General features: G+C 38.9%; 4 protein-coding genes across 4 annotated transcripts; 1 reads left to right on the top strand and 3 right to left on the bottom strand.

The window, feature by feature from the left end:
* Positions 1 to 9,559: 9,559 nt before the first annotated feature.
* serpinc1.L (serpin peptidase inhibitor, clade C (antithrombin), member 1 L homeolog) lies at positions 9,560 to 19,260 on the bottom strand. Its single transcript, NM_001086610.1, is given in 7 exon segments — positions 9,560 to 10,550; positions 11,703 to 11,767; positions 13,128 to 13,521; positions 14,437 to 14,574; positions 16,338 to 16,553; positions 17,341 to 17,723; positions 19,121 to 19,260. Coding segments are annotated over 6 exon segments (1,371 nt in total). The 5' UTR covers positions 17,722 to 17,723; positions 19,121 to 19,260; the 3' UTR covers positions 9,560 to 10,373.
* Positions 19,261 to 29,237: 9,977 nt separating this feature from the next.
* rc3h1.L (ring finger and CCCH-type domains 1 L homeolog) lies at positions 29,238 to 73,972 on the bottom strand (the record flags this gene model as incomplete). The annotated part of the gene is given in 20 exon segments (NM_001091079.1): positions 29,238 to 31,882; positions 33,955 to 34,040; positions 35,080 to 35,253; positions 35,718 to 35,826; positions 36,322 to 36,412; positions 36,998 to 37,208; positions 39,386 to 39,538; positions 41,922 to 42,092; positions 44,807 to 45,189; positions 45,602 to 45,810; positions 52,059 to 52,331; positions 53,738 to 53,850; positions 54,077 to 54,195; positions 54,670 to 54,802; positions 54,979 to 55,179; positions 55,381 to 55,556; positions 55,778 to 56,017; positions 56,759 to 56,885; positions 60,630 to 61,012; positions 73,881 to 73,972. Coding segments are annotated over 19 exon segments (3,345 nt in total). The 3' UTR covers positions 29,238 to 31,737.
* A 3,272-nt stretch (positions 73,973 to 77,244) lies between these two features.
* Positions 77,245 to 82,979, bottom strand: LOC121403155 (protein kinase C delta type-like). Its single transcript, XM_041591051.1, has 9 exons — positions 82,961 to 82,979; positions 80,551 to 80,624; positions 80,134 to 80,292; positions 79,953 to 80,044; positions 79,767 to 79,829; positions 79,473 to 79,611; positions 78,595 to 78,786; positions 78,269 to 78,394; positions 77,245 to 77,427 (listed from the first exon to the last, which is right to left on the bottom strand). The coding sequence occupies exons 1-9, from the start codon at positions 82,977 to 82,979 to the stop codon at positions 77,245 to 77,247; spliced, it is 1,047 nt and encodes a 348-aa protein (XP_041446985.1).
* Positions 82,980 to 99,452: 16,473 nt separating this feature from the next.
* Positions 99,453 to 109,014, top strand: LOC108714343. The gene is made up of 5 exons (XM_041590485.1): positions 99,453 to 101,587; positions 102,959 to 103,076; positions 105,805 to 105,892; positions 107,095 to 107,253; positions 108,691 to 109,014. The coding sequence occupies exons 2-5, from the start codon at positions 102,970 to 102,972 to the stop codon at positions 108,937 to 108,939; spliced, it is 603 nt and encodes a 200-aa protein (XP_041446419.1). The 5' UTR covers positions 99,453 to 101,587; positions 102,959 to 102,969; the 3' UTR covers positions 108,940 to 109,014.
* The last annotated feature ends 403 nt before the right edge of the window (positions 109,015 to 109,417 follow it).

Genomic DNA, 109,417 nt, shown 5'->3' with positions numbered 1-109,417 from the left:
TTCAAAAATAAGCACATGTTTTAAGACCACTGGGAGCAACATCCAAGGGGTCGGAGAGCAACATGTTGCTCATGAGCCACTGGTTGGGGATCACTGCCATAGACTATGTGTAGTCTTCAAAGCACTCAACTGTAACATCACAATAGTGTCCTTCGCCTCAGTTATTTGTTTTACTTATCTAATGGGACTGTCCTGTGCCACATGATACACCTTTCTTCCTCATTACAAAATACACCAAAATGGGTAAATGTACTCTACTCTTTATATAGTGAAGGGGTGAAATACAAACTTATAAGCTACTGTAGTGGTTAGAAACAGATGGGGACATTTTGGAGGCTAACACGGTTTCCTTCCTCTTAGTTGTACAAGCCACTAATTCCTAACTCATTTTCTAAGTATAATTGCTATTTAATATGACTAAATGCATGGTAACATACTTACAACACTCAGCTCCTATGACATGGAAACTTTATATGTGCCATCTATCCATGCAGTATGTTTGTGATAGAGGGAGAGAATCAGTGATTCACACTCAGAAGTGGAACTAAAGAAACCTCCATATGCATTATGATTATTTACATTTCCAAATACCCTGTGCATTAAAGGGAATGCAACCCCTGAGACATAATGCCATGTATCTCTGTAGTTAGACTTTATTATCAATCTGTGTTGGTGACCTGACTGACGCAGGACTCTTTATAAGATACACACAGAACAGCCTTTTAATTTTCATAATATTTCTTATTGTAGTACGAATTATCCACAGGATGGAGGATATTTTCACGTAGCCTTGTCTAGAATATACTGTTGATGGTTGAGCATTATTTCCATCAAGTTAATCTGGTGCTTTTATCATATGATTGCTCTCTATGGAGAATGCATCCTACAAGCTGAATATGGAAATTGGTCTTTCCCTGCTGTCAACTTTTACTGTGAATGATATTGGGGTGCAACGTGACCTACACAAGCAAAGAATAAATCTCAACTTAAAGGAGAACTGTTTGCTTGAACCATAGATACCACAGTCATGCACTCTAGTTTTTATCTGCTCAGGATTTCAGGAGTATTGAATAACCCAACACTCAGACGCTTACAGTAAAGTAACTGCTCCCACAAATGGGCTCAAATATAATATCAAGTCAACAAGATGTGAAATCAACTAACCCAAACTGATTTACTGTTTGTTCCTTTTCCTGGTATCTGCTGTTAACATGTTTCTGTTCTGGGAAGGATTGATGATGCACCATCTACGATGGTTAGGATTTTATTTTCATTTTGCAACATTCATTCTGTTGATCCATCAGCTTTTTTGTTCAGGCATATTCTGTATTAAGAGAGAGAGATTACTCAGAACAAAACCTCACCCCAAGAAACACTAGCTAAATGTGAATGACAAACCAGACTGTTTCAAAGAGCAAAGTCAATTTGTTGTTCTGCAAAGAGATTTTTAGCCGCTTCTGTTTATTCTGTTGTGATTCATCTTTTTACATGCGTTGGAATGGACTGCTATATTTGTGTTTAATACACTATAGACAGCTATCTGTTGGAATAAAGAATGCTTTTGGGCACACTGCTTGAGATTAAAGGACATATTATAATTCATTTCTAATCAAGATCAGAAGCAGATACGTCGACAGCAACTTTTTTTTCCAGAAACAGTTTAAAATGTTTACTTGATTACAATTAGTTCTGTATTTCAATGAGACGAAGCTTATATCATTTTTGTTAAAGTTCCCCTTTAACGAGTTTAAAGTTTGCTGTTGCTTTTTTTTTTCATTGAGATAGAATGGCTTGTGTGCATTTTCCATTAAGCAGGTACTAGTCATGGACTGTCTTTTAACAGCTGTTCTGGCTCCAAACTAGTGGTCAATTTTTTCTAACATTCACTCAATAATTTTAATTTATAATTTAAATGTTTTGTTTAATCAGTAAGGAGCAAGATTAGAGATATTTTTTGTTTTCACTTCCTTTCGGGGTTCAGTAAATCACAAGTGTCTGTTAGTTTTCACAAAATCATTTCTACACAAGTATTAGTCTATTATTAATTGGTATTGGAAATATGTGCAGTATCCTAGACTTCAGTGATTTAGTGCTATCTGCGAGCAAATTATTTTTTAAAAAAAAGGGCTGCATTTTAAAGACGCAAAACTCACTTTGAATTCAGATTGGGCAGTGTGTTGATTTATGTGGGGAGAACAGAGGTGCAAACTTTTTATTCCCCAAAGGAATATTGGAGCACTATTCCCCAACTGAGAAGTACTTGCTCCTTACTCATAGTCTGTGCCCTATGATCTCTTGAATATGTTGCATCCAGTAAAATCAGTCTATATTCCTTTGTGCTGTGGCTGTAAAGCTGGGAGAAATGTGTTTTGTTTTTTTTAAATAACCTGCTCAGCTGATCTGGCCTTAAAACATCCTCATTTCCATGCCCTCAAAACCTTGCAAGCTTTTTGGTTCCTAAGTTTTTACCTACTTTTTTCATAAAATCTGGGTCCCATCCAGAGTTTAAGCTAAACATGTTTTTTTTCACCCAACCTTTGCACTGTATTTCATGTACAAATTTCTTCCATTTGTAGACAAATAGAAAACATAGCTACCACTCAGGAGACAGAGAAACAGGCTAAAAGCTAATTACATGCAATGTTAATTAAATTCATTTTTAATACATGAAAGCAGAAAACAGCATTGGTTATAAACAAAAAAAAAAAACAATACTTTGTAGTAAAACTATAGAACTCACCAAACAGGCAACCCCTGCAGATATTCAAGAACTTCAAATTACCTGATTTAACTAAACAGAAAACTGCTTGTTAAACAAACCCACAGAACAAGCAATCAAACACATGAATATAACCAGCCATGGAAAATACAAGCATAGTTCAGTTTGGGGCCTATAATAAGCTGCCCCTTCCTATCTATAATACCACATTTTTCTGCATTCTCTAATATACATTAGTTAAACATTTTCTATGGATTTTATATGTAATATAATTGCACTTGTAGCTTTATTAAGTTCTCCTCCAGGCCTCTTAAAGGAAAATTCAACCATAAACTTAAGAAACCCCTACCCTACATAGACTCCCCTCCCTCCTCCCCCCAGCCTAAGTGTTACCCCTAAATGCCCCCTAAGTCTTTACTTACCCCTTGGTGCAGATTCAGTTCACGGGCGCCATCTTCTTCTCTTTGGAAATCTTCAGAATGAGGCCAGCGTGGTGGCGCATGCGCAGTTGGAGCAATATTCTGTTTCGCAACAACTGTACATGCTCCGAAACTCATGAAAATTTGGGAAGCACCAGCCTCATTCCGAAGATTACTGAAGCAGCTCAAGATGGCGCCCGTGAACTCAAAAGCCTGAATCAGTAAAACGTTAGGGGCATTTTCCCAAGGTAACACTAAGGGAGGAACTCCACACACGATTTAGACGCAATCCGACGCGATGCGCAAAAACGCAGGGGTCACGTCGGATGCAACGGAAATAAGGTAGGAGATGGAAATGTCGGATGAAGTCGCAGCATTCATCCGACACAACTGTTGGATGCAGACGCACGCTACAACACCATCCGACATTCCTGTAGCTTACCTTATTTCTGTCGCATCCGAAGCCTGTGTTACCAGTGTATCACGCCGAAATCGCCCGTGGAGTTCCTCCCTAAGGCTGGGGGGAGGAGGGAGGGGGTTTATGTAGGTGGGGGGTAGGGTTTTTTAACTTTAGGGTTGAATTCTCCTTTAATCAGCTGGCTTCTGATACATTGATTCAGGTGTCAGAACCAGTAGTGCTACTTTTTTTGTTTTACTCATCTTCCTATTAAAGTCATCTTATATTCATATTCCAGTCTCTTATTCAAATCAGTGAATGGTTGCTCGGGTAATTGGGACCCTAGCAACTAGATTGCTGACATTGCAAATTGAAGAGCTGCTGCATAAAAAGCTAAATAACTCAAAACCACAAATAATAAAACATAAAAACAAATTGCAGATTGTCTCAGAATATCACTCTGTACATCATACTAAAAGTTAATTTAAAGGTGAACAACCCCTGTCAAGGGCACATGTATTTATCATTCCAAACCCAGACAGTGACGCCATACATATCCATAACTATAGGCCCATTATATTAATCAATACAGATATGATGCAGTGAAAACGTTTCACTAGAATAATGGCTATTTACTCAATCGCAGAAAGCGATAAACAGTCTTGTACTGTACATCTAGATCAAAGACGATGTGTAGACAATACAAGGAGAATATTCAAGGAGTAAACATGGTTCAGTCAATGCAAAATGGCATTATTAGCGGACATCGTTACGATTTTTATACTCTCTATCTTTGCTCCCAGATCTACTCAGGGTAATTGATCATTTTTTCTGTGCGGTCTCAAGATTTTGAATAAACAGCTCTAAATCAGCAGCAACTCCTAAAAATGACCATATCATGCTGCTAAAACCATAAATGACTATCACAATTATATCACAACTCAGAGAATGGAATGAATATCTGATTTAATCACTGGGCTGGGACGATGCAGTTAAAATGGTAATGGGCATTGGGTGCCAAGAGCTAAATCTATTGTGAGATGTATCAGTGCAAGCAAGTCACAGAAACTCATTACAAACACAAATATCAGCTTTTATTTGGTGCAACGGAACATCCATGAACAGATAGAAACCTGTTAGATCCAATATGAACCAGCCAACCCCGGTGAGTTGCAAAACAAATTGATAAAGACACATACAATTAGATATCCTCCTGGATCATAGCAAGCCCCATGAATCAAACACCAAATACTTCAGACTACTATGGAGAAAAATACAGGCAAGCAAAACCTAGTCAATAGAGAATTAAAATGGTGGATAACAGCCAATAAAAAAAATCATATACATGCTGAATGACAAGCAAGCTATACATCTTTATGGAAATCTATATGGGGAAACACACTTAGCTTGTATTGCTCCTTGAACAAGAAATTTTTGTTTCACTATACAGGTATGGGATCGATTATCCGGAAAGTCGTTATCCAAAAAGCTCCGAATTATGGGAAGACCATCTACCAATGAGGCCATTTAAATCAAATCATTCAAATGTTTCTCTGTAATAATAAAACAATACCTTGTACTTAATCCCAACTAAGATATAACGAATTCTTATTGGAGGCAAAACCAGACTATTGGGTTTATTTAATGTTTACATGATTTTCTAGTAGACAAAGTATGAAGATCCAAATGACAGAAAGATCCCTTATCTGGAAAACCCAGCATTCTGGATAATAGATCCCATACCTGTATAAAAATGTCAAGGTCATTTGTATGCCCGATGTTGCATAGTTAATAGAAACTTACATGATTGCTACTTTCTGGTCAATATGAAGCAACTAATAAAAAAATACTGTAAAGAGAAAATCATTATCTTACTCCTTTCCCAATCATGAATCGTTCATTCTGTATTCCATTTTTACTGTTGTTTCTTGTATTGAATACAGATTCCCAGTAAGACCCGCTTGTAATGGCCGTGGCTGGCTTATGACCATGGTCACATGGAGCTAAGAAACAGACCATTCGCTTTGCTCATAGTCTGTAAAGAGAGATCCCATAAAACTATGGCAGCATAGGAATTCCCCTGTACTAAGCACAATTCAGCAGGAACAGTCCCCTAAGTTTGCTCATAGTCTATAAAGAGAGATGCCATAAAACTATGGCAGCACAGGTATTCCCCTGTACTAAGCACAATTCAGCAGGAACAGTCCCCTAAGTTTGCTCATAGTCTATACAGAGAGATACCATAAAACTATGGAGCATTGGTATTCCCCTGTACTAAGCATAATTCTGCAGGAACAGTCCCCTCAGTCTGGAAAAAATGCATTGCTTTTACTTGATTTTATATACTGTTTTCCTTAATTTTACACCAACATTTATTTATTATCTTTGTTATGGTGTTCCCCAAAATGTCTGACAGTTCTCTGTAAATGTTGTTAGTGAACTTAAGAGGTCTAAGATGTGTGCCATGGTTCTGTCTGTAAATATTTCATTCCAATTAGTATGTTGTGCATGTAATATAACTAGCAGAGGCCTTGCACATGCCCCCAATAGTGTAACATTAAAGGTGTGGTTCACCTTCAGGTTAACTTTTATGTATGTTATAGAATGGTAAATTCTAACCAACTTTTCAACTGGTCTTCATTTTTTATTTTAATATTTATTTATTGCTCTCCTTTTGAGCCTTTCCAGGTTTCAAATGGGGGTCACTGACATTGACTTGTAAGGCTATACATTTAGGGGAACATTTACTAAGCTGGAGAGAAGGATTCGAATGAAATAAACTTTGAATTTCAAAGTATTTTTTTGGGTACTTAACCATCGATTAGACTGCTACGACCTTCGACTTCGATTCCAACTAAAAATCGTTCGACTATTCGACCATTCGATAGTCGAAGTACTGTCTCTTTAAAAAATACTTTGACTATATACTTCAGCAGTTTAAACCTACCGAGGTACAATGTTAGCCTATGGGGACCTTCCCCAGTACTTTTCTAAGTTTTTTATGATCGAATAAAAATCCTTTGAATCGTTCAATATTCAAATTCGAAGGATTTTACTTTGAGGGTTTATTCGAGGGTTTATTAATAATTACCATGTGCCTACAACACAGTGCATCCTCAGATTTTGATCCTTCATATCACACTGACCAATCTGCCTGTTAGTTGCTGTGACTCTTGGGTTATATAAAAACCTGTCAGCCTTGTGTTTTTTTAGGAATTACATTGCTATTACTTTGTGTTACATTGTGATGCACAATGGCATTTGCAAAATTATGTAGATTTTAGAACCTGGGGTTCTCTCTGGAATGCAAGCTCAAATATGCACCAGGAAAGTATTTACATGAAGGAAATATGGCCTATTATAAAACAGAGGGATAATAGTCAATAATTAAATGGTAATGCTGCAGGTGCTTTTATGCAGGCCATGGAAAGCTGAAGTGACATTGTATTGTTTTTAATAGACATTATTCCTTAAAAGAACACAAGTTTCAATGAGCTGTGATTATGATCAAGGACATCACTTTATATAAGGAGATATTTGCAGGTTATTCTTAGCTTTATTTGTAACATTAGTTCTTCCAGCACAATAATTTTTGGGGCATTTAGTGCACAAGGTTTGTGTTAATTTTATCAGCGCTGAAATAGTTCCTCTTATATTGTACAGGTATGGGATCTGTTATCTGGAAGCCATTTATTCAGAAAGCGCTGAATTAAGGAAAGGCCGTCTCCCATAGACTCAATTTTATCCAAATATTTTTTTTAAATGATTTCTTTTTTCTCTGTAATAATAAAACAGTTGCTTGTACTTGATCCTAACTGAGATATAATTAATCCTTATTGGAAGCAAAACCAGCCTATTGGATTTATTTAATGTTTACATAATTTTATAGTAGACTTAAGGTCTGAAGATCCAAATTATGGAAAGATCTGTTATCTGGAAAACCCCTGTCCCAAGCATTCTGGATAACAGATCCCATACCTGTATGTTAATTTAGTTACTTGGTTACAACCAAATTCCTGAAACTCAGGCATCCAGCTGTTGTGAACTGTTGATTTGTTACAAAAGCAGCAATAGGAGAGAAGCAAGTTTGACACCCACCTCAAATCTGTGTCGTTCTAGGCATGTGTATAATTAATTCATAAATATGTCCTCCAGTAGCTACTAATGATTTAAATGATTTTGATAGCCAAGAAAGACACAAATCTTTCTAAAAGAGGACGCATTCTAATGTACGGTCTTGAAAGCCTTCATTGTACAGGTTTGGGATCTGTTATCCGGAAACCTGTTATCCAGAAAGTTCTGAATTACGGAAAGGCCGTCTCCCATAGACTCCATTTTATCCAAATAATCCACATTTTTTAAAATGGTTTCCTTTTTTTTTCTGTAATAATAAAACAGTACCTTGTACTTGATCCCAACTAAGATATAATTAATCCTTATTGGAAGCAGAACCAGCCTATTGTTTTTGTAATGTTTACATGATTTTTAAGTAGACTTAAGGTATGAAGATCCAAATTACAGAAAGTTCCCTTATCCCGAAAGCTCCAGGTCCCGAGCATTCTGGATAACAGGTCCCATACCTGTAAATATTTTCCATGATCATTCTTGATAACCCAGAAATAATAGATCAGTGGGACACCCTCAATTTGTATTGTTGAGCAGCACTGATCAGAATGCTTGGATTCCCCATCTGTTGTGCTATTGAGAAGACATGGGCTAAAGGTTGCTCTCTACACCCTGCAAATCAGTTAAGAGAAGCAGACAACAGTAATTCCTGACTGATCGATCACAAGCAAAGTTCCTTGTGTCATCAGCCTTCGTTTTACCTCTTCCTTTTTGCTTAACACATCGATATGCTATAATGTGAAACAATATATTAGTCCTGCATCAACTTGGGCAGGCATAAGGTATTTTTTAGTATATCCATTGGATCAGCCTGTGGTATAATTTGGCCACTCACATGGCAAAATTGCATTGAACAAAATAGTCAGCGCAGGTAGGCCATCACTCAGATGTAAAGATAAACTTGCAGGCAGCACTTTTCAAAGAAAGGTTGCACACCTTGTACTCACCCTGACAGGCAGTGCAATGTTGACCATTCTGAACAGCACTCCAACTGCATTTGTGACTGCAAGGGGCAATAGCAAGAGCACTATGGGGAGCAAGTGTATTCTGTGGCAAGGACAGGGTCCCAATGAGGGCTGCACCCCCTCCTGCCGCTCAGTACTTTGCTTGTATGAATGACCCCCCAAGGTATGGGAATGCCGACGTGCATCCACCCCCAACCCCACCCTTTCCTTTCCTAATGCAGAGCTGACCAATGTAGTCAGTGCTTTATTAGTGAAAGAATCTGTAGGACTCAGTGCTCAGTTTGGAGAACAGAGGCTTGAGGCTATTTGCAAGCCGTGACGCAACTTGAAAAGTGCAAAGAAATGGCTGACTGCGGCTTTTTTTTTTTGCACTTTGCATGCTGCAATCTAAAGGTGGCCATACACTATAAGATCGGCTCGTTTGGCAAGGTCGCCAAATGAGTGGATCTTAACCCGATATGCCCACTAACGGCTGGGCGATATCGGATGAATCGGAATGTTTGGCCCTGGGGCCGAACAATTGGCTTACAACTAGCTGATGCGGTCTTGGATTGTACAAAAAATAAAACGTGACCGATCAATATCTGCCCGATTTTTGGCCTGATATCAATCGGTGGGACCCATCGGGAGCCCCCACACATTGGCAGATAAGATGCCGAATCGGTCTAAAGGACCGATTTCGGCAGCTTTAATCTGCCTGTGTATGGCCACCTTAAATTTGCAAATAGGCCCTCATGTCTTTAAGAATTTAAAATGTCTTTATTGGCATAGATCACACATCTCTGGTATGAATAAGCTAAAATTTGATTAGCCAGATCAGTCGGGACAGTGTGTGTAAGGGAAGTGAGTAAAGAAGTGGTTCACCATTAAGTTAACTTGTATGTTATAGAATGAGAAATTCTAAGAGACTTTTCAATAGACGTTTCATTGTTTATTTTTTATAGTTTCTTTTATTATTTGTCTTTTTCCTCTGAATCTTTCATAAATTAAAAGGGGGGGGGGGTCACTGACCCCATCCAAAAGCTACAAACGCATTGCTATTGCTACTTATTATTACACATCATTCTATTCAGGTCCTCGACAATTCATATCCCAGACTAGGTATTCAAATCAATGCATGGTTGCTAAGGTAATTTGGACACTAACAACTAGATTGCTAATGTTGCAAACTGGAGAGCTGATAGATAAAAAAAAACACAAATAATAAATGAAATGAAATTGCAAATTGCCTCAGAATATCACTCTCTACATCATACTAAAAGTGAACTCAAAAGTTGAGCGATCCCTTTAAGAGAAGAATGAAAAAATAGTTTGGAGAATAGGCCTGCAATCTATGGTTCCCAGTGGGCCCCCAGAACTCCAGTCCTGCCCATTTACATAACGATTATTATACAACTCTGTTGAAGATTGGCGTGAGGAAACATGTGACCAGCTTTACTGTCTCAAAAAGTAAATTCCACAGTCATATGTCAGACTGTCATGTTGGTTTATTTTTTTTCTACAGTGATGTCTATGCTTACACCATTTTGTATACGGCTGGCATCGGCATTGACCTTCCCAGAAAAAGCAGCTATAATCAACATTATCAGAAAGTGTAACAAAATACTTTTGATATTCAGTATTAGATGGACATAGGGTGGGAACAAATTACAAACACTACATTCAAATAGTTTAGGACGTGTGTTTGAGTACTGTTGGTTTCCATCCCAAAGAGGCTTCATCACTTGGGTATGTCAGCTTGCTTGGTGCTATTCAGTGCAGGGGTTAGCTACTCTCCCCATGAACAAAATAGCATTTATAGCAACTTCTCGGATAAAGACCAGGAAGGGCCTATTGGCTCTGAATATGATCCGGTTCAGGTTCAAAGAACGTCCTGTCAAAATCACGGCAGTGGATGCGGCTGCCTCACTACCCTCCTCGTTGACCTATACAAGAAATAACAAGGCTTTATCTCAGCGATCAGATAAAGAACAGAAGAGTCCATCCTTCAAATGGAGACATTCCTACCCAACACATACAAAATCTTTATTTGTACAGAGCTAAATGTACCCCATAGAGCTTGGGATATAACAATTGGTAATATGATACACTGAGATAGATCTTTTTTTTCTAGGGAGTATATCATTGGTATCCCTTTGGCTTATAGCCTATATCCTTTTCTTTACCCCTCTATCTCATGTTCCATTCTCTTTCCTTCCTTCTCTCTTGTACCCTTCATCATTTTCTCCTTTTCTGTCTATCCCACTTCTATACTTTGATCCGTGTTCTACCACATACACCACTCAGTCCAGTTACTTTCCATCTCAGTAACTGTTATAAAATTCATTGATTTACTATATTTCTCTGTTTTTTCTTCAAGCTCCCCATTATATCTGCATTTACCTTGTCCATTGTTCTTTTTAAAATCTTACCTGCTTTAACCCCTTCGTCATTTTAACTTCCTTTTAAACCTCATCCTTCCCATTGCCCCACATATATTGGCTAACTGTTGGAGCGTGACAAAATGTCTATTGGTGACATTTTAATTGGTTATTGTTATTCTATTGTCTCTTATCCTCCACACTGTGTGCAAGGTAGAACAGCATCTCTCTGGACATAACGTTTAATAGACCACCATCAACTCCAGACTTCCTATTCCCTTTGAAAGCAATGTTGACATTTTTCCTCCCCCCAATACCATTGTTGTGCCCAACAATGGCTTTTGGGGGGGGCAATGGAATGTATAGGTCTTCTACATAGCAAATCACTGGGGTAATTTATCAGCACTAAGCATTTTTAACCTAGCCAGTAAACCAAGATAATAAAATGTTTGCATCCACTGTTCTACTGGCAGCGGACTTAAAAAAGCTAATCATTCACTGGCTGCTTTGAGTTACTGCCCAGGTGCCAATATGGCTAGTGTTGTTAAATAAGCCCCCCCTGAATTCCACAGGGATTACTCTGCATGGAAGAACCTTACAGATTACATGATATTACTTAACAAGTAATAACACACTTTGACCATGGATATACTGTCTTGCTCTATTTCAATACTACTCAATTACAACTTAAATATTATTAAAAATAAAATATATTACCTCTAAAAATGCCTTATGGAAAGCATCGGACACATACAAGTCTGTCCTTCCTCCTGCAATGATTCCTGGGGAAGGTGAGACGTAAGAAAATGAAGTACTACAACATCATGTTTAAAGAGGTCCATAGACTCTTTATTTGTTATTTTGATTATGAAATACCTGGTTAGTTTTGACAAGGGAGCCACTTAGAGCCAACGTTCATGTGCAGCCCCTATAGCTCCCCCACCTCATACACCTTTCAAATTATTCACATGATTAATTACTAATCAAATCAATAGTCTCTCTTCAAAACTGGTTGTTCTACATAATGTTTCTCCCACCATCATGTCACTAGGAAGGGATAATTATATGATGCCATGGGATACTGGGATAAGAGAAAATAAATGTAATATTCTGATTAGAATACAAATGGTAGGTAGATCTATCAATAGGTATACTTGAATGATTAACTAAAGGGAACTGACTTGCGTCAGAAAAGTATCAGTGTTGATGAAGATAGAAAGACTGGCGCTTATAGGGTTAAAGTGACCTGATGCTCAATGAATAATTTTTAATTTTCAGGCTCTCTCATTCCTGATAAAGTAATTTAGTGCATAGTTGCTGATCTTTTTTAAGCAACGGTTTATACCATTTTATAGTAAACCGTGGGTTTTTCTTTTTTAAAATACAACTTTTTTCTTGTTGCTTCCTTTGGCGCAAATTGCTTGGAAATCTAACACTTTTCTCTGCAAACCACTTTCCTTCATAAGAGCGCTGGGATTTGTGGTTTTATAGTTAGCTAGCTCTCAATTACCAGCTAGATACGGCTTAAATCTGAGACCACAGTCCCAGTGTCCCTGACTTCTCCTCCTTTGTGGGGTCCCTAAGATAGTACAAATACAAGACAGCTCTAACAGGACTTCTCCACCACTTACCTTTTCCTATTCAGTCTTATCTATGAAATCTGAGCATTTGTATTTACTTAATTGAATGAATTGAGAATTTACTCACATTAATTAATTGGTTTAAGCTCTTAGGGGAGTGGTTGTAAAAAAAAAAATGTATAACACCAAATCTTTTTAAAGGGCAATTTTAGGTTTTATCTACCAGTTGTCCTATGCACTAAATCACTTTATCAGGAATGGGATAATTAAAAATTATTCATTGAGCACCAGGTCACTTTAACCCTATAAGAGCCAGTCAGATTATTAGAATTATCTATTGCACTAGCACTTTACAACCTTTAGGGTTTGAGTAATTAAGCACTTTACGGGAAGTTAAATCCTGATTTTTACATATCACCTTTGTTCTAAATAATAGTTAAAATTCTCGATGTGTTCCTAAATAATTGGAACTTATTCAGTTGAATTAATTAACAACATATTAGAATTAATTTAAGGGATATCTTTCTATCTTCATCAACAAATGTAATATTCTACCACATACCTGGAAGCTTTGCTGAGTTTGGATCAAACAGGTCTACCAATCCCATTTCCTGTAATTTCTCCTTAACACTGAAGGAATCTTCCACCCGGAATCGAGGGAGATAAACAGATAACTGTAATTCTCGAGACTTCTGGAGCCAATTCCCAAGCTTTTCCAGTGTCAGGTTCTGCTCCACTGTTGTTAGCGGAGTCTCTTGCGAAGGTAGCACCAGCACCATTGTAATGTCATCACCTTTATAAGGCAGCTCAAGGACCTGAACTCCATCATCTTTAAAGGAACCATAACGGAATGTACCCTCTTGATACATGGTTGCAGTCAAGCAGTTGGAATTTTCAGCTGGGTGGAATTGGTCCATTTTCGTATTTTCTGAATTAAACTTGGATTTCCAAAGTCCCTGCAAGAACGTTTATTGTGATTTGTAGATTAATAATTAACATACAGGCCGATATTGAACTGGAAAATGATGAAGGATTCAAAGTTTAAAAAAAGTAACTTTTTTTTTTCTCTTTTTTTTTTAAAGGACAATACCCACCCTGGTGCAATCAATCAATCAATAAATCACTTTCCATGGACCAGTGCCTCAAAGGCATCTAACCTAACTTAGACCATCTCTTGTGCAGAAATTAAATTGTTACATTTTAAAGGGCTTGGTAGAGGGGAAACTATTATTACGACTTCCTAAGTTCCAAAAGCAATGATAAGCCAGTCCCATAATGTCAAAATCCCGAATAAGGGATTTAAATGCATATAAAGGGGAGGATATCTTCATAGTGGCACAACTACCGTACAGTAGTAGCAATTATGCTACTGTATTGTTGGGAGTTTTCTTGCCTACAGAAGATGCAATTTCCCTTGGGTGAACAAGCATCACTTTAACATTGCTCTTCTGCAGATTTCTATGGCTGATTGGTCTTTTTTTTATCATGCAGGGGATAGTACATCAGGTTTGTTTGGACTGAGAATTAAAAGAGGCCCTGGCAATGACACCTGGGTTGGCACCTTTTCTGGAAAAATAGACCAGGCTGTTCTTAGGGTTGCCAAATTTTCTGGAAAAAATACCAGCATGAGCATAGGGTTGCCAAATTTTAGGGAAGAAAATACAGGCCTTTGTATTTTACTTTTCTTCTCTATTAATAACAGTGGGATCAAACAACATTTTTTTCAAACCAGTCTGGCAAAATACTGGCCAGATGGCAATCCTACCTTCATGTAGAAAGGGCTGGGAAATTTTGTAAGGGATGAAGCTTTGATTGAAGTAACGTTTGATACAGTAGCACATGTCAAAGGATTTGTCCAGCAGTACTTTTACCTTGAAGTAGATGGCATTTATCAGCACCAATACTGTGTCAGGAGTGATGGCGTCCTTAGGGATCACATCAGTTATTCGCTTCTCTGTTTTATTGGATACCCAATTATTAATTATTTCACGGGATAGTTCAGGCTTATCCTACAGGGGATAACCAAAAAAGCATTTTTAACTTATAAAACAGCAGGAAAGGTGAAATTAAAAACAATTAGTCATTCGGTTAGAGACTATTTTATTGAAGTGAAAGATATGCTTAAAGAATCAGTAACACCATAAATCATTTATTAAAAACTGTTAATTCATCACAAACAAATAACCTATATATTGCAGCAGTGTTGCTGAAGGAAACACACATTATTCTACCCGTAAGGAGTAACTGCACATATAAAACCCTTTTATTATTAGTTGTTATTGGTCCATTGGCTTCATCAACGAAATTCCCTTCTCTACAGCTTTTGTGAGTAGACAATGGTTCAGATATTTGCTTGGGAAGCTAACCAAGACTTTTTTGCAGTGGATCCCCCCTGCAAAACAACAAACTCCCTCCCCTCGCCAGCCCTCTCTGTCCATCTGCCCACTCCCTTCCCTTGCTTGGAGAAAAACATCACTGGTGATGTTGCCTATAGCAACCAATCAGCAATAATATTTCAACAACTACAAGTTAAAAAACAAAATAAAAGATCTGATTGGTAACTATGGGCAACATCACAGGTGATGTTTGTCTCCAATGTTTTGCACAGCATGATTAATGATGATAAGCCCCATAGTGATTATTTGTGCTGTGTTATGGTTGGTTCTAATCAGGGCCGTCATCAGGGGGGACACTTGTCTTGGGCCCTGAGGTTTTTTTCTGCCTTACGGTGGCCATACACAGAGAGATCCGCTCGTTTGGCGATGTTGCCAAACGAGTGGATCTCTCCCTGATATACCCACCTTGAGGTGGGCGACATTGGACTAATCCGATCGTGGGCCCTAGGGCCCAACAATCGGATCATAATGCAGGAGTACGGGCAGTCGGATTGCAGGAATGCATCAACAAACAGACGTGGATCCAACAGGATTATTAGCTCTGCTGATCATCATCTGCCCGACTTTTGGCCAGATATCGATCGGGAAAGCCCGTTGGAGTGCACCATACACACGCCAGTAAGCTCCAGCTTTTATCTTTAGGGGTACTCGGCGGTGCAGCACTTATTTGATCAGCTGGCCCCCTGCTGTCAAAGAGCTGTAGACTTCAGAAGGGATGGCAGAACTCACTTGCAGCAGCATTTTTACTGTAACAACTTTCTCGAGTATGAATTGGTCACTAAAGTTTAAGTCCTGGGAAAGCCACATGGGGATTGGATAGGCTGGAGGGGAAGATCAAACTTTACCCATCAAATCCCTGTGCAGCTGTACCATGATTTAGACTGCAGTAACCAATCAGCAGAAAGAATATGCAGGCACCTGAGCTCCTGCCCTCCCTTCCAAAGTTTCCAAATCACTGACAGCAGTGGGGGGCTGGAAATCAAGTAAGTTCATTTAAAACTTTTGTTCTGGCAATTGTTTTTTTTTTTTTTTTTAACTTGCAGGGGAAGGGGGGCTGGCCACCAATGGGTCTGAGGCTGGCCTGGGGTAGGTGGAGCCCAGAAAATGTTGACGTATGGGGCCCTGCAATTTCTGATTTTCTGACACATCTACTGGACTTTTAGCAATATCTGTTCATAGGCAGATATGTTACATTTTATACATATTAATATAGACTGTTCATACAAAAAAAAAATTCTGAGTGCAATATTTTGGTGATCTGACCACATAATGTAAAAGAACCAGGGTTGTTTTACAGAAGATTTACAATTAAGGACTCAGATAGACATACAAAGGTAGGTAGATAGAATGATTAATAGGCAGAGAGACAGACTTACCCTAAAGTTTAAGGGCCACAATTTAGCCCCATACACTATCTCACTGATATCTTGATAGGTTTCATTAAAGGTCAGAGACTTCTCACCAAAAAGGCGATTGACAGATACCAGTTCGGATGACTTGTTTGCTTTTCTGAAGAGGCGGCAGTTGAGCTTTGCAAAGAAGTAGTGTATTTGATCAGAAGCCCGCTCTGAAACTGTGTCAAAGTGGAATACCTTCAGTGGAGGGCAGAACAGTGAAAATTTAGATAAATGTGAAACATTTTCGCAAAAAACTTAGCAACAATACATAAAGTGCTTATATATATATATATATATATATATATATATATATATATATATATATATATATATATATATATATATATATATATATATATATATATATATCATCAATTATAACTACCTGATCTCACTTTTCTTTGTAGCTATTTTCACCCTAAACTTTGTGCTCCTTCCATCACACAGTGTGGAACTAAAGATACAGATCCTCAATTATACAATTTTCTTCATACTCTTACTGACAGGACTAAATTACCAGTGGCTTTCCAAGGTCTACCACTGTTCCTATCTCATAGGGCCCTGGAGGCTCCATGTCAGAAACAGGGTATCAAGAAACAAAGGGCATGCAATTTCAGTAGAACAAATATACGTAATTCATCTATTTCAGTGCTGTTTAACTTTTTACATGTAGAGGGCCAGTTACTTCTTATATCACATGTTTGAAATAATTACATATAAAGGAATTCATGGAGCCCTCAAGCAGTCAAAATCCTATGGCCCCTGGGCTTCCTGATCTAGGTCATCATTTGCTCCTCATCATGACACGATAGAATAAAATCTATCAATACATGGCAGTGGTAACCGATCCTTGTACCCTGTTCAAGATATAGAACACCCATAGTGATTTCTCCCTAAAACAGAAATGTTATACTGGAGACAGAATACATTAGAGATTGCTTTTAGGTTCTTTTTTTACATTTTTGTCCTCTCCTCAACTCACCTCCATAAGTTGCTTCAGTGTGTTATTGCAGGCACCCAGTTTTGCCATTGTAAAGGCTTGAGAGATGCTCAGGGGTGACATAAAGATATTTTCTTTGTCACGCTTGGAGTCAGCGAGATTTTTATAGAAAGCAATTGCAAATTTAGCATTGGCCTGGGAGAGTTCATATACACGAGGGTTAGTGGACTCAGGAACCTTCTGTTCTTGCGTTGTAGGTTCTTTCTCCTTTTCCTCGGTTTCAACCACCTCCAGAGGTTTCCGGTAGACACACATGGGAGTCAGAGGTATATCTTTAGGTTTTGCCAGGCATATGTCAGCATGCTGTGGCTGGAGGTATGCTGAGCCCAAGAGGCTGAGAAGCAACAATGAAAGCAGATACATCCCTAGAACAAAAAGGCAGGATAATAAAATACAATTTAATGTATTCAACTATACACTCAACATTATTTCCATTTGTCAGAAAAAGCACAAGTTGAAAATTACCACTATGAATTAGATTACAGTATATATATTTATTCATATGGCAAGTCAAATAAATTAGCTGCATGTAAATGCATCATTCATTTTACATTATGTAGACAATGGGGAATGAGCCCATTTAGGAAATAGTGCACCTACTAACATTATCAAGCGTTGCAAATCTTCTCTACATAGTACTTTGTCTGAGCTTTTAGCTTTCTGTGAATAACACAGTAAGCAGGTCATCTGTAAGCCTAGTAAAGTCTGTTGTCTGTTGTTCTTTTAGGGCAGAGACACACGCTCAGATAAATCGCCTCTTCTTCGGGGCGACTAATCTCCCCGAACTGCCTCCCGCCGGCTAGAATCTAAATCGCCGGCGGGATGGCACTCAGAGTGCTTTGTTTTCCGAAGTCACCCGAAGTTTCCTAGTGAGGCAACTAATCCAGTGTCAATAAAACCATTATGGAAAATAGAAACAGTTATATGGGGGCCCATCATTGCCTAGTTACACCACAGACGCTGGTTATGCCGTTTGTTCAAAATACTTGGGACCTGTGTTTTTATGGATAAGGGATCTTTCCCTACTTTGATCTCCATACGTTGTCTGCTAAAAATCAAGACATTAAATAAACCCAGTAGGATTCAGGATCAATAAACAAGGTATGCTCATTATTATTAGAAAGGAAAAGGGAATTGTTTTTTAAAATTAGGATTATTTGCTATTAAATGAAGTCTATGGGCGATGGCCATCCTGTAATTCGGTACTTTCTGGATACCGGGTTTCTGGATAACAGATACCATACCTGTACTACTTTCCAATAAAGCCTTTGCAAATTTCTGCAGTACATGTTTTAGTTTTTTTTAATTAAAAAACACTTTGAATCTTTAGGCCCTTAAGGCAGTGGATGTTTGACTTCAAGCCCCCATGGGAAATCATCCATTGGTTTGTGCAACAAGATTACAGATATAGGAAACAACAGTGTATCATTCATTCTGCCACAGTTCCAAAAATATGTAGGACAGCCAATAGGTGTTTGCTCCCAATATCACCCTGACTGACCTTCAAGCTGGGCCTTAAGGTGTATTAAGGAAAGTAAATGAACATTCTCTCTGAAGTGCCCCTAAACTAACCTTTAGGCTGGATCACTCCTTCCACTAATCCAGGGAATGCAGCCCCACAGTTTGGAAACTCCTGCCTTACATTATTTAAATATTGGCCCATAAACATATTGCCCAGCCACTATAACATAGGGCAAATTACCCCTCTGGGACTATTTAATCTGTACACTGCTTTCCTAAAAATCTGGCCATATGTTCTCACCTGCTCCAGAGCCTGTGCTTCAGTGATCCTTTAAGAACGAGGAGACAAGAGAAAATCCTTGCTGTATGTGAGCAGTTCTGCTACTGAACCACTGGTCAGAAAGCACAAGGACACAGGGGAAAGGTGGATGACCAGCTTGTTGACATGTTAAACAGTTGTGTTTTATCACTTTGATCTGATTCCCTGGAGTGGTTTTCTTTTAACCAATGCATCACCAAGGGTTCCTCCAACACAGGTCAATTCTACATTGGTTAAACAAAAATACAAAACAAAAATTATAACAATGTGAGGGTTTAATCATTTGTGTCCTGTAGGTACAGACCCACAGTTAAAAAAAGATGCCAGTGCTGAACCCACAATAAAAAAATGACATTTGTGCTGCAGAATAAACAAATATTGAAGGCAATTCTATATGTAGGTGAGTAAGCAGCCTTAAGGAAGCAGTACTGGAGAGATATCAGGAATGCACTGAATCCACTTTTTTTGGGGATTAAGCCAAATACTTCCACTAAAAAGTATCCAAATCCTACTTTGCATATGTAAACTAGCAAAGTGGCAGTAGAAAATTCTGCCTGTAAAATGATCAGCTATTTCTGTAATCATGTGATCAAAAGTTATGTGATTTTATGGGTTCACAAATATGAATATTGTCATGGTTTGATAGATTATGACATTTCTGGTGTTTAACACATAGGGGCAAATTCACTAAGCGCCGAATGCTAGCTTTACTTCGCTAGCGTTTGGCATTTTCGTTACTGCGCAAATTCACTAACGAACGCTGGTGTAGTTTCGCTAGTGTTACTTCGCACCCTTATGCCTGGCGAAGTTTCGCTAGTGACGTAACTACGCAAATTCACTAACGCGCGCAGTGTACTGAACGCTACCTTTTAAGCTAGACTTCCTTCGCCACCTCAGACCAGGCGAAGCGCAATAGAGTAGATAGGGATTGCTTCAAAAAAAGTCAAAATTTTTTCCAAGTCCCAAAAAACGCTGGCGTGTTTTCTACATTATGGGTGATAGGCTGAAAAAGATCGAAAATTTTTTTGGGGCTCCCCTCCTTCCCCCCTACATTTCCTGACTCATGGCAACTTACCTAGACAGTGGGCACATGTGTGGGGCAAAATAAAAATTTTATTTGATGTTTTGAAGCTTTTCTAGCCATTTGTAGTGCTGATACGTATTCCTCCATTGAAATTTGAATTTGGCGCCATATGCAAATTAGCCTTCGCTAGCGTAACTTCGCTTTACTTAGCGAATCAACGCTAGCGCAACTTCGCAACCTTACGCTACCCCTGAGCGCAACTTCGGATTTTAGTGAATTTGAGAAGCACTGGCGAAACTACACCTGGCGGTGTGGCGAAGTGCGGCGAAGTTACGCCTGGCGCAACTACGAATCTTAGTGAATTTGCCCCATAGATTTAGGCCAGTCTCACAGGTACGGTTGCCACCTTTTCTGGAAAAAAATACCGGCCTTCCTTAATTAACATTGGGATCAACCATCGTTTTTACCGGCCAGGCCTGTAAAATACCGGCCAGGTACCGGTCAGCTCACAGGTGACAAGACTCTCATGTAAATTAATGTAACAAGATTTGGCCAGTCAAAGGTCAGGGCATGAGTCAATACAATCTTTTGGGCCACTAGACAGTGATCAATTCATAATATGTGACAGAACCACATCAATGGCCCAAAGTGGTATTGGACCAGTGATCTCTTTGAACCTGCCTGATATCTGATCTGTGGCCATGGTTGGGGAGGCTGTTGTTGTTGCTCCAATAGCTACTTGAGATTCATTTTAAGTAGCCAATCGCAGCGAATACACCTACAGCATTGATTTTGTTAGACGAGCGGTCATAATCACTTATTTTAGACCTTGGGCTGGCGACTTCTACTTCACTGAAATAAAACCAGGAGTACTATTCTAGCGAGTGCCATGCTGCCATATTCTTCTTGTCCCTGGAATCTTTGCTGCAGCCCTGGACTTTGCACATGCTCAGTAGAGCAACATTTCTGCCTTTTATGTCTAAATTCCAATGTGATGTTACTGCGAAGGTGAATATGACAGTGTGCTAATCCTTAGAATAGTAACCTGGGCTTTCTACAGTGAAGGAGGGTACATAAACAGGCATCACTTAGTTAGCCTTAAAAGGGTCATTACTGCCTTGGGGCTGCCTTAAAATTGTATTTTCACTCACTGAAATATACCTGCAGCAGCTTTTCCTTCACTGGAGAAAACAGCAGCTCCAATACCAGCTCAGGTAACAAAAGCCACCTCATGTGACAGGGGGACAACCATTTTCTTTAGCATAGCTGGTAAATTAAACATTAATTCACTGTTACTGAGGTCCAGATATCCGCAAAGTTCAAAGAATTGCCTGGCATGACCTATGCACAAACAGCAGATCTGCATCATTCGATTTGCAATATTCTATGCAAGAGGTTCCCCAGGAGAAAATCAGTCTATGACCGTAATGTCCAATTATAGCTTTAGATTTTTTATTTTGGCACAACTTTACTTTTTACAGTACAATGTTTTAAATAGAAGGAAAAGATTGCCGGTCTATTTACGTACATTTGGTATAGGATACAAGAACTACAGCAGATATAGAACAGGTACAGCAGCTCACATCAAGGCTTTGGCATTACTGTGGGATCTGCTATTGGGCCATTTGTGCAACGTTTATTGCAGACAGGAAGGCGTAGGCGATACTTGCCACAAGTATGGATAAGCCAATTAACTACATTCTGACAGTTGGCTTGGTTAGAATAAATGATGTTGTTTCATTGTCAGAGTGAATGATTATCTAGTCCCATGGACACCGACTTCCAGAGCAAACAAACACAGTCCTGTTTGGTTATTCAGTAACTTGGAGATAAAGGATCACATTCTTTTGTCTGTATAAAGCCCTCATGCCTTTCCATTTTCTAGCAAATGTCAATCAGGGTACAATTCCCACAAAAAGGTTTTGCGCTAAATAACTTGAATAGCACTATAAATAATATATTTTGTGCTCATATTACAGCCCGTTTCTACATGGAGAGGATTAATATGTGAAGGGCTATTTATCAAAATTAATATTTGTGTAATATTAGAGGGGTTTTCAACCAAGGCTAAACTCATATTTTAAAAAGCACGAATGTCTGCTTATTGTATGAATTAATAAAAACGAAGAACAAATCTGAATGAGAAAACCTCAAAATCCTAGTTTGCTGCAAATTTTGTGTTTACAATAAAAAAAAAAAATCCCAAAACTTTGACAAATTCCAAAACCTCAAAATAAAAATATTTCAACATTTGCTAAGGACACCTCCAATTGACCATGACAAGTATTATTAGATAGTGTACTTTTACATTAGAGGTTTGTGTGGTTTTAATGCTTAATAAATAGCAACATTTTGTGTTTAAGAACTAATCTTCACATGCAAGATATTTAGGGCTAAAAAGTTATAATCATGGAAAAACTAAATACGTATGTTAATAAATCAGCCCTTTAGTGATGATTTTTCTGTTTTCCCTACTAGTACAGCTGTAGGATCCATTATACAGAAACCAGTTATCTGGAAAGCTCCAAATTACGGAAAGTCCCTCTCCCATAGAGCCCATTTTATTCAAATAATCCAAATTTTTAAAAATTATTTCCTTTTTCTCTGTTATAATAAAACAGTACCTTGTATTTTATCCAAACTAAGATATAATTAATCCTTATTACAGACAAACCGGCCTATTGGGTTTATTTAATGTTTACATGATTTTCTAGTAGACTTAAGGTATGAAGATCCAAATTACAGAAAAATCTGTTTATACGGAAAACCCCAGGTCCCGAGCAGTCTAACAGGTCCCATACTTGTAGTTATACCCTTTTTCAAGCTCCATTTCTAACCTAGGAACATTTCTATCTACTTGTTTTGTTAAGCATTAGTTTTCCTTTAACTTCCTGTGAGTATGGTGTCTCTGTCAGATGAAGAACATGACAGGTGGGGGTCTGGTCACTCCCTTGGCATTAAGCAATGGCTCAGTGGGCACTTCAATCCAGCTGGAAATGAAGCTCCAGTATGATTAACCTTATATTAAATCTCAATTTTTATGCATTAACCTTTAAATACAATAGGCAGAATATCATTTCAATACAAACTCTATATATTTGACTCACACCGAACATCCGTAGATCATCTCTTTAAAGGAAAACTATACCCCCTAAACAATGTAGGTCTCTATAAAATGATATTGCATAAAACAGCTAATACAAAACCCTGCTTCTAAGGTTGCCACCTGGCCGGTATTTTACCGGCCTGGCCTGTATAAATGTTGCTTGATGCCAATGTTATTTATAGGGAAAAACCATAAAAATATAGGAAGGCCAGTATTTTTTTTCCAGAAAAGTTGGCAACCCTACCTGCTTCATGTAAATAAACCATTTCCATAATAATATACTTTTCTAGTAGTATGTGCAATTGGGTAATCATAAATAGAAAATTTTTAAAAAATAAGGGCCACCCCCTGGGATCCTACGATTCACTGTACTCACAAACAAACCAACAACCCATACATGTTAGGTCACCTGAGCCAATTAACAGACAGAGTTTGTGTCTGTTGCTTCAACACTTTTTCCTGTTACAGTTAGAGCTGCAGTATTTCTGGTCAGGTGATCTCTGAGGCAGCACACAGACCATCACGAAATGGTGGCTCAAGGCAAGAGATGTAAAAGGGCAAGATTTACTTCAATAAATATTCCAGTTTGGTAAGATTCTTTAATGTCACTTAGGGGCAGATTTATCAAGGGTCGAATTTCGAAGAACAAAAAACGTCGAAATTCGACCATCGAATTGAAAAACTTTGAATATCTAATTCGAAGTTTTTTCATCGAATTTGGCAATCCTACGATTGAATAAAAATCGTTCGATCGAAAGATTTTAGCGTACGATTTTTATTCGATGTGTAAAGACTTAGAAGTTTGTAGAAGGTCCCCATAGGCTAACATAGCAATTTGGCAGGTTTAATTTGGCGAAGTATTGAAGTCGAATGGTTGAACGATTTTTACTTCGATATCAAAGTAAATTCAAAGTCGTAGTATCCTATTCGATGGTCGAAGTATTCAAAAATTTACTTCGAAATTTGACTTTTTGTACTTCGAAAATTCACTCAAACCTTAGTAAATCTGCCCCTTAATATGATATAAACTATCTATCTGTTGCTTAAAGGAAAACTATACCCCCAAAATGAACACTTAAGCAACAGATAGTTCATATCATATTAAGTGGCATATTAAAGAATCTTACCTAACTGGAATATATATTTAAGTAAATATTGCCCTTTTACATCTCTTGCCTTGAGCCACCATTTCGTGATGGTCTGTGTGCTGCCTCAGAGATCACCTGACCAGAAATACTTCAACTCTAACTGTAACAGGAAGAAGTGTGGAAGCAAAAGACACAACTCTGTCTGTTGATTGGCTCATGTGACCTAACATGTATGGTTTGTTGGTATGTTTGTGAGTACAGTGAATCCTATGATCCCAGGGGGCGGCCCTTATTTTTTAAAATGGCAATTTTCTATTTATGATTACCCAATGGCACATACTACTAGAAAAGTATATTATTATGAAAATGGTTTATTTACATGAAGCAGGGTTTTACATATGAGCTGTTATATGCAATATCTTTTTATAGAGACCTACATTGTTTGGGGGGTATAGTTTTCCTTTAAGTATTCATTTTGGGGGTAAAGTTTTCCTTTAAAAGTGAGCTAAACCCCAAAAACAAACGTGACTAGAAATGCCATATTTTATATAGTGAACAAGCCGAAAGGTTCAGCATCTCAAGTACTCACTATCCTGGATTTTGTTAGGGGCATTAGTGACACACACATACTCAGTGTGCTCTGGGCTAAGCTTAGGGGTCGCCACCAAATAAAAAAAAAATGATCATCTGTCATAAAAGTGGATGCTACCCGGCTGATTATTAAATTTTGATGCTGATTGCACTGGTTTTTGGGCTGCCATGTAATGGGAATTTGTTTTAGTTAAAGGGATACTGTCATGGGAACATTTTTTTTTCCAAAATGAATCAGTTAATAGTGCTGCCCCAGCAGAATTCTGCACTGAAATCCATTTTTTATATTCAATTTTGAAATCTGACATTGGGCTATACATATTGTCAATTTCCCAGCTGCCCCAAGTCATGTGACTTGTGCTCTGATAAACTTCAATCACTCTTTACTGCTGTACTGCAAGTTAAGAGTGATATCACCCCCTCCCTTTTTCCCCCCAGCAGCCAAACTAAACAACAATGGGAAGGTAACCAGATAGCAGCTCCCTAACACAAGATAACAGCTGCCTGGTAGATCTAAGAACAACACTCAATAGTAAAAACCCATGTCCCACTGAGACACATTCAGTTACATTGAGAAGGAAAAACAGCAGTCTGCCAGAAAGCATTTCTCTCCTAAAGTGCAGGCACAAGTCACATGACTGGGGGCAGCTGGGAAATTGACAAAATGTCTATCCCCATGTCAGATTTCAAAATTGAATATAAAAAAATCTGTTTGCTCTTTTGCGAAATGGATTTCAGTGCAGAATTCTGCTGGAGAAGCACTATTAACTAATTCATTTTGAAAAAAAACTTTTTTTCCATGACAGTATGCCTTTAAGAATTGGGTTTGCATCGTGACTTTCATATTGTACATTTTTGTATATTGTGCATTGGTCCTATGCTTAGGTGACTGAGAGCCGTGCACCAATTCATATATTGTTGTTTGAGTGTCAAAGATCATAGAATATATGTAGTGATGTAGTGGCTAAAAGTAGTTTATGAGTTAGATCCAGGTCTGTACTGGGAGTCAAAATAGGCCCTGACTTTTTAAATACATAGAGGGCCAAACAGCCCTCAACCAGCCCACTAAATAATGAGTCTATGGCATCTTACAGCAGCCCCTCACCCACAGATTGCCAGTCCAGGCCTGACTAGCTCTGTACACTCTGCAGTTGGCGTCGCTTTGTGGCAAGCAGAGGGTGCTGTTTATGCGCAGTCCTGTTCCAATAGCATAGATCCTCCATTGCAGCGGGTTGCCAGGTGTTATTTCTTAAATAATACGCATACTTCATATTTTTACAATTTTGTTTATTAAACCTCCGCAGGGCACAGTCACAGAACAATCAATAAGATTGGTGTATATCACAAGCTCTTTTTCAAGCAAAATGCATCAAAAAGTTAAAAAGTTAAAAAAAAAAAAAAAACAGAACAAAACAAAAAATTTAACTCCACCCAAAAAGGTGATTAATAGCTGCAGAATGTCTCGGAGAGACCGGTATGAGCCAAAAGAACAAAGAAATTATTAATAATAATAATCGTAAACTGAATCCGGCCGGAAAGAATAGATTTCAGAGTAAGGTTACTTCTTGCAACTGGAAATGTCGGGCGCTTTCTTGGGATGTAGTATGAATGACATCAGTGACCAATGACAAACAACTAAACGAGATTAGTTTAGAGCCAAAGATCAGTGTTGCACAAGATGGCAGCTATCTGTAATGTACATATATTGCACCACAGACAGAGCTTCATGAAAACATGCTGGCATAGAAATCATTGATTTAAATGCAAGAGGTCGTCTTACTGACCAACAAAGTTGTAATGTGCATTTTTTTTTTATCAATAGTAGCATAACATTTCTTGGGGTAACTACTGAGGGAAAGGATCCTCAGAATCCGTATGTGGAATGCCTGTGAGAAGTAGAGGAAACAGGAAGCTCAACCACTGGTGCTAAAATATTAAAATCCTTAAAATGACAAGAGTTCCTCTATTGCTCCCTGTTAGAATTGTCGTAATTAGTCAGGCAGTGAGTGAATCCTTCAGTTTCACCAAAATGAACAAAAAACTCACCCCAAGAAATGCTATCAAAAGAAAAAACATTTAGCTTGATTTAGCAACTACATATCCAAAGGCCAAAAAGAAAGGTAAACGTTCTATGCCATATATTTACATGTTACTCTTCTGCTTGAAGTAGTGATCGTGCTGTAAATGCCCATACAGAAAGTCAACTTGCATGGAGTATTTCTATTGTAGAAAAACACAATGATTAAGCGCCCTACATTTCACAGGTGCTTTATGGGCCCTGAAAACAAACCATTCAGACTAAAGAAGTCTTAGTCATGCAATAGCTAAAGCTGCCAATGTAGTAAAGGACCAAGTTGGCTAACTTAACTGCTCCCTATGATCTAATTGTTTTGGCAATTTTATCTGGATTAGAGCGGTTAGATCCACATATACTGTTCAATGGTCAGCCTCGTTGCCTTGACATCTACAGCCAGAGATTCAATTGATGCAAAAAAAAAAAAAAAAAAAAAATGATCTTAAAAGAGGAACTGTCTTCCCTTTAATTAGGTTTCTGCTCTGCTTCAAAGTGTAGGGGAGGTAGTGATTAGCATGGAGCAGTCTTGCTGGGTAACAGTTGCTAACACATAAACTGGAAAATGCAATGCTGAGCTTCAGATAGAGAAACAACACTTTTATGCTGAACTCTGAGCACTAACCCCCTCCTGCCAGTTAAGAAATGTTTTTTTGTTTTACTTTTTAAGTCTCCAAGCAAACAGGAGCTGGGTGCCGAGCCTATGCTACTCCTCAACTAGGGGGGACACTGTCACAGAAAGCAACTACTTGAAGGTTCTGCAAAAGTGGCCAATGCTAATCACGGTCTATCTCAAGTTGAAGCAGAGCCTTTTTTCCAAGAGGGTCCAGTATCCCTTTAAATGTTGCCCTTACTACAAGGCTTTTACATGTAGAACAGGAGGTTGGCTGCTCTCACCAATAAACACTTCAAGAGCAACATTGCACAAATACCCTGTATTGATATGCAAACTACACAGGGAAATAAAATACTTATTACATGACATAAGACTTCTTTAGGCTGAAAACAGCTGCACTGCTTTTTTTTTTTTGTTACAATCACAGATCCCAGGTAATATTGTAAATTGCCTACCAGTTAAAGGCTTCCCCACGTTTCTACATTATTGAGTTATAACACCATTAGAAAACAGCAACTTCACAGAAGTTATTGGCTAAACAAATTCGTCTGAATGCTTTTTCATTTTCTTTTTTTTTCTTCTTCATTGTTTTGATGAGGCAGCTGGTAAAAAGCAGGAATATTCATTTGCTATTTGAATGGGAATTAAGAAAGCAATTATCTAATCGACTGAATCAGGACAGACAGGGTAGATTTTCATTATCAGAAGAGAAGCAAGAAGGGTTTTTAATACCCTGTAGGTAATATAAACTTCAGAGGCACCCAAGCAGTTAGCTGGGATACAGCCTGTAAATGAAGAGTAGCATTTGTAAGTAGCATTTAAGTGCTCATGGGAATAACAGGAAGGGATGCAGAAACATTGAACTCAAGAGTCTGTATCTGTAACAACTGGATGCAAAAGGTTTCTAATGAACACTGGCAAGGCCCATACAGACTTCACAGAACAAATATGTTTTTAGACTAATGCTTTTGCTGTGATATATTTACAGTTACAGTACTCAACAGCTGGACAGGGGCGGCTACTTGGACTATTAAATCTCTACTGAAAGCAAAAATCATCTCCATCATTAGAAGAAATGCAATGGCTGCCATCACAAGAAGGGAAACTACCATTTGCCTCCCAACAGATAGCACAAAATATGCAATATACAGAGTACAATGCCATGTGCCGAGGTTACTTCATGCCCCAAGAAGCTGCACAAGAAATCACACAGTTCCTTTTGGTTAGTGAATATAACTTCCAGGGGGGAAAACAGCTATTTTAGCATTAGGATACAGTAAATCCCCTTTAAACGACTGACATGATGGCTTAGATGTTAGAAATCTAAAAAAACAAACTGGTCGTATACAAAATTTCCCTTTTCAGAACACAAGCGACTGTCAGTATGACAGTTATAAATATCGCTTGCTGTAACTTTCCATGGCAGTCATTGCTGCTGTCAAATCCTGTGTAGTTACTAACTGTCCGCTGCAATTTAAACAAAGTGTTGTCCGTGTAGTGGTTCCCTGGATACACCGTCTTAGGCATCCAATTATTGTGGCAAAACATCATAGAAGATTGGGAATCACACACTGGGCAGAAATTCACTGCTATTAAGCTTTTATTTTTTTGTCCAATTCTGGAACATAGGCCGGACTTGGAACATCTATCCAAGGAACTATGCCAAAATCCCTTCCATGCATTCTTTATTGATTGTGAAGCATGAGGTCTTTTTGAAGGAGTTTTAGGCTTTTGCAGAGACTATGTTGTATCAAGCAGGTATCAGGGGTGCTTTGCCTCTAGGTCACCCAGCTACAGGGATGTTAAAAGGCCTCAAGTGACTGCATCCATAGATACCAGGACACAGCATAAGTACTTTTCCTGCACATGCACAGATGTTTACTGTGACTCCCCAGATAGGAAAGTAGCAAATTTTAGGCAACAGCCACAAGACAAAAAGATCAGAGCAGCAATAAAAACCCTGACAGCCAGTAAAACGGCAGTCAGCAGGCTACTATTTGCCCAAATCAAGACTGATTTACAATACAAACTCTGAAATATATTATACCTTTTAAATTTGGCCATGCCTACAATTTCTTATTTCATGTACTATCCTGTGCTCCAATCTGCTGATTTATCAAAATGTGAGATTAGAACTCACCACAGAACAACTCACTCACTTTCTAGAATTGTATTTAACAATGGAATTCACCATTTGATAAATATGCTTTTAAAAATCCCATAAGAATGAAGTGAAAGTGAGTGAGTTTTTCTACGGTGAGGTCTCATCTCACATTTTGAAGAGAAGCCTACAAAAAAAAGATGCAAGGTCATCCCAGCAAATGTAACCAAACTGAGGAACAGAAAATGCTAAAGTATGCTAGCCCTTTGTCATCAGGAGAAACGGTGAGAAGTTTTTACTACGTCTCGCTGCAATAAATGAATGAATCAATATTATGCCATTGATTGCTGGTATGATTCAGATCTAGAGGAAAGACAACTCTACATTATAAAGATACATGAAATTCCTGCACCAAACAGCTGCACTCATCCAAAAACAAAATTCTTAAAAATATTTTATATATGTATGTGTATAACTGTAACTATACACACACATATAATCTATGGTCGTTATTTAAATTAAAAAAAGAAAAGAAAAAAAAATAGAGTTAGCTTGAACCCCAAGCCAATATATGTAAATATCAAATGTGTGACCAGCAGGTCCGAAATGTTCAATTTAATTCAATGTGAAACAGTATATCAAACGCGGTGCCTCCTCTTGGCAATAAGGAAAATCAAACAGGTGCTTCTTTCCAAGCACCTTCAGTTTGGAAACCTCAACTGGTAGGCAACTGTGGGACCCAAAACCCATATTTTCACCTTGAAAGGTACGTATATCGTACAATCTTCTTATAACTTCTTTCTTAATAGGATTCGTTGAACATAACGCTGAGGCGGACACTGGCCCAGCAGGCAATAGAGAGGAAAGAAATAACGGGGGAGGGGGGATCAAAACACTAAGAAATTACAAGAAACAAAAAATGAATTCTCGCTTTTACCCCACCATAACGATGTGGGAAGTTATTACATAGCCAGTTTTGTTTAATCGTGCAGAGATAATGCAACAGAAGAGCATCGAACTGCTTTAATTGTCAGCTATGGGAAACAGTTGTGGTAAGTGACAATAGAATCTTTACATACTGGTTATTTGCAAAATGGCTTTCAAATAACCTTTCTGCCATGCATGACCAGCCTCTGAAATTCTTTTTATACTGGATAACAAAACAGTTATGTTCTCTGGTAACCAAGGACAGACAGGTAAATACCCAGAGGATGAAGAGCAACAATTCCAGGCTGAATTTTTCTTTACACAAAGGGAAAGTGATTTTCCTAGATTAGTGTCTCTGCTTTTTGAAAAGCTCAGGAAAAAAAACATCAAGGGCAAAAGATTCATATCTTTTAGGTAAGTCTGGCATGCATGGCTGATTTACTGGCTATGTAATACCATCCAAATAAAACAAGAAAAAATAAATGTAATCTACAGCAATAAGATCGTACAATTAATCAAACAGAGTATATATATATATAATATCTTCCTTTTTGTCTTTTAAGCCTTGCATCCAAGGCATCGAAAGTTATTAAAATTAAGTTCATTCACAGAACAAAAACAACTAATCTTGAATTGCTTGCAGATACTGCTAATTTTCATCTGTGTCTTTTTTTTAATATATATTTTGTATTCAGTATATTTTTTATTAAAAAATGTGTTAACGTGAAAATATGTGCAGAGGTTGTTCTTTATAGTGGTGTTTTCAATGCACATTATATATCTAGTCAGTCATGCTTTGGAGAAGAGGAAGAAGAGGAGCAGGGTCACAGATTTTCTTCCTCCTAGACCCCCAAAACGGGGTTTAGGTAAGTAATGCAAAAACATTGTCTTCTTAAAAATCCTGACTTGCTCAGTCTTCTCCCTCCCTCCAAAAAACAAAACAAAAAAAAACAAAAAAGCTACTCCATGTGTTTTCTACCCACTAGACCAAAACACCGTCAATCAATATTTAAAAAAACAGAAGAGGGGTGGTTAAGGGTGGTGTCAGGTACGTGGGTTAGATGGCCTTCACAGATTAAGGAGCAGCAGTAGAATTAACTCCAGATCTCATCAGATCACTTTTGTCTCCTCCAGCTTGGGGATCTTCTGAAAGAGTTAAAGATGCTGTCTTAGATAAGGTGATGTCCTGTGTCAGGCCAGATCCATTTGGCACCTCACTGCTGCATAAAAAAGTAAAATAAGTACACACATTTATTTATTATTTATTAACATGTATTTATATAGCGCCAACATATTGCGTAGCACTGTAAAGTAAATGTGATAGATAATACAACTACATCACATGGATTACATACATAGAATATATGGAGTAACAAACATCACAATCAATACAGGTACAAAAAGGTGAGGGAGGCCCTATGCATAGGCATACAGTCTAAAGGGAAGGGAGTAATACACAAGGTGTGGGAGTGGGCAAGATCGAATTAAGTGGGTAGGAAATGTGGTATTGTATGTGGTGTTGCGTTTGGTAGTTAAGTAGAGTGAGGGTAGGCTTCTCGAAAGAAGTGCGTTTTCAGAGATTTCTTGAAAGCAGAAAGGTTGGGAGAAAGTCGGACAGACCGTGGGAGAGAGTTCCAGAGGAGGGGTGCAGCCCTTGCAAAGTCTTGAATGCGAGCATGTGAGGAGGTAATGAGAGAAGAGTTGAGTAGCAGGTCAGTAGAGGAGCGTAGTAAGCGATTGGGTGAGTATATAGAGATGAGTTCAGAGATGTAGGGTGGGGCAGAGTTATGAAGTGCTTTGAAAGTCAGTGTCATTAATTTGAATTTGATTCTGAAAGGTGATGGAAGCCAGTGCAGGGATTGACAGAATGGCGAGGCAGAGGAGGAGCGGTTGCTGAGGTGTATGAGCCTCGCAGCAGTGTTCATTATGGACTGGAGAGGTGACAGTCTCTGGAGGGGGAGGCCAATTAAAAGAGTTACAGTAGTCTAGACGCGATATGATGAGAGAGTGAATAAGAATTTTGGCAGCGTCTTGGATGATAAATGATCGTATTTTGGATATGTTCCTTAGGTGGGAGTGACATGATTTAATAAGTGACTGGATATGAGGAGTGAATGACAGGGCAGAATCTAGGATAACCCCAAGGCACCGGGCCTGGGGAGAGGGGGCGATAGTGGAATTGTTAACTATGATGGATACTTCGGGGATGTTACTGGTGTTAGTTGGAGGAAAGAGAACCATTTCAGTTTTAGAGAGGTTTAATTTAAGGTAGCGTTGCGACATCCACGTAGAGATAGCAGACAGGCAGGAGGAGACGCGAGTTAGGAGTTCTGGGTTGAGATCAGGAGATGAGAGATAGATCTGAGTATCGTCAGCATAGAGGTGGTAGTGGAAACCATACAAATTTATTGAAGAGCAACAGTTAAGAATTACAACTCAGTAGCACCACAACAGATTAGCCCCTTGAATAATAAACAGTTAAAGGTAGGCAAAGTATGCAGCATAACATTCTAATCCCAAAGTACAATAGAAATACAATGGCATTTAGTAACCAGCAAACTAGAGATGTTTTGCTTGACCTTTGGCAATTTTAACAACCTTTGCCATGGACCACAAAGATCAAGCAAACCACCTACAGGAAAAAGCTCTTAAAGCTGCTCATACTACTTACAGAGAAATCCTATAAAACGTATCAAAGGAATCCTCTGTATTATGCACTATTAAGAAAAAATGTTTAATGTTTTAGTGTACATTTTAGGCAAATCGCCTTCCTAAGCCTGGTCACAAACACAAAAATAATTTCTGCCGATTGGTAGGCTTTACTGTTACAATTCCATAGCAAAATACCCTTGTGCTGTACTATTTAAGTAGAAGTTTTCAGTGCTGTATTTTCTTTAGCTCAACACAGCTGTACTAACATTAAAATTAAAGCAAACTCATACTTCATGCAACCTGTGCCTATTTTTGCCCCATTTTTGGTTATATTTATTATTTTATATTAATGGTTGTACATATTTGCTCTTTTATATTTAACTATTTTATATCCATGCATGCAGGAGCAAAACACAGGTAGAAATAGGATCAACTACTCCAGTTCATTATTTTCATACCAGGTTAATGACAGAGATTTGTAACCAGCTACAAGTAGCATCCTGTGTCATAGCACTAAAATACATAAGCCAAACACAGTATACGAGTGCACGGACTGGAAAAAATTACTAAATATTTTAGGTTTAACAAAGAAATTAAATTGCATTAGTCTAAGCATAGATCAAAATACAAACATAATTACCTGAATGATAGCGGGAGGTCATCCAGCTGCCCATTTTCTACTTTGATGGTATCTGGTTTGCTTTTCATACTCAAAGAATGGCTCTCCTTTAAAGACAAACAATCTTGGTCATTTGGAATTATTTAAAAAAAAAAAAAAATGAAATTCATGGGTGCAGATTACCTTTAAAAATAAGATTAGAGCATGTGGACAATGTAGTGCTCAGGTAGCAGAAATTATTCTAAAATAAAAACTGACTTAAGCACCGTTGTCACTACTTCATGCTACAGATACACAATTATTTTAGGTTTCCCTTGTACAGGCATGGAACCTGTTATCGGGACCGGTTATCCAGAATGCTCGGGACCTGGGGTTTTCCGGATAATGGATCTTTCAGTAATTTAGATCTTCATACCTTACTAGAAATTCATTTAAACATTAAATAACCCCAGCAGGCTGGTTTTGCTTCCAATAATAATTCTTAGTTGTGGACCAAGTACATGGTACTATTTTATCATTACAGAGAAATAGGATACCATTTTTAAAAATTTGGATTATTTGGATAAAATGGAGTTCATGGGAGATGGCCATTACATAATGCTGAACTTTCCAGATAATGCTTTTCCGGGTAATGGATCCCATACCTGTATGTGTCTTATATTAGAGCATGATGTATAATTACTTTGTTTGTTCTTTGTTTTATCTTACTTTTGGTTTTATAAAGGTGTTGTTGAGTTTGCATTTTGAAAAACGAGCCATTATGATGTGACTAGCTAGCAAAAATCTTCAAAGCAAAGAGGAATTAGAAGATCAGTGGTAGCATGGCTAGGAGCCAGCTAAAATAAAATTGTACAGGCTTACCTGCAGTAAGAATTAACCTCTACGTTTGTTAATTGCATAGCACATTTCTCCAACGAAAAAAATGAATGTGTATACAGCAAAAGCTCAATTTTACAACTACTGATTTTAGACTTTCTTGCATTTTACTCTGCTGTTTTTTTTGTGTTCCCACCAACATATTATACACAATACATTTTCCGGATTTTATACCATTTTCTCCTGGTCCCCTGAAAAAATGTAAAATAGAAGTTCTACTGTAGTAGTTATTTAAGGTCAGTCAGGAATGCCTTTGAAAATGAAACATACCAAGCTGAGTTCACGTGTTCTCTTCCCAATCTCCCGTTCCACTTGATGAAGTTCAAGGCTCAGCTGTTTACTGGACACCTTGCTGGGCCACTTGGCTGGCGGTTGTTGTGGGGGTGGCTGCTGCTGGTTTCCAAGTGAAGATGCCTCTCTCAACAGCAGGCGGTTAGTAGCTACCTGTTTGTACAAATAAAAATGCAGGCAGCTTTTGATTAGAAAACATCTTTTGCTGTTCATCATTGGACAATGTTGCACAACTCTCTCAGATTCACCACACTGTAGCTAACACACAATTAAAGCAACACAATGGCTGGTAGGGTTCTATCTGCCTCAAAGTATTTTTCTCATGCAATAACTGAACACAGAATCCAACCTAAGGGCATCCTCACACATGCTACTGCCCAACATCAAGAATGCGATCAATGGTTACAATTCAACTTCTCTCTGCATTCAGTCAAAGTTTAGAAGCTGGCTGTGTGACAAAGTCAAAATTCTCATTTAGCTCTCAGCTATAATCATATTACCAACAAAAAATATGCTTTAATGATAAGAAATAACCACTTTTTTTATTCAACACACAAGGATATGCTTTTACAAAATGTAATTCTGGACAGAGAAATTTAGCAATATATACCACATACCTCCATGTCACGCATTTGTGCCTGCTGACTGATCTGCTGGTTCACTTGCTGAAGTTCCATCCTAAGCTGTTCTCTTTCAGATGTTGGTAAAGGCTTGGATAGCCTTTCCCTGTGACATCACAAAGCATTTTTAAAATTAAACACCAACAAACAGTGAAACTTCGGTATGGCGAATTGGCTTTGCAACTTAAATCCTGCATTTTTGCTCATATAGCTGGAGTTGAACAGGGCCAAAGCCTATTTTGCAACTCTACATCTGGCTACAAGACTGGCTGTTATTTAGTGTGCAAAAAACTTCTTGAAGCAGCTTAGGCCTGGCATTTCACCTGCTGTGTTGTTTCTACTGCTTAATCTCTAGCAACCTGGCAACAATTTGTAAGAAATGGAAGAATAAACGAGGGCCTGAACAGACCAAATATATATGGCATATATGTGCAGCTGTGCATTAGGTTTCAGATACTTTTACTTTTTTTTTTTTTTACAATGGAAAGGACTTTGTGACAATTCCTGGGTTTTGTTGCCATAACATTTATTTGGAGTCATTGTTACAATATTAGCCTAAAGCAGAGGGGGGGGGGAAAGGTCAAACTAGGGCTGTTCTTACCGCTCACTCAAATGTCCCTGAGAAGGAAGGTTTTGATGGGTTGGATATGATGGACCACTCAAGCCACTGTGACTGCTGTACAAGCTGTAATCTTGAATGAGAAATCAAAGCAATTTGAGTTAAACTATAAAGATCTACCAGAAACTCCACTTGCAAATTTACAAATGAATTAAGCTTTGTCAAAATTTGCTTTATGAATTCTTCCACATTAATACCTTTGCATACATTCCCTTTGTGTAATGGAAATACTAAAAGGGTAATAAATATCTCTATTACAGAGCTTTAATACAAAGGCAAAGCCCACAGCAGTCCTCACCAGACATGCATTTTTATTGATGCATATGTTGCCTTCAACATTTTACACCCAGGGGCGCTCCGCCATTGAGGCGAGCTGAGCCGCTCGCCTCAGGCGGCAGCGCCAGAAAGGATTCCACGGGCGGCAAAAAGCCTCTCCTGCACCTTTAAGAGCCAAATTTCCGGTTTTTAAACCGGAAATTCGGCTGTACTATTGTGAGAGAGCGCTCTCCGCAATACTGTTCCTGCCTCCCCTCCTGACAGGTAAGACGGTGAGGGGCGGCATTGCAGGAGCCGCCTCAGGCGGCTCCTTAGTCAGAATCGGTGCTGTGTACACCAGTAAACCATTGTAGCTTTGCTTCTCTAAACTGTGAACACATACCTGTAATGCTAGATTTGGCAGCTCCGTGGGCTGCCATGGCCTGCTGCATTGGGCCTGGTGGTTGGTACAGGGCCTTCGATGTGCGGGAGATGGCCCCAAATCGAGAAACGGTGGGTCGGTCTCCAAAAGGGATTAGATCATCCTCACCAGGCTCTGTAGCTCTCCGCTGAAGCTCAATGCGTTGGTCTCTTAAGGATTTGCCGTCAACATTCTTTAGAAAGAAAAGTAAATTTCTGAGGAAAAATTTTGCCCCAAACCCTTTCCTAACATCTATGGCTTTTCAGCTGATTGTGATGAATTATTGGACTTGGTCCCACCACCGGGCTAGCAACAACTGTCTGCAAGTTAAAGGGTTTTCCACAAGTACCCTGCCCCAAGCTCTGAAAGCTACTACTGACTATCATTTCTGAATCTGTCATGGTAAATTTATTCACACAAACACAAGGCAAGGGGATGCAGGTATTAGCACTGGCCTAGCCACATGCCAGTGGTGAATCCAAAAACACAAAGAAAGCCAATACCTGGTTATGCAGCAAGCGGGGTGATCCCACTGAGGAAGGGCCATGTGGTCTCGGAAAGTTTGATCTTTTGTATAGGGTCTATAACACCATGGAATAAATTTGGGATCACCCAGTTTACTGCATAACCAGGTATTGGCTTTCTTTGTGTTTATGGTTAATATATTTACACTAACTTGTTCGAGTCATTTTCCAACTTGCCATCTACTTCAGCAGCAGGTAATGAAATTATGAAATTAATTCCATTTAATGGGCTTCAGCATCCAGTTTATGATAACAAAAAATCTTCCACCTATGTTGTTACTTTCTTCTTCCTCATATCTTGCATCACTAGCTGGTCCTCTGCTGTATCTTTATAGATTTCAAAAGTCTTACAAAAGTAATTAAACCCTGTCCTTAATATTCCCATTGTATCTGATTTAGTCATCTAAATATCTTCACTCCTAAATTACAAGCTCAAGGCTTATATTATTTTTCATTCACGGACATAGTCTAAGTTGTCTTGCTTTCAACAACGCAACATTGCCTACGTTTGACCTCACTGCAAATGTCACGAAAATCCAAGATTCGGCCGAATACCGAACCAAGTCCACTTTGCATATGCAAATTAGGAGTGGGAAGGAGAAAACATTTTTCACTTCCTTGTTTTGTGACAAAAAGTCATGTCATTTCCCTCCCCACCCCTAATTTGCATATGCCAATTAGGATTCGGATTCAGTTCGGCCTGGCAGAAGGATTCGGCCGAATCCTGCTGAATAAGGCCGAATCCCAAACCGAATCCTGGATTCAGTGCATCCCTACATCATAAGGTTTTTCTACAAGCATAATCATTACTCCTACATAAATAGCTCTCTGTTTAAATGTCATAAGTTCAACTCGGCACAAAATCTCTTCTATTATGGGTAGAATACTGTAACTCTACTATCTGGCTTTCCATTCTACCAACCAAAACCAATAGCCTCCTTAAAGGTGTTGTTCACCTTCAAACACATAGTTGTTTTCAGAAATAAGGACTTACTTTCTATGTGTGACTGATTTTCCTAATATTTAAGTGTTAATATTTAAGTGTTTCACCTTCTAAAGCAGCTCTGGGAGGGGGGTTGCAGACTCTCTAAACTGTTCTAAACACAGATACATTACGTTGATACACTACTTATCTTTGTCCCTGTGTAGCAGAATCCCAGAGTTAAGGCAGCTGAATTGATACAATAGTTGCTAATACTCCAGAGATGCTGCTGAGAAATGTATCAACTAAATGTTGCAAAATTGTAACAGATCAGAATCAGCACCTGAATTACTGAGCTGCCAGACTCCACCAGAGACAGGAACATTAAATTTGAAAATAGGATTTTGAAAAAACTGTAAGAAATAAATAATGGAAAGTAATTGAAAAAAGTCTTTATCTCTGGGGAACAATCAAGTAAGTTTGTGTGTGTTTAAAACTAGACCCACTGCAAAAACCTTTCATTTCATTATACAAAGGTTCTACGCAAATGTTTCTTGCTCAACTTGTCTCACATTGGTGATGTAAAACGATGTCACAACTAGCACCTTCCTCCCACATGTTAATTAGACACAAATTGTTTGTTTGTTCACTTCGAGAAAGGCTACTATTGTATACAACACATCAGTCTCCTCTAATAAAATGACCTAATTGTTTCTACACAAGATCTTCGAGTGCAGACCTTTTTGGCTTGTTGGATCTGTTACTACTACATTGGCCTGCAATCCTACATTCTCATACACGCGAGTGCCAGCAGATTTGACTGTGGGGTAAACACACAAGCACCAGGGGCCTGCTAGGCTTTACAAAATAACAACTGAATCAAAGTATTTAACAAAATCCCAGCACCCAGTTCTCCCTACTTACAGCTACTTCCACATTGCCACCAGCTGAAACATCTTTGGATTTGTTGTCTTTGGTTCCAATGTAGGGGCCGAATGTGTCAAAGGACCAGGGTGAATACTGACTGTAATCATTCCCTTTAAAATTTCCAGGTATTTTTAATTCCTCGTCAAGGTACTGTGTAAAAAAAACAGAGTAAAGCAAAATTAACTATTCAATGAAACCCTATTCAATCACAAAATTGGAGCCCTTTATTAGCTCTTCAGAGCTCCATGTGTCTACTTACTTATGGGTATGTTTTAAAAAAAACAGCCCTTTTACTTATATTATAATCCTTACACATTTGTTCTTAAAACAGTAGCTCAGTATGATGTGTCTAAGGGACAGACAGGTCGCTCAAAAAGATTTTAAAGGCTCCCAGACATCAAGTTAAATCACCATTTTAATACAATGTAGTCAGTAAACATAGTTGTGCCATTATATGGAAAAGGTTAGACAGCAGTGATGTAGACAATGTAGTGCATTGTAAGAATTTGTAGCTGTCTCTATATTTTGTGGTTTTTGATTTACACATTTTTTTTAGGATTTACATTTTAACTGCTCTCTGGATGCAGGTTCATAATTACCAACAGAGCAGCAGTTTGTAAGAAAAAAAATATGACCAACTTTAAACTGCACATTCAGTCTGTTATTTGGTTGTCAGGGTCGGTGAACTACACAACCAGTTAGAATTTATAGCTTCAGGCCTAAAAAAGGCAACATATATAAGCAAATAATTAAAACCACATAAAATAAAGGAAGGCCAAATAAAAAGTTTCTTAGAAAAGGTCCATCTATAATATACTAAAAAAATTACATCTACTGCCATGTAGTGAGAAACGATTAGTGCTGCTCTGCATTCTGAAGGGCAAGGAAGCAGCTTGGATTTTTTTCTCATCGAAGTTAGCCTTAGTGATAAATAAACACATAAATAGCCCTGTTCTGCTTCCTTGCCATTTGGAATGCAGAGCAGTCAATCGTTTCTACCAGCAGGACAGGAGAAGAATGGTGACTTGAGCTGAATAAGAATTCTTTTTTTTCCTAAAGAAATGGATTTGCTAATTGAAGTAAATTGCAAATACGCTTCTTTTAATGTGAAGAAGCAGTAGATGCAATTTTTGCCTTTACACCCCCTATTGCAACCTTTCAGGTTTCCCAGTAAGAAAGCAGAGCTATCACCTCTCATAACATTTAAAATTGCATAATATGTTACATCAATTTCCACTATTTTGAAAAATGTGTCAATTTGTAACAGTTTAGAAAGTAAAATATATTGAGTATTTCCTCTTCCCCAACAAATGCACTGCCAGGTGGAAATTTATATACATTTTCTTTTGCTTTTAATGTGCCTGGGGTGGCACATGTGCATGGTCAGGAAAAAAGACTATACTGTACTATACTGGAAGAATTAGGAAGAAAATGGAAGTGCTCTAATGAAAAGTAACCTGGGCCAGTATGTTTTATTTGAAGAGCAGTGACCAGGTTAGTAATTTAAGTTACTTGGGGCACCTAACAATGTGCCAACTGGCTTTCATTGTCCTTTACATTGTGACTAGTTTGCTCAAATGAGAATTATCATTTAAACATTAACATTCAAATGTTAATTTGAAAGGCATCTGCTTTCAAAAAGACCGCTAGCATGACTAAAAACTATAAATTGCTCCTTTATTGGAGCTCCCTTATAGATCTGCTACTGTCCCTGTCCATGTTTTAAACAAAGGGTAGGCGAGTCCTAAAGGTGCCTGCCAGAAGAACAGTATGGGGATAACCTATCAGGTCTACCTAGATGTTGACTGGTTCCTATCCTACAGTGCATTGTGCCGCTGTCTCCCATGCAGAGCCTGGGTAAGGAGGTAGCAGGAGTGGAATAGATGGGGGACTAGAAGACGTTTTTGCCAAAATTGTACAAATCATTTACAAATCAATTGCAATCAACATGAAACACTACTTTTTTAAGCATTCTGTATTTAAAGGAACAGTAACGTCAAAAAATAAAAGTGTTTTAAAGTAATGAAAATATAATGCAGTGTTGCCCTGCACTGGTAAAACGGACGTGTTTGCTTCAGAATCGCTACTATAGTTTATATAAATAAGTTTCTGAGTAGCAATGGGGGCAGCCATTCAAAGGAGAAAAGGCTCAAGTTACACGGCAGATAGCAGATTAGCTGTCTGTCTGTCTAATGGTGTTATCTGTTATCCAGTAGTTAACCTGTGCCATATAGCCGTTTTTCAATTTCCGCCATTGCTCCACAGCAGCTTGTTTATATGAACTAAAGTAGTGTTTCTGAAGCAAACACATCAGTTTTACCAGTGCAGGGCAACACTACACGATATTCTCATTACTTTAAAACACTTACATTTTTTGGTGTTACTGTTCCTTTAAAAGAAAATTATACCCTGGCACATTCTTATTTTTCACACAATAAAACCCTTCAGATCAATAGGTGAAGACAAATGCACTGAAGGCACTTAGGAATGTGGGGATTGTACATGGAAACACCTTATGATACATTTCAGTTACCTCTTCTGGGTGGAAGCTGTGAGGCAAAGTGGGTGAGGGCGCAAAGGGTGGAGGGGAAATAACATTTCTTTCTTCTAGCTGAGCCATGATCTCCTTGCGACGTCGATGAAGGTCATCCAGGCTGGGGTGAGGCTGAGCAGTGTGCTGGGGAGGCAGACGAATATATGGTTCCTGAAAATCAAATAATTACATATAGGCATCAAGAAACTAGCTTGCAAGTGTCAGATATATCAATATTGTCTTAGGAGGACTTTTGTAACAGGTAAATGCAAACCTAGAACAAAGGAAAAATTATTTATTACTGTGTGTATAGGGTGCATTGTGCACTTTTTGTGGCCAATTTTGCATTACATTTCCTTTTACCCTGTATTGTGCCTCCTTCTGCTCCAGTTACTTAATATTCCTCTTCGTTCAGACTTTTACTCTTCTACCCAGTCTAATGTTATTCATATTCAAACATTTTCCCTTTCCCATCATGCCTTTTCTTGTGTCCTATTCAACATACATTTTTTAACAAATTTATATTTGCCAAGAAGTTTTCATCAAAATCATTTGATGTCTTTCTCTGACAGAAACTTGGCTCCACAAAATGATACTACCATTGAGGCAGCACAATCTCCAAGACAAACTTTTACCAATGACGGCAGCAGGGTTCTTCTGACTGACAATTCAATACATTCCTATACCTCTTATTTATTTTTTTATGTTCATGCGGTTTAAATCTTCCACCCTTGCACTTTTGTGTGGCCATTATTAATAAACCAAATGCTACCTCTTGTACTTCCTTCCTCTGGCTTACAAACCTTGCTCCTTTTCCCTTCTTTGCACAAAGAAAATCCTTCAACTCCCATGCGGATGATCCCTCACAATATTGACCTTTCCTTTTCCATCTGACCATCCTTCTCTGAATTCCAGGATAGTACTGACATATCAACAGATAAGAATGGGCACATTCTGGAATTAGATCACCAAAAATCTGACTTTCTACTTTTAAGAGTAACCCTTTTTCCTTTTTCAGACCACTACCTTTTCTGTTTCACCTCAACTTTCCACCACTGTCAGAATACCTGTTCTGTTGTTCTCTATGAGCAACAGGAGCACCAAATAAAGCACCACATATGTCTATACAGTTTTATGGCTACATGCATGGACTTGTGCTCCTGTTGACCTATCAAATATAAAGGTCAAAGAAAGAGTGAGTGCAGTACTCTATTTATTTTATTTGACCAGCACCCCGGCAGTTAACTACATCATTGCAGGGTTGTGCTCCTCTCTGCACACACACACATCTCAACTACATCATTTCCTTCACCATTGACTCATTTGAACCTTAAAGGGATTCTGTCACGATTTTTAGGGGGCAACTGATCTCCATACCGCACACAAACATCCTATCCTACAGCCAATAAGTTCCTGTATGGGTCTTTGCCCTTATGGCTTTGTTTTTATTTCTAAATTACACTCTTTACATTGCAAATAATTCACTCTACCTAGTGAGAATAACATCCAAGCAGGAAAAAAAAACAGTTTTTTTTTTTTTAGCAATGCAATCTAATCCTTCAGCAGAGGTGTTGGGGAGCTTCTTATATGACCATTGTTCTGATGATGGGCTGCTGGGGGGGGGCTATAACTCCAACTTGCAGTGTAGCAGTAAAGTTACAGAGGTTTATCAGAGCACAAATCACATGGTTGGGGGCACCTGGGAAATGGACATCATGTCTAGACCCATGCCAAATTTCAAAAAGAAATGTAAAAAAAAAAAAGTTTGCTCTTTTAAAGAAACAGATATTAATACAGAATTTTGCGGTAGCACCACTATTAACTGATGCTTTTTGGAAAAAACATTTTCCAGAGACAGTATGCCTTTAACAAATCCAGCACCCACACAGCCAAAACCCCAAGACTTTACATTTGTACAAGTTTCTTAGGTTGCCAGTTTGTAAACATACACAAAAACATCCCTACCACCATAAAAAACTGCGTTCTCCTGCCTAAGCCCCTTCTTCTGATACTGTAGCCTCTATACTTGTCATTTCTGAGCACAACTTTTTTCCTTTAACTCGATGCCCTCTTTTACTTAATGTGCTGCAGTTCTTACTCTTATATACAGCTCTTCCCTAGCTATTGGAATGTATGCTTCTTCATCTGAAGCTTATAATTATAAAGGCACGTTCCCTCCCAATTCCTTCTCGGCTATGTGTGCAAAAAATGTGTGAGCATTTTTAAAAACTGTGTTCTCAGTTCAGAATAAATGCAAAATGTTGGTGTTTTTACACAAAATTCTTTGTGCAACCACAATTTGTTATGTGCAGTGGTTTCAAAATATGTGTGCCCACACACAAGCGAACAGCAGGGAACATGGACACAACCGACCAATTTATCTGTCCAATTACTCTGTTCCATGCTTTTTCTGAAATCTTAAAGGCTGTAACATATAAGGTTTAAGAAATCTGGCTTTAGACCTGTACACACTACTGATCCCTATAGATCACCTTTCTATTCGCCACATTGCTAAACTAATGAACTTAATGACCATTAGATAATTGGATTACGACTTGGACCTTATTTTCTTGTAGTCGTGTGCCTGTACATGTTCCTTTTGTAAAACAGGCTATATCCTCATTATATGGGTACTGGCAAGGTATCGCAAAGACATTGAACATACAGAACTAGGGGCCCTTACCCAAGACTATGAGGAAAAGTGAAAAGGAACAATGTCTATCTAAACTTTACTATGCAGAACCACTGTGCTTTAATTATATAAAAATATATGTGAGGTTTATGGGAGTTTTAAAAAACTCACATGAATTTGAAAGTCGACCTTTGATGTGTACTCTTACATCCTCAAGTTAAATACACACAGTGAAGCAGGTTTTTATACTTACCCTATGATATGAAGGCCTTATTTGTCCTGGGTGTGTATAATAACCTTCAATGCCCTGGTATCTCTCTCTGGATTCAGCAACATAGGGCGAGACAGCAGCGGGAGGCATTTCCAGAGGCACCGGACTGGCACGCACTAGCTCCTCCCTTTGGTAAGGTGGCGCATTTGATGGATAAGCGCGACGGTTGTCATAATGCGGCTGGTATTGGGCGGGTACAATTGCCTGGTACTGCTGAGTGGGAGTGCCATACTGGGTGCTGACAACTCTGTCCTGTAAGTAGGGAGTATAGTGGTCGAGGTAGGCGGTGGCTGGTTCAGTGGCAGCAGGAGGAGGTCTGACAAAGCGTGAAACACACTGGGAGGACTGAGGGGGGTAATAGACACCTAGAAGCGAAAGTATAACATGCGATAACTTACATTGTTATTGTTAACAAAATCAGTCATGATGTACATTGAAGGCCATTAAGATTTCAATGTTTTCTTATGACTACACACCTTAGGCTAAACATTCCTTTTGTTATGCTATTTGTAGCTTTTGCCAGCAATCTTCATGTTTGGGCCAAGTGGTCAGCATAAAGGAAACCTCTGGCAAATGTGTTATACATCACACCAGACAGTCCAGCTGAGCTCACTGCAAACAACTACATCAGTTTGATGTCAAACATCCATGACTGGTATTACAAGCTGAATTACATCCCAAAAAGACTACACATTAAATTTGCAGCAACTTTCAGCTACATGCACTTTCAACACAGAATTTATTAAATGACTATTTAGTGACTCAAGCATCACTTACCTTGTGCATAGGGAGCTGCATCAAATGGGGGTCCAGCACCCCGACATTCTTGGTAAAATGTATCTGCTGGAGGAGGGGCATACATTTGTGAACCTCGTGGCACCATTTGGATCTGCTTGGAAACCGGTAATGGTGGCAAATCACGTGAAGCGGCAGGATGAGCGTTGACAGGCAAAGCAGACATAGATGTCTTGGGGACAGAATCCAGCCTGGCAAAAAATGGATTTATTATAAAACATTAGGATAAAAGCACCACAGAAATATTCCAAGAGAGTAAATTATATCCAAAACCATATCTTTGGTTGCAAAGCTGACTGCTTAAAATGTTCAAAATTTTACTGCAAAACCAGAAGCAATACACATATTCTATGCTGTTTTTAAAGGACAAGAAAACCCACAGCATGAGCGTTAGGACTCAAGAAAAAAAGTGCATTCACACTTACCAATCTTCTCCACTCATGCCACACCAATACAGTTTGGCTAACAATTTACTGTTTCACCCAGTGCTCCCTCAGTCAGACTTAAATTGTGTGCATGTGCATTTAGCAAGTCTGAAAACCTTGTCTGCATGAGAACAGACACACCTTATGTATACCACGATGATGCAAACATCACAGCACATGTGCAGATCGAATATGTTGGCAGAAGTTATTTGGCAGCCACAAACCTCTGAAAGAGTGCTAAATCAAATGTAAGGGGTGGCTGTTTGCCAGAGTTTTCCTTATGAAGGTTCCCTTGATCTTTAAGCTACAGAATTAAAAATGCTAGCCATCTGGAAGGTCACGTGATGCGCTACTGAGCAAACGTGCTTGAGAGTTGCTCCGGTCCCCTCTGGAAATATAAGGGTGCAAACTTAAGATATACAAGCCGATCGGCGACTCAAGTGCGACCCGAACCTAGACATGCCTAAGTCAGCCAAGTCGAAGAAAAAGTCAACCCAAGTCTCCATTAAAGGCTTTTGCACGCAAGAGGCGCAAGTGCGCAACACTGGCATGCAGGCCGCACAGCCTGAAATGGCGTCGCAACTAACCGGCCTATCTCCGCAAAGCCCAGGATCACTGATCTCTGAACCGGAGTCAATCTCACCTCAAATCCCGATGAAACTGAGCGATGCCAACCTTGTCAGGTTGAAGACACTATTGCAGACGGAATTAGCTACGGTCACAGCGACCATTACAAAACAGCTTAAGCGAGAAATCAGAGACTTAGGTAATCGGACTGCTCAAGTCGAACATAAGCTGTCCAAGGTAATTAAAAGGGTCAACGCGCAAGATACCCAAATTGATACCTTAATGTCCCACCATCTATCCACGATGGACCGTCTAGAAGACTTTGAAAATCGCTGACGGCAAAATAATATTAGGATCAGAGGCCTACCAGAAACATTTAAAGATTTACATGCAGAGATGCCAAAGCTGTTGGCTACTCTTGTCCCAGATATCCAAGAGCAATGCATGGAGATGGACAGAGTTCATAGAGCATTAGACCCGATAAAATCTGGAGGGCCACCAAGGGACATTATTGCCCTTCTGCATTATTATACTACCAAGGAGGCAATTATGACGGCTGCAAGGGCAACTTCGCCACTTAAACATGAAGACCATACTTACCAAATGTTTGCAGATCTCGCATCTACAACAATCCAAAAAAGACGGATGCTGAAGCCAATTACCACAGCATTACACCAAAAAAAGATCGCATAACGCTGGGGATACCCATTTAGACTACTTTTCTCCTATCAAAATCAACACTACAGCATTAAAGACCTGGACACAGGGAAAGAAATCCTACAAAAGCTTCATTTATTATCCACACATTCCTCACCGGAGTCAACCTCACCATCAAGATCCCCAGCGCCAAAAGCTCAAAGGATGACATCACCCCGGCTACCAATTACACCAAATTGGCAAAGTAGTCAAAGGAACAAACGATTGGAGGCTAGAGATGAAAGATCCACCTCACCTAAACCAACATCACCTGCCTCTGATTGGTAACTATACATTAGTAAATTGTACCCCATGATGTGTTATACTCCTATTCTGTATGAGGAAATAATCCAGAGAGGGATAACGACCTCCCACATGCACAAACATTATTGCTACGCTATGCCATTTCCGCCTGTTGGGGCGACGCTGAAGTTAATTTCAATTATATTTTTAAACTTGTTATTTCCTGTTTACAATCCTACATATTGTGGCATATGCTGTGCAAAATATCTCTGCATTTTGGTCATTACTTAGGGTCAATATGGTGAAATTATATATTGCCCAAGCGTGTTCGAATGGCGCTAAACATTAACACATAATGTTAAGGGCTTTAACAGCCCAGTCAAGAGGGTTCTAGCCTTAAAATATTATATGAAACATTTTGTTTATACAAGAGACCCATTTCAGTAAGACCTCTTAACCCAAGTATTTTCATGCTAATTTCCCAATGCATTACTTAGCGAGCCAAGAAAGTAAACAGGCGGGAGTGGCGATCCTTATACATAAAAATATTGGATTTCATCTCAATAAATGTATCGCAGATCCACAGGGCCGCTTTGTAATTATCACAGGAGAAATCCAAGATACGCCTGTCACATTGGCCTCTGTCTATGCCCCTAACACCAACCAAACAATTTTATAGACTATTCTTCTTATCATTAGCAATACATGCTCAGGGACAAATAATAGTTGGAGGAGATTTTAATGCAGCATTGCAACCCAATTTAGATAGGCATGACCCACACAACCCCGCCAAACTGTCTATAGATCTTGCAGCTAAATCTCTCAGGGCTCATATAGCAGAAAATAAACGTACAGATGTATGGCGAGACAGACACCCTTTCAAAAGAGAATACAGTTTCTACTCCCACGCAAGGATAGATTACATTTTTTGTTCCCAGCAACTTCCCCTTAATCCAACACTAGTCTGTTATATTGCTCATGGTCAGACCACTCCCCAGTCAAAGTGTCCCTTACAGGTATATATGTGCAAACTAATCAAAAACTGTGGAGACTAAATGAATCAATGCTTGCTATACCTAGTATTGTAACTGAACTGGTAGCGGAACTGTCTAACTATTTTGAGACAAATGTAACAAGAGGATGTAAAATGTCTGTGATATGGGAAGCACTATGGAAAGCACATAAAGCATATATAAGGGGCATATTTTTGAAACTAGGAAGCTCACGGAAAAAACAAAGAAACAAATTAATAGAAGATCTCACTAACGAATTGAACTCACTGGAACAATCCCATTTACTCACTCCCTCCACTACTATAGCACATAAAATTAAAACAAAACGGACGGAATTAAATATGTGCTTAATCAATGATGCAGAAAAAAAAACTACGGTGGACCATCTACAGAAGTTAACCCTGCCGAAGTGTTGTGAGCACCATGGAATAAAGTTTGGGATTCACCCGTTTGTAGCAGACAAGGATTGGCTTTCCATTTATTTTTAACCCTGCCGACCCTAACAGCTGACCAACAAGAATATATGGCAAAACCTATATCAATCGATGAAATAACCTCAGCTATTAAAAGCTTTAAAAATTATAAAGCACCAGGTCCTGATGGCCTGAGTGCACAATATTATAAAAATTTCATAAAAATACTACCTCCTCACTTATGCCATATATACGCTGATATTGGTAAACTTGAATATTTCTGTCCTGAGACATTAAGTGCATATATCTCAGCCATATCCAAGCCATCTAAAGATCCCACTAAAGCTGAAAATTACAGACCAATATCCCTCCTTAATCTAGATTTAAAAATCTTGGCTAAAATATATACTTCTCAATTGAACACCTTCATCACTAATATTGTCTACAAAGACCAAGTCGGTTTTATGCCGACTAGGCAAGCTAGCGATAATGTAAGGCGGGTGGTGAATCTCTTGCATAGGGCAAAGGAGGGGGCACACAGATGGTGCTCCTCTACTTGTTACCTAGAAAAAGCATTTGACACCTTCCTAAATCACATCTTTGCAATGTATCAATATCCAACCGCAAAGGTCAAATATATGAACTTTACATCTGAACAGATTTTATACAAGGGGAACGAGGCACGGTTGCACCCTTTCCCCGATTTTGTTTGCCCTATGCATGGTTCCCCTTAGTCAAGCGATCAGGCAATGTCCGGACATATCCGGTTTAACACTTGCAAATGAGGAATACAAATGCTGCCAATATGCTGAGGATATACATACTACTTACAGTATCCAAGCCCATGACATCGTTACCCAACTTATACCGCATTTTAAATGTTTTTGGTAGCAGCACAGGTCTTACTATCAATCCCACCAAGATGGTTGCGATGGAACTTAACTTACTACACTCACTCCAAAAACTGTTACAATTAAATTTTGATTTCACATGGAAAACAAAATATATGGACTACCTGGGAGTCAAAATCAAACCGGAATTCTCCACTTTGGCCCAAACTAATTACCAACAGCTCATTAAATCTCTTCTCAAAGATCTTGAAACCTGGGGAAAATACAATATTTCATGGTTTGGTAGGGTCTCAGCACTTAAAATGTCAATTTTGCCGCATCTCTAATACTTGTTCCAAGTCATATCAGTCACCCCACCTGCAGGGTTGATAAAACAACTACAACATGCCAGTCAGAAGTTCTTATGGGGGTAACCTCAAACCACGCATTGCCAAAGCTATTGTCTTTCAACATCGAACCCAAGGAGGATTGGGAGTCCCAAACTATATGAATTACTTTTACGCAGCTGTACTAGCACAATTTACCAAATGGCATGTAAAAACCAACCCTCCAGCCTGGGTGGAGATAGAAAGTGCGACCGCCCCGATTCTGGATTTACAACACCTACTATGGATAGAAAAAATTTCCGAACCCAATATCACTGCACCAGTAATACAATTTGCATTACGAACTTGGGACAAAATCAGATGACAACACGCCATTATATCCCCTCATAATCCAGCCTCCCCGCTTTTCAACAATCCTAAATTTCCACCAGGGATGAACTCCTTACAATTTCAATGGTGGATAGACAATTGATTTACCAAAATTAGTTCATCTATATCAGGATGTCATCAAAGACTGGCCCACGTTCCAAAACAAATATCAAGCTCCCTCAATCGAAATATTTCAATTTTATCAAATACAACATTACATAAAGTCTATTTATGCCAGAGACTCTCTGCAACTTAACACCATATATGAAACTTACTGCTTAAAATACCCAACACCACGGAGACTGATGGGTCCACTATATAACTACTTAACCAATACCACCCCTATAATGGAACTTAAATACAGACTGGACCCAAGAACTACAACTAGATATGGAAGAAGCGGACTGGATACAAGCAATAGAACGATCAAACTATTGTTCTATCAACATATATGCTAAAGAAACCTCTTACAAGGTATTGAGCAGATGCTACATGGTACCAGCCTGTAAAGCACGATGGGATCCCACTGCTAATCCTTGTTGCTTTAGAGGTTGCCTGGACCAGGGCACGATGAGTCATATTTGGTGGTCCTGCCCAAAAGCACAGAGATTTTGGCGTAGAGTATACCAATTAATCTATTCTGTACTTAACATCAACCTATCCAAACACCCAGCACAAGCAATACTCAACTGTAAAATAAAAGATATACCAGTACCCGCACATATGTTGATAACACATATCTTTACGGCAGCAAAGCAAATTATAGCAAAATCATGGCTATCCACCACCATACAGTTTGGAGAACTGAAAGCAAAAATAAACGCAATCTTTATAATGGAAAAGCTAACTAGTATACTACAAAATAAACAAAACAGGTTCTATGCAGTGTGGGACCCTTGGATTAAATATGCATTCCCTTATGGTTTCAATCAAACTACCTTGTCATTGTAACGATACCTGATCTCCTCTGACATGCATAGGGCAAACCGAACACCGAATGCAGGTATACCAGAATCCTGACTGCCACATTGTTCCAACTCAATCTTAACAGACGATTTTCCAGATTATATACAGGAAAATGTTTTCTTTTGTTATGATTTAATTCAGTTAACTAATTCATTATCACTATTTAACTTTCTCTGAAGCTAACTATAGCCTTAATATACGCTCGACCAAAGAATAACTTAATACCCCTGATAAATATATTTCAACAGAAAAATAGGTTAGTGGGCTTAACACGTATTGTATAACTAAACTACCATGTGCTTGCTTTGATATAGTACGCTATCTGATTGCAGATATTTTACATACTGTAATGCTACAAATACCATTAATGTAAATGTTGTTTTCCTACTGTATATGCATTACGCAAATGTGATGAAAATCTAATAAAACACAAATGTTATTAAAAAAAAAAAAAAATGCTAGCCATCTACCAAATGCATACTCTCGCATTTTCTTTGGATGTTTAAGGGCACATAAAATTAAAAGAACAAAAAAAAAAATGAAAAAGAAAAAACACCCTGAGATTCTTACAATTCTGGGGGAGATCCAGGTGCACTGCTGCTTAAGTGATCCAATTTTACTGGTTTCAATACGGACTCAAAGCCAGAGTCTGTACTCCTTGAGATGAGCTGTGTCACTGAGCTTCCTGGCACAATGCCGTTGGGAAGCCCACTTGGCTTTCGGGGTGGTAAGTCCATAGGACCTTCATCAGGTGCTCCTATGGGTAGTCCAACCTCATTTAATTGACCAAGGGAGGCACTGAGTGGCCTTCTTGGAACCAAACGCTTGTTCATTTTCCGAAACCTAATGACAGGAAAATATTAAGTTTAAGGCAACAAAGAACAGTTTGACTGTTAAATGCCATTTGCACATGCTATGGTCCTGCCTGGACATACAGCAATTCTAGACTCAAATTATCCAGCATTAAAGTGGTTGTTTACCTTTACATTAACTTTTAGTATGATGTAGATATTCTGAGACAATTTGCAGTTGGGTTTTATTTTTTATTATTTGTTGCTTTTATTCAGCAGCTCTCCAGTTTGCAATTTCAGCGATCTGGTTGCTAGGATCGAAATAATCCTAGCAACCATGCACGGATTTAAATGAGACTGGAACATGAATAGGAGGGGGCCTGAACAGAAAGATGAGTAACAAAAAGTAACTGTAAAAATATATTTGTAGCCTTTCAGAGCATTTGTTTTAGATGGGTTCAGTGACCCCCATTTGAAAGCTGGAGAGAGTCAGAAGACACTCTCAATTAATTAAAAACTATAAAAAAAATAAATAATGAAGAGCAACTGAAAAGTTGCTTAGAACTGGCCATTCTATAGCATACTAAAAGTTAACCACCCCCTTTAATCAGAGAGTTGCCCCATGAATTGACAACAGACCCAAAACTGTGCCTATTAAATAATCTGTTTTGCTACAATATGAATAAGCATGGTCATATTTCAAGTTTGACCGCTAATAATGAAAGATTGAAAAGGTTCATCTTTAATTTCGAGGAAAGTTGGTTAAAGGCAATGTATAAGACCACTGAACATCCCTTGATATGAATACACAGTTATGATTTGTAAGATGTAGGTATTAAGTTGTAATTACACTCAAGGCTAATAATTTGTAATTTACCCTAACTATCGTTCTGATCTGACTTAATGTGTAACTCCTAGATGTTGTGAACTATTTGTGTCATTGATAGCTACATGCAGAAACGGTTACAAAGATTTATTCACGTGTATGTAATAGGGACCTAAGTTCAGTTCAAGTATATTATTTGTTTATAATCACACTTTTACCCCAAAAGGACATATTTACACTGTATAGCATCTCACTAAAAACATACACCACCAATGATAAGACAAGAGATGCCTATCATTAAACCACACAAAAAATGTCAAGACTTCCCTAGCTAAAGAAAAGGCAATATGAGAAAATGTACCAGGGAAAAGAATATAAACGCTAACAATGTTGAGCAAAATCAGCTGAAGAGGAGGAAGATAAAGAAACAGAACAGGAGGACATTGTGAAATCAAAGGTGACAGAAACAGAGAAAGGAAACACCAAAAAAGTAAAAAAGGTAAACACCAGGATATTAAAATATGTAAGAGACGGTGAATAAGACTGCAACTATACATATACCACTCACCACATAATCATGTACACATTTGGGCACATAAAAACAGTATACCTGTCAAAATGTTTTCACTTACTTTTCTAACTCTTCTTGAGAATGGGCAAAGGTGCAACTTGCCCCACGGGGACAGCCTCCTCTCTGTTTCATGTCCCTACACATGTATGTCTTGTACTTGCTGTGCTGTGGAGGCTGCCAGTGAAAAGTAAAGGGTAAGCATTTCTCCAGTTCACTGTAGAATGGTTCTTAATTAAACTACCACAAAGGTAATTTGTTACAATCAGTTCAGTTAAAACCCAGATTCCCAGCCTCCCCCACCAAGCGACTATCATCAAGTGATCGTAGATGATTTGGTAGCAAAGTTTAAAATCTAACAATGTGTTAAGAGCCTGAGCCACAAAAAACATTTTCCTCTCACCTGCTGTTGGTCTGTTCCCTTCTTGCTATGATTTTGAATATAATCCACTAATCCATGCACTACAGTCTTTACTGCCACCAGACCATCCTTTAACTGCTCCCAGGTTGGAGGAGGGGCATCTAGAAAAGGCATAAACCATGGCTTTTAATAACCACTTTTATTCAACACATGTATTTACTGAATATTTCAAGAGCTAAACATACATTTTCTCCAGTTTCTATGAAGGTATTACTGGCTCATTTTGCACATTCTACATAATATACAATTTTTCATTGTTTGCAACAAGATACCCTGTTTATTCCCATATCAGTTCTGTAATGTTTTAACATCTTCTGGTCTAAAAGGGCATAGATCTAGGTCCAATGAAAAAACTGAACTATACAATTATAGCTGCTTCAAAAATATCTATGTTTGTTCATAATCCTCACAGAGAAATATAATGGCTATGTCAGCACATGCATTTATTTATTTAAAATACATCAGACACTTCTTTTTGTGTATATATATATATATATATATATATATATATATATATAACATTTTTTGGTAATTATACAAATTATATATGCTATAGTTACTATCCAAATGCTTACCTGGACTTGGGTCTATATTTGCCAACAACTCCAAATGAGGCCGAAGTCTATTCAGATTTGCAGGGTCTCCAGTCCTTTGTAGAGCAATGGTCAGTTCCTGGACACTCTGAGCAAACGAGGCTGGGGTCTGCAACTTAACAAAAATTTTCTTGTAATTAATTAACCAGTGTGCTAAACACTTAGGACTAGGGGACTCATAAGTTATACAAATGACAAATTTGCTAATAAAAAATAGTCTACAGATTTGACAGAACAAAAAACCAGCAAATCAATTGTATATAAAAACTAAGAGAGGAATAAGGGTATTACCTTGTCAATGATGGACTGCATGTGAGATTTATGTGACTGATCCCCATAAAGGAGGGAGGACCACTGATCAGGAGCAATGCGTAATCCAGCTTCCATTGCAATCTGAACAATCTGAGAATCATGTTCTCGACGCAGTGCTTCATAGGTTCGAAATTCCTCCTTTAGTTGCATTAGGGAGGAGTCTTCATCCCGCTTTGTTACCTGATTAAAAGAACAAAAGGTCTGAAAAAAACATCTTTTAAAGCAAAACCGTAAAAATAAATTTCACAGAATGGTAAAAGAATATCAAACATTTTATTACTATCTGATTGGGCAGTTCTCAACCATTGCATTGATGCGATTTTTATAGGAAGGAAAAATTTCATGTCTACATATACTCACACAAGACAACATTTCTCTCACCTTAAAGCAAGAGGCTCTGTAAAGCAGCTGGACAACATGCCCAATGCTAGTTTTCGAGGCTTGGGGGAACCGTGGTTCAAGTCTCTGCACCACAAATAAAACAAGGACTTTCCGTGAGAGCGCAGATCCATCTTCCAGAGCCAGGAGGACAAGCTTTAGTGCCTCTTCCTGCATGGCTAAAAAGCAATGTTTAAATTATTATGGTGATTAAAACAAGTGAAATCTGCACAATTCTCAGCTCATTCTCCATGCCTCAGACATACTCGGCAAAAACATATTTTGATAAGCCTTCCACATTTTGCTATCCCCTGCAAAACGTATTGCAAAAAACATGCAATTTCTTCCCATGGGCATATAAAAAAAAATCATTAAAATTGTCCAGTAAGTCAAAACATACCTGGTCCTAGAAACTGGCAGCCACGGGCACGGACAGCTGCCCATAGGTTGGAAGACAGTTGCTGAGGATTTTGGTGTTGCAAGATAAGCTCAGTGACTGTTCTCTCTCCCAGTGAACGAGCTGCTCTCATAGCTCTAATACGTCCCTCCTCTTCAACCAACTGGCAATGCACCAGTGTCACCAGCTTTCTCTGCATTGGGCGACTTAACACACTTTGAGTTGTGCTGTTTAGACCTACACCTGGTTAAAAAAATAAAGAAAACTAAGCAAGAGAAGGAAATAAACAACAGAACCTTTGTTTTTACAATGTGTGACATTGTTAACAGGGAATTTGTACCTATCATTTTAACTAATAATTATAAACCATGAATCAGACCTCAGAGATATCTGGGTTTCTCAACTCTACTTGTGTGTTGGCTTTGCTTACACAACAACAGAGCAGGGCACCACTGTGTGTTTGGTTTCTAGTGAAGACAACGGATATCTCCTCTAGTATAGCATACAAGTGTTCAAGTGAACAAGTCAACAATGTAAGAAAGTTGCACTGACCTGAAAATCAATAGGCGAATATAAAAAAATAAATTTCCTATGTAGATGTGGAAACTTCAGACAGAGCTAAAGTATTCCCCCTTAATTCACGGAGGGCTTCTGGGAGAAGTCTAACAGCCAAAGTTACATTAACACAGACTGACAATACTTAATAAAAAAAGTTTACATAGGTATCATTAATATGCACATCAGAGACATATTTTCAGCATGAAAGACATGGAGCATTCGTGGGACTTCATTTATGTGCAAAAAAATCTAATGATTTAATCCTCTACACAGAGGACCTTTTTCAAGACTCTACATACACACACACACACACACACACACACATACTGTATATGGATAGATTTTTTTTCATTATATTTTTTTGCATTTGATAAATTATTTTTCATCATCTCGGCTAGGAGCAACAATCAAGTAAAACCCACATACCTCTTGCAGTGCTAAGGGGCTTTAAATACAGAGCTAACTCTTCTACACACTTCCTAGCTTCTTCATAATGTTTGGTGTCCTCTGCTCCACACCCGCCACAGAGGGTGATCTGTTGTTGCTCAGGCACCTACAAATCAAAAACATCAGAGATTAGAAAACATTTCGAAGCATTCTATATATTATCAGGCCTAGGAGGAACTATGTTCAGCATAAGATCAGAAATCTTAGTTTTCTTTACTTCTTTTATTAAATGGATTTTTGTTTGGTTTTACCCTAGAGCTAAGTCACATTACCACAGGGTCAGATTTTGGTGTGGCTCAACACCTATGATTTTGCTGAATCTGAAACCTGCAAAAATAGTCAATTTCTTCTTACATTTGTATTAAACATTACTGATTGTACAGACTCTCGGAAGAATTACATTGACAAATATTACAAGAATGATCTAAATAAAAGGCTAAAAAGGCAGCAAGCTACAAAAATATTATCCAAAATAGGCTGAATGTTTACTTTACATCTTGTAATGATCACAAAAGCTTAACTTTATTAAAGGGGCTGTTCACCTTTGAGATAACTTTTAGTATGATGTAGAGAGTGATAGTCTGAGACAATTTGCAATTGGTTTTAATTTTTTATTATTTGTGGTTTTTGAGTTATTTAGCTTTTTATTCAGAAGCTCTTCAACTTGCATTTTAAGCAATCTGGTAGCTATGGTCCAAATTACCCTAGCAACCATGCAGTGATTTGAATATGAGACTGGAATATGAATAGGAGGGGCCTGAATAGAAAGATGTGTAATAAAAAGTAGCAATAACAATACATATGTAGCTTTACACAGCATTTGCTTTTTACAAGGGGTCAGTGACGCCCATTTGGAAGCAGCAAAACATCAGAAGAAAAAGGCAAATAACACAAACTATAAAAAATAAATAATAAAAACCAATTTAGAAATGTATTAAAATTGGCCATTCTATAACATACTAAAAGTTTCTTTAAAGGTGAACCACCCCCTTTAAGGCTTTGCTCCCTGTATTTGATCTATGATTCAGCTGCAGAATGTATAAATACAAGGAAATCCATACACAGTTAAAGTTCTGTGTTGGAAATCAACTGGAGAGAAATCATATATAGTCCATGTTTGATAGAAATAACGTACTGCATAAGACTTTATTGGGTGATAAGACTGCCTTTGGATCAGAATTTCACGTTTTGCACTGCTTTCTACCATTCACCATTTAAAAACCAGCATTCAATCAATTATAAAAACCAATTATATTATTGAGTTCCAAAATCAAAAAGCAAAGTTTATTTAGATTTCAGAATGCCGCTTCAAGTTCATATGTGCACAAGGCTGTGGAGTTGGTACATAAATCCCTCTACTCCTCAGTTTATGGTAAAATCAACTCCTCCTCCTGTTTTTAAAGGAACTTTAACACCAAAAACAGAAAATGTATCAAAATAATTTAAAAATGTTTTACTGGTGCTCTCTACTGGTAAAACTGGTTGCTTCAGAAACACTACTATAGTTTATATAAACAAGCTGCTGTGTAGTCATGGGGGTAGCCATTCAAAGCTGAAAAAGGAGAAAAGGCACAGGATAAACAGCAGAGAACAGATAAGCTCTGTAATATACAATGGGATTATAAAAACAATTTATATGTTATCAACCATGTATCCTGTGCTTGAATGGCTGCCCCCATGGCCACGCAGCAACTTGTTTATATGAACTATAGCAGTGTTTCTGAAGCAAACACATCCGTTTTACCAGTGCAGGCCAATAGTACATTATATTGCCATTTCATTAAAACACTTTCATTTTTTGGTGTTACTGTTCCTTTAAATCTGGTTTGATTATTTTCACTGCTTGTATTTAACGTTATTAAGAGTCTGAACATTTTTGGCAACTCCAGATACCCAAAATTGCTTCAAACTCTATCACTTTGCGTGTGCAAAACCAAAAACCTAACTTACAGAGAAAAGCCTATTTACTGTAGGGAGAGCAAAGAAAATTGAGCAAAGCTATAAGCACTTGCTTATGCAAAACAGTGTCTGGGAAGGAATTTTGCCTTTGCTTTCCTTGTATGTAATATATTGTTTTGCATATATATCATTCTTGAATGTCCTGATTACCCATGCCCAATGCAGCATAAGTAACCTATTAGTAACTACTGCAGGCAAAATGGATTTTATAGTATTCTGTAATCTTAGTAATTTGAACCTAAAAGTAGTTCGCTCAAGAAGATGGCATTAAAGTAATTTGAAATACTAATGTTTTATGTCTGACAGCTAGTGAGCTACATGCAAAGTCTTTGATGCAACAGAAGTAATCAATGATCAGCCCTGAAATATCTAAATTTTAGAGGTGTCCTATTTTGAAATTGCTGGCAGAGAAACCAGTGGATGCTGCTTTTTTTAGATATACTCATCCTTACTACATCATCTTCTATGGTCAATGTTACCTGGCTTACTGCTGTCTGACAATTTACAATCCCTAAATTTAGCATCCCAACAGTTCAAGCACACTAAAAATTGATATGGCTTCTAACCAGGGGTAACAAGACTGTACTGAACATGGGCCGAAATTGTAACAACATTTTTGCCAAGGTCCTTGCCATGAATCTAATCAGGGTAACTGAATTCCTAAGTCATCCAAACCAAACTTGCTTTATGCCCAGCAAGGACTTACATCAATATCCACAGACATTACACGAACAGGAGAATTTGCCACACAAACAAATAGTAGCCCTGGATATTACAAAGGCCTCGGATTCTCTTTAATGGGGCTTCCTATTGGTTACTATGGCAGTAACAACATGGAGGTCAAAGGTGTTATACCATGACCCCACTTGCCACATTTTGAACTAATGGCACAATCATCAGCTTTTGTCTTAAAGCAGAAGGAAAGGTTAAAATTAAGTAAGCTTTATCAGAAAGGCCTATATAAATATACCAGTAAACCCTCAAAGCAATGCTGGTCTGAGTCCTCTGTCAAAAGAAATACTACATTTATTTCCTTCTATTGTGCACACATGGGCTTATGTATCAGACATCCTTCTTTCAACTGAAACCTCCAGGGCAGGGCTCGAGCATGCTCAGTTTGCTCATCTGCCTCCACCCCTCCCTGCTGTAACTTGAGCCCAGATCTATGAGCATGGAGATACTCAGACAGTAAGTGGTGTCACACCAAGCTAATATGGAAGCTGCTATCCTAAACAAACAGAGAGAGCTTCTAGAGCTGTTTACTCGGGTATGGTAAAGCATTCTACAGAATACATATACCGGTAGTGTTCTAGCTTGCACTATTGCGGCAAATCCATTGCCAATAATCTCCTTTATGTAGGAGGGAATGGCAAGGATGCCCACTTTCCTCATACTGATTTGCCACCAACATAAAGACTCTAGCTTGTATCGGATCGCGGGCATACATGCAGAGATGCGGCCGCGATCTGACGGGATTATTGAGATTGAGATATGGCTGACTTTTGGCCAGATATCGATCGGGAAAGCCCGTCGGATGGCCCCACACACGGGCAAATAAACTGCCGACTCGGTCTATAAAAGCCCCTATACACGGGCAGATAAAAGCTGCCGACAGACCATGTATCTAAGATCTACCATATTAAAGTATATTGAGACATAGAGCAACTCTAGCTTTGTCAGTACAGTTCAGGTACAGTGACCGTTAAACCACTAATTCAAACCATGATGGCCAGACTGGGACTGTGGCCCAAAGTTGCACCTTTTGGCAAGTTTAATTTAGTCATTTTAGCAAAGATTCAATAATGATAACTTATTTAAAAAACATTGCATAAAGGGCCTGATACAGTCCAATGTAACATTTTTTATACTTATAAATAGATCAGAATCGGACCTGAGCTCCCACTAGCTGCAGGAGAGCAGAGTTGACAGGAAGAAGCTCAATATCTGTGTTGATGGTAGTCTGATCGAATGGACAAGCCTTGCGGTGAAGCTTGTTCAGGCACATCTTGCAAACAGTGTGTCCACAGCCTAGACTGATGGGCTTCCGTATTGTTTCGTCAAAAGTTTGGGTGCAAATAGGGCAGGACAGAAAGTCGGTCCATTGCGGTGCTTGTACAGGCATGGCGTCCTAAAATATAAGGGCTCTCAAAGCAAAGGACAAGGAAACTTAAGCACAGATTCCACTGGAATCAAAAAACCTTTCCAAAATAAAGTTTGTCTTTGTTATATATCTTCTGTAAATACAGACAATCAGCACATAGCGGAAGAGATGACCTAATGAGAAAAAAGGAAAAAAAAAAGACAAATTAAACAGAAATCTCAGTTAAAGGAATGACTCGGCTAGATACATAAAAATAAAACTTTTTTTCCTTTATTGCTTCCTAGTTTATCACGCATTAACTTGTCATTATCTATATAGTGTTAAAAGGGAAGTCACTTTAAAAAAAAAATGTTAGTGATACCACGGCAAAGGAGTTTGTGTTGGTTTTATTTTTAACTACAAGTTGCAAAACAATAGAAAGTAATCATAAAAAGCAGTAACATCAAAACATAAAAAAGGTGTTTCAAAGTAATTAAAATATCAGATGTACACTGATATATATTTATATATGTATATTTACTTTTACCGTCTTCTCATCTTCTATACATAACAGACAGGTGATACAAAACCACACAAGGGTTTAGCCTGCAGCTACAGCCAAATCCTGCAAAGTTACTACATTTAATGCCCTTGAATAATAAACAGCTGTACACAGAGAATAAAAACATAAGAATGAAAGTACAAAGAAGCAAATGTGCAGTCATATGCAATGCTAATATGGGGTATATGTATATTTTGGTATTATAAGGAGCACTTTCCTACTTGCATTACATTAAGTGCCCAGCTAGTGTGACAAGGAGAGTGACTCATTCTCAAACACGGAAAAGTAGTGCAGAGAAAAATTAAAAGCAGGCAGCTCACGTGCACCACTGACTCACTAGAGGAAGTGTTTTCCCCACCATTTAAAAAAAAAAAAAAAAAACCACACAGGCATCCCCTGTGCTTCCTGACAAGCTACCTTGTGACCCTGTGGGATGTAAAGGTCAGCTCATAGATAGTTAAGAACACTAATGACATTTAGTGGGTTCCAAATATAGAAAGAAGTGACAAGGCAGCACATGGGCCAAGTGATGTTTACTAAGCAAAGAGAAGTAACTGCTTTGATCCAAATAATGCTAGGCAGTTTGGGTTAAATATGTGGTTGATTTGACTTATTCTAAGCTCATAATAGGAGTACCAAGTTTTGTCCAGGCCCAGCAACTAATACCACCCATCAGCTTCCTACTACGTGTGGTCTAGGGTACTAGAATAGTATGTAATGCAATTCTAATTAATTAACTAATTATTCTGATAATATCATACGAAACAAATTTTAGTACAATATTCAGTGTGTGTATAGTGGGAACGAGCCAACAGATATCGGTAGAAGACTTGGATATCGGTCGGCTTGTCGATTAGGCTGGCCGGAAAATTTTGATCAGGCGCCTTTGGAGGCACCGGAACATTAGCCATTGTTATTGCTGAATCGTTAGATACAGGTACAATATTCTATTGTTTCTACCTGTATATCGGACATTCAGGTACTCAGGTATTCATACTTGTGTTTTGAAACAAAAAATCTGTCTTGGAAAGATCTTTTCCAGGAAAGATCGCAATTGTAAAATTTATGGCCACCTTTAGAAAGAATTCACCCCTTAATCTCACCCTGATTGGCCTTCGGTGTGAGCTCTCCTATCCCCTGCACTGGGCCCTTTAGTTGGCCAGCCCAACAATTTAGAAATCTCTGTTCCAGAACTTGCAGTTCATTCTCTCCATGCAACTGGTATTGACTGGCAGAGGGATACTCCTGCTCCTTACCCAGTTTGCGTCCTACCATGATGCATTGGTGTGGCAACTAAGGCCCAGCAGAAGAAAACTTAATTAAAACTCAATTATTTTTCATAGGAGAATGCAAACATTTAACAGATAATGGCAAAGTGGAGGCTTTCAGTGCAGACTTGGATAGCTACAGTTGGAGTTGGTTGCACATGGTTTGTACACATCATTGGTGGGTACACAACACTGGCAGCAAAATATTTGGTCGGAGTAGAGTGCAGTTGTGAGGTTGTTTCTGTATGTGTGAATATTATTATTCTTTATTTATTTAGCACCAACGTATTCCACAGTGCTTTACAGAGAGTATACATCATATCCCTGCCCCAGTGTTCAGTGTTGTGATGTATATTTCATTTGAACATGTCTTTAGGCAGTGTTAATGTGCACTGAGGAAAGCACATAAGCACAGATATTCCAGTGTCCACAGCCAGAGTGACCTGGAGCAGAGCCCAGAAGTACTGTGGCCATGAGGTAAGTTGAGAGACTCCCCTCAGACGGCAGCAGCGGCCCACAAGTTACCAGGAGTGCTCCTGCGAATTTAAGAGACAAAATTCAGATTTCTTCTTTTCAGAAGAGAAGGCCATCTCAGGGAAGTGGGGGATATTGAAACACCCCTGGCTCAGCTTACCAGATACTTACAGCTACTAACAGTGCAGATGCTGTAGTAAATGGCAATAAGTGACAAAAAACAGAAAGCGCAAACTGTGTGCTTTTAACAATTCCTTCAGATTCTCTAAAAAGAATGCTATTTAACATTTCTTTTCTGTTACAGTACTTAGACAACAGCACACAAAGTAGCACTTTTTAATAAACAGGTCATATTTGTTTATATGCCATTAGTAAAGTCGTTTGCTGCAATACTTTCACAATAGCCCCATTTGTTCACGTAAGCCAGCTTTCGCCAGGAATCTTCTTGGCTGCCTCACTACACAATTGCAAACAGCAAAACAAAACAGAACTGCCAGGGATTTTATTAGTGACACTCCAATTTGACACACAAATTTGTGTTCTGGATACAGGACAGTCTTCTGAAAATCTCAGCTTTTCCTGTCAGATGTTACACAAGGTCCCACACCCAACTCAGCACACTGCACACAATGCCAATCAGTATGGACAATAACCTTCTTGCAGTCTCGCTAGAAAATCAGAGGCCACTTACCTATAATGTGTTCTTCCATCAATCTGACTTTTCAAAACGGTCGGAAAAAATGCCAGGCCTGGGCAATAAATAAAGAGCGGCCACCCATGTACTAAACATATTCCTTACAAACTGTTCTTCCTCATTCTTCTAATGTCTCACACAGGCTACACCTCCTTTAAAGGCACAGCACATTCAAGCAGAAAGAGGAAGTTCCCACAATATTCAAGAAACTAAAAACAAGCAGCGTGGGGGGAAAGAAGCTGCCTATTTTAGCAACAGTTCTTTTAACCCCTTAGACAGAAAACACATGCACTGTACAAAAAAAATCTAAAAAATCCATATCTACACTTGTTTGCTATTTACCATAATACACCTTATCATTTACACTGTGCATGCATGGCTGCAACAGTAAAAGCAACTTTATCTTAATTTTTACCTATGCAGATAATAATTAGAGTGGCCACATGCGATGCATTTTCTTGTGATGGCAGCAGCACCAAGATCAGTAATCTTTGTGAAGTGAGCGGCGTATTGATGCATGCGCAGTTGGAGCAATCTTCCGGTTTGCGACAACTGTGCATGGCCCGAAAGAGACAAAAATTGCCGAAGGGGAGAGAGAAGACACAAAGATTACCGAAGAGAAGATGATGCCGGCCGTGAGCTCTGCTGCTCTCACTCTGCATGTGTGGTCGCTATTTCTAGAGGGCACAGAATTCAGGGGTAAGACTGTGCAAGGGGGAGGCAGAGAGGGGGGCTAGTGGGGATTTATCACCATGGGGGTTTAGTTCTCCTTTAAAGCTGGCCATAGATGTTGAGATTTTTAAAAGATCCGATCATCATCGTGAGACCACGATTATCTCGGAACGGTTGTACGAATTGTCCATCAACTAAAAGACCAATTTGCCAGGAAAACAAAGGGGAGCAGCCTGCTTGGCCCTGCAAACATAGATAGATTGCACTGGGACCGACAAAGATTTTTTAACCTGGCCGATCAATACCACTATCCGCACGATAATTTCGAAGGATTGGTTGGATTTAGCTAAAATCGGTCGTTCGGCAAGAGAAATCTTTGTATCTATGGGGACCTTAAGTATATGAGCATATCTATGATGGCAGGGGAAAAGAATGATCAAGTACAGGCTAATGTGACAGACAAATTCATCCGTACCAGCTTTCTTGGCCAGATGAAAGAAGGAAATGCATACTGAAAGATCTGCTGGCAGTCTGCATTTCCAATATCTTTAGCAAATAATTCATACTCTAGCAAGGGCACAGAGCTTGTGCCTGTCACAATTGATACATTGGTTGCCAACATTCCTCTGATGCTATTGAACAATGCATTAAGTAATGCAGCAAATGGTCTGGTAAAAAAAAAACAATTAATTAAAAAAATTCAACTACAGTAGAACCTCACTTTTTCCAGGGAAACGGTAAAATGCAGAAAGAAATTAAGCTGGCTTACATGCGCTGGACCTCAAGTAATTCCAGGTATATAAAAGCAGGGTTTTACTGTATTTGAAAATATTCAATTGAATAAAGCATTTTAATGTATTTTAATTTATTTACATGCCCCAGGGAAGAACTCTGCAATCAAAATGTTTGCACTACTGCCCTTATGACTGTAGTAAGCAATTATTCAAGAACAAAAGATGCACGTTAACTCACTTCAGGCATTTATTTGTGCAAATTCTCCAGAATCATTACAAAATTGTGTTAAATAAATTCATGTGTTACATACCACATGGCAGCCTCTCATCTTTCTCTCCATACCTGATGCAAGCCACACCCTCCTGACGCGTTTCTCACCATTGGGTGCTTCTTCAGAGGAGGTCTGTATGACTGTAGCAAACAGTGGGGGGCTGCCTTGCTCCTCCCACTTAATCTTTAGCCAAATTACTAGGATTACTAGGACATGTCTTATAAATTGAGTAAAGGGTCTCTATCATCCCAAAGCTTTCCATTTACAGTTTAAAAAACAAAATACATTAGCATTAAAACAGTTTAGATCGTCTTCCTTTGCGTAGCTTTCTTTTCTCAGTAAGTCCACTACTTGGAGCTTGAATGACTAGTCACCAGTGTTTTGTTACTTTTCAGGGAACATTTAAATTGAAGTATGAAGCAGGATGACATTACATTACCATTACATAATTCTTTAACAAAAAAACAATAGTTATTTTCATTCATCATTTAAGAAATATCATTCATTTAAAATATTTCTTAAAAATGCACCCTGGAAAAAATGTGTCTACTGTAGAGATGCAGGATACAGTCGCAAAGCAATGGGAAAACCCTGGTTATGACACACAGTTGCTATTACTGCATAATAACATGCCTGCATAAATGTTTGAGCCATAATGTCTCATAAGTACCATACAAAAGAAAGACCTGCCATTTATTATTACCACAACCCTCTTTAGTGAGACGACAACAGACGAGGCGTGGAGATCATTTTTTAGTTTGTCCACAGAAAAACCTAGAAGGCCCTCTGTGAAGTGATAAGTGTAATTTAAGTTCTAAGTATATCTGCAGTAGCTTAAATTTGTCAAGTGTATGAAAAATTTTATAAGACTGTAATGTGACTTGTGTTACCCAACATTAAATTTACTTACTAGTAAAATGTACACTTGAGCCCTGTCTAGACACGTCTTAATGGAATGTAAGGGCTGAGAGACAGAATTGACAATTGCCTATAAATGTCCCAGTTTTCTTGCCGTGTGTCATGGTTGGCTAAAGGGCTGCCAATCTTCTGAATCATTAACATGATATCCAAAAAAAAAAAAAAAACCTGTTTATTCACTTGGCCCAGCAGCACTTATGAAGCATCCATTCTTTGCTAACATCATCCTCTACAGTTGAGCAAATAATTTAGATAGGGCTGCATTTGTGCTCCGTTCCACTCAAACAACTGCTATACATGGAAACCAACATCCTTTCATGTGTTGTTCTTATAATCCATAAAAACAAAATTTTTCAGTAACACTAGTCAGGCTAATGGCTTGACCCAGCACAGACAGTCACTGTTTTAAATAAAAAAAAAAAAAAAATACAAATAAAATCAGCCAAATACAGTTATTTTCTGTATATTTCATATGCCCCCTTTGCATGTATGCCTCAAATAAATTGTGAAATGTTTTAAGCACACATGATAATTTAGAAACTAACGGGGAAATCCAATAAGGTGGGCTATCAACAGTCTATGGGTCAAAAGGACAAAAAGCACACACATTCTGGCCACTTTTCTATTTATTTTGATTGCTTGTTCTAATAGTGTTCCAAAAACGAAGTTGTTTACAATATTGCTGGTACGCGTTTGGACAGCTTTATGCTATTGTCACAGAGGCTATTGCTATTAGGCAGAAAAGAGCGGCACACAAAACCTACATCTCTACCTGTAACTACTTCTGATTGTACTCCAAAAACTGGCTGGTTCATTTGCTCCTGGTAAAATATGCCCTCCTAATGTGAATGATGTATAATCTCTGTAAAGCACTGTGTAAATGTGTCTTTAGTAATATAATCTGAAAGTGCTCAACTAAACTCTAGGCACCACTCTTTTCATAGATAACTACAGGAAGCAGTGCAAGGCAGAGTGGGTTGTTTAATCTCAGTTGTTTTCTGCCTGGTGCCAACAGTGGTAATAAAGAGGTCTTTCAATGCAGGGCCTCCCCTATTCATATTCCAGCCTCGTATTCATATCAATGCATGGTTGCTAGGGTAATTTGGACCCTAGCAACTGAATTACTGAAAGTGCAAACTGGAGATCTACTGGATAATAATTAATTAACTCAAAAACAAAATGATAAAAAATGAAAACCAGTTACAAATTGTATCAGAATATCACGCTACATCATACTAAGGGGCAAATTCACTAACTGGCGAAAATTCGCCAGCACTGGCTTCGCGCACATCGATCGATCAGGACTAAATGCTGTGACAGATGTAAAATGATTGGGGTTACACTTCATAGATGGACAGACCAGTCCCAAAGGAAGTGAAAGCAGTAGTACTCCACTGCAGATGCTTCTACTAGCACTGAACTATTGCCAATTTTCGTCAGCGTTAGCCACTTCACCCTTTAGTAAATTTCCCCCTAAGTGTTAACTAAAAGGTGAACAACCACTTTAAAAGAGAAGTCAACCCCACCCCATGGAGACACCCGTCCCTACGCCCCCCAGCCAAACTGCCCCCCCCCCAGGAAATGCCCCATACTTTATACTTACCCTTCGGCACAGATTGTGGCATCGGAGTTCCACAAAGCCATCTTCCGTGTCTTCGGCAAGCCGAGTGGGAGATCAGCATGTTGGCGCATGCGCAGTTGGAGCAATTTGCCAGTTTGCGACAACTGCACATGCACCAAAACTCACGAAAATTGACGAAGCATCAGAAGAAGAAATGAAGACCCGGACGAAGGCTGTGTGGAACTCTGATGCCAGAATCTGCGACGAGGGGCAAGTATAAAGTATGGGGCATTTCCCAGGGGGGCAGTTAGGCTGGGGGGGAGGGAGGGTGTACAGGTATTTTTCTTAAAGGGTTGACTTCTCGTTTAAAACACATCATGCAAGATTAGCCATAGTTGTCAAAATCCTGCCAGTTAAAACAGCAACTTAAAGTTCTGCTTTGGTTTTCTACTGCTTCCCAATTTACTCTGAACAGCTTCAGCATTAGTAACTAGCTTCTTTGTCATATAATGGATTACGTTCAGTGAGGACAAAATAAGGATTTCACGGACAGAGCACTTATTCACAACACATATATGTGCAGTAAAAGAAAAAAATGTCTATGCCAACCTGCCGAAAAGATCGATCAGGACTAAATGCTGTGACAGATGTAAAATGATTGGGGGTTACACTTTATAGATGGACAGACCAGTCCCAAAGGAAGTGAAAGCAGTAGTACTCCACCGCAGATGCTTCTACTAGCACTGAACTATTGTGACCTCTAGCAAATGTCCATCTACACTGCAACCATCTACACCAAGGCAACACAAGATCTTGTTTCTGCCATTGCACTCCAACAAGCAGCAATGGACAAAACAGACCCTTCTCCTCCATACCTTGAGACAGATGTTTGACCACTTCTTTTCTCTGCCAGAGGGTGGTCAAAACATCTGGTGTGCCAAAGTCCTAGTAGTTAACACAATGGTGAATGGGCTTTGTTCTGTACTAGGACTGAGCAACAAAAGCCTAGGACCAAAAGCAGTTTCAACCGGTCTTAGGCCAATGTCATATGGAGCACTTTTTGGCTTTTGCCCATGATTGCTTCTCTGACAGACCTAAATGGGGGGGGGGGGGGATCAGGAATGAGGAATGAGGTTTCAGGGGGAATAGTTTTATTTGCCAAAATTTGATTTATGTTTTCAAGTGGAAAAGGGGTCACACCTGAACCCTCATATTTTTACCATTCAAGTCAACAGGAGCCAAACCAGTAGATAATGGGTACTTTTAAGGAAAACAAGTGCATTCCATTCTGCATTATCTAGAGAGATGCCAAGGAGTGGTGTCTTTGTCCACCACTGTTCTCCATCTGAGGGCCCAGTGTGCTTTCAGCCTTAGCTGCCTGGGCTAGATCTACCTGATATTTTGCAGATGAGAGCTAGCTAATGCATGCTGTATTAAAACGACATTACAGCAGATTCACACAAAGTCCAGCAGGGACCACTGAATAACATCTTTAACATCTTTAACAATGAAGAGCACTGTGTAATATTTCAGAAGCACTGAGATGCAAAAGAGAAAGAAACATGTCTACATAAGCATTCAGTAGGAATGCCACTTGTAGCAATAACATACTGACTTGTTTAATAGTAAGTTGGGCTGATTTTGGCCTATTCTTCCAAGCAGATTTCCTTTAGGTTGCTTGGGTTTGTATGAAGATGTTGGGGCATATTAATTTACAAATAATGTTAAAGTCTCTCAATCAAACTGAGATTAGGATATTAACTGCCGGTATTTGACATTTATTCTTGAGGCTCTATAATACTACTTGTTTCTTGTGTTTGGGAATTAACATTTACCAAACGTTTTAAAATTGAGAGGTAGCTAGGAACAAAATCCTCTTAACTAACCCTAAAGGTGGCCATACACGAGCAGATTTAGTTGTGTGAACCAACCGATTTTAGCACAATCTGATAATATTCTCTACTTATTACATCGATCAGGTGCAAACAATCAAATTGTTCTGACAAAACTGTCCCAACAGTTGATCAAAAAGGTTTAAAAGGAACAGTTCAGTGTAAAAATAAAAACTGGCTAAATAGATAGGCAGTACTAAATGAAAAATTTTTCTAATATAGTTAGCCAAAAATGTAACGTATAAAGGCTGAAGTGACTGGATGTCTAATATAATAGCCAGAACACCACTTCCTGCTTTTCAGCTCTATAACTCAGAGTTGACTTGAAGGGGGGGCCACATGGGACATTACTGTTCAGTGAGTTTGCAATTGATCCTCAGCATGCCGCTCCGATTCAAAAGCAGCCCATGTGGCCTCCCTCAAGTCACTGATTGGTTACTGCTTGGTCACCAGGGTAACCAGTCAGTGTAAACAAAGAGAGCTGAAAAGCAGGAAGTAGTGTTCTGGCTATTATGTTAGACATCCAGTCACTCCAGCCTTTATACATTACGTTTTTGCCTAACTATCTTAGAAACATTTTTTATTTTGCACAGCCTAACCATTTGACCAGTTTTTATTATTTTTACACTGAACAATTCCTTTACAATTTTTCAGCGTGAGACGATGAAATGGGCCAGTGGATGGTATTGTTAAATGATCCTTCACTGCAAGAAAGTAAACAAAGGGACAGACAGTCATCGGTTAATATATGTGAGATCTTGCAGCCTACAAGACAAAGATATAACCAAAGTCTTCTCGTATCATTCAAATGATCGTTCACAGAACACCAACTAAATCTGCCAGTGTACAGTCAAATTAACAGGCCAAATCAAACCAGTACATTCTTTCCCCAAAAGGGTTCATGGTGGATTTAAGCACAGAAACACGTGAAAATGCATTTGGGCTGTGAAATTTGTTTCCACACACAGGCCAACACAGTGCCTGAAGATGCAGTAGCATTATGGAGCATTTATATGTAGACCAAGAAATAGCCATGTCTGGTATTACCCTAAATGCTGCAAAAGGTGGCTCTGCAATAAATGAAAGTGTGTGAAATTAAAATTGTTACAAATAGTAGATTTTACATTATTCTCTACAATCAATAGCAGTGCTTGGATCAGTTTCTGACTTTCCATGCATGATGTTAATGTTCAGTATACTCTGATACTCCTGCAAGATGTAATTAGACAAGCCCACACATCACCAGATTCTCCAAAATACTGGTTGACTTGGCAGTATTGCAGTACTGCCAACTTCTGTCTGTCTGTACATGCTGCTTTAGCTATATCTGGCAATGCACCTACAAAGGCTAGAATTTCCCCGACGATCAGCAAGTATTACAACTGTGTCTCAACTAACATCCACTACAAGCTCAGAACAGCCTCGGTCATGGGGAATCCTGCAGAACATTTTGGAGATTTAGTTACCACATGAAACTGTCCATATGAGCTACTTTAACATTGCATTCAAAAACCAAGACAATATCACTAAAAATGCCACAGTGCCTTTTAATGACCATAACTGTTCTCTCTGGTGAATGCAGCATATCCCCAGCGGCACCCATTTATAGGTCAGAAAACGCTGAGCTCCTTTTATACATTGCTGACCTATGGCCAAAACTCAATATAGGGCCACATAAATTCAAAGCAGCATCACAGCACTCGTAGTGCTGCTCAATTGTTTCCTTATAGTGGGCTAATTAGTCAATAAACTACAGGTCTGGTTGCCAGACTATAATAAAACAATTATGTCATCAAGAGAGCTCAATTTAGCGCTTAAGGGACAATAATGGTCTTGGGGGTGTCAATATGTGGCCCTCAGGCCTCCAGTTGGACAACGTTAATCTAGGTGTAGTGTATAGTTGTGAGACCAATGGGAACTTTCCCTGTCAAAGCAACCAGTAGCCAGTAAAATTTATGCCACCGGTGGCCAAAATGTCCTTAATAGAATTGAAGGTACAACTCTTACTAAAAAACATTTCTCAAACAATTTAGAAGAATACATTAATAGTCCAGCGGGAGGTCTAAGAGGATAGAAGCACCACTGCATCTTGCTTGGGAGGTGTGCTGGAATACTCAGAATTATCCCTATAAAGAATTTCTCTTTGAAAATTATTGGAAAAATTGGAGTAATTTTTTTTTAGTATACTATACTTTTTGTAATTTATAAAATGCATAATTTAGCAGTAGAATATCTAAACAGTAGATATGCTTTGCATGCACATGGGATACATACACACATTAGTCCATACATAAGCTACATTTTCATTCACAATCGGTTCCAGAACCAGAAATATTCACAGGGCTCTTACGTTTTAAAAATAAAAACAAGTTTTCCTTTTGTTTCAAAAGTGTATGTATATATATATATATATATATATATATATATATATATATATATATATATATATATATATATATATATATATATATATATATATATATATATATATATATATATATAAAGATTATGTAGGCAAAGCATTGGCCAGAGATTTATAATAAAATGCTGGAGTAGTTTTATTAGACCAGGGGTCCACAACCTTTTTTCCCCATGTAATGTAAAAAGAGTTGGGGAGCAACACGAGCATGAAAAAGTCCCTTGGGGTGCCAAATAAGGGCTGTGATTGGCTATTTGGTAGCCCCTATGTGGACTGGCAGCCTACAGGAGGCTCTACTTGGCACTACACTTGGTTTTTATGCAATTAAAACCTGCAATTTGAAAATAAGCACCTGCTTTGAGGACACAGAGCAACATCCAAGGGGTTGGAGAGCAACATGTTGCTCACAAGCTACTGTGGTTGGGGATCACTGGGTTAGACATACCTTTTAGTATGATAGCAGATGTTGCAGCTGAGGGATGTCCAACCTGTAGCTTTATATAGCTTTTTAATGAGCCAGCATAACCTGCAGTTCTATACATTGAGCAGGGCATATAAATAAAAAAAAACAAAGAAAATCAAAATATGGTTTGATACAGGAGGTAAAGCGGGCTCTGCTTGCAAGAGCTTACAATCTAAAAGTCACATGGGAAAAGGCAAACAAGAATCCAATAAGACAGGAAGCCAGGCTGCATCTCTAGTCACTTGCCACTCCAGGGGTGACATACATGCCCAAATGGCCCTATGGGCCAAACAAAAACAGCAGAAGCAAATCTGGACATGTAAGGCCATTCAGCTGGAGAAGACTGGAGCAGGACCCTGGAGCAGATACTACATGACTGCACCAAGAATAACAATATTTTGAAATCAAAACAAGCTCTTCACGTTAAACACGTATCCCCGGTTAAGTCATTCCATGTATTAGAGAAAGAGGAGCAAGCCCAATAGAAGATGTTATCCACCATTGCTTGCAGCATCTGCCATCTCTCTGCACGTCGGCTCACTGCATCATCTCCAGTAAAAACACAATAAGGCGTGAAGAAAGAAAATGATGGCAGTGTTGTTTTTTGATCCTTGCCAATTCAGCAGAGTGCAAGTTTTGTAGAAGCAACAGTAGCAGTCATTGTGTTACACCTCTGTACCCTAATGAACTACAACTCCCAGCAGCCCTGATCACCGAGATCTCGGGGAGGAGCTAGATATTGTAATACATAAACAACGGGACTTTACGCCCCTCCCCCATCCACCCTGTCATTGAGGAGAATAGATAGAGGGTTCGATTACACACCCTGACATTAACACACAGCTTGGCTTGGGCGGGGCAGGAGTCGAGTCACAGCCATGAGCCCCATCCACCTGTAAACAAGAGCCCGCATTCAGCAACCTTCCATCCTTCACATTACAGGCAGAAAGGGGAGTAGGGAGTGGCTCTATTAACAAAATAGTCTACGCGCACACATATATATATATATATATATATATATATATATATATATATATATATATATATATATATATATATAATGACTACAGCGGGCGGCTAATCCGCGATCCCACGCGCAACATGGCGGCCATTCCACAAGATACAGCACTCACCGGCGGTGGGTCTCAGCTGTCCGTATACGGTGCATGTCTAGCAGCCGGCGGGGGGCTCGCCTGTTGGAGAGCTGGGAGCATCGTGTCCTTCCGGCTGCCTGCTCCTCTTCCTGTCCCCGAACTCCCAGAAGCCTCCTCTGTGCTCTTCCCTTCCCCCCACCTCTGCCACTTCCTCCTCAAACAGTTCTTCCTTGTAGGCTCTTCCTGTTTGTTTGTAGCCTCCCATCTTAGCATTAGCTACTGGAGGTGCACACGCTGTTTGAAAGGAAGAAGGCTAGGGGACTAAAATGGCACAGATAAACGCTAAACTGAATTCAGCGTCCAAAGTGTCATATCTGCCTCTACACACGTATCAAGCGCAAATTACTTATTAGTTATATTATCACCACGTCGAGTAATGATCCCAATTTTGGCACTCAGAGAGCGAAAGCCCCATTCACTGTAGCTGCTTTAATGTAAAACGAAGAGAATGCAAATTGTTAGGGACTTTTGTTTTTAAAATCTCTCAAAGCCTCAGACTAATTATCTCCTTTTATCACATTATACTGCACAATAATCATGAATATCCTGTAAACTATATCCTTATAAGTTGTGCTTAGTGATAGTGGCGTAGCTAGTGCCATAGCAAATTTCATTAAGGACCCCAAAAGATTGGCAAATCTAATGTGCCAAGATATAGTGGGATTGCTCATTTAGGCTTTTTTTGCCTCCCCCCTTCAAGCACAGGGTCTGCTTCCTCTATAGTTATGCCTAGGGTTGCCACCTTTACTGGAAAAGAAATACCGGCCTTCCTATATTCTTGCCATTTTTTCCTATTAATAACATAGGCATCAAGTATCATTTTTACCGGCCAGGTGGCTACCCTAGTTATGCCCCTGATGATATCATTTATAATTGGAGCTTAGTGATGTCATTTCTGTCAGATGTAGGGTTGCCACCTTTTCTGGAAAAAAAAATACTGGCCTTGCTATATATTTAGCTTTTTTCCCCTATTAATAACTCAGATGACATACTGAAACTTGTGGATGATAATAAAGCACCATCTTGTTAAATATGAGGCTATTAGAAGTTACCTCAGAGTGCTATGTCCTGTATAAAAGATCTTGGCCTTTAGCATTATGCATTTATATGGTCTTAGAAATCCTTGATGACCTATAATATTTGACTTTATTATAATACACAAGTATTAGTGAGTCTGACTGGGAAAAAACCTGGTGGTTTTCACCGGCCCAGACCCTGACCATTCAGTTTCTATTAGTTTACCACTCTCCATAATCTATACTGCATGTACAGACACTGGGCATCCATACTATGTAGGTAGGGTTGCCACCTTTTCCGGAAAAAAATACCGGCCTTCCTATATATTTTTCTTTTTTCCCTATTAATAACATTGGGATCAACCATCATTTTTACCGGTCAGGCCGGTAAAATACCGGCCAGGTGGCGACCCTGTAGGGCACTGCCATACTTATAAAGTGTGGAACCCTATAAATACTTCTTTCATCTTAATCCCTAGATTTTACTTCATTCATTGTAATTAAGACCATAGTTTCTGTATTGCCTTTTCTCCCGTTTCTACGCTGCTTTAGTAAATGGGTAACATGATTCAAAAATACAAATATTAATTGTAGCTCTATTCTATCCCCCATAGCTAACAATATAAAAACCATAAAGCCTAATTTTTTAGATTTTTAGGGTACCTTAATTAAGTTTGAAAATCCATTTTGCAACCTATTAAAGGAAATTTAACCCCCCTAAGAACAACAGATCCCTTAACTGCTTTCCATCGCTCCCTCCCTCACCTCTCCCTCCACACACAGCAGGGTTGCCAGGTCTAATTTTCAAAAGCAGCCAAAATCAGCTACAAAACCAGCCCAAAACTAACCAAGTCACTTCAAGAGTAGCCCAAAACTAGCACAATATGTGCAGTGAAAAAAAAATCTAAAAAAAATAATATATGTGAAAATACGTCTTTTTAAAATTTTCACTGATTTGCAAATTTTTCCATAAAGTAAAATGGGACAGATTCACCACCACCAGAGGCGTAACTACAGAGGGGGTCCCAGGAGGTATAGGGGCCGCATTTTGTCTTCTTAAATGAGCAAAGCTGTGCATACAGTTTGTCAATCACTTAAATCATTTGCTCTCTTTATAAGCAGGGGGTTACATTTACTTAATGTTACAATATTTTTTAAATAACGCATATCTTCCTACATAATTCTGCTCTGATGTACACTTTTATATTATATGTTGTTCTGCTGATTCTTTTTGGCCCGACTTGCCAAGCATGCCCTGATAGCTGGGCAGTATGGTCTGAATCTGCCTAATGGCTCAACCAAATCTGGGCCTGTATTGCCTGCTTGGGGCCAGTAGCACACTGGACACATTTTCTGGTGCCTCTGCAGCCTGAAATTTAATAAAATGTAATCCTCCTATGACAAGCAGTGCCAGGCAAAAAATGTTCAGGTCCTTTTTACTAAATGACAGGCCGCACAGGCAAATTTGGGCACCTGCATGTATTATAAAGAGCAGCACTGTCTGCATTATCAAATGCCCCTCACAAGTGTTGCAGCAGGAGAAGATATAAGCGCCATTGTGTGTGTGTGTGTGTCTTGTAGCGACATGTGAACCCAGGCCTGAATTTGTGGTGAGGCTACTTAGTGATTACCCTAGAATTTCCGCAAGTACTCTCCCCCACGATGTGTCTCTTGGGAGTGATGGACCACTTAGTACCCACAGCCCATGCATGGTTGAGGTTTTGTGCTTTAATGTATTATGTTAAAAAATGTATAATAATGCGTTGGATGCCCACCCCTCCCACACCTTACTCCAAAATTAATCTAGTAAACTCGATTATACCTAATATTAAACTCACAAATTAAGCTAGAGGTAATGCCAGCAAATGTGACAAAGTATGGAGTCCCTGGTGGGAGTCAGGTCCAGGACCCTAGTTACAACAATGCTATTGATTGATAGGTCTTTCTTACACCTGTATCACCTAATAAACCCTGTTAAACTAATATCTCTGATTCATATAGTGAAATAGGTTTGATCAAAACCAGAGACAAATGTTAACTTAAGAAAACATGTTTATTGTTTGATTTGGTGGAAACAATAAAAAAAAGTACCAATAAATGTACCTATCCATCCATGCACACTGATGCGGATGTCAAGGGCTGCTGACTCAACTTTGGAATACCGACAAGTGATTTAGTATCTATGCAAGTGCTTTTATTTTTAAAAACAGGAGTTTTTAGTTGTAAAGTTCTGATCATAAATTTCATAATTAATTTAGCATTTATGCAAGTGTGTCTATTTTTAAAAACAGGGGTCTTTAGTTACAAAGTTCTGATTATAAAATGTATCAAAGCTCATAGACCAGGCTAAAAAGCAATACCATGGGATGAGGATCAGTAACACAGTAGGGATTCATTGACAGCAGATGGCCTAATGAACAGGAACCATTATTAGCAGAATTCATGGTGCTGACGCTATGAAGTAAGCTCTTCTGGCCAAGTCTGCATTTCCCACAAGGCCTTGCTTGTGCCTGTTAAGCAAAAACCATAAAATTGGTCTGGAAATTCACAATGTCACAAGGCAAAGCCCCATTTGTACCAAAATAAATTCTGCTCTGACCAAAGATACTGCAGTTCTGATAATACAACCATACCATACCCACTGTCTCACAATTGGTTGAATTAGCACATGATTACACATGTGAGCAGTAACGCCACGTCAAGGCTTCAACCCTGTTACTGTCCATTCACTCCGGGTGTAACATTCCTCAGGGGGCCTAATAATATTATAGCAACAGTCAATAAATAACATCATCAGAAAATAGTGAGGCTTACTCATGTCTGTGAAGTTTACCCTATGCTCAATACATTCCTAAATAACTTCTAGTTCATCTGCAGGAAGGTAAAAAAAACCCATGTACTGGGGGGAAAAAACCCTTCCTGGCATAGATGATTGGACTATAAGCATTAATATCAGTGTATTGGTTCAACAGACATGTGTATGAAGGCAAAGCAAATTGAATGTTAGACCCCCTTGCCCTCTTACACCCTTGGCTTTTCATATCTCACATTCACGCACACAGTCACACATCATTCACTTCAAACAATTAACTGTAACTGTATACACCCACCTGTACCTGTAGGAAGTAAAATATTAATACAAAATGTTCAATAACTATATACATGGTATAAGGTCCTACAACAGAGGTTTCCCTTCAGTTGGCATGGAATGCTCCATTGGAGGCTGCAGGAAAAAAGAGAAAACAACCCTTTAGCCAGGATGATATGGAATATGCTAACATGTGGGTATGTAATTATATCAATCCAGGGCTATGTATCTTTTTAATTAGCATTCAGCAATCATGTACTTACTGCTCTTAGCTGGAAATGGGGTGGTAGGGTTTTATTTTCCAGCTCCACCCAGTTGATAGAAGAGAAGAATGGGTGGTGTTTAATATTCCCATCCCCAAGACGTTTGTTGGGATCCTTCTCTAGGAGCTGAAGGAATAAAAGACAAAAACAAAATTACATATAAATATAGTAGTATGTCTTTGAGCTCACCAAATTCTAATGCAATAATATATAATAAAGACCATTTTCAAGTAATAAAGATAGGAAATTAATTAAGTACTAAGGGGTACAATATTAACATGTGTTTGTGCATATGTGTATATGTTACGCCACCCCTCTGTTCATACCTTTCTCAGAAGATCTTTCATATCCTCATTCAGCCAACGTGGAATCCTGGGCTCATCATTGATGGTAGAGCTGATGATCTTCTCCCTGTTGTTGCCTTCATAAAAGGGGGAGTCCCCAGAGGCCATCTGACAGATTATAATTCCAACAGAAAACCAATCCACTGCAGCATTGTATCTTTTCCTTTGCAGAACCTTGAAAAAAAGTGAATACTCAATTTGAAAAAAGCTCTGAATGAACTTCCCATATATGTTGACCTTCCTACTGATAATGAGTTTATTTAACAAACATAATTCACATACAGGGCTAGAAAAAATATTGAAAGAAATTTAAGTTGGAATGAATATCAGTTCTAGGCTGTAGGAGTAAATATTAATTTCCAAAATACTTTCTCATGACAACTGTAAATATTAATTTCCAAAATATTTTCTCATGACAACTTTCTATACCTAAGTGTTCTTGAGGTATAGAAAGTGATAGAGACAAAAGGGTAAGAAACTGGATTTCTCTAGTCGGCCCTCCTGTCAGTGCAATTTTCTCATGACAACTTTCTATACCTAAGTGTTCTTGAGGTATAGAAAGTGATAGAGACAAAAGGGTAAGAAACTGGATTTTTAGAAAGAGACTTGAATGAAGTCTATAATTGTCAAGGGAATAATTAATAACACACAGACAAATGCACAGATATAAATGGGGGTATGTTCCTGTATAAATCCCAATATACCTTTTCCAGCAACTGCTAAAATATTAATTGCAAATGGCCATACTACCGATACCCCTATGTTTGTACAGTTGATAAACTTGGTTTAGATCTTTCATTATACACTTTATTTCTATTACTGAATTTAAGATATAAATGTAATGAAACTGCATTGCTCACCTCTGGAGCCATGTACCCCAGTGTCCCTGCCCGGCCTCCGATGGTCTTGTCGCCAAACATTTTTGGAACTGCCAGGCCAAAGTCAGATATTTTGACATGGCCATCTTGGTCTAGCAGGATGTTGGCAGGCTTGAGATCTCTGTAAATAGAAGAAAGTATTTGTAGGGGTGGATAGGTCAAGCAAATATAGAAATAATCAGAGTGAGGGTAGGAAGCAATGTAAGTGATCAAAATATAGATAACCCAATAGAAACATTATGGAGAGGAGAGCTGGAGAAGCAGAGCTATACTGACCGATGAACAATGCCGCAGCTGTGCAGGAACTCCAGGCCGCACACAATCTCCGCTGAATGGAAACTTTTAAACAAAAATAAAATGTTAAAAAAAAATGACAGAAATTCCTAACATATTCACTTTACAGCATTATTTTTATTCTATGTATGCTGACTGCCTTTTCCTAAAATCCCCCATATTACTTACAGCACTGTCTCTGGCTCCAGGCTCCCGTAGTAATCCAGGTGATGTTCAAGGCTTCCTCCACTGAGGTAGTCCATCACCATGAAAACATGATGCTGGTTAAACAGACAAATGAAAAGAGATTAAAACACTTGAAATGATGGCACAAGAGTGAATAGATGCAAACATTGTCCCAGTTTTGTACCTGAGTTTGAAAAGTAGAATAGCCTTGGCAAAGGAATGGGTTCAGATGAGGCATCATGAGCACACTGGCCTCTATCCGGATGCTGTTGTAATTGCATTCAGGATTCTTCTTGATAACCTTCACAGCCAGTTTCCGGTTGGCAAATGTAGCCAACATAACCTGAGAAAGCCATAGAGAAATTAATATTAAAGGTTTTCCTGTAGGGACACTACCAATCAGTCATATTGATACACTTATTAGGTAGATGGATCAGAGCACTGACTGGACTTCAGTACAAATAATGGAACTCTGGTAGAAGAAGTAGAAATATATTAAATCACATAAAATATAAAATAATTCAAAGATAATTTTATGATAATTACATAAAATAGAATTTAAGGTAATTTGGAAAATTTCTCTATAAAGTAACTAACTCACTTTGCCGAATCCTCCTTGTCCAAGAATGGAATGGAAGTCGTAGTTGTGGACATCCAGTGGGCTAATTCTAACTCCTGTAGGAAAAAGAAACCACATGTATGAGTGTTTGTCCAAATTGTCCTTCATAATCATAACCTAAATTTATATGAAGTAATGAATATTTTTTTCTTCTTTAAAGCGGACTTGTCACCTACACATAAAAAGCTGCATAATGAAAGTCCTTTGCAAATAAAACATGGAACACAAATTCCTTTTTTTAATGAAAACATCCATACCTGTAGTAAAGGTATTTAAATATCTGAGGTGCCAATCAAATATTATCTGCCCCACTTCTATGCCTGAGTCAATTACTTTTACTGTCTGTTCAGCACTTCCTACATGTCACTGCACTCCAATTTCCCCTTCTCTACTCAGGCTCTACAATTGTGTAGGGCACTGCCCAAGGGCATTAGGTCCCCCTTTCTGGTGCATACACAAGATTTTGGGGTGATACACAATTTGTCTAAATAACAGTGTCCACAAAATGGCACATGCGTGCTTGCTGTGATTCCAAGACTGAAGGAAACATTTATATAATAATTACAGTGTGAGTAAAGTTTATTTTGCTTAATTAATATGATAGAAAAGAATTAGAAATTATTTCTTAGGGTGACATGTCCCCTTTAATATATTTCCTCTTATTATGGTACATAAATCCAGTTTAAAATAAGAAATAATATATACCGTCCATGTGCAAACACAACACCAATTAAATTGCACTTTAAATGGCTAAAGAATATTTAAAAGGAAGGGACTCATGAACTGTTCTATACAGGTATGGGATCCATTACCCAGATAGCTGTTATTCAGAAAGCTCTAAATTACAAGAAGGCCGTCTCCCATAGACTACATCTTAATCAAATAATCTATAATTTTAAACATTATTTCTTTTTTCTCTTTAGTAATAAAACAGTTCCTTATACTTGATCCAAACTAAGATATAATTGATCCTTATTGGTGGCAAAACAATCGTAATGTGTTTAATTAATGTTTACATTATTTTTTAACAGGCATAAGATACAGAGTTCCAAATTACACAAAACCTCAGGCCCCAAGCATTCTGAATAACAGTTCCTATACCCGTATATGTTTAAATAACAAATATTTTAGAATGCAGCATTAATACTCATAAACTTGCCCTGTCTGCATTGTTATCTGATATTAACAGGGTTCCCTTTATGCATTATACAGTTTTTAACTTTTTTTAAGTTCTAGTTCACTTCAGAATGAATTAGTGTAGTAAGGTGTTATCTGGTTGCTAGAGTCCAATTAATATAAAAACTAGGCAGTGGCATAAATAACAGACAGCAATATAATAAAAAGTGGTTGTTTGTAATCTGGCACAAAGTGCAATGTGTAATCTGACCAATGCCATGGGTGCAAGTGTGTCATGCATGGACCCTACGTGGCACAATGTAGGAATGAAACTGACTCTCCCACAACAGAATAATTATTTTTTTTACGGGATATGCTCTCTTTTGGGGGTCAAAATTATATCCAATTTTCAGAACTCCATTTTATGCATATTACCCACACATATACCCAGAAAGACAAATACAGCAGTTTATAATGCATTAATGACCTATTAATGCAGTAAACTCAGCTTTGGAAATATTAGCCCTAATATCAAAGTGCTACTTGCTTTTTTAGTAAGTGATGGACCTGCCTACTGCTTCAGGGCCATAGGCCAATTTAGCACAGTATTTTGGGACTATTTGCATCCAGCACTAACACAGTAGAGGTGATTTACTAACATCGGTGCTGAACTGCACAAGCCTAGTTATCAATAGCAACTAATCAGATGTTCATATTTTTATTCATTTTAAAGCATCAAAACTGATTATTCTTTGGTTGTTATTGGCCGCTGCAAGATTGCTGAAGCCTAATTGCCAATAGCAACTGCAATTGGTCATTTTAGCTTCTTTCTTCATAAACAGTCTCTAGTATATTAAAATACATGGATAAATGAATCCCCAATCTCTGTCTTTAACAAAATATACAAAATAATATCACATTTACATAGACAAGTTAATGGTCAAAACAATGAATATTTGTCCTAATTAAAACATGATCTTCTAAAAATCCCCATGTCTAAAAGATAAGAACAGAGTAAGGGGTATTCAATAACAAATCAATATGTGCTACATACTGTAACATGGGCAGGTAACATGGATATATTTGGCCTAAAAGATGAGGGAGATCCCTGCTAGATAATAACATTTGCCTCCACATACAAAATAGCAGCCAAACTAATCCACATTTCAGTAAGACAACAAACAATCAATAGAAAAATCCCCAAAAAGCAAATTGTGGCAAAACAACAGGGGCAAGTGACAGTTTAACAGCTTTTCCAAGAGGGATGTCCTTTTACCTCGTTGTCTCTTCTCCATCTTCTCTTGACGACGATCCTTTCTTCTTTTTCTTCAATATCTGACCTTAATGCACCTCTGTCTCCTTCTCTCCCACTCCGAGAGGGCTCAGGTACAAATATCTCTACAAAATTCAACGCTCAGTATCCGCTTTGATAGCCAAAAAACTTGCGAGTCTCTCACCAACACTCCTCTCTCACAAGCAGTCCCATCAAAAGACAGTTGGGCACATGCATGACATCATCATCTTGGGCTCCTGCTGGAAGATACCATTGCAGCAGCGCAGGGTCACAGCTCAACAGTTATTACACCTGCAGTGGTTTCTGGTTAGACCAATTAAGGGGGTTGAGTGTGAGTTCAGAGGTTGGTTTATAAGGAAAGTGTCCTTTTGAACATCTTTTATTCTGAGCTTTTCTTCAACCAGATCCCTTTACACGTGGAAGACACTTACTAAGGCTTGATAGGTTTGCATCTCACATATCATGGGGTCACTGTATATTACTGTATATTATTGGTAATCATTATGGTTCCAAACTCACTTAAACAACTGATTTTATCAGCATTTATGTAGGGAAGCCCTCCGTATAGCAGGCTTGCATGTTAAAGAAGAGGTAGATGAGATGCAGATGAGGAAACCTTATATTGTTAGGGATCTCTGTGGTTAAATTCTAAAATGCATAAACCACCAACATAAGGCATCTGCTGCTGCGCAAGTGTTACAGTGAGAATAACCCCCTTTACTGGGTTGGCAGTCTCCATCCCCATACATTCCAATAGAGTGCCTAATGCTCCAGCTAGGTGACAGGGAGATGTGTTTAAAGGAATCTGTGACCTGCAAACAACATTTTTACTGAGATAAGATTGCCACCTACCAACAGCTAATGGGTTTGGTGACAGCCCAGAAACGGAACTAGAGGGGGGCGGGCCCTGGCGCAGGACGCGCAGCCGGGCCCCCTGCCCCCCTCCGTACACCCACCCCTGCTCCCCCGGTAGTTCCGCCCCTGTGACAGCCTCTCAGAGAGAGCAGTGAAATAACATTTTAACAAACTTGGGGCATTTCAGTGCTCCCATTTTTTCTCTCAGGGCAGATTGAACAGCAGGTCAACTCCATTCTGACAACACAGGCAATACAGGAGCGGAAATGTTGACAAATGAATTTGAGAATTTTGAATGTGCGTGATGGCAATTCTTAAGGAACGATCTGAATGATCTTAACTCTGAGACAAAGATGTAGCATATTTTATTCATCAAAGAAAGGGTATTTTATGCCATACAAATTTATGTAAAATAAGGATGATGACACATAGGCAAAGACAGCTCAAAGAATATCTAGAAGACGGAATTGAGCAAATTGAGAAGAATCCTTTGCATTTAGAAAGATATGATCTTAAAACATTTTACAACAGTATTTGTAATTATGACACTAATCACCTTAACTAAAAGCAATTAATAATTGGACTGTATCTCTATACTGTATGGGCATCTAAAGAGATAACACGTGTGTTGAGATTGAACCCTAGAAGATGCAGTTGCTGGATGGTTGAAGGACTAATTCATCTACGTTTTTCTGTAAACGTATGGTCTGCTTGCAGTGTTAAGATCTGGTTGACCACTGAAAAACCCTCCCAAATATTGCAGTATTTGGACCTACCTGACTTTCTTTTGGAGAAGTTGCCTCTGGCAGCAAAGAGGACTTTTTGGTAGAAGTAACAGCCCAGTTTGGTCCTTGATAAAAACATGCTCTACAGCACTGCAGGATATGTTGGTGCTTTTAATGAGAGTAGTGGCTACATGATATTTTTGGGTCAACATCCTTTATTAGGCTTTGATCTAAAACATATTTTGTACCCACTACCCTCATTAAAATCACTTGCAGTGAAACTTCTGTCATTCCTTCCTTTTTATAGGAGAACTTAACCCCCCTTAAAATCCGAAATAGCCGAAGTCCTAAAGCCGCAAATGGAGCCAAAGCTGTGAAAAGATCCAAAGCCACAAAAGGAGCCGAAAGTCATCAAAGAAAACCGAAGAAGCTGCCATAGCCGAGGACAAGAAAGAAGAACCTGAGGTAAGTTCCACTGAACACCAATGTTTTTTGTTTTTTTTTAATTAAACCCCTGGCCATCAATGCTTTAAGAATTTAAGATAAGCAAAGAAACAATTGTAACTATTTAAGATAAACAAGTCTCTTGGGGGAACTGTGATTTGCAGCCTAAAGGGCAATTCACCTTCATTAGAAAAACTGTAATAAACACATAAAAACCACAGAAATGTGTTCAAACTTTCATAACCTGCCATTTTTTGTAAAATTAACATGGTAATTAGGGGGCTTTGCCACAAAAATTCCAAAATGTTGGGAGGTATGCCATAAGACCCTAATACATATACAATTTTAATAAATATTGGTAAAACAGGTAAACCTATAGACATTTTGGTGGCCAGTAGATTCTTGCCCCAAAATTGTCTGAAATTGAGAAAAGTCACCAGAAAACGCAAGAATGCTTAAGAGTGATGGGAGACTGGGGTACAGAGCCCACAAACTGGTAACTGCTGACTTCTACAAAAGTTAGTTCCATTGCATGCTGGGTATTGTAGTCTGACATTCAACTTGGCAGTCGGCAAATTGTTAAACAAAAACTACATTACCCAACATGCATTGGGAGACACAGGCTTGGCACATTAGGGCAACAAAAAACTTTGGCTGATTTCCAAAGTACAAACCAGCCAAAGGCCCAAAAAGTAGCCCAAATTCGTACCTTGGCTAGTTTGTACTTTCAAAACCCACCTGGGCTTTAAATTAGTAGCTCAATTTGGCTGGAAAACCGCCAACCTGGCAACCCCCACACACACTATAAAAGCGCCATTATTTGAAAATCTGAGTCGAAAATGCAGAGCAGCAAAGCAGAGTTCTCCAGTGCCATCTTCTGCCCATCTTCTGCCCATTCTCATGCTCTTTGGGTCTCTTTGCCAACACGGACCCTGCAGGAACATACACAGTTTAAGCCGATTCCTGACTAAACCCAACAACGTTTCCTGCAATATGACTTTTTTTGCATTAAAACTCCTGACTGAATAATGCTTTCAAAAACTCATATGTACAATATTTATTAAAAGCAAAAAACATTTAAAATGTTAAATAGAGTACAGATTCAAGGTATTCTAGTTTTCCTTTTACCATTTTAAAAAATTTTATATTTGGATTTTATAATAAATAAACAAACATTTGCATTTTGAAATATGTAAGTTTAGTCATAGTAGAAAAAACCTCTAACAGCCCGGGCCGCGCCGCTCAGGTGCCCAAGGCAAGCCGGCGTACGATGCGCCGCCGTAGCCCGAGTGTGCATGCGCAAGGCGGTGCTGGTGTGCACATGCGCAAGAAAGATGTGGTTTTTCATCTTATTGCGCTCCTGCTCATGTGTGAATTGCGTGAACGTGCACATGCGCGAATTGGTGCGAGAGTGCATTCGCGCGCATGCGCAGGGGCGCAAGAAGATGGAAAAAACACAGAGAGTCAGGCACCGGTCTGGGGGTAGGCGACAGAAGAGGTACGTGCCTCGCGCCCCCCAGCTTTGCGCCCTAGGCACGTGCCTACACTGCCTACCCCTAGTTCCGGCCCTGCTAACAGCACACAAATTTAAATTTTGATAAATAAGGATATATATGGTTATCCAGCTACCTCTGGGATGTCCAAGGCTGAAAACATTTGAATCAAGTGATGGAAATGCTACATTTAGATGTCCTTTTCTTACAATGGATAAAGCCTTTTTTCTTTTAGACACTTAAGGAAGAAATCATTTCTAGTGCTCTTTATCCTTCCTGTTAACCTTCTAACCGCATTCAGATCTTTAGATCAGATTGACCCTTGACCACTGTTCACATCTTGAACGAACCTTTATTCTTAATTATTCACACTTGTTATTTATTTAGAATCTGTTGCTGAAACGTTGCTTTAGGAAAGTTCTGCATCCCAGCATTGTGTTACTGAGATCAGAGACTGGTCTGTGGGTTAAAAGTCCAAAATGGGTACAGATTAGCGATTTTTTTCACTAGTCATGATTTTGCTGTGAAATTCCGCAATGCGTCATCGGTGAATTTTTTCGCAAAACTGCGGCAAAAATTTGCTTCAGAAAAATTTGCTGCAGCAAAAAACCCGCCAAGACAAAAAAGTCGCCATAAGAAAAAACACCCATTGACTTTAATGCATTTGGACAAAAAGTCGCCATAAGAAAAATGCCCATTGACTTTAATGACTTTGGACAATAAATTTGCAGAGACAAAAAAGTTGCCACAAGAAAAAAACTCCCATTGACCTTAATGCATTTGGAGCGAGAAAAATTGTCACATGTATAAAAAATTGTCGTGAGTAAAAAATCTTTGACGCCCATTGACTTCAATGCGTTTCACGAATTTTTTCGGCACAGCAAAACGGCACAAATTTGTCATCACTAGTACAGATAATGAAAACTAGCTTTCTCTGTAGTCCCTGCACTTGTAGCAGAAAAACCCTCCATGGGAATTAGCCAGTGGCAAAATTACAGAGGGTGCTGACCCTGTGGCTGCAGGGGGGACCAGGGAATTAGGGGGCCTGCAGGAGAGGGCAAGGCTGGTTTGCAGGTGATCTCGGATGCTCTCGGAATTGCAGATGTACAGTGATTTTGTGGTAGTGGTGAGGGATCTACAATTCTGCTGGGGGAGATTGAAAAATATTTCTAGAGCTGTAGTGCTGTGTGCAATTTTATGCACCATAATAAGTGATCTTTAGGGGGCACAGGCAGCCAGGGCCACAATCATTAATCTTTTTTTTTATTTTAAATGTTCTGCGCTATTTTTTTTTACTTGTAAGGGGGTCCTGGCCACTGATGTTTTTTTTTAACTTGGGGGGGGGGCCTGACCACCAATGTTTTTTTTAACTTGGGGGGCCCTGGCCACCAATGTTTTTTTTTTAACTTGGGGGGAGGGTCCTGGCCACCAAGGACTTTTTTTACTTGTACGGGTCACTTGCCACCATGTTTTTTTTAACTTGTAGGGGGGCCAAGCCACCAATGTTTTTTTTAAACTTGCAGGGGGGTCATGCCACCAATGTTTTTTTTACTTGTAGGGGAGCCCAGAAAATGTTGGTGTACGGGGCCCCTCGAAATTCTAATGGTGGCTCTATTGGGCCCTGCCAACAAGTAATATGGGGCACCAATGAAAAAAAAGCCCCTCACATTCAGGGCTACTCCCCTGACCTACCATGGCCAATCACTTAATTATGCCAAAACCCTCCTATGATCCATACAATTCTTGCACAATATCCCATAAAACTTGTCCCCTTAGTATCCATGGGCCCCCTGACTGCAGTATCTCCCTTCAGGGCCAGATTTACGTTTACGTTTGTCACCCCGCCCCCTCCCTTTTATTTTCGAAAATTTTCATCACCGGGAACGGAGATATGGGGATTGGCGCACACGAAATTTAAAAAAAATATTTTATCTCCTGCGCATCCCCAGTGTTTTTGAACCAGTGTTGGTGTGGTTGGGCAGCATGCTGCCCCCTAAAATCCTGCTGCCCTAGGCCCCGGCCTTGGTGACCTTTACAAAAATCGGGCCTGTCTCCCTTGATGGTGGCCCTGCAGGCAACTTATAGAGGTTAGTTTTGAGGCCAACAAGCAATCACAAATCTTTACCATCACATAAAGCTAAATTCTATTGCTCATCCTTCTAATAATTTTTTTTAGTATCTGTGTCTAATGGTGGTAAAGAGGGCCTTTTATCTTTTCAACCTGACTGAACATCTAAGTTCAGAAGCAAATTCCTATATGACTTTTGATCAGGGGTGCTTCGCCAATGAGGCGAGTTGAGGCTGTTGCATCAGGCGGCAGCGCCCCACTAGGTACCAGGGGCAGCAAAAATGCTGCTCCTGGTATTTTAAGAGCGAATTTCCAGGGGAGGGGGGGCAGCAGCAACTGCTTTTGATTCATAGTCCGCTGGTCATCTTATGGATCCAGATGCTAAGCTGTGGTGTTCAGCAGCCTAAAAGAGGAATGTGTGGATGTAACTAACAAAGGTGCAATAAGGGGTGAGTTTTTATTGAAAGAGATTTCTCATTACCCTGTTAAGAAGGGCTCGGCCCTATTCTCAGCATTGTAGAGTTTCTATTTGCAGTATTTTACTTTTTATATCTGTTTCTGAACTTTTCATTTCTGATCCTGCACTTCTGAAGAGCTGTTTGTTTGGATTCAGAGAATCATGATGATCATATTGTTATATTTTATTTATGATTTCTCTTTATATCCAATTCCTGTCCCTCCATTCAGAGTGATACCTGCAAATTAACTTATGTTTATTAGTTTGATATTTGTGGTGTATCAGTACTTGGCCCGCGGTCTTTATACTGTCTTATTACATCCCTGTCTTATTCATATCCAATTCCTGTCCCTCTGTTCAGAGTGTCACTGTTACCTGCAAATTAACTTATGTTTATTAGTTTGATATTTGTGGTGTATCCGTACTTGGCCTTTATACTGTCTTATTACATCCCTGCTGTGTAAGCAACAACAAAACTGCAACAAGATGGAAGTGCACTATCATCATTATACATGAGCAGATCCACTTGTTTGGAGAGATTGCTAAATGAGCAGATCTTGCCCCGATATGCCCATCTTAAATGGGTGATATTAGACTGATCTGATTGTGGGCCCTAACGCAGGGTCACCATAACCTATGACTAAGGATCTACTCCCGAAACGCGTTAGGTTTTACAGCAGCAACCCCAATAAAACGATTCCAGAAGTGCCGTCTGTCTGTCGAGTTTTGTCACCAATATACCCACCTTCAATGGGCGATATCAGATTGTCCCAATTGTGGGCCCTAGAACAGGGGCCCTGATATGCCAACCTTGAATGGGCGAGGAAGGAAGGAGTGAGGACCACATCAATGAACCGATGTAGTCCTCGATACGACGGCCAAGACCCCACTAAAGATGGTACAAGGAGGTTGTGTAGTGTAGGGTAGGTGAGTGTAGAGAGGCTGGCAAGGTAAAACGAGACACGGTAGGGAAATCCAGAAGAGGCGTCAAGGAAGGTTGAGGTTAGGACTAGCCGTAGAGAATCAGACTGAAAGTAGGCTGGCCGCCGGGTCAGGTAGATGTCAAATCACAAGGTCACAATAGGAAGTCAATCAGGCAATAGCACAGTAGTACAAGGTAGGGAACTTGATAACCAAGCACTAAGTGGCTTGGAAAGTGTTAAATAGGCCCAGGGGGTGTAAGCACATCGCATGCAGCAGGAGTCAGGATGCACACATGTCCTGGGCAGATGGACCCACCAAAGCTGAGGGAGTGCCCTTGACCGTGATTGGTAAGTTTTCTTAAATGCACAGAGCTGCAGGCAAAAGGTTCTCGGACACTAAAACTTGATGTATATGACAGTCCAAAAACAAATGCTAGTAAGAAAAGTTTCACTGTCAAACCCATAGACATGAACCTTATGGAGAATCAAAATTCAAAAATAGAAATAAACAATTACAAAGAACCACTCAGACCTTGTCATTGTCACGGGTCACACTCAACCTCCCTACAGAGGGTGCAGACCCTGTGATAAATTTGCAGTCATCTATGATCAGGGCCGCCATCAGGGGGGGACAGGGGGGAGAGTTGTAGGGGGCCCGAGGGTAAGGGGGGGGCAGGCCATGCCACACTTACTTGATTAGCTGGGCCCCCCATCTTTCTGAGAGCTGCTGACTTCGGGAAGGCATGGACGTTTAAGCCAATTTAGGCCACCAATTTCTTTTTCTCATGTGGGGTCCTAGCCACCAATATTTTTTAATGGGGGGGTCGTGGCCACAAATGTTTTTTTTTAAGGGAGGCCCTGACCACCAATATCTTTTTATTTTTAATGTGGGAACCCTAGCCATCAATATTTTTTTTGTTTTTTACTGTGTGGTGGGGGCGGGCCTGTAGGTGGGGCTTGCGGTGGGCGCAGACCAGGGGGTCCAGGAAATTTTGTCGTATGGGGCCCTGCGATTTCTGATGGCAGTCCTGCCTATGATAAATCTCCTCTTCTGCAGTCGATTAATGTAAATGACTGGTGGAAAACGTATGCGGTGCTTCGCTTTTCTGAAGTTGCCGAAAGTTTCCTTACAAGGTGGGGAAGCATTTGGAGAAGAACCAAAGAAGAGGAGATTTATCATGGACAACTAATCTACCTGTCTGCCATCTGCCTTAACATTTTGGTATCTTAACCCAATTTTAGGTCATTGGCTGAGAAGCATAGCCATCCACAAAGGGGGGCAAGGGAGCACCCTGCATCAACTTAAACCCCACACCCATGCGCGCACATGCACTTTAGCAGAGGGGAGGACAGGGGAGGGAGAGTGGCAGAGGGGACGGAGGGGAGAGCGATAGAGGGCAGTGAAAACAGACTAGGGGTAGGCAGAAGAAGAGGTACCTGCCCAGCGTCCCTCCATCATTGCACTCTTCTGCCTACCCCTAGTTCTGGCCCTGAATTTCAGAATGATGCACAGTGTAATATTCTGAAACTTTTTGAAATTGGTTTTCTTTATTGCATTTTTTTAAATTATTTAGCTCTTTGTTCAGCAACTTTCCAGTTTGGAATTTCCAAATAACCCTAGCAACCAAGGAGTGATTCAAATGAGATACTAGAATATGAATAGGAGAGACCTGAATAGAAAAAAAAAGTCATAACAAGTAATCAGGGCTGCCATTAGAAATCACAGGGCCCTGTACAACAAATGTTTCTTGGCCTCACACTGGGCCCCACCTACCCCCCACACCACAGTAAAAAGGTCACAAAGACATGAGTGTTAAAATAGTAAAAACAATGGATAAATAAACTATTGGTGGCCAGGGCCCCCCTACAAGTTAAAAAAAAACCCATTGGTTGCCAGAGTCCCCCTACAAGTTAAAAATGTCTTCGGCGGCTTTGGCTCCCTTTTGCAGCTTCATGGCCGCCCCTTAAAACTTGAAATCCACCTGGCACAGGACAACTGCCCCCCCCCCGATGGTGGCCCTGCAGGTAATAATAAAATTGTTGCCTCACAGAGCAAAAGCTTTTAACCATCATTTGAAAGCTGGAAAGAGGCAGAATAATACTGAAAGTTAATTTAAAGGTGAGCAAGCCCTTTTTTTTGCTTTCCGTGTTGCTGAGAATCACTGGGAATTACTGAAATCTCAGAATATTTCACTTTATAAAGACACAAAGAGAAATAGTTAATGCAATCAAGGCTAGTCAAATTCTTCTGACAACCAAGGGGGAGTCCTGGTGATAGTGCTCTAAGATATTAGAAGGCACAGCAATTTAGGGGTCTTTGTCTTTGAGTAATTTTCAGCTCAGTGGGCATGCCATAAATAAAAAAGCTTTAGATCACCCCCATTCATTTTTATGGCGATTGCTTAGTTCTCTTTGTTGCTGCAAACAGGTACAAAATATTTTTGTGGGTCAGAGTGATTGCTATAGAAATTAATTGGGGTGTCGATTTGTAGCATTTTGTCACCCATCCAAGCTGAAAACCATTTGTGCAACATAACAAAACACCCTGAATTGCCTCACTGGCCATAAAGCAGTACAATACTGGTAGGGATGTAACAGAGGCATCAGACCCTGCCAACTCCAAAGGCCCTGTGGGGCTATATGGTTGCAGAGCTGTCAAGTTTAATGTTTTGGGTGCTTAAAATGAATTAATTTGAACCAGGGAAATAATGGATACCCCCAAAAAACAAAGAAAAAACAAACAGGTGGTAAACCTGACATATGTCAAGTTAAATGGATGCATTGTCAAGGACAAGAACTGCATTGTTCTTTTAAAACAGGGATCATCTCTATATTTCCATATAATCCCCTTCTCTCCTGTTAATAAACATTGTGTCTGCTTGCCATAAACAGCTCTCTTCTGATCAGTGTCCCTACTTATACCCTCTCTTACCTACCTTTCACTGTAGTGCTAAAGCCTGAGACAGTTGCTGCATTGAGTGAGACCAAATGACAGAACTTAAGAGTAAATTATAGTAGTAAATGGCCAAAAGAGTTCAAGAGCAGCAAGAAGTAAACCAGGAACACACTTTTCCATTAAACTACAAATCAGTCACTGGATGGCACAGATGATGCCAGCGATTGTAGTTAAGCAAGATCAGTGAGGCAGATATCATGATTTTGAAGTTGTTCTTTTGTTGTTTTTGCATCTCTTCACTTTTGAATTCATATACATTTCTTGTTAAATAAACTCGAGGAACGTGACCTGTCTTTAAACCGTAAATACAGGTCATGTTCCTCGAGTTTGGGGGGGGGGCTAAAATATGTGGGAGACTGTCTAGAGGCACTTACTATATATCATGGCACAGTTGGCAACATAGCCACAATACTTTCTGGGAGAACCATGTGTAAATCTAGAAGCGCTTCCATACCGGCAGTTACATCCTAATATGACTGCACTATGAGCAGTACATTTTCATTCTATTTATCATCTCTTTGAAGGTAGGAACTTAGAAACACCAAATACAAATCATTGCATATTATGCAAAGGGCATATATTTCTTATTCACCAGCTGGCAGGGAAAATAACTTTGATACACATGTCTCCTTGAAAATAATAAAAACTACCATGTGCTGCAATCTTTTCATGCAAGGGTGTAACTATAGGAGAGGTCAGCACTGGTACTTTTGAGGGGACCAGGAGTATAGAGGCTTAGGGGCAAATTTACTAAAGGGTGAAGTGACTAACGCGGGCAAAATTTCACCAACGTGACGTAATTTCTGTACTTCGCCAATTTGCTAACGGTCGCTGGCGTAACTTCGCTAGCAAAGAAGATAGACTCTAGCGGTACATCGCTCCCTAACGCCTGGTGGATTTGCGCTCTGGCAAATTGATGTAACTATGCAAATTCACTAAGATGCCGATTTTACTGAACGTTACTTCTTGCGCCAGACTTGCCTTCGTCTCCTCAGACCAGGTGAAGTGCAATAGAGTCGATAGTAGTTCCTCAAAAAAAAAGTCCCAAAAAACTCTATTGTCTTTTCCTTTTTCAGGGTGATGGGCTGAAAAAGAGCATAACATTTTTTGGGGTAACCAGCTTCCCCCCTAAATTTCCTTACATATGGCATATAAACTATACACTGGGCTGTAGGGGCATTATAACAACTCTATTTTCTTTCATTAAGGTTTCCTGGGCTTGTGTAATGTAATGTATTTGCTGAAACAAAGTTGGGGCCTACTTAATGACACATTTTTTAAACCAGGTCAACATTTTGAAGTTTTTGGGACCTCTAGCTTAAAAGGGTGGTTCATCTTTAAATGAACTTTTATTATCACATAGAGCAGGGGTCCCCAACCTTTTTTACCCGTGAGCCACATCCAAATGTAAAAAGAGTTGGGGAGCAACACAAGCATGAAAAAGTTCCTTGGGGTGCCAAATAAGGGCTGTGATAGGTTATTTGCTAGCCCTTATGTGGTCTCGTAGTCTACAGAAGGCTCTACTTGACACTATACTTAGCTTTTAAGCAATCAAAACTTGCTTCCAAGGCTGGAATGCAAAAATAAGCAGGTGCTTTGAGGCCACTGAGAGCAACATCCAAGGGGTTGGAGAGCAACATGTTGCTCGCGAGCTACTGGTTGGGGATCACTGACATAGAGAGTCATATTCTGAGACAATTTGCAACTGGTTCTCATTTTTTATTATTTGTGTTTTTTGAGTTATTTAGCTTTTTATTCGGCAGTTCTCAAGTTTGCCATTTCAGCAGTCTGGTTGCTATGGTCCAAATTACCCTAGCAACCAGGCATTTAATGAATAAGAGAATGGAATACGAATAGGAGAGGGAATGAATATAAAGATGAGTAATAAAAAGTAGCAATAACAATTAATTTGTAGCCTTACATAGCATTTGTTTGTTTTTTTTTGTATAGGGTTAGTGACCCCCATTTGAAAGCTGAAAAGAGACAGAACAAAAAGGCAAATAATTAAAATACTATAAAAATAAAGACCAATTGAAAAGTTGCTTAGAACTGCATTCTATAACATACTTAACGTTAACTTAAAGGTGTACCACCCCTTTAATCTACTGTGAGGTCCAGAAATATCTAATAATATTATTGCTTCTGGCTATTATTCTGATACCAAAAATCAAGCTTTTCTATCTATCCTGTTTTTTAGAATTAAATATAACAGGACTGATTGATATATATTTATAAATTGCTTGTGAAATGTCATGAGCTAAAATCTGTGCACTCAAGAAACAATGTACTTTTAAAAACAATCTGCCAGGAAAGAATCTGACAGAGTAAGGTAAGCAGACCTTCCCTTTAATATGTCATGTCGATGAAGGGAATTACTTTGCTAGGAACAAATACATTCATGCTGTTTGTTTGTTTTTTAAATAAAATTCTCTACGTCAAAAGGAAAATCTGGTCACCTTATTCCCCAACTTCTGCTTTACATATACTGCCACCTAGTGGCTCCAACAATATAATAGTGCAAGGAAAAAACTGCTACCAAGAAAATAATATATAATTAGATTTCGGAGAACAAATTCTTTTCACTTAAGAGTGATAAAAAAACTATGGTGCATGTGTGCAATATGAATCCTCTTTTTTACATTAATATTAAATATTTAAACTAGGTGTGTGAAACTAACCTGTAAGAGGCAGGCTGGAAAGGAGGCTGAAAGGATACACTATTTGGAAGAAGGCTACCATCATTCTTGTTTGCAAGTAGGCAGCTCTGTAGTGAAGTACAACACAAGATAGGTAATTTACATCTATCACCCCAAGAGTTAAGGTGGTCATACACGATAAGATCCGCTCGTTTAGTGACCTTGCTAAACGAGCAGATCTTATCGTGTATGGCCACCTTGTCTTTAACCCGATATGCCCTCTAAAGGCAGGGCAATATCGGGTTAATCCGATCGTTTGGCTGTAGGTCCAAACAATCGGATTAAAATGACAGAAATGGGAGCAGACGGCCCGAGGATCGCATCAACTAGCCAATGTGGTCCTCCATCGCCAAAAAAAACCAAACCTACCTGATCGATATCTGGCCAATCTTTGGCCTGATATCAGTCGGGGAGACCCGTCTGAATACCCCCTATATGGGCAGATAAACTGCCAAATAGATTTAAAGGACTGATTTAGGCAAGTTTAATCTGCTCATGTATGGCCACCCTTAAACTGGCCATAGAGGCAAAGATCCGATTGTACGAATCGAGGATTCGTACGATTTTCGGATCGTGTGTGGAGAGTCCCGACATTTTTCATCCCGCAGAGAGCGGTCGCTTGGTCAATTAGACAGGTTAAAAGATTTCTGTCGGCTGCCGATTTCTCTGTATGTATTGCCGATTGGACGATTTTACCAGCTTTGTCGGACATACTGTAACTTTCGTAAGATTGCTGTCAGGGGCAGAACATCGACTGATCTGTTCTTTAACTACTTTATTTGATCTGAATGGTTAGTGGCAGGTCGGGAGATGGGGAAGTCCGATCGTTCGAGAATTCGAATTATTGGATCTTTGCATCTATGGCCAGCTTTACTCGCTCCCTCCCTTTGGTCATTGCCCAAGGACTTGGGATTGGGGAAGTGGCTTTCAAAGTGCTTTCGAAGAGGTGCAGAACTTGGACTCTATGTTCTGTGGCACTTAGATTCTACCTCACAGTGGCATTTAAATATTTAAAGGGTAAAAGGAATGCTGTTATCGGAAAGCAATGTGAAACATTGTGTAAAGTGGTGTCATTTTGGAAACATATTTTACTTTACTGCTTTAAATATTATTGGCACTTTTTTGGTTGGCATGGGGAAATCTATTTCCTGATACTCATCTATTTCTATGTCATTTCTGGCAAAAAAAAACCAGAAGCTGATCTTGATTTATGGCAGAGATTTTACAAGACAAAGCAGGATCAATAACCCTTTTTGTGAATGACATAAAAAAAACCTTTACTAAACTTTGCTTGGAATGCCTGTGGCTAGCTTAGTAGTGAGAGTGAAAGAGATAAGGCTTAGTTGAGGCAATGTAAACATATGTACTTCTAACTATATCAATATATTAAACCTGAATATCTAATGTACCAAAAAATAATATATTCAGGACACATGGAGAAATTGAGTGTATAGCCTATTACCATATTATAATTTTTTATCATAAATAGTATCTGCCTGACATAGCGCCAATGAAATGGATTTTGGCTATGTTTCTGTAGAAAAATATAAATAGTAGCATTATAAAACTTGGTAATTAAGTGATGACAGTATTCCTGCCAGAGATTTGCAAGACATCAGTTCAGCAATCAGTGCCGGGGACCAGAAGTTGTATGGTGAGACATGGAAGCCACCAACACACAGCGCATCTCTGCCTTTTACAGTCAGGTTCAGGGAAATGGGCAATTTTTGGTAGTCTCGTCTGTGTGCCTAGGGAGAGCCTATATATGGAGCCTATGGTTGCCAAATACCATTGCTTGTATATATAAATGTGCAGCACATCAGAATCAGATTACATCAGTGGGTAGCACTTCTTGGTGATCCTGTGGTCCTGAGTTGGATTCATCTTGGCCACAATCTGCAAACATACAAAACAAGAGTTGGTATGATCTCCTAGTGTCTGCATGGGTTTCCTTTGTCTACTCCCACACTCCAAAAACAGGCAGGTTGGTTGCTTCCTTATAATATTGGCCCTACTTTATGTGAAAATGATATAAAACTTAGATTGTAAGCTCCACTGGGACAAGGACTGATGTGTGCTGTGTGTTAGCACTATATCATTTACAGATAATAAATAAATCAATCACATATTCTCCTTTCTTACAACAAATTATTTGTGCTCAGTAGAAGTGCAGTATCCTAGAGCAACAAGTCAGCCATTTGCTTTCATTTGTCTAACAACAATAGACTAATTCGAGCTAATTGCTAGTTTGTTTCTGTAGGATTTGCATCTTGTATACAGGGAAACCATGGTCTGGGGCACCACCGTATTAACCAATGAAATGTAGTTTAATCTTGTTTTTGAATTAGAAGATCAGTAATGGGAGAGACTGAGTTGAGAGAATGTAAAATAAGGATCTTTGTGCTGCTGCCCACACCCATATCCCTTCATAAACCCTCTTGTTTTAAGCAGGGGATGAACATAGCATGGCAAAACACCCACCTGTTGGTTGGAGACACAATCAGTGTCATCTGAAGGATCCATCACATGAAATGTGAGTGAGTATACTGGCTTTCCATTCAAAGAATAAACAGAGTTAGTATTGGCTGGGATGGGGGGGGGGATGCCTGGATTATTTAGTCAGATGGGGAGAACCTTAGTCAGAAAATAGCACCTGAAGGACTATACCCTTGGCTCAGGAATTTAGTGGTATATTTGAAATGTGACTGCATTTATTTCATACGAATACATATATATATATATCTTAACAGTTTAAGATGGACCAGCACTCCAATAGTGCTTGACGAAATTGGAGTGCCGGTCCATTTTAAACTGTTGTATAATACCTATTTTATCACGCACCCACAAGGACATTGGAGTGGACAGAGTGCAGGTACCCTCGGACATATTATATATAAATATATATATATATATATATATATAAAATACACAAAAGCTATGAATATCTTGTAAATTATATCCTTATAAACTGTGAGTTCTGATATCATCAGTTATAAACAGTGAGTTCTGATGTAATTTCTGTCACATGAATCATTGAAATTTGTGTATTATAATAAATAAAGTATCCCCAGTTGAAAAATATGAGGATATTAGAAGTGACCTCTGTTTTAATATGGTCATGACATGAAGCTCCTTGGTAACTTATAATATCCTTATAAATTACAAGAGGGGGTACTTTATTCACTATATATATAATATATATATATATTTATTTATTATTTCTTCTCTTCTAGAAAAGTAATCTGTGAAATCATCTTTTTCACTAACAATTCCTGCAGCACTCAAAGATCATTGCAGGGCCGGTGGCTTTGGGACTACTACAGGTATGGGACCTGTTATACAGAATGCCCTGGACCTGGGGTTTTTCCGGATAATGGATCTTTCCATAATTTGGATCACCATATCTTAAGGGTGGTGCCATACAAGGAGATTAAATCTTCGCTACTGCTTTTTTCCTTTTCCTTTTGAGGCAACTTCGGAAAACAGAAGCGACACTTGTGCCATCCCGCCGGTGATTCACATTCTTGCTGGTGTGAAGGCATTTCGGGGAGAATAGTCACTTGAAGTAGCGAAGATTTATCGCAGGCGACTAATCTCCCCTTGTACCACCATCCTAAATCTACTAGACAATCATGTAAGCATTAAATAAACCCATTAAGATTGTTTTGTCGCAATATGGACTCATTATATCTCAGTTTGGATCAAGTACAATGTACTGTTTTATTATTACAATAAAGAAAGGAAATAATTTTAAAAATGTGAATTATTTTGATAAAATTGAGTCTATGGGAGGCTACCTTCTTGTAATTTGGAATTTTCTCAATAACAGGTTTCCGGATAATGGATCCCATACCTGTACCCTGTACCCTATGAAGGAGTTATCTCTAGTCAGAGGATGCCTCCATTACTGTGCCGCATGGTTGAGCTTTGATGGGATGGAGCAACATCCCATTTCCTAACTCTAATTGCTTCAACAGAAATACTCTAATGCAAAAATCTCCATGATATTCTCAAATCATATTTTGTATTCATTTCTTTATCCCCTATAAAAATTCTGAATGTAAATGTGATTATAGTTTAATTGAAAAATGTATGCTAATATATTTTCATGTAAAATGTATCTAGTCTCTATGTAGTTAGTGTTCATAACAACAATGTACCTTTTCTGATTTGTGGTGGGGGTTTGTTCCATAAGTCTGATTTAGCAACAAAGAGCTGTTGCCTAGGAAGAGCTGTAGAACCTGACACCTAATTGTTACTCTGACAGTGCACAGACCTCCTGCTTAACAGGTAAGGAAGACACAGCTCTCTCTATCAGCTCATGTATTGCCAGGGACTCAGTGTGAGACTAGGGTACTGCCAATGAATATAGGCACACAAACGCGCGGCTGTATATATAATCATTAGTGATTAGTGCAATCGTTTGTTCACAAACAAATGTATATATTATATCGGTGCACTGTTCTTTTTAAAGATAACAAAACAGAACAGAATTTGCATACAGTATTATTGTACACAGTTCCCCCTGCTCTCTAAAGCATGTTTCATTTAAGCCACTTGTTGTAGCTGAACTTCAACATCGCTAATTCTGTGAATAGTGGCCCCTATACACATTTGACAAACACATAACACTTAAACATAATTTATTCACAATTTATGAATTTCTCACTAGAGTAGTAGTTAAAATAGACCCTAGCTTTTAGGCTGAGGTATGGGTGGGAGGACGAGTTTCCGATCTAGATGTATATGCTCTGCGAAGAAAAATTCCCTTTGGCCCAGGGATGGAAGGTAGTTTCCCCAGCAGTATAAAAGGTAAGGTAACTGCCATTTAAGACTTCTTTGGACTCTGCTCATGATGCTGGAAGCCTGAAGCAGGGGAGTCCTTAGGTAAGCAATATACATCAGTGTCTTTTGCTGGAGAACGGACAAGCTAATGATAAGTTAGATCCCAGCGTCAAAGGTCTACTCTCCAAACTATTTTCCTCCTTTTTTATCTCACCTTTTTATTTTCATTGTCTCTTTTCTTTACATACTGTTATCTATTCTTCCCTCTATTTCATATCTATGTTATATTACATTTGCTTCAGTTTTCTAGCTCAATCTAGGAGTCAATTAAATTAGAGTCAGAGCAGTGAGAGGAGAGCAGAAGGATTACTGCCCTAGGTTTCATCTGGCCATTTACAAGCACATAGCTCACTTGTAAAGTCTTCTACATTAGTGCTGGAAAATAGTTGTACTAACAATGACAGAAAGCAATGGTCTCTTTTATCCGAGTCACCTGGAATTGTTAACAGTGCACCATTGTAAGCCAGATCAATTGTGTGAGCCAGCTTTAAGATCAAGTCTCTGCAATATCTTAAATGACTCTTTGGCTTCAGACTGTTTATTGATGTTTCTGTTTATATGTAACCTTTCCCAATAAGTTGTTTTTCCAGTAATTCATATTTCCTTGTGCACACATAGCCAAAACTACAAGAGGTGGCAAGTGGCACAATAACTAGCAATTGCTGCATACTTTATTTCAGATTTTTGCCTTGTTTACATACTTTGCTTTAATAGTTTGTAGTCAGTAGAAAAGATCCAAGTAAAATGGAAGTGGAAGCCAGCAATGTGGTAGTTCTAATCACATGCTTAAAGGACAAATCAATCAGTGTGTCACCAATGGCACCACCATTGAATTTGAGTTGACTTGTTCTTGAAAGACAGCTTTTCTTCTCTTTCAAGTTAAACAGTGTTTTAATGTATAACAGTATGAATTTATTAAGAAGTTACATTTTTAAAATGGTTTCCTTACACCAAATTCTTTAAAACCGGTCTTTTAAATAAAGGGTAAAGGGGTAGTTCACCATAAAAATAAATGTAGAAAATAGTGTTCTAAGAACTTGTGCAATTGCTCTTCATTTTTTTATCTTTTCTAGGTTTAAATTATTTGACTGTTTTAGAATGGAAGATGGATTACAGAGGGCCTTTATAGAAAGATAAGCAATAAAAGGTAACTAACAATAAAAATGTAGCCATCCAGGGGGCAATGGCCCCCAACTAGCACATTGTTTGTATTGAATTCCTTTGTATTGTTGTTGGTATTATGGGCCCAGAGCCACTGCGAGAAAACCACAGGAAATAATGAACCACAAGGCAAGATGTGTAAATGTATAGAGAGGATGTAATTGTATTGCAAAACCTCACAATAAAAACATCTTTACACAGAGTTGCCTTGTGAGTCATTAGTTACTATACTAATATCAAATTCTCTTTTGTTGTCTCACTTACAAATGCTGTCTTTTCGCCAAGCCATTGCTGGCAGCAGATCCACATAGTTAGGGAATACTGTAGTTCTCACTTTAAACATGTTGCTGTAAACATGATCTTACCAAGGGCATGTAAGAGGTGCAAGTGGTGCTTCCCTTGTAACTGCACTTGCCAGCCTCTCACTACGAGTGTCTTTCCAGGTACATAGAACCATTAAAGGTGCAGGGAGTTGTTCTTCTTTTCAGAACTTTATTCCAATTTGTAACTGCAATACACATTCCCGTTTCTCACAGGTATTACATGTTTCACTTTATTCCTTCTTTCAATCTTTCAATCAGGCACACTTTTCCAGAAGAGGTTTCATAGTACAGTTCTCCCTTGTTATGTTACTCATAGTACTTACATTAACTTTAACAACTAATACACTGTCATAACTGAGGACTGGTCATTTCTAACCCTCATTGACAGTTCTGTTCAGTTCTTTAAACTGCACTTTTCCTACATGATGAATGTTGGCCTGGGTCTCAGGGTCCTTCACTAACCTTCCACTACCTCTTAAAACCCCAATTGATATGATGTCTGGCGGTATACTATTCCCTCTTCCCTTGCCGGGACTACAGCTGCCCGTTATCTCTGCCTCCCTGTCTCGTGTACCTTTTACTTACTATAATATTAGCTGCCCTGTATTAACTTCTCCTAACCACCTAACTTATTTTTCGGAGAAACCAGCCTGGGTACACTTACCTCCTTCAGGAAGATGTTGAACACTCTCTAGTATGGACTGCACGTTTTATACCCTCTTTAGCCACCTCCTACATTTTCACACATTATACCAATTGCACACATTACATAGTACAATCACTTCAGAAATGACTCATTCTTATACAATTACACATTTACATTAATTATTTACATTTTCCACCTTCTTGCAAGCATGTAGAAAGCAATGCAAATATTCTGTTCAGCATGTATTTTGATTGCAAACCAACACGGTTATTAGATTTATTTATTTTTTACATTGTACTGTTATTACTTTCTGAAACATATTCCAATGTATTCTTACAGTAAATCTAGAACTTGGTGTATTCTATAACCTGTTCTCTTTTTTGTAAAGTTCTGGCAAACATGATGCAAAAAGAGATAGTACCATGCGTTTGTGCATTTGATATGTCTGAGCTTCAGGCTGCTATTAGGAACCTGATCTTAGAGGAGAGAAATCAGCAGCACAAGATGTGAGTATCTAATACTGTAACTTGAAACACATGGAGACATTGTATTGCATTGTATGCAGTATTAGGGCTGCCAACTTTTAAAAGGGTGTTTAATGCAGTGTCATTAATGATATAAAAGCTAAAGATCAGGTGGGCATTTGGTGTGTTGGGTGGGATAATAGAGGGTCAGGGAGGAATAAAAGGTAATCTGAGAGCAGGGATTGGGGTGGAGCACAGCAGGGGCATACCAATAGTGAATTATAAATCCCCCAGTGTGTACATTGGCTGTAAATTCGCAAGAATTATCCTAGCCTTGATTGGAATTTTATCAGCCACACCATTGAAATATATGCCAGGTGGCAACCTTATGTGGCAATAAATGTTCATATAAAAGGGTTATAATCTCTTAGAGGTAAAGTATTTTCCTGAGTAGTTTTAAAATTATTTATTTTGAGTTTTTTCTTGTCTGATTCACTGTGACAGCTCATTCCTGTGTTATTTCCCATACAATAGCATTTTCAGTCAGAAGCACAACTGCATGGGTTGCGTTTTGTGTCTGGCTATTCTTTTAATGTGCTGGGCTGTAGAGGGGAGTGGCAGCTTTCATAGTCCAGCACAGCTGTCACGGCCGGCACCCAATACCAGAACAAATGCCAAGGACCCTGGGCTCGGCTCGGCTTCACCAGTAGTGTGACCACCTTTGGGCTTCGGGAGGAGCCCTCAGCTTAATTGGGTGCCACCTGGACTTAACGAGGGGTACAAGGCGAGGAGTTCTGGCTGGCAAAGGGGCACGACCGGATAGCAAGAGTCTTTGGGCAGAAGGTCAAGGACAAGGCGTCAGGTGGAAACGGAACAGACCAGATCAGGACATGCAGATAACAGAATCGTCAGGCAGGCAAGGGGTCAAAACCAGATAATCAGACAGACTTGATAAGGCAGAAGGATGGTCAGACAGGCTGGGTCGAGGCAGGCGGATATCAGAATCGTCAAACAGGCAAGGGGTCAAACCGGTTGATCAAGCAAGGGGTTAAGCAGGAAGAGTTGTTGTAGGCAGGCAAGGGTCAGGATACAGAATGCAGAGTAGTCAGGAACAGGCTGGGTCAAACACGGATAATCAGTCAGGATAGCAAATTCAGAAACAGGTAGCAAAAGCACAGGAAACCACAGGATAAGATCCTATAACGGGCACTGGCTACAGGTCTGAATGGGCCTTAAATAGGGATCCAATTGGCGCCAAAACGTTAAGAGGCGCACAGGCGCGCCGCGCGCGCCCTAGTAATCAAAGATGGTGCCGGCAAGGGCAGGATAGGAGCGGCGCAGCGGGCGTCTACGCCAAGGACGCGGCGTGGACCCCGCTGCCCACTAGACCACCAGGGTAAGTTTCTTACAACAGCTTTCTGTTATGTTTGGTTTACTGAGTTTATAATCCAGCAGTGCCATGATACTCTATACATGGTACATGTTTTTAATGTATCATTCATGTTCACTTTGGGCACAGTAGGACACAAAGACATTGCCAAAGGGCAAAAGGATTAATAAAAACATCTCTTCATTTGCTACTGTCCTGCATTCAGCTATACCTACACCATGTTTAAAATCTGCACACAATGTATATAGCTCTTACTTCTGCATACTGCTGCACTTAAATTCAAAAGTTATTATAATTGCCAGTGAAAAGAAGTGCAAAAGTAACCAGTAAACATGTAATACATTATGTGCCCTAGCCATTTCATTTTAGAATGACTGAGATCTGGACACATAGTGGGTTATTTATTAAGGTTCGAGTTGTGTTTTCCATGAAAAATTTGAGTTTAAGTTTTTTCGAGATATATTATACCCCGACCCTGGAAATAGCTCAAATCCGAAAATACACCATCTAAAAACCGGTTGAGGTCATGTATAAGTCAATGGCAGAGGTTCCTTAAACCATTTGAAGATGTTCATAGCCTTCATGATGCTGGAGTTTTTTTTCAGAGGGTTTCACTCGAAAGCTTGATCAATTTGAGCAATTCAAGTTTTTTCCAGCGGAAAACTCAATAAATTCGAGTCTTTGGGTTGTTAACCCCGAACTCACTGATTCAAGTTTTTTCCATTCGAGTTTAGAGTTTTGATAAATAACCTCACGTAAACTTAGGAGGAAGAAAAAGGGCAGGCCTGCATAGAAAACCTATCACTGCCAGGGGCTCCTCAATAAGCCAATTAAATTAGAGTTGGTGATTCAGAATGTGAGTGCCAGCCTGCACTTCACATTCTCTTTCTTTTCCAAATAAACATGCATAGTGGCTTGCTTACTTACTCTCATTCCCTTTGTACATTTTTGTAAAAAATGTGCACCACTGACTCTGTTTTCTTGCCAGGTACATATCCCACCAGCCACCTTCCACAAGGTACCTGTGAGTGTGGGTCCGAAATAACTTTTTTTGTTGGGGGGGCCCAGGCCTATGACATTATGCCACTGGCTTTTACAAAATAATATGAATAGGTTTATTGCTTGTAATTATTCCACTATCTGTTTCACTGTGAAGCAGATCATTTCAATATACTGCAACAGAATATTGCCACTGGTTATCATGTATTCTTCAATGAAACATAAAGGGAAATATAAGAAAATGTGCAAAACTTCAACACACCATATTTTTTCCCTTAGAAATTTGGTGCCCTACAGAAAACAGTGTGGACATGGACTTCATTTTAATCACATGTATTAGTTTCCTTAAAGCTTACACTTATATTAAGTTCTCTGTTGCAGAAACAACCTTCCCAGAATTGGCCCACCGGGCACCACAGCCAGCACCTACTTATCGCAAAGATGTACTGTTGCTGATTACCCTCTCACAGTAAGTATAAATGAAAGGAGGAGATCACAAACATAATGCCTTTTGCCATCTGCTTCATCAAAAGGAAGATGGAAGCAAAGTTTTTCTGCCAGTGGAGAAAATGCCTTTTGTGACATTAGCTTTGTAATACAAGCATAGTTTTATAGGCATTTGTAATTGTCCTTCAGGTTGAATTACTGCCATGCAGATGAGCTCAAGTGCATGCTTCCTAATTGCACACGATTTACTGTGCCCAAACAAGCTTGTCTAGGTGAAGAAAGCCTATTCAATGGTAGATATAAAGTAGAGGGCTCCCTTATATGGCTACTTTTACATGCCCAGTGCAAAAATCACATTAATTGTTTCAAAGAGGCCCTCAAAAAATGGTGGCAGTACTGTCCTCACATTACTTATTACACTTACATGCATTTTAATTCTAATGCTGGCTAGGCCACTATATATATGAGGACTGTTTCAGTCTCCTACAAAATACAATTCTCAAAACAAAAACCTAGCTAAATTAAATCTCCAAATTTTCATTTAAAATAAGTACTACAGTCCTTTGTTTATTTTATATTTTATTTGTTTCCTTAACCTGTAGTATGTCTTCAATAGAACCCAGCCACACAGGTTATTTTCATATGAAGAGCAGTAGAAAAAGCTTTCTATGCTACAACTATTTTTGGAAAGAATGGTGCAATCCCAGAAAAATTTGAATGTTTTATCATTATTAGTTTCTCTTTACAATGCCTGTGTCTCCTAGTCTGTGTCCACCGCTAACTCTTCCTGGCAGGGTATGTGAAATATCAATGTGTGGAGAGTGATGCTCCTTCGCCTGGCTTTGATCCATAGAGATATCACAAAAACATAGAGTATCAGTACATAATATGCAGCACAGTCAGACTTTGTCACAGTTCTGTGTTTTTATTGTGGATAAAACAGAAAAAGTAGATTATATTATTTATTATAATTTATAATAAAAATAGACTTTTTAGTTATTTTATCCACTTTAAAAAAATCATTTATCATTTTTTAGAAACAATTATGCCCTCATTGTAATCTAACTGAAAGCGTCCCAGAGCATTTACAGTTTTAGAAAATACCAGGAAGAAAAAATATCTATATATTTTATTTTTACCAACATAGATCAGTTACAAATATTTGATGCATAATTGATGCATATTGAATTATGAAAGTGTTTCATCTGTCCTCTAACCACACAGGTCTGGCATGTCTTAGGAGGAAAAGTCTATTTTGAACCCATGCGAGTTTTTAAAACACAGTTCCAGTCATCGGTTGGAAAAGGATCAGTGCGACGGTTAAAGCACAGAAGTGATGGGTTGAAATTAGTACATATGTCATCTGCACAAAAAGCTGAGAAGGTGTGTTGGGCCAATTTATCATTTCATAGGTGATGGGATGAGAAATTATGTAAAAATCACAGGAAGTCATAACAAAGGCAATTGCTCCCCTGATATTTCACTGTCACTGAATGTATAGAGAAAAGCTCAGCAACTGAAGCTTTGAGGGAAAGCTTGACAGTTCACTTCAAAGCACCTGTCCTGTACTGCACCTCTGCTTCTGATTCTCATTCCCCTAGCACAGTGATCCCAACCAGTAGCTCGTGAGCAACATGTTGCTCTCCAACCCCTTGGATGTTGCTCTCAGTGTCCTCAAACCAGGTGCTTATTTTTGAATTCCAGGCTTGGAAACAAGTTTTAGTTGCATAAAAAACAAAGTATAGTGCCATGCAGAGCCTCCTGTAGGCTGCCAGTCCACATATGGGCTACCAAATAGCCAATCACAGCCCTTATTTGGCACCCAAGGGACTTTCTCATGCTTGTGTTGCTCCCCAACTCTTTTTACATTTGAATGTGGCTCACTGTTGAAAAAGGTTGGGGACCCCTGCCTTAGCAGAAAAAGAGAATGATGAGAATGGCCGGAAAGGAAATTAACCTAAAATATTGGTTCTTCTACCAAATTTAGAAGCATTGGCATGTCTTCATTAAACACCTATGTGCCCACTGACTGGCAAAGTAGATAAAATAGGCAGCTGGGAAACTGGATAGAGATGATCTTAGTAAAAAAAAAAATTGTTTGCCAAGTAATGAGCATTGCCCTCCAGTAAGCTGAATATAATCAGTTACAAGCCACTTCTAAAACAAAGGTCCTTCATCATGAAATATTATATATTTGCAAGGACTGCTATTAAAATATCCACATTTTGCTAAAATTGTAAGTTTTAAACCAATATGATTCCTCTATGTAGTCCATTATTTTATGAGATTTCAAGTCTTTGTAAATTAAACTGACCCAGCCAGAACCTTTGTATCTTCTTTAAGCCCCACATAAAGATCCCTTGAATTAATTATTGGCTTTTTTCACTCAAATTATCTTTTGTGCATAGTTTTTTAATACTGCAAACCCAAACCAGTAGTAGAATTATGTAGGTGCATAAAATGTGCACTTGCATACTAGCACACAGTTTAGGGGATTACATGCCTCACATAATGTCAGTAACTATCAGATGGACTACATGCCTTACATAACCTCAATAACAGTCAGCATTTTAGTGTGTATGGATGTGTGTTTTTGTTTTGACTATTTCACAATTTTTTTGTTTTGCATCTTTTCATCCTGGCATTGTAACGTTTAACTATTTTAAGTTACCATTAAGCATAAAGCCAGGGTTCAATGGCCAGAAATAAAAATACATTATCAAACAGCAACATTATTGAATTAGTATCAACTCTGTACATGTTTACTGCTCTTTGACAAAATAATTGATTTTAAAAGCTATTTTTTTTACCCTTATGAAGCATTTTAGCAGATTTCCTGAAATATCCAGAAGCCCAGCACACAGGACAACAAGACCACTGGGATCACTTAAAACATTCTCACCTGTAAGCAAAAAAACTTCTTTATACAAATCTAACTCAGCACAAGTAGCTGGAGTAGGAGCCATGTCTGCACCCAGCCTGAAGGCTATGCTAGACTGCACATCATCAAATCAAGGCTCACCCACAACAAAATTTGGAAGACAACAAAGTTTATTTCCGTGGCCTTAAAATCTGTCTCCAAGCTAAAATTTTCTGAAAATAATTTTTCTGAAATCACTGCTAATAAATTGTCATTTTACTTAATATATTGTGACTTCTCTCAGGTTGCCTTTGTTTCAATGGCATCATTCAGCACAGGGTCCTGTCCGTATTTACAACTTTAGAAATACAGACAGGCCATTTTGAACTGGACAGCCTGTGCGAAAATTGGGATGTCCAGTTCAAAACCAGACAGGTGCCGACCCCAGCAACAGAAAAGCCATATGAAAAAAAGGGTTTCATTCCAGTTCATGGACTGAAGTGGAGATGTAAATATTCTGAGATTTTGCATAACTAATTTCCATATATATATATATATATATATATATATATATATATATATATATATATATATATATATATATATTTCAACTGGTATTTACAAAACATTAGCTGCTCTATGCAGTACAACATATGTTGTGAGACTTTAACCGCTTTGTTATTTCTT

This window comes from Xenopus laevis, chromosome 4L (genome assembly GCF_017654675.1).
Source record: "Xenopus laevis strain J_2021 chromosome 4L, Xenopus_laevis_v10.1, whole genome shotgun sequence".
In the NCBI taxonomy this organism is placed as follows: Eukaryota; Metazoa; Chordata; class Amphibia; order Anura; family Pipidae; genus Xenopus; species Xenopus laevis.
This window is presented reverse-complemented; position numbering and strand designations above follow the sequence as displayed.

Excerpts from the sequence above, each read along its gene's own strand:
- LOC108714343 (XM_041590485.1), top strand. The coding sequence starts at position 102,970 with ATGATGCAAAAAGAGATAGTACCATGCGTTTGTGCATTTGATATGTCT. Across the intron at positions 103,077-105,804 it reads AGAAATCAGCAGCACAAGAT|AAACAACCTTCCCAGAATTG; the intron begins GTGAGTATCTAA and ends TCTCTGTTGCAG. Across the intron at positions 107,254-108,690 it reads CTGCACAAAAAGCTGAGAAG|CATTTTAGCAGATTTCCTGA; the intron begins GTGTGTTGGGCC and ends ACCCTTATGAAG.
- LOC121403155 (XM_041591051.1), bottom strand. Across the intron at positions 79,612-79,766 it reads AGCTGCGGCATTGTTCATCG|AGATCTCAAGCCTGCCAACA; the intron begins GTCAGTATAGCT and ends TTCTATTTACAG. Across the intron at positions 78,787-79,472 it reads TGGGGTACATGGCTCCAGAG|GTTCTGCAAAGGAAAAGATA; the intron begins GTGAGCAATGCA and ends CTTTTTTTCAAG.